Source organism: Plodia interpunctella, chromosome 12 (assembly GCF_027563975.2).
Source record: "Plodia interpunctella isolate USDA-ARS_2022_Savannah chromosome 12, ilPloInte3.2, whole genome shotgun sequence".
NCBI classification, from domain to species: domain Eukaryota; kingdom Metazoa; phylum Arthropoda; class Insecta; order Lepidoptera; family Pyralidae; genus Plodia; species Plodia interpunctella.
Window position 1 is genome coordinate 2121688 of NC_071305.1, and position 144179 is coordinate 2265866.

Here is a 144179-nt window from a genome sequence, read left to right on the forward strand (position 1 = left end):
AAATAAAATATATAGATAACTATGTATGCGAGCCCAAGTATTTGATTTGATGGACCTTTTTTTATTAATTATTACAAACAGGATAATGGAAACTATTTAAATAAAATTATAATTTAATTTAAATCTAACCTAATAAGCAATATAGCTGTTTTGATATTACAAGTTTATATGTTAGACAAATAAAAAAAAAAAATACCCGACTTTCAATATTCATTTCGCTACAATATTTGAACGGCTGAACCGGTTTTCATGAAACATGGCTAAGAACACTCGGGATAAAATTATCTATGACACAAAAAAAAAACTAAACGAAAATCTGTTCATCCGTTTGGGAGCTACGATGGAACAGACAGTACACAGATACACAGACAGACACTTTAAACTTATAACACCCCTCTTTTTGCATCAAGGGTTAAAAATACTAAACCTTTTCATAATAAAAAGAATAATTTGTTTATATTCTTTATCGCCTTCATACCAAAGGTTCTCGCAAGCTGAATTAAATATTTCCTCGCTCTGAAAAAATAATTAAAAGTTTTAATTTTTAACTTAATTTTGAATTTTTTTTTTTAATTGTGGTTAAGAGTACTGTCCCGAATAGACAGGGATTTTATTCCCGCTCGATTCCAGGTTTTTTCATCTCATTATTATTTTCCAAATCTATTATTATAAACAGGTAAGCGTTTGAGTTCGTATGTTTGAGGCGGGTAATCTCCGAAAGTACCGAACCGATTTTAAAAAAATCTTTCGCCATTCGAAAGGCACATTATCCAAGCTTGCTATAGGCTATATTTTATCTCAAAATTCCCATGGAAGCGAAGCCCCGGGCAACATCTAGTACATAATAATCCTCAAAAACCAGATACCGCTTTAAATTAAAATTCATGAACAAGTAAGATATATTCGTGTCATGCAATTCATTCCTTTTGATAGCTCAGGATTCCCGGATCCAAAGAGATTCCTGCAGGATGCTTCCAGAGAATAATCCGGGAAACCGCTGAGCGTTAAAGAAGACGTTCTCATGAAATTTATTTCCAAAATGGAGCAAGATTTTCGAAGTGAAAACATCTTCAGGCACGCTGAGCACTTTATATTGAATGAGATCAAGGCGAAACGAGACGACAGATAAAAAGTTTATACAGTTTATTACCCATTAATATTATCTGTTTAAAAAAATGCTTGAAAACTCATAATTATCTTATAAGTAAGTACAGTATGAGCGACAGTACAGTATCATTAGGCTGCTGCCGTGCTGCGTTGTATCTATTGTTTTCTGTATGTTTCGACACTGACGTGCGTCGACGTTGCATACAAATTGTGCGCTGTTTTGCATTGTCTACCGTCGGACGCCCAAATGACAGAGGGCAATGACGCGCCTGGGCAATGGGCATAGCTCTTAATAACAGAAACCGGATATTTATCTTTAGTTGAAGTTTTCTATGACAGATGGCATATAATTTATTATTTACTATCAAGCTGTGAAGTCGTTTTCAGTAATAATGTTCACTATCAGTTCAAAAATTTACTCCATTGACTATATTCCCACCTAGATGAATAGAGAATGATTTCTATGGGTGGGTTGCACCAGTCAACTTTGACGTTGTCTTTCACCTGAGCGCCGCGGTTTGTCTACAGTTAACAGAAACACCGAAAGCACGTATCATAATAATAATAATATTTTTGGTTTCTCAAAATCTAGATAAGTTTGAATTCAAATAATCGGTAAATTCAGTTCTGCTTGACACAATTCGGTTAGGTAAAAACCTTAAGTGTTACCTATGTTGAGATATAAAGTGTTTCTGCAAACCTTACGGGGGTGACATAGTCACTGCGTGAATCAATAAAGAAAAAAAAAGTGTTTCTGTCTGAGGTTCCACACTCGCGCGCAGCCCCGTCGTCGTTTACACAAAATGGCGTACTGTGTATTTTCAGCGCAGGTTAAAAATAACGTCAAAATTGACAGGTACAACCCACTTTATGAAATCAATATTAATTACCGCAGATTTTAACTTCTCGCTGGAGTAACACACCGTCAGTATGAGTACCAAGATTGTTAGTATCACTATTAGATTTGTTATTTTGTCAGATGCGTTATTTGCAACCTAAAAATAATAAACAGAAAATTATTGTCTAAAAGGGGCTTAAAAACTAAATGAATAAACGTAATCATTTTTTTCAATAAATAGGTAATAAAAGAAGTAATTGTTAGCCCCAAATTAGTATAGAGTTTAAATTTTGTGTTTTTTTTTAAATATATTGAGTAGTAGTGTTTTAGCTAATTTTTAGCCAAGCGAGTGTTTTTGAAAAAAATTGCTTTGTAGAACATGCAAATTTAGTAGATCTCGAACGTGAACACTTACCAAAACTGCAAGTCCAAATAAACTGACGTTTACTGCCGTGAAAAATAAATTCACAAACATAATCTTATTGCTAGCACAGTTCAGTTCTTCAGCTAACCTAAAAAAATAATACAAGGAAGTAAGTACCTATTCCGTCTTTTATTTAAATGTTTTTTTACAAAATCTCCTATCGTGTATTCAAATTGGGCAATCGATGTTATATAGGTATAGGTATTAAAAAACCTTGAAAAATCTAATGTTATAAAATGCGAAAATCTGTCTGTCTATTGTTGATTTTTTTTTATGTATCTATACTTAGGTATATTTCAAACATAGGCTAATTTTTTTCAAAAATCGACCCACAAAAGAATTTAATTGGGCTTTCGCAGATAAATTCACGGCGAATTCAGGGCGAAAAAATATTTACTAATTATAATTTTAAACTGTCAATTAGATGTCAAACAATATGTTCGGTTTCCTTACATACCTTAAGAGTTTTTGATGATAGATAACAAAGTCGCGTATCTTTCCATTATCGTATACAATGTGTGTGACGTCATTATCCACTACTTTAGTGGGTTTTATATGAAGTAAATCCTCGCGAAGTAACATGAATTCCACGCTAAGTTGGGCGCTCAAGCATAGGAATATAAAATCTGTGGCTACATATGAAAACGTTAAGTTGAAAACTGAAAATATAAATATAGTTTTTAATTTTTCATAGATAGACAAAGATTTTACTTTATGATCTTCAGTTTAATACGTAATTTTAGGCTTACATCCAATCATAATGAAACATGTCAACTTTACGAGCATAAGAAATAAAAAAAGCGTATTTTTTTGTTGGTTCACTTATTTCAAACATGTTCATTTTGAAATCGATTATGAAATCACCTTGATTAATATAATATTTATCTTTTTTTTTTCAAAATCTTTATCATCATCAATCAGTTTCTGAATAAACTTTATTATATTAAATTTTTTGAAGAAAGTGATATTAAATAAGAAGTGTTTTCCATTTTTTTACGTTTGACTTTAAAAAAATATGATTATTACTCTCAAAGCTACAAACAACCAGCTCAGAAGAAACGCCGTAAGATATTCCAAAATATAAATGTATTGAGATACTTACTACAGTAAGTCTGAAAGCAATAAGTGATTCCATACAATACCCAACTGCTGCTGGGATCAAACGGGTAGGAGCAACGCAACGGGAGTCGCACTTCATCATCCTCCCTCAGGATGACGTTGCAGAATAGGGTATCCAAGATCGGTAACAACACGTACTGAGAAGCCACGCATATAGGTAATTTCATAAATACTGTACAAAAATATAATATTATAAAAAATCTGTATATATAAAACTCTTCCGTTGCTTACTGACTGACAGACAACGCACAGCGGAAACTACTGGGTGTAGAAAGATGAAATTTGGTATGTAGGTTCTTAGGACAGTGTAAGGAAGCACTAAGAAGGGATTTCCTGAAATGTCCAATATGAAATGTTACTTAAATATGAAGTTGTGTGCAAAAGCTAGATCAATGCAAGGCAATATAGAATTTACAAGGTAATTGATTTTCTATGGGCTGGTAGAAGTGTCGCAGAATAATTATATAACAAGGATCTTGGTCTATAATCAATGATCACTCATTCGGATTGCTGAAGCGAAATAATTAAGTATAGTGCAGACACTATCGCTCTTATTCATAAAATAGTTAAAACATACTTTAAGCTAAAGTATGTTTTGTCTCTTTCTGTCAATGGCATATATTATTTTTATAAATAACGCGAGGTATGTAGGCATAACAAAGAGACACAAAATAAAGCATAAATTTATATTTAAAAAATGGTAAGCCCTTCTGGCATAATAGGGGCCAACACTGTTTGAATGAGTTTCTTTCGGCATTTCTTCTCATTCTTTCTCAGTGGTCGTTCCGAAATGCTAGTAGTTTGTAGCTTTGGTAAACATCATTTAATTTAGAATATGACGTGAAAAAGTGCCTGTGAAGGCCTAATTTCTGAATAAATGATTAGATTTTGATTTTGATTTTAAAATAATAAAAAAACAAGAATAATTAATAAACATATTATTACACGTGTGAACTGTTGCAAAGTTTTATGTGTGAGCTGCCATACTGACTTTTAATTGTTTGAAATTTCATATAATGACAAACATAAATCTAGTAGGAGTCTCTCTCCCACACCCTTTCGATAATTTTTCAAGGTATTCCGTCGAAGCCCAGATTGGGTTTCCTTATTTTTTCTACAACTTCACTCGGTTTTTAAGCTGGCATTAAAACATTATTAAGTTCCTACTAGTAGCAAAGTAAATATCCAAGAATATTCTTTACAGATCTTTCTTCTTTATCAAATGCATTATTATTAGGGTAACATTGTCGCCTAAATATATCTACCGCCTTCTCATACAGACAGTTTTGATATTACCCAATTGTACCATCCATAGTTCTTTTTCACTTGATCTCTTTATATCTTTTTGTACATCATTGAGATTATCAGTCCTCCAAGTTTGTCCTAATTCATCAATTACTTTTTCAAACCTCTCCTTATTGATGTTCAGAATTGTCATTTTTGAGAAGGCTGCAACAAAAATGGCATTAAATCTTAAAACTTCAGAATATAGAACTCCAAAAACCTACAAACTTTCAGAATCCTCATGACTGACTTCACTACAAGCCCTTGAGGGATCTAATAAGGAAACTTTAATAGACAAACTGTATATTTTTGATATAATCTAATTGTGATCTAAATAAAAAAAATCTTATGTAATAAATGAATGATAACGACTAATATGAATTCCATGCTACTGTATATACCTACTACTTACCTAAACTGTTGTGTTACAGAAACAAAAAAATATTTGCATAAAATATGAGTACATATAATATTGTTGTTAAAATAAATGAAATCTACATGTTTTACCGTAAAATAACAATAAAAAAAGAAAAAAATCACTAGCTCATAAAATAATAAATAAGATTTGATAATAACTAGCTCACGTACAGTGAATGTGAACTAGATAAATGGGGATCATGAAAACGTCGGTGAACACATCTACCCCTTCGACGAAGACTTCAACAATATAAACACTCATCGTGATAAAGTGGAACACCAATATAGGAACTATGTAGAAGAACCTCCAGTTCCTATAAAACCATGGCATATCGTGGTTGAAGAACTTCACGTTAAGTCTCCCCAAATAAGCAAACAACGACACTAAAGGTCGTGCATATTCTTCAGGATATTTATTGAGATATTCCATTGCTTTGAGTCTGGAAATAAAAATAAATATTGAACTATTTTGCTCGCTTCAACCGCCGTTATTTTGTGCATTCACTAATAACTTACTATTGTCGGGTTCTAAGCAACGTATCGCGATGAAACCTCTACCAGATATTAAGTCAGACTATCCTCTGTACAGCTGTGAAAACCGAATCAATTTCCATCCAATAGTTTTTACGTGATGCGCGAATAAAGAGATAGACAAAAATTAAAAAAAAAATGTTTTAGCCCCTATAAGTCTCATAAAAACCCCCCCATAATTATTTTTCTTTAACTCTCCTATATCTATTCTATCTACATAGCCTACTTAAAGTTTTATTATATGTATAGGGTGTGATCACGTTATAATGATGTCGTTCACGACACGTCAACGGCGAACAATTTTAAGTTTATTTCCGCATTACTGAACGAATATGACTTGCAAATATGCTGAATATATAAAATAAAATAAATAATAATAATAAAAAGGTATGAATGAAAGGTATAAATCTTTGAAACTTTCGGTTTGGTTTGAAAAATTTTTAGCATGATTTATAAAGGAAACAGAGTCCGTAAATCTCCACAGGATTCAAAAAGATAACTGGGTAAAACTATCTAAGTAACTACTTAATTTAGATAAATTGAGTAATGGTTGTACGAGTTACATCGTACAATTTTGCTGTATCGTAGTCGACCCAGTTTTAGTAGCGATAATTTATCGCTATGAATGATGTGTTTATTTTTGTAAACACGTGCCATTCAACTAACATCAGATTGCTAGCAACTATTGCGGACAACAAACTAACTTGAAACTTGTAACTTTCCACTAATAAACTATTTATTTTGAGGATTGTGGTTTTGGTGATCTCAACTACTAGACCTTCGACCTTATAATGGTTGTCTTCAGCCATGAATCATAAAGATTTTATGTTTTACTAGCGCAAAATTCGGGATTAAAAGTTTACTATATATTATTCCGGGATCTACTCGTTTACCAAATTTCATAACGATCGAACAATCATATGTGCTTAGATCTTTAAAACTTTTTTAAATAAACAATTGCGATATACTCGTACGTTGTGAAAAACAATTAACCAGTCTAAATTTTATTCTGTCAATCAACAAAATCTTTTTTTTTTTCGAGATACAAATATTAAATTTTCACACACAGTTTTACGACAAAATTTCGCGAGTAGAATTTCAAAGGAACAACTTTTAATTTAGTACGAAATCTCAACTAAATTCTCGCAAAACGACCTGCGGTTTCAACTCCCATAACAATTAACGTAGTTACATTAACAGAATAATTTAAGACCGTACCGATATTGGTATAATGTTTCTAATCCACCCTTTGATGAACCCCCAACTCAGTTGATTCGGGATGGTCAGTACTAACGATTTGTCAACTAGAACTCTGAAACCAGAATCAGGACATAAATATTCAATAACACGAAACACCACTCGAGTATTCACAAAGCTCAGTATCATTACCTAATAAATAATATATTACGCGCGTATTTTATATATCTGAGATTAGAGGCGAGAGTCGTTTGTTTTGATTGTTACTTGTGTCTGTTACTTTATACTAGCTGTTTAACCGCAGCTTCGCCTGCTTAATGCCCTCATTTTTTCTTCATAAAATATCCACAGCGCATTTAAAGTACACACAGCGCCATATAATGTTTTATTGTAAAGTTTATTCTAACAATGTAATGGAGAAGACTCGATTCCAAATGGAAATCGTTGGTTTTGGAAAAAAAAATATTTATACCTTTAATTTTAGATAGTGCCAATGAAAATACAGTCTCTGAACGCATGATCACATCCATAGCTGAAAGAAATAATCATATGATTCTTTCTGTAAAACATAAATGTGCATGCGCATGATGTTGAATAAAATTATTTACTCATATTGGTTCATATTTTTATAATAATTATTTATTTATACAGGGTTACTGGTATCTAATGCAAAGGCGCCTTCCAAAGGCGCATAAGGTACATAGATACTAACATCTTTTGTTCTGTCTTTTGTTGTTATGTTTTGTTGTTGTTGTTTGTTATGTTTTGTTGTTGTTGTTTGTTTTTTTTGTTTGTTATCTTTTGTACGACCTTTATCTAAAACGTAATAAATTAACGCTACTGTACTGTCTCATGTTGCTTGGCTATTACATATGTAGAATCGCAAATTAGATTTTATTTTTTTTTTGTATATGAAAAAAATAACTACGAATCACGAAAAGTCGTAGAATATAAATTGCTTATTTTGATGTACCCAAGTAGTCTTTAGTTGGTTTTGCATTTGATACCAGTATCCTTGTATAATAACCTTTTGCATCAGAGGTTAATGACCTCGACAGTTTCGGAGTGTCTACTGCGAAAAACTTACTAATTGGCTCGCCACAATACTTTGGGGTGGCGAGCTACGGATTTCTGCCCGAATAAAAACAAAATGGATAAACGAAACTGCAGATAACGAAACAAGGAGATGTAGTTACCATCATAGCAAAGGTCAATAATATAGCTATATTAGCTTTTACCCGCGGCTTCGCCCGCGTTAATTTCGTTTTCTTATTATTATCTATATCTCGGGTTCTCAGTAACGTAACGGTAAAACCTATGCCAGATTTTAAGTAAGACCATCGTCGAATATAACAGTGAAAATCGCGGCAAAATCCATCCAGTAGTTTTTGTGTGATGCCCAACAGACGATAAACAGACAGACAAAAATTATTTTAAAAAATTTTTGGCTCATGTTAGTCTTATCTTCTATTTACATACATACATACATACATACATAGCCTACATACTGTTTTATTATAATGTATAGCAAAATATAGAATAGCGATAATAAAAAGTTAAAAGCCTACTTAAATATAGTGAGCTAATATTACTATCAATTGATGAATACATGCGAACAAAAAAATAAAAAATGCGTGTATCCTACTAATATTATAAATGCGAATGTTTGTCAGGATGTGTGTATGTATGTATGTTAATTCACGTACAATTTACTGGACCGATTGTTGTGATTTTGGCACACGGGTACAATATAGGTATAACCTGGAATAACACATGGGGTACTTCTTATCCCGAAATTCCCACGGGAGTGAAGCCCCGGGCCGCAGCTAGTATATTAATAAAAAATATTACACACATCTCTACACATCTGTTACCTGTGAACTCTGAAAGTCAATTTTGTGTTGTTTCACGCAGCGCCAGTTCAGTGCTAGTTTAACCACATTCAAGATGAAGTTACGCAGATCTTATTCTTTCTCTATTCTATTTTTAAAGTTTTCCCAGTCTCTTCTGTCGCCGTTGAGCGTCGGAGCCCAGGGTCCGTGGGGATTTCCACTCATCCTTAGTTATCAGACCATTATTGTCACACATATTCAAGGCGACATCAAGCCGTACTATTGATAGTTGAAGGGTTCCCACGTCGGGAGCCAATTCCGGGTGCACCACATCAGGTCATGCATTACTATGGTATAAGACAAGGCATTGTTATCCAAATTAAAAGTGTATTCCAAATTTCATTTCTATCAGAAGCTGGGAAGTGGGTCAAATTTAACTTGTAAGAATTAACCCACATTACTAACGGGGCTAGTGAAATAAATGCTTGTAAAAAGTAATTTTTGTAATCTAACGTCAAAATATACAAGCAAAAGCAATTCTCAAGCACAGTGTAGAGGTAGTTCGTATCATTTATTTATTACCCACGCGGAACCCAAAAATACAAAACATTTATAATTCCGCACAGGTACCTAATTTCATATATTATTACAGTACGGCACAGAAACTTAGTAAACAGTAATTTTGTAAAACACTAGCCGGTCAAATTACACTGCAGTGAAATATCGCGCAACTTCTATTAAAATAAATGCTTTTAAGTTATACGGAAAATATAGAAAATGTATTTTTTAAACGTGTATGTTATTTGCGATCGTACTTTTTCATGCTTTTATGCCATTGGTAACCTAACACCATGTAGGGTTGCCAGTAAGATCGCATCCCAAAAAACAAACAAACAAAAACACACGTCTCCAATCAGGAGATAATATGTACACAATTTTTGAAATTTGGAGATATAGGCCTATTTATTTTTAAATTTTCAGATTAGCATAATTAATTGTAATTACAAGGTATTGTGGCAAAAGATCCTAGGTCACAAAATAGGCAACGCACGTTTGACACCCCTAGTTGCAAGCGTTGATAGGCTATGGTGACCACTTTCTATCAGATAGGCCGCATGTTGCTTGCTTGGTAATATAAAAAGTAAATATATACTTACTTAAGTAATTAATTACGTAATACTTAGTATTTTTATAGTATATATTTATCTCACATTATATGAGGTTTAGAATTCGATATTCAGAAACAAATCGATAGATAAGAGTTGAATAGCAAACAAAAGCGAGCTTACGCTTGAAATAAAAAGTGTTTAATTAAAATCCGTTTAAATGTTAAAACTGCTGTCGGAAGCCATCTTATCTAATTGCATTTAACTCGTATACAAAATAACAAAGGATAGTGTAATCCGATTTAGTGGAATGCATCCGAAATGTCGATTCATTCATGTAATTCAGCTGGGTTTTTAGCAACGGATTAAACAACTTAAATGTCAGTTTTGGGACCATTATTTCCCGTAGTAAAATTTTAATTAAACCTTTGAAATAGATATGCAACTTTGGAACGGCGTCCCGTTCCATATAAATTTTAATAAACTATATTCAAAAACTTTCCGCTTGAATCACTCTATTAAAAAAACCGCATCAAAATCCGTTGTGTAGTAAGATCTAAGCATACGTATGCTTAGATTTTAGACAAGCGCTTCTGTGTACACACAGACAGACAGCGGGAAGCGACTTGTTTTATACTATATAGTGATAGTGAAGGTACAAAATGGTAAATCAGCGCCGTCTGTTAATTATTTCTGACAAGTTTTTTTAAATATATGACTTTGATGCCTGTGAATTTTAAAAAGTTTAATAAAAACACTAAACTTCGCATTTTCCGCTCCTGATAAACCCATGTCACACTCAGCTCATTAACTATCTCCACTCAAAAAATCACTACAATCCAATACTCTGTTTTGATGTGAAAGAAGTACAGCCGAACATACATTTTATATTGTTTACATGAGATTATAATATTATTATTATTGTATCCATGTGTAGCAATGTTTTATAAGATTACCATACTTTTCTTCGTTTATATATACTCGTTTTGCCACTATGCTAAAAAATATAATTGTGTAATTATACCATCACAATGAGACGAAATGTACCTAACGATGATTAATAATTATTAATTAATAATTAATAATTATATCAAAATCAAAATCAAATCATTTATTCAGAAATAAGGCATTCACAGGCACTTTTTCACGTCATATTCTAAATTAAATGATGTTTACCAAAGCTACAAACTACTAGCATTTCGGAACGACCACTGCTGAGAAGAAATGCCGAAAGAAACTCATTCAAACAGTGTTGGTCCCTATTATGCCAGAAGGGCTTACCATTTTATAAATATAAATTTATGTATAATTTTTTATCAGTAATATAAATAAATAAATAAATAAATATATTAGGACAAATCACACAGATTGAGCTAGCCCCAAAGTAAGTTCGAGACTTGTGTTATGGGATACTAACTCAACGATACTATATTTTATAACAAATGCATATATAGATAAACATCCAAGACCCGGGCCAATCAGAAAAAGATCATTTTCCATCATGACCCGACCGGGGATCGAACCCGGGACCTCTCGGTTCAGTGGCTAGAACCTTACCACTGCGCCACCGAGGTCATCAATATATAATATATATAACAATGTAAGTACACAATAAAGTACATTACTAGCTGTATACATTACCAGCTGGCCCCGGGGCTTTGCTCCCGTGGGAGTTTCGGGATTAAAAGTATCCTATGTGTTATTCCAGGTTATACACAAACTTTCGCATTTGTAATATTAGTAGGATGTAAGTAAAAAAAAATAGTATTATTATATAATGGGACATACAAACTTATCTTAACTCGTTATCCCTTCGAAAATGGAGCAAATCTGAAACACTAGAGCAAACAATCACTTCGCGGTTTGCTGATCACAAATATTTGAGTTATTCAAATATGTGTGCTGAGCATTAGGTGCTTGATAGTGGCCGAGTCAGCAGGTTTGCTAAATATACCAAATATATTGCCTTGTAATTGTGTTACCTATCTGTTTCACCATCATCATTAATCTATTTTTTTTTTGTAAATGTATTAAAAAAAAACTACCTAACACACTATATGTTAATTAAAATTAAGGGGTCATTTATAGTTGATAATCATGCAGTGATAAATCTTGAAACTCGCTTGTTCCCACGAATACAACAAACGGTTCATCTCAATAGATCAACAAATTCTACAATTAATTTGAAACGTATTTACCTACCTATTTATTATTTACTAGCGATCTCGGATATTTTGTTTTTCTTTGTTCGCTTTTCGCCGAAATAACATTATCATTTGCATTTTTTTTTTGTAGTTGTACAAGCTAAAATGATATATATAGAGTATCTCGAGCTAGGTACAAATATTCAACGAATTATTACCTATGTATTAGTGATTTACTGTATTTACTATGTATTTAATTTTACAAATTCCACCGCACCAGTAACTTAAATAATCAATGAACCATATCATATTCACTAATATTACCAATTTAGAATAATTTCATTTCTGCAACATATCAAATTGCATTCTGCGCCACAATTTGATTAAACATGAGCTCGCTCACATTTATAATGACAGGTCTCTAAATTACCACTTCCAAATCAATCAATACATCTATATAAAAGCTTAAATTCACTGCATTCTCTGTTGTACTGTCTTCGAGTTTGTACCATGAAAGAGTAAGGAAAAGATATCTGTAGTTTTAAAATGAGATAGTTCCATTTCTGTCATATATTATCATAAACACTATTTTCTGACGTCATTTAGATTTTGGACCATACATCGACATTAAAGTACATCTCTTTTAACGAACAAATCGTTCACAATCCCTGAATATAAGTATTCCCAATTTGTTTCTTTTGCAAAAAGACATTGATGATTTAAAGAAAAACTATATTTATTTAAGTATCATCAGTTTCAACATTTTTTGATCTGAACAAATAAAATAAAAATTTATAAATAAATAAAAATCTGAATAAAATAAAATAAAACAGTACTTTCTCTTACTGTCATCAAGATGGACATAAAACTAACAAAAGCATTGTATAGTCCCGAATTTATTAAGCCGTTAATTATTTCCTTTAGATTGTTAAACATATGCAACATAAATTTCTTTGACGACAATTTACCGACCTTCAAGAAGTACTGGATATATGCCTTGATAGTTCCATGTTTGGTCCTTCATTGCATATCGTTGGTTTATTATATAATTAGAATTACATCTGAAAACAAGAATGTGGTTGATTTGGCATATACTGTGCCGATTTTGATGATTACTACTCAAGGTAATGAAACAATTTCTATTATTAATAATTTATTTAAACACTACACAATGATTATTTATTTTACGTAAATAATTGACTTGACCTGAATCTAATAGATTTTTTTTCTTTTTTATACACTGGCCATGTTTAATAAAGTTAAAGCATGTTTTGTCACTATCGCACTTTAAAATATTAAACATTGACAGAACGGGACAAAACATACTTTGGCTTATAGTATGCTTTAACTTATATATGAATAATAAGGTGAGTATTTAACTATTTAAATGTGATAAAAACTCATATTTTAAATCTCCTGAAGGTATCTCTAGATTCAGATTTAAAAACTCTTCGTGGCGTACAATATGAGTCAAAAGAAGTTTGCCATTGAAATTGTCTATGACACTCAATGTCCCTCGGCCACAAGATCTATAAAAAATAGATCGGCCACGTTGATGTTGAATTCATTACTTATTCTAGTAAATATTCTTCTTATTTTTGAATAGCCATTATTAAAGCAGCTTTTATTATCAAGAGGAAGGGAGAAATTAAACAAATCATAGAAGAACTGGGTGCTATGTGGAGGACTACGGATTTGACAAAAATACAACTCAAGAAAAAGAATGCAGTTTTGTCTAAAATATATATTTGTCAACGAGGTAGCTATCATTCAGTACGATAACAGTAGGGACCTGTTTCATCGCTTGCTGACAAAGTATCTGACAGCCTATATGTAACATATCGAACAGATGGCATTAAAAATTGTGTTTTACAAGTATTGGATAGGGTTAACTGGCCAATCACTTCAGGCAGATTTGTCTAGCAGATTAGTTTCTCTGTCAGCTTAAACGGTTTGATGTTTTACCAGAAAGCGGCGAAACAAGCAATTTAACAAGTAGTAGGTATAATGTCCCAATAGCGCGGTCTCTCTTTCCTCTTTCCACAAATCTCAGAGAAAACTATTGATATCAGCTTGCCATCTCTTTCACGGTTTTCTGTGTGTACAAGACTACCTAGTCAAAAGTCAAGTTCGTATTTTTTACTGCATTGTTGCACACTGAACATGTCCATGCCAGGCCCATCCCACTTTAGCTTAGCTGACTTGGCGCCAACTCCCGTTATTCATAAAATAGTTAAAACATACTTTAACTTAAAGTGTGCTTTAACATTTTTTATTAACAACAAGGTACGTCTATAAATGCAGAGTTTAATTTTTATATCCTGGCAACAATTTCTTTACTAAGTACATGAAAAATGCTAGCGGATTAATATTAGGAACGTTTAAAAAATAAAGACTGAATTTTCCCGTAACAACAGTTAATCGTTTAAAGTAATCACAATGTAAAATGAACTAAGCACCGCTTGATAAGCTTAGCACGTCGTCGGGCTAAGTGAAAAGAGCAAAAAACACACCTTTGAAATAGATTTTCTGAGCTTTACAGAATGTAGGTAATGTACCAAATTTAATCACCTGTATTACTTTCTTTTCACCGATAAACATCAGTCATACTCATAATTACTTTGTCCCAATTTAACGGTTTTATTACTCATGGCTCGTATGTACTGATTTGTTTGACAAATTATACCTATATATTTTCTAAATAGATACGTAAAAGTTTATTTTCGGAAATCTGTATATTGACTTTCACAGTAATTTTGCTTCGAAACTAACGAACCAATTGAATGTAAGACTGAAACCCAAAGTCGAACATAACTTACACAATGAATTTTTATTTTGAAGACTTCTGGAAGGAAAATTAGATAGACAGAGAGATGAACTCTATATAGCACCATTTACAAAGGAGTCTTAAGTCATAATAAGGTATTCAAACATAAATTAGAACAAAAACGGAGAGAACGTTAATTTCGCAATATCAAACGTATATCTTGTCATGTATACATTACACAAGCTTGTTTCAAAGATCTTAAATAAAAAAATAATAAATTCGATTTTTTCATTAGAAGTAATGTTTAAGAGGGAGAGAATTATTTAAGTTTATAAATATAATTTTACTTGCAACAATAAAGTTGAATAAATAAATCTTTTATTCTTCTTCTTCTTATCTTTTAGTGATCTACATCTCAAGCATGGTCGGCTCCAGTCTGTACACGATATCACCTCTACTGGAGTGTTTATTGCGACGAGTCATTCTGAAACAGGACTTCGAGTGGCTGTTGCCGTTCCCTTGCAGCTACCCTTTCAACCCTACTGAGACCTGCTTCAGATATATTATTTTGTATATATTCCAGAGCTATTGTAGTAAGTATCAGGCGTCCCACTGTTGGATAAAGGCCTCCTTCCATTCCATTTGGTTGGGTTCTTTGTTAAAGTTCTCTAGTTTTGCGGATCCTGTCCAAATAATTTCGTCAGATGGTTCTTGGCTTGCCCGGCCTACGCCTATTTGTTAGGACCCATGAGGTAGTTATCTGTGCCCAGGAGGGTTTTGGCGTTCGATGCACGTGGTCAGCCAATGTATATCTATATTGTAAATACATATTAAAGTTATTTGAAAAGATATTTAGCCATCATCATTGCCAAATCTTCAAAATTTGATGGTTATTTTTTATGCGAACTCTGGGCTTAGGGCATCACCACATCCTCCTTAAATTCTCTCATATTCGCGTAATCTCGATTAAATTGTAATTGAGATAACACGAATATGAGAGAATTTAAAGAGCTGATGGCCAGAATTAAAAAGTACCTGATGAATCAGAAAATAAATGCATGTATTTTCATGCATGGTGTTCACCAATAGATAGTGTGACCCTGAGGAAGATTTAGGAATATAATTATGGTTTTACCCGGGCGAGCTGGGTTGGGCTGAGTTGGTATGAGCATCATTATAATATAATTGTTTGTATATATTAATATTACAAATACGTAAATCTACGATTTTCAGTGTTCATGTGCGTATTTTCATATATTGGCTGCGAATTTCTGATGGTAGCCATATGCTCACATTTAATCGCTGAATTCACTATTCTTAGAGAAGATTTCCTTAATTTGAAACCAATTAAAAATAGTAGCAAAAGACAAATAGGTGGAGAAGAAACTAATAAAATTGAAATGAATAATTTTATCAAGACTCACCAAAAGCTGATTGAGTAAGTAGCTTTTTCACATTCAACTATTTATCAGTCTTATGATATTATTTTTCCCAAATAATGGGTGTGAGTGGCGCAGTGGAAGCGTGCTGGGCCCATAACCTAAAAATAAAACATGTTGAAACCATGGATTTAATAAGTAATCTGAGTACCTACTAATTGCATGGTTGAAACATCAAGCAAAAGATCAGAGTATTTATTTTTTCATCACTCTCGGAGTACCTACTAATTTCATGCAGATAACATAATGCTTGATACAGAGGGCGCTCGACCTATATTTTGGCATGGCATGTAACCGGGGCCCGTATCTCCAACAATCGTAGTTCACTTTATCGATTTTCTCCATTTTTTTTTCGAAGGTTTTAAGCATATTTATAAACGGGAATGTTAGATCGATCGTTACGTTTACGTTACGCTCAAATTTTTTGGAGGTAATTTTTTGTAAATGCAATAGTGAAAAATTTGGAGAAATCTGATTAAAAAGAACTTTGATTGCGAATCGAATACCAAATCTAGTTTTTTCATGTGAAAACTTTAGCGGCGTAGTGCAGTTTTTGCAATGAGTAAAAAATGTTAAACTCGCGTCAGGACACATTATCTGATAAAACGTCAAAAACGCACAACGTTAATATTTAAGTTTTCAATTCTGCCAGCACTCCCGGAGTGCAACCCATTTTTTTTCACCAGTTTATCCCGACGCCTGGATGAGAGCTTCAACAAAACAAACTTCGTAATATTGTTCTTTGCCACCGTCACCATGTGCTTCTTCGCCTTCACCGCCAAAGTGAGTATCATACCCGCCCAGAGAGGTCCCTGGAGGGAACCTAATCGGTCGAACATCACCCTGAAATCAACTTTTTTATAGACGTAACTCGATAATAGAAAAGGGCCAGACGTATACGAGTATGACGGCGCGGAAGTACAGCCAATTACTTTTATATTTTCTCTGTAGTCATGTCGACTTTAGTTTACATGAAATAATGGTCGGCATGTTGATCTTAAAGGGACTTGTGTACACTGAAATCAATATTTAGGGTGGCGGTCAAATGGTACATACTTATTTAACGTTTATTAATATATACTTGCAAATCGACAAGTTATACATAAGACGTCGAAAAGCACTAGTGCTACGAACAAATAAAGTGAACATTCTAGTCAACCATAAAGAACAAAAAGCGCAACGAAGCTAGAATACTGAGGGGACATGGCAAGATGTAAATTGTAACTAATATCCCTCTCACAGTCACAGCGGTACACTGTAAATATAATTATTGTGATACAAGTGAGGTTTTATAATATGTTGTATACGAAAATTTTACATTGACACAAGCTTTTATTGTTGTCATGGAATGATCTTATTGCCATGGAATTAGTAGTATTAAATCCATGCTTGTTGCATTCAATGTGTGACAGAAATATCGCGTCCGTTCACCAAACCGTTCAGGAGTTTCCACAAGTCGTTCCTGGATGCACCATCAGATCATGCTTATTAATAATAATGCATTGTCATCCATACTAAACATGTGCACAACATTTCATCTCAATCGGATATTTGCTTCAAAATTGAGTTGCAAGATTCCCCACAAATAAATGTAGGAACATTGCAAGTTAAATAACCTACTGCTATTTATCGTATACTGTTTATAGTATCGTGTATAGTTTATCGTATTGTGTCTTCTTCTTGGCCCTTACCAAATCCCATTTTAAATGGGGTCGACAGTCACTAATCACAGCTGTCAATCTCCTGTCTGTGCATCCTCAAATTCATCTTTTAAAATTAAAACTAAACTATTAATATCACTAATCTTAACTACATGGTATCCTAATTCTAATAAAATGTATGTTAAATATATAAATTTTATTCGAACGTCACGTATTTTTTTTACATACATAACGTTATTTTAACCTAAGCTACTTTATACAACTAAAATAAATTAAAACTAGGTAATAAAAACAAATTATTAAAAAAAAAGAAAAGAATTATTTATATATATTTACAAAAAAGGCCAGTCCCTGCAATTCGTTACCTTGAGGTAGCGTGCCCAAAAGGCTGACAGCACTGCCACGTTGATTGGCATTTTGACTGTATGAAATAAACATATTGTATATATTTTTAAATATATTTTAGTCCTAAATGTGTATCCAGTTTTACAAAACCCAATCTGCCGCTTTGTATGACATTGTATGGAAATTTTAATTTGGCTGCACTAGGTAACTTGTCGTCTGTATTTTTCTTAATTTTATTACAAAAAAAAATATTTTACAAAAGACTTGGCCGTATGGGCTAGTATCCTTTGCCTCCTCAATGAAACGAGGGAATATATATAAAAATAAAAAAGTCATTGAAATTGTTAATTCTTTTTTTAGGTGGCAACTGGAGCCTTATTCATGCTCAATAATTACACAGCTGTGGTGGTGATGATGGTCCAACTCTTTACATTGTGCTACTTCAGTGAACTTCTCGCTAAGGAGGTAAAATTTTATTTAACTTTATTGAGTTCCTCGTTCAATTTTATTGTTTTGAAGCGGTGGTGGTGTAATGGTTAAAACGCTCGCCTGTGGACCAAAAGGTCCTAGGTTCGAATCGCTATTGTTGCCTATCAGCTGTTAAGGCATGTGTTCCTTAGTCGCATCGTACGACATCTATCGTCCTCGTCATGGTCATTATGTGGAATGAAACACACATTACGACTTCCTTGGCACTATTAATGGTATGGTTGGCCGTTGCCTCTGATAATCAACTAGGATGCAAGTTTCCTCACATTGTTTTCCTTCACTGGTAACAAGTGGTGGTTAATGTAAACTACAACGCATGAGTCAGATTAGTATACAAACTCATATGACACGAGAAGGATTCGAACCTAGGATCTTGCGGTTCACAGGCGGGCGTCTTAACCATTGCACCACCACCACTTCCACTGCACTGACTGACTGACAGGTGCAACCCACTCCTAATAGACATCCAAGAAAAGCTTCAATTTTATTTTAAGTCAGGATTTAAAATGCTAAGCGATACGTAACCTCGTTTAAACTGTTTCAGAGCTCGGGCATAGCGAAGTCTGTCTATGAAAATTTATGGTACGAGAGTGGCACTAACTATCAGAAGTCGATTCGTTTTATTATAGCTAGGTAAAAAGTTAATAAATAAATAAATAAATATATTAGGACAAATCACACAGATTGAGCTAGCCCCAAAGTAAGTTAGAGACTTGTGTTATGGGATACTAACTCAACGATACTATATTTTTATAACAAATACATATATAGATAAACATCCAAGGCCCGGGCCAATCAGAAAAAGATCATTTTCCATCATGACCCGACCGGGGATCGACCCGGGACCTCTCGGTTCAGTGGCAAGAACCTTATCACTGCGCCACCGAGGTCGTCAAAAGTTAATGAAATCTATGAGAGTTTTCTCGCTTCGTTTTGTACTTTATCACCATTAATCACAGCTTCTAACTGGCTTGCCACTGTGTACATCAACGGAATTTCGACAGTGTCAAGAGAGTTCCACCTCGCCCCGCAATCACTTGGCCAGCGCTAGTGGATCTTTCAAAAAACTCACGTCGAATCCCGCGAGGAATCCGACGTGAGTTTTTTGACGTTTTTCTTACAGAATGCAAATTTTCACATCATCTCATACATATTTGTAAAAATTCTGGAGTGAGTTTAGTGCTCGTGTGAGATTTACAGCGTATCGTGACACTTGCGCGAAAAAATTAGCGCGAAAGACACTTGCGCGTAAGACATTTTCGCGCAGACTAATGCGCGAAAGGCAAAAAAGTGGTTAAGGGATGACGTTCTGAAAAAATTTAACCTACAAACGTTGCTCCCCTTGGACGTGTCTATCCACTGAGATAATAAAAAAGGCGAGTTTCATGGCAAGATAAATTTGAAATAAAAATCTGCCTTAAACGCAACGCAACGCAAGTTTCTTTGCGCGCAAGTTTCTTTTCGCGCAAGTGTCTTTTGCGTATGTGTTTTGCGCGCAAAAGTACCAAACTCGTTTTCCAGAATACAAATTAGCCATATCCGCGCGGAATGCGACGTGAGTTTTTTGACGTCTCTCACAGAATCGAAATACATGTCTTCTTAAACTTATCCCCGGAGATCTCTATATGGGATAAGTCCGCCGTTGTTCATATATTTTTCTTGTATTAGACTTATTGTTTGTAATAGCAGCCCGTCCCGTCACTGGGGTAAAAACATCATTGATCGAGCGAGCGAAGCGAGCGCGGTATACAAGTCAACTGGGAGCAAAAATACCTTTTTTGTATATATGTTTGTACATGCGATAACTTTCGAACCGTTGGTCTGATTTTGATAAAATTTAAAAGATATGAGATAGAATTTTTAAATTTGTGCGGCATCAAAGTCGGTTAAGTCATTTTTGAAATATTCACAATTTTGTAAAAATTCATCAAAAATTTATTGTGTATGCGAGGTCTGAGTTCGCGATGAACAACTTGTAAATTATACACTTCGACATTCCTCAGGAATCACACTATCTATTGGCGAAAACCGCATGTACCTAGGTAGTTTTTGAGTTCATCGTAAACAGACAGACACGGCAAAGGACTTTGTTTTATAATATTTCAACAAACAAGGCATTATAAAGCCATTATAAATATTTAACAGAACATTATAAAGCCACAAAACAAGAGTCAAACCCAGAGATCAGATTATATTACAGTCAAGCGGTATATTGTGTTTGACATTTGGAAAAAAGTACGCCATAAGTATCTGATTCGACTTGATATCATTTACTTAGAGCGCGGTCCCATTGCTCCGACGTGCTAAGTTTTCTATAGGTTTTGACAATGAAGTGCGTTGCAATGCGTCAAAACTTCATACAATTAATACCATGGCAATGGCCTATTATAATATGCATCAGTGCTCATAAGGCCATATTAGGAGCAAGTATGTTGCAAACTACTTACAAAATTTGATTTTACAGAGCTCAAAGACCATGTTGCCTGACCTCCCTGAAATATGCACCAATCAACCTCGCCTCCTTCAGAAAGGTACATTTTAGCGAAATTTCCATAATGTTACAACACTCAAGTTCAGAAACAACTTTATAAGCGAGGCGAAATTCATATGTAGACTTTATGACTTTCTCTCTCGCACATGAAGAGTAGTATAGTATCGCCTCCCGACTTCGTTCCTATAGGTTTGGTGACAGCCTATATCATATACCTAACCAGATAGACTCAAAACAGAGATTGCAATAAAACAAAATAGAGGTACAATTTAGCCATAGCTTCTCATCGTTTTTATTTTTTTTTTAACTTTTTGAATATAACTTTTTCTGTCTTTCTTTCTTTTTTATTATAAACAATAAATCATATCTATAATTTCCAAAATCCAAAAATTCACTAATTATTTATAGTAATAAGCACCTCAAGTCTTTATTAACTGATAAATGTTATTATGCTTTAAATGATTTCTTAAATGATAGACTCGGATAGAATTTAGTGCTAGTATACATTATAATTCTTTTTTTTTGTTTAGGATTTGTAGTGGATAGCATGCTCCTCTTTATTTATTTATATTTGCATACCTGTATTCGGTGAAACATGTAGGTTTAATTCATTTTGACATACATTTGTATATTTGTACTCATGTTTTTGCCAAATAAATGTTTTCTTTCTTAATCAATCGCTTTGTGCCTAATGTTCAGGTATCTTTTTTAATCAATTAGTATTGTATTTTGCTTCAATTTAAACATTTCTGTCCTTTTTCAGGTTATCAGTACCAGTTGGTCTTACTTCTCACTAATTCTTCGTATATATGAAGATATTCGATAAAAATAAATTACCTACATAAGTTTTCCTTCACATAAAGCTGTTTCGAACTTACATTCAAATGAATAAGTGGTTTATATTACATTATATTTCATTACATTATAGTTACATATTTAGTTTAGTATAATTTAATACATAACAGAAGTAAATAGATCACGGTAGTACCTAGTTAGTAAGATACACATACCTTAAATAAAACTTAAATTCAAGGAAAAAAAGTTGATGTTTGTTTTTCCCGTTTATCTCCAAAACGGTTCGTTTCTACAGAACGGTTCGACCGATTTGTACATATGTATCATAATCATCATACACTAATTCCTACTAATACTATAAATGCAAAAGTTTGTGAGAATATATATATGTATGTTTGTTACTCTTTCACGCAAAATCTACGAATCAGATTATTATGGCACATTATAATTTACGAATACATTCCAATGTTGTATTTATCTATCACAATTTCGATTTTGTATTTCTAAGGCTTGTATTGTGCAAAACTCGGTTTCGCCAGCCAAAGTCAACAATAACCAACAACTTTTTGTAAAGACGCTCTCGTCAATATTGAACGTTTCACTTTGTTTTCTCGAAACTTCTGAATTTTGGATGGTTCCCTAATTATAGCAGGTCTTTGTCTGATATCCTCATAGTATTCGTGAATGGAATGACATTATAAAATGATTGTATTAACATTTCTTACGAATCAAATTTCGTTTGTAGACGCAATTTTCGTCATAGTTTAAATCATTCGCATTAATAATTTAAAAGACATCACGGGGTCGTATTAATATTAAATTCCTTACCTTCAGTCTATATACATGTTTTGTTACGAATCAAGAAATTGAAATTATTTACACACATTTTTTTTCATTTCGTCATAGTTTACACCCTCGATTGTGGTCATAATTTACCGAATCAGTTGCGCGGTGACCACAGCATACAACCAGAAATAGGTTTATGTCAGCTTTACTATACATGGTCCCGATTTTTTATTTTTTATTTTATATTGGCACAAAACTTTGTCTGATATTTGGAATATGAAGTGTAATATATAAGAATATTGTATATACACGCTGCTCTTCTGCTAAACTGTACCTACACAGTAACATCATGTGTCTACCTCATAATTTTATTGAAGTATCGTCCCGATTTTAGACATAATTTACTTACAAGCTGTGCCCCGCTTTTTGGATTTACAGTCAGAAACAAAAAATAAACATCCCCATCAACTTTTGGTCAAATGGCAAATCTATAAAATTGGTAGATAAATAAAATTTCGCTATGATGTGTTCATTGAAAACATGAAAAAACTATTTCGGTGACTAAGATTAATTTGATTATTTAAGGGTTCTATTATGTCCCTTTTTGACGAAATAATCTTTTCACTCATTAGGTTTCAAAATCCCGCTTTGCTCAAAAAAAATCAGGCAACGCTAGTTTACGTGCGTTTTCTAGTTCTAGTTGGGTTTGCGCCCGGCTATTTGAGCACTCATTGAGCAAATACTGGGAGTAAACCCATCTGTGCATACAACTGATTCGGGGCTGAAACCTCTGCGTTTTGTGTGTGTGATTCTACACCAAATATTACCCTACATTCAGTTCATTTGTTATTTTTATTTAACCACCTGCAACCCGGGGCTTCGCTCCCGTGGGATTTTCGGGCTTAAAAGTACTCTATTTTTTATTCCAGGTTATATTCTACACATGTAGAATATAACCTGGAATATCTATATTTTTATTTATAGTACTTTATGTTGTAAATACTTTTATTATTTTAGTTCATACCATTATATTAAGTTATGTTCTTCTACACATGTACCAAATTTTATAACAATCCTTTGAGTAGATTTTACGTGAACGAGTAACAAACAAACCAACATACATACAAACATACGTCCTCACAAACTTTCGCATTTATAATATTTGTAGGATTCTGATAAACTGAGCACGACCATAATAGATTAATGTCTCCTTTCCTCAAGGTGAGCCTGGATGAGATTGCACTAGCGATAAGACTGCCTATATTATCATTACAATTGTCCCATTGTTCGAAGTGTATCTTATTTATGCAATAAACTGTCTTTACTTACTTAAATAACTGTAATATTTGAGATAACATAGTAATATTTACTTAGCAAGAAACATATTATCAAGATATACTTGTCTATAACGCTCAACGTTAAAATATCCTCCGCTCAGAGCTCGAATTGATATCGGCACTATTATATGAAAATTCTAAGGTAGTAGCCACAGAAATATCTATAAAAAAATTTAAAAAAAGTGAAGTGTAATAAAATAAAACCATCCCTTGTTTGGCTTTTACAATCGCCTTTATTTTCAGTAATTCCTCCACTAGTTCCTTGGAAAGGACAACTAATAGTTTTTAGTCACGGTAGTTCTTTCAAGAAGACTATGAGTTGATATTTTATCTATGGTTGATACCATCACTCGGCCGGCAGCACTGTCTCTCCCGTTTACAACCCGTTACTAAATATGGAGCCGGCCATCTTCTTTTTAGTAATTTGTGGCAAGATGGCGACTATCCAATTAGAAACTATAACACTTGGGTTGACTGGAAAATAGATTTCTACATGGGATAAGTCCGCCATTGTATATTTGCCTTCTTGTTTTGTACATATTTTAAACATATGTATTTGTTCAAATAAAGATATTACATACAAATAAACAAACTTTCTAATAAAATCAATTATTTAGTGTGTAGTATCACAGTACCACTTTTTTAGTTATCGCTATAAATTGAAGGAAAACATCGTGAGGAAACGTGCACACTGGTTGATTATTAACTTGTTTGTGAAATGGAGAAGGCAATGGCAAACCACTGCATTAATAATGCCACATTCCACGTAATGTCCACGACCCTCAGCCATGAGGAATACGACTATGAAGATAAATTGAAAATATGATAGGGGCGCTAGTGAGCGGATAACTTCCTCTTAATCGCTAGCTCTCCAGCAATGTGTCCATACCCGAACCGTGGTATTATTTACATAAAGGCCGGCAGAATCGAATGACATCAAAATGATGAATGCCTGCCCTCTACGCGACATCCCCAGTTGTGTAAATAAAATAGGACTTCGGATAAACTTTTATAAGGGCCATCATCGGAATGTGTGATAAAAGGCGAAATATAGTTATGGTAAGTGGTGGACAATAAATATAGACGATAGATTTTATAAGTTTTTTTTACGATTGTTTGCCTAAACAATCTTGTCCCCTATAATAGTATAAAAACAAAATCTCAAAAATATAAATCGTATCAAAAGCCATGCGTTTTTTACACAATAGAATTGTCATTATTTATTATCTTCAGAGTGATCTTGTTGCATTCAATGCGTGAAAAAAAGTAATGTCCTTGCAGTAAACCATTCAGGTTCCTTCATTGGCAGCCGATCCTGTATTTTGTGAAATTTCAACTAAGTATATACGAAAAGCGAAATTAGTAAGATTTAACCAGCAATATTTGATTACAGACAAACACATAAACAATGAAACAGATGAAACTATAATAAAAAGCCTTGTAAATTATGACCTTAATAGTTTTAAATTAATATATATATATAGGGTCTCTACTTCTACTAATCTGTATACTTTCGCAAATCATATAAGGAAAGCCTTTTGTTCCTGTATTGATAGACTTACTAAAATGCATAGACTGCACAAGATCCTAATTTACATTAAACATTCAACCTCAAGGCTTGAAATAAGCAAGCCCGCAGTATTCAAGCTGAAACACGGGCAATGACTGTCTCTGTCAGTATAGAACAGGGTGGGGTAAATCGTAGAAGAAACTCCTGGATATCAATTTAAAAAAAAAACTAATCTTCTATATTGTGGATCACAGGTAAAAACATAAATCTACACAACACAATATAGTTAGTACAGTATCCGCCACAATCTATCCGTAACCGAATCCAACATGAAACTTTTGAATAATCTATAATTATATACTCTCTCTCATCTGTGCGTTATCCCGGTTTTATCCTCAGCCGTTGAGCTTCGGAGCCAAGTCGTCTGTATTCCTATTTGTCAGACCTATTGGTCTACTAATGCACGCATATCATCCTTCACGACATCAAGTCAACACTTCTTCGATTTGCCCCTTCTGCCAGAGCCAAGCGGAAATATTACTACTAAGTAAAGACTTCTACTAATTATACTTTACATGCGACGACTTTACATGTCACGATTTCACGGCAATGCAGAGATCGTATCGAACAAGGAAGTGAAATCGATGGCAGAAAACAAATAAAATAGAAAATATTTCACCGAGATATCCGAAATAGTATTATCCAGATCCGAAACCTGATAAATATTACATCCCTGGCACCGGGTGCATTTCACCTCTGCTATAGTATTCTACATTTAATATTCTCCCTAAATTAAGCTACGAACTTCAACTTTCTAGACAAAATAAGCTCAGCGGTTTATGAGTATACATTTAATAAATTTTAACAAGTTAATCAGCTTTGGGTAATCTGATTAATGATTGAGAAGCTTTGATAAGTAAGCTTTCGGTTCAGAGCAAAATATAAACAGTCTATGTTATGTACATAATTATAACTTTTGATACTATTAAAACCGATATATTTTGTGTGCGTGTTTTAAAATTTGACTGTTTCCAATTTCCAAAAATCCTTTCTTAGCTGATACCTATATAATAGTAATTAATAATATCTTATCTTGTTTAGGCTGTGCGTGTGTGTGTGTTTGCTTTAATAGATCAGATTTGCGTTTTATAGTATTCTAAAATATAGATAGATTGTGATATTGGCGTGGTAGTATTAGTATTTTTAATCAATGGATGAGATTATTAAAACGACATCAATGTGTACAGTATCCTTCAACACATAGAATTTGGCCTCCTATTTGTCTATACTCCTTTCCTAAATAAATATTTTCTTTCAATTGAAGACACACGCTTTAAATGTGCCTACATAAAATACACATTTTATTTTATCAAAGCGCAGATTTATGAGGTCTTTTCCAGGCCATGTTATATTTCGGATATAAACTTGAACGATACTAATTACAAAGGAGTATTTCTTAGAGATTCAGATTACCATCTTCTACCAAACATATCTGGATAAATTAAAATGTCCTTTGTTATCTTGAGGTTAATCATGAATAATAGAAATTCGATACAGACAATGTTGCCGTAACCAAAAAATAAATTATAAAAAATAAAAACAAATACTTTTTAATGTTGGTGTTCCAACATACCAGTCTGTGTTTGTCATGCACAGCAAAGAAAATCACAATCAAGACAAAAATGAGACCATTTCAATACCTAGGTATTCGTCTACGAAGGTTCCTGTGTATATTGATGGCACCACGCCCCGGCCCGCCCTCGTCTGGCAATCAGAATGTTATTACCAATGTCAGAAGAGCTGATATTACCCACCTCTGCCAAGTCTGTTCTTGGCTGAAGACTGAAGATTATGCCTAACTTGCTGTCGGTAAAGAGATTAAAAACATCTTTCAGTCAGCCGCCAAAACAACTGTCAGTTTTTAGCTTGATTAGTAAGTTTGATTAGAATTATTGAATTTCGCGTTGGATAAGAAAAGTATTTACCAAGAAGAAGATAGATTAGATTCTTATCAATATAGTCTATATAGACGCGTAGCCACATGAGAGACTATACCTATTAGTAATCCTAAGATTACTAATAGGTATAGAATACAAGAAACAACAGGACAAAGCGCTATACCTATTAGTAATCCTAAGATTACTTATAGGTATAGGTATAGAAGAAACAACAGGACAAAGCGCTAACGCTTTGTCCTGTTGTTTCTTGTATTCTTGTACAAACGAAATGGAAGATTTGACGATGTAGTTTTCTCTGTCTACGAGTGAAATAAAATAGGTAAAAAAATATGACTGAAAAAGCAAATATAACGATTATTTACGTTCTTCTGACTCAAAATACAGTTTCATCAACGTTATCTGCAACAACTAAGAGACATTTGTTACCTAATTAATGTGAGTTACTAAAACTCCATGTTATCTACAACTTCATTGCAAGATAATTATTGCAGTTCTAAAGTTGGACATCCTAGCTGAAATATGATACGGGTGATTACACCTATTTCAACTCCAAATTATTAGTTAACTAAGTAGGTGGATTCATCTTCTTCATCTGAGGGTCTACTTTGTGGAAATTTCGGGATTAACACGTTTGTGGCCCATCTAAATAACAACGCAACGTTTATTTTTTTAGAGGATTTTTTTAGATGATAGGTACTCTGAATCGTTAAAATGTAGAAAGAAGAAAAGGAATGATTAGAAATTTATTCAAAAGTTTGTACATTAAAGACAAATTCATCTACACGAACTACTTACTAAAATAGAACAGTGTTAACAAGTCAACAAGGTGTATGGGACATGACCCACCTCGTAGGCCCACTACGGATTGACGGGTGTTAAACCAATTAATAAGTGCCTAATTAAAATCCAAGAAACCCAGTGGAACTCTACTAAGTTATGCTACGCCTACCAACTCTATCTACTCTAGCTATTGCAATGTAATTTGCGGTTGAAATTTAATAAATTCACTCAAAATCACGGGATATAAGCGAGCAGACATTTAGAGGCAGGAACGGCGGCATCGTTGGAATACCAGGTACGTACGTAGGTAAGTATAAGATAATTAAACTGGATTGATTTAATCTCAACATTTTTGCATTTAAAATGTTGCGTGCGTTGACAATAAAAACTTTTGAAATTTGTCTATTTGTTCAGTCGGAAAATCGAGTACCTATCGAGACTGTCCACGAAAAGAGATTCTTATTTGAACATCCATTAGCCTAGTTACCTATTTTATTTTCATTGCATTCACTGTCGTAGGGCTCAGTGGTTTTTATAACAGTTTTTCGCGAAAAAGAACATTCAAAGTCTAAAGTGCACTGGCAGCATCAAAAGTTTTCTTCTCATAAAACATTGTAAATGTACTGTAAGAAAAATGTTGCACAGGATTTATCCCCCGTAAAAGTATTTGCTAAGTTATTTCAGCAAGGGGTGGTTAATAATCCTATTAAACGAGAAATATTTCTATACCTACTATGTATTTATACTGGCTTTGTCAAAAATGACTCTGTTTCCTTGACATTTTAAACATAAATAAGGGGGGATAATATATATCTTGTTTAATTTATTGAAATACCTACACACGGGATATCTCCCATGTCTGTTTTCTTGTTCCAGAAAATTCGTTTTTTCTGAAAAGGAATGTAGGTCGTTCGCTTTGGTACTAATAATATAATTTCGTATTCTCATAACAATATTTAGTACTGAATATGGAACAAACCTTTATTTTCTCTTATCAGTGCGTTTCCCGATACTTCCTCAGGCGTTGAGCGTCGGAGCCCAGGGCCGGCTTTCCAACATTTTCCTCCCCACATCGCACGGATTAAGTCAAGTCACCATGCCTTGTTGCCGTGTACCATGCCTGACGACATCATGCCAGCTTCTTGGGTTTGCCCCTTCTGTCAGGGTCGGGCGGTAGCGGCATAGCAAGACATAGGTATATTGTTCATTTTCATACATACCTATTTGCCGGTCTACGCAATACCGATAGCCGTACCGATTTTCGAGCAACGATTTGCTTTATACGTACCTATTTATTGTCATAGTAGAGTATTTTATTTTTGCGATAGAACTGACTTACAAATTATATGACTTCATTTACATAATTACATTTTACACGCCCAAATTCAAATACCTAGAAACTACATCGAGGCGACGTATTAGAACAAATAACTTGTTAATCTAATTCAAAGTTTCATAGCGTCCATTCCCTGATATTGTGAAAACATACACGAACACGGAGGTAGATCTAATAGATGAGATTTGAAAGAAAATACTGGTTAGCAAAATTTATTTTAGGTGGTCCTATGATCATTGCGTTTCCACGTCAGAATTAATAAAAAAAATATATTATTCCTTAGCGCTTATCGGAACACATAAACAATAGTAGGTTTATTAAAAAGACTTAGCACGAACTTTAAATTGTATTTTAAATCAAAGCACTGTGAATGCATGCACTATTTTATTCATCAATCAAATTTTTGAAAGTTATGGGTACAATTTGCGTTTTGAACGTAAGAAATATCTACGATAATTCGAATTTACGAACGAAGAAAAGAGTCGATGCAGAAATTGATGACACGCAAATAAAAAATATCTTTATTTTTTTTATACTGATAAAATAAATACTAATAAAGAATTTTTATGTTTATGTAAAGGTGTGTCAATGGCCAGTGCTAAGTGGAGAATATTTTCAATTATTAATAACATTATATTGGATTTTGTATAGGATATAAACGGCTTGGAAGGAGATGTGGAGACCTTAGCTCCGGGGTCCATTGCACTGAACAGAATAGTTTTAAAAAATTATTTTTATATTATATCCAGAACGAGCTAATTCATCGTAAACAACACAAACTAGTGATGTAAATCCCGCGAGCGTACCAGCTATTAGCCATAACTCAGCGAAACAGACACTCATACAGCAATTTCACACGACTGCAAATTTCAACGGAGCTGGCCGACATCTGTCTACTGTGTTGCATTTATGTCCTGCTCTGTAAGTCTTGAACGGGGCGAATTAAAAGTTTTAATTTTAAGTATTTTAATCGTCGACGACAGGAGGAAATTATATTATTATTGCATCTATATGTCTGTCCGTGGCATCGTAGCTAGTAATCAAACGTCTGAACTGATTTTCATCTAGAGATTTAATCGAGTTTTCACACGTGAACACACGTTTTCCAAATATAAGTAGTTAAGAATTATTTTGTATATAATTAGTTAATGTAAAAGTAAGAGATATAAGTAATTAAGTATTTGGAAAACGTGTGTTCAGCAGTTTGGAAACCATCCATTTGAGAACAACCAGCTCTTTTCTAGCAGATGAATGGATGACATGCAACTTCGGAGCCGGGGTTGGTGGTTTCTTAAATTGTTAATTATTTTTTTATTAAATTATACCTTATAGATAAAAACGGTTAACATGAAAACTTTTAATTCGCGTAATTTAAGATTAGTTAAGTACACCTATAGATTAGAGTTTACAATTATAAATATTCTCCGTCATTATCCTCGCAGCTAATATTGGTTTGATTAACTAGAGTAGGTATACGTTTTCATGATAGTCGGACAACTAGGGATTACGGAGACGAGAAAGTTGGAAAGTGGACCTTGACTCCGACGCTCAACGTCTGAGGAACCAGGAAAACACTGAGATGAGAGAGTTTCCTCAAGATGTTTTATTCAAAGAAAGCAAGTAATGGTCTAGACTAGAACACCCTAAGGTGCCCAAGTGCAAACAGCTCAATACCATGGTTTTCCCTATAGACAACATGAAGTTCTTCAAAATGAGCGTGAAAAGATTTATTCAGGGGCAATAACGTTCGTAGTAATGGTATTGCACGCATCCATAGACTGCGGTGACTACTTCCCATCAAGCGGCCCGAATACCTGTTTCCTTTCTCAGTAGTATACAGGGTGATTTCTTGTACATTGTCATTATTTTATCTACATGCTCAGTCGATGGTACAGAACAACTTTTCATATGGAAGCTACCTTGAAATCGCGCAATCAGCTGATCCGTACATTTTCCACAACTTAGGTATTTAAATTTGTATAGAACAGCAGATTTTTTTTTTCGCTATTTCGGAATTACTCCCATTGGTACTAAAAGTTGTTCAAAATCATGGATTGAGCATGTAGACAAAATATTGCCTATACGTATAAAAAGTCACCCTGTACACATTGAGTAAATATAATTTTTTTTTATGGTATAGTGGGCAAACGAGCATGATGGTCGCCTGATGGTAAGCAAACACCGCAGCCCACGGACACCGGCAACCCGATACGGGTCACCGGTGCGTCGCCGACTTTTTCGATAAAGCGATAGACTTTTTTTTCTTATAAGCCCCAATGTCAAAACTATTACGGAACACTGCTGAGAGAAGTTTATTTCATAGTTTAGTACAGTAATGTAATGAAACTCTTTTCTATACTATTGAAGAGGTTTTAATAGACGTACATTTCTTTGTCCTCTCGTATTAGAAACCCATCGATCATGTTACAAAGTTTTCCGGGTTTATCCATCATCCACTCGTCCCCTGGGCACCCGGGTGTATCAAATAAACAAAATATCAAATTTGTCTTCCTTTGTAAACTAATAAAATATTCTTTGGTTTGGTACGGACTAAATATTAGAATCTGCTCTCAAAACAAATGGAATAACAAAGAATTGTGCTTTTTAAATATACAGGGTTCATGTTTCTAGGTGAAATATAAAAAAAAACATAGGTTCACAAACAGAAAGTTCACAGAGAAAATGCAGTATTACGAAACAACAGAATTTAAAACAAAATAACGAGAATATAGTAGAAACATTTACACTTTTTGGAAACTACTTACGACCGAAGTAAAATCGATAGACAACGTAACCCATAAGAAAGTAATTTCTAGACTTTCATAAAAAAGAATCTTATAAAGATAACTGAACTTAAATTTATTATCTGGATTTCCCAAACCCTTCAAAATAAAGACCTTGTCGCCCCCACTCACTTAAATCTCTGCTCCAATATTTTCTCTTTTACGACCCGTATTAGTAAAAGTTGGGAAACTTTGAAAACCCTTATCCATTATTTGAAGGTCTAATTTTGGAATCTTGCGCCTATGGCACACCTTGTACCATAACTTTTTGGCCAACTGATTTATAATCAATATATTTCGCTTTCAGTTTTCTTTCTACGCAATGAAGTCATAGTTATTTAGATTTCCATGACTCACAAAGATCACACAAGTAACAACTGTACTCAGTTACGGTTACTCCAGCTGACTGCATTTTAAAAAAACTCTAATAAATTCCCATCATTAAAATAATGAACAAAGAAATATAAAATTACTTTATTGCTTTTTACTTAACAATAATATCACCTAATTAAATGGCACTCTTCAAATGTGTTTTCGTTTACTAATACCGAGTAGAAAGGAATGAACTCCGACATAACGCTTGGAGTTGTGCACTCATTATACACATTTTCCACCAAAGGAATCATATCATCGACCCGTTTCTTTCTCTTCCAGTACCTTCCAGCCACTACTGAAGCAGTGAATAGTAACAAACCGAAAACTAACGCAACCCAAGCCCAGTTCTTAACATACTCTGTAGATACAACAACAGACACATATTCCCCACATGCCCTTTCTGACGCTAAAGTTGTTGAACACACTCTTATCACATACTTTTTGTAAACTAAATATTTCACAATAATACTAGATTGGTCTGGACGCACGCACCAAGTACGCGGCACCAAATGTGCTATCTCGTTCACTTTTATTGACGGTATCACTTCAATAATGTAAGCTAAAACTGGCCCATTTACTAAATCTGGTGGTCTCCAAGAAAGAGATATGTAGCCAAATTCATTGGCAATAGCGTATACCACTGTTGGAATATCTGCATATTCAGAACGCAGTGTCCTTACAACGCCTTTAGCAGATCTGCTGCATGTATCATGAGTGCAAGCCCGTAGTCGAAATCTGTAATCTCGAAATGGTGCCAACTCTCCAATTTGGTAATCGGTTTTAGTCGCACTTACATTTAAAGATAATGTTTTCACATATTTTCCAAATGATGAATTTGCAGGAGGTGGCGATTCTTCAACATTACATCCTAAATCAGAAAGATCACTGCAAACATCGAAGTAATTTTCAACTAAAGCGCCCTTAGTAGATGATGATAACACTCCACACATAGATTCACAACCTCTTTCATATTCCGCAGGAGGACGATATACGACTGCATGTCTGAAATCATCGATTTCTTCAAAATTATCTTTGCAATGATCTCTTGAATCAACATCTTTAGGATGAATATCAATTATAGATACGTCTAATTCATAACGCACGATGTGCGGTTTATATACTAAATGATCAACCCAGCGTATAACTACAACTTCTTCATTCTTTGCAACTAACTCTGAGATGAAAGACGGTTCAGGTTTGCCAACAGGGGTTGAGAAATTGTATATTGTGCTTCTAGCAATATAGTTGCGCTTTGGTTCGTAAGTTTCTACACAAAGAGCGTATTTAGATCCAGGATGCAGTGTTGTTATATTAACCAAGCCATATTTTCTAGGTTTGACATCTACATTTATAGCATGCCATTCAGATTCACTGCATGTTTCAGGAACAAATATCTTTTTGGAGCCTAAAGGTAAATGTATGTATAATACCGAGTAATGCACGTCAGGTTCCTCTAATGACGGGAAACTTATTGTAACGGATGTTTCATTTAAGATTGTAACATTAAGATTAACTGAAGCAAAAGCACATCCTCCACTGTAGCCATTCGTGTCTTTGGCAACATCCCACTCACTAGGTTTATCACGGAATCTTGGTACTAATTTATCAATTTCATTTAAACACAAAACTGGATTTCTGTAAAAATTCATAGTCCCATTTCCTATAATAATATTATTTGTGACGTTGGTTGTAAACAGCGTTTGTAGGTTAACCATGTCGTGTACAACTAGACTATATTTATTATTATATAATTTTTGGCCTCCAATGTACTTCAATGATGAGAGGAAATCCAAAGAAGTTATTATAACAGATCCATGAATTTCTATATAATCCGTAACGTTTTGAATTCTGCTCAGAAAGGCTCTCAATTCCTCCATAGCTTCTGGGACTGATCTAATGTGTATTCTCAAAGAGCCGTTAATGTACACACATCTCTTTGCAGCCTCAATAGAACTTGTGGATTGTATAAGAAGGCTCTTACATATCTGAAATGGATGACAAAATGTTAAACTATTGCTTAGTCTCAAAACTTCAATCTACATAATATCATCGTAAATCGATAATGAAAGAAAATCTTTTCAAAATTATTCAAAGTTTTCGCAAAATCTAATGCAAGAGACAGTACCATAAGAAAGACTTTTGACTATGTACATTATGTACTTTTATATATTATTAGAAAAAAAAAACATTGTAAGAAACAATAACGGTAAGCCAATCTGGCATGATAGGGACCAACACTGTTCAAATGAGTTTCTTTCGGAATTTCTTCTCAGCAGTGGTCGTTCCGAAATGCCAGTAGTTTGTAGCTTGTGAGAAATAACTATAAGAGAAAAAGTGCCTGTGAAGGTCTAATTTCTGAATAAATGATTTGAATTTGAATTTGACCTTATACTAAAATACGAAGTAAATCATACTAACCACGTTACAATTCACACAAAGTACACAAGTAATACTTCCGTTTGAGAAAGTGTGCTTTGCAAAATCGATTGGACATTCAAATATACACGTGTTGTTCCACTGCCAGCCCCCTAGCCCTTCACATTCTTTTACTGATAAACAGTATTTATTCACTGGTAAAACTATCCTGTTAACAAAAAAAAAAGATCATTTAGACTTTAAGCTGATATCAATCTTAAACAAAATAATATTTAGAAAGTATACGAACGTATCACGAGACCTCCCGTGACGTCTTTGATATTTCTATTTAGTTTATTTTTTATTTTATTTTATTCGAAGAACATCCCAACTAATATTATTAATGAGAAAATAATTTTATTTGTTACCTCTTCACGCTCAATCTACTCAACCAATCTTCTTGAAATTTTGCGTACAAGTAGTTTGAAGTATGGAGTGGGACATAGGGTACCTTTTATCCCGGAAAAATAACTGTTCCCGTGGGAAAAATACGCGGGCGAGGCCGCGGGTAAAATCTAATATAGTCATAAATAACAATTTCAAAATATGAACATAAAGACCATTTACATATTGCCATATGATTGCCACATGATTCTTCTGGAACTATAGCTACCTAATATTCCTTTTTCTGTTACTAATTTTATTTTTGTGTTATTTTCAATAGATCTATGCTCATGTGGCTCTTCATTTGACTAGCATATTTGTGAGGACCAATATGAACGTTACTAATAGAAATTTCATATTAACTTATCACTGTCGCCCTACCACTATCTATATATATTTCTTCTAGAAAGAGACAACTTTACAGGTGACATTCGCATCGGAACTTTTTCAAACATAAGTACTTCTTATTCACAGATACCTTTTTTTGCTACCATATTCAGATAGATTCAATTTAAAAAAGAAACAAATCGATTTATCTTTATTCGATGAAGCACTTCGAGATTGTCTCAAAATTGCCGTTAATTGATTGATTGACCTTTTACCACCGATCGACTGATTGTTAGTATAAATTGGATTCATGATACTCGAGTATCAAGTACTGAACAGTCACGATTCTATAAGTAGAGTATTTAATGTACCAAAATAAAATGACTTCAGACTATATCTGTTCCCAAACAGAGAGATATAGCACTTTCCAAACACAGCAAATATAACTTTGTCATTCATATAAAAATTATGAAAAGCAAAGTAATTGTTTTCGCTCCGATAGCTAATTTAGAAAAATGCCTCGTGTATTCAGTGATTATGTTTTTTTCATAGAAAAAAATTATTTGATCTATGGTTTTTTTCGTCAGTTTTAGACACAAATTATGAACCATTTATTTAAATGATACAAAATTCACATAGACACCCTGCTGGCTACTACGGAACCCTTCATGGGTGATACCAACTCGCTCGCCAGATTTCGGACAGACATTCTAACAGATAGAATTTTACTAGTCTTAGCGAATGGTTCCACCCACGTAGCTTACGTTTGACCTCGGGTCATTACGAGTAACTATTATTAGTAATATTTATTCAAAACTTCATCAAAATCAGCATCACTTTGGCAGATGGAATAAATACTATTGTATTATTACATTCCTGCATTTACAATACTAGTTGTTCGCTGCGAACGTAGACCTCGCGAATACAATGAGATGAGATTTTACAAAATTGTGAATATTTCGAAAACGACTTAACCGATTTTAAAAATCCTACTACAATTCTATTGACAGATCCTACATATCTTTTAAATTACCTACATACATACAAAAAATGTGATTTCGCAGCAATTATAGAATCAAATGTAAGACCTCGCTCGCTTCGCTCGCTCGGTCAGGAGCCAACTTACGTGTCATCAGGACATTTGGCGACACATTCGTGCTTGTAAGTATAATGACGGCAGAGCAAACACTGGTTCGGATTAGCTATCCTACAGCCGAAGCACTGCTCGTTGCAGCGCTCGGCTTCAGGTCCTTCGTAGTAACGTTGGCACTTTCTGGAACATCGTAATTTTTACAACCTAAATGTCATTTTTGACACAAGCTTTCATTGTCGTCAGAGAGGTCTTGTTGAATTCAACGCGCGACTAAAAAATCATGCCCGTACAGTTGAAATGTTCACTCGTTGGGAGCCGATCCTGTGTACACCATCGGGCCATGATTAAAGTAATAATGAATTGTCATGGAAACTGGAGCGAATCCTACTTGTGCCACATGAGTTTGTATACTATCTGACTCATGTATAGTAATTTCCATCAACCACCACTTGTTCCTTGGTGAAAGAAAACATCGTGAGGAAACCTGCATGCTAGTTGATATGGAGTAGGCAATAGCAGACCACTCTATTAATAGTGCCCAGTAAGTTGTTGTGTGTGTTTCATTCCACGTAATGACCACGACCCTCAGCCTAAAAAAATACCTCAATATTTTATGGTAAAAATATTTATTATTTATAATTTTTATTATTAGTAAAAGTATTTGTAAATAATAACATGTGTTCAACGACGGTTTTATTTTTTGTTCATTATCGCGAAGGTCACTGACATTTCTGTGTACGCCAACTACTAGGAATTATATTGTAATCGATAATGAAATAATATTCGAAAATAATTTATTGTATCAAATTAACTTTACTACATTTGCAGTGGTGGAGGTTCTAACAACTAAGGATGCCGACGACCGCGCGAAGTGGAAACACAAAAGTAATTATCTATTTATTCCAATTTATACGCATATAACTTAGTCTGTAATACTTAACTAGCTGCGCGAAGCCCGGGGCTTCGCTCCCGTGGCAATTCCAGGATAAGAAGTACCAGGTTATATTCTACCCGTGTACCAAATTTCATAAGAATCCGTCCAGTAGATTTTGTGTGAAAGTGCAACACACACACACACATCCTCACAAACTTTCGCATTTATAATATTAGTATAATTTAGTCTAATTTTAAGACTATAATAATATTTCTTTACATAGTTTCATTTTAATTAATGACATTACTACATTCTAATTACAAACTTAGTTTAACAACGGTTTCTACCATTCATTCTAAACCGCGACATCCACAACCACAATAAACTATTTCTAATTCAATGCTCACTTTACATCGTAAATACCATCGATCCCGCAAATTTGGTTTGCGTCATTGATTTATCACGATTGTTTGTTTTATCTTCGTAATACCGAATAGAGATTGTCATGAAGATGAAGAAGAAGGGTAAGCCGCCGATAACGCTGAGGTCACAAAGATAGTGATAACTTTGGAAATGTAAACATTTTCGAGTGATGAATTATTGATTGAATTATTCTATCTATGTCTATCTACTAGAAAAGCTAAATTCACTACTTCTACTTTTAATTGTTTGACTCAATCCTTTTTAATTTTGGCACGCGCGTGAAATCGGCCTTTCAACAAACATAACGCAATCAGTTTGCGGATCACAAAGGTGATCCGATTGCGATATTAGAAGAAAGATATTAGAAATATCAACAAGATATAAAATAATAAGATTATAGAAAGGAGATATTAGAAGCACCCATAACTGAAGAGCATGCATGAAAAGTGACGAGTACAGAGGTGATAATATGTATGTTTATAAGCTTTATAAACTAGGTACCTACTCCAAAACAACTAATACAAGGCCATGATAATAATCTACCACTAATTTAGATTTGGTGGCCAATTTTTGGTCAATACAAAAAGGATTTATTTTGAATTCGTTTCAGTTCCTTTACCTTGTATTCCAACATTTGTTCGTATCCATCTCGTTCGTGCACCGACAGTTAGATGTACAGTGCATGGTCCCTTCAGAAGGACTGAGAACTCTTCTCGCCATTGGAGCTATAGCTTTCCAATTCACGGTAGTCACGAAGCATGCTAGAGGAACCAACCATACTATGACTCCTCCCCTGTCGATTTTTAGCAGGTTGTACAGTCCTACCTGAAGACCAAGAATAAACAAATGAATATTGCAATAAAGACGTTAAACTGGGACGAACAGTCAGCTAGTTAAGTCAGCTAGCAGTTCGTCCCTTAGCTTCGCTCGGGCAAAATCATAATAAAACGTTCACAGATAATCAGATATAATTCAAAATAATTGAATTTCAGGATTCGAACCAAGTAGATCGTTTCAAGTAGATCAGTAAAGATTTTCGTTATTTTTCATATAAACTTTACCCCAAGTTTTTACCCCTTTAGGGGTCGAATTTTGAAATTCCTTTCTTATCTGAGCACTACCCAAATTTCGCAGTTATAGCTTCTATGGTTTAGGCTGGGCGTTTATTAGTAAAAAACGCTTGTTCTTTTATATATTATGTATAGATGGGTCGTCCCAGATACCGCTGGATATACGAGTGCTACACATACGCGTACCGTCCTAACGTTTTCTCTCTTTTTTACACGATGCATACACGATATGAAAAAAGAAACAGCAAGTAATTTGCTGCGCGTTTGTATGTTTCGTGGTAGGCCTTCTAAACCGAACAAATCAAATTTTGATCACTTATTATATCAGCTGAAAATTAGCGGTTTAGCTTTGGCCACAACATACTGAGCTTGTAGCCATTTCGACAAACGTATCTTATTCATGTTTCGTGTGTTTACGTCCCGTAAACATTTTTTAGCAAACAAATGTATTAACAGAAATACATTCCAATGTTTTAACTGCATTTTCATGCATCAATTGATCATGTGATTCACCTCTTTCAGATGTTCCATGTCATAAACGATCAGACTGAAGTCATTGAAGACCTGATCTCCGCGAATCCTGGCCAGATTCGGAAACAACTGTCCCAAAGACTCCAGGCCCTTCACCCGGTAGAATATCACGAAGCCTGTCACCTAGAAACAGAACATGCTGACATAATTGCCACGACATTATCAAAGTAACACTTCACAAAAGAAAGTCTTCACCAATAAATATAGCTAGACATGATTTTTTATATACTACTGAGCAAGCTAACTGGATGCGGCCCACCTGATGGGAAATGGTCACCGCGGGCCATGGAGGCTTGTAACACCAAGTCAAAAAATTGTAAAATATGATTCGTATGAATTATATTAATAATTAAAAAGAAGAAACAATTGATTTATCTAATTATTTATTAATAACCCACAAAACAGATTAAGATGCAATAATTGAAAAGTTACAAGCATTAGACACTAACTTGCTGGCTAGCATTCAAATTCAAAATTCTTTATTCAATTTAGGATGATATACATCACTTATTGACGTCAAAAAAATACTTAAACTAAGTTTACTGCCGACTTCCAAAGCGCAGGTGAAGAAGAAGCGGCGCAACAAACTTCACCGCAGCCTTTTCTCCAAGGACGTCAATTAACAAATAAGTAAGTCTTATACATATATTAAAAATCACATCATTATTAAAAAATAATAATCATCATTATTAAAAATACATCATTATTAAAAATGTCAAAATTGTAATGAATAAATAAAAGTTGTATTTCCAATAAAATTATTATATATATACATTCAAATAAAAATAATGCTAATAGCTAAATGTACAAAACGTACGTAATAATGTCATAAATCAATTACATATGTTATGAGGATACTGCACCACGCTTGGGCCAAACATTATTGTCATCCACATAATCATCAGTGTAATATGCCTTTTTACAAAATACTTCTTTTATATAGTAATAAATATTTTATATAATTTCTAAATTGTTTGGGGCTAACTCAGTCTGTGTGATTTGTCCTTATATATTTATTTATTTCTTTAATGATGTAGGTAAATCATAATCCGGTGGAATGAGTCTAAACATTTCTTTTATCTATGGTCTAAACACTTCGAAATATAACAATCAATATATATTTGCCTACTAGAGGACGCTGACGTAAAAACTTTGCACAGTATATTGTCGTACAGATTTTTACAATAAATTATATTTCACAAAGATGTTTTGGCGATAATTTGTAAATATTTATAGCACCACGAGCCATCCAGCTGTACGTCATTATTAGATAACTATATCACCATTGTAACATTATAGCTATATTATGTCTAGAGTGTGCTAGCTATCTTATGCTTTTGAGGCCCTAGTCAAGAGATCCACAACTTTCTTTCGCTCAAAGACCATTGACGAAAACTCACCTCTCTAAGATTCTTAAAAATCATTTTCTCAAAGTCTTTCTTCTCCGTCCTCTCCATTAGAGTAATCTGGAGGTCTCCTAGGATCACCACACAATTCTCCAACTGCTTCAGTTTCTCCAGAGTGTTGCACGCCATCCTCTGGCAAATGCCAGTGGTGTTGTAAGCTTCTTCAGTTCTCTCAAATAACGTCTGGGCATCCGAGTAACACGCTAGAATAAACCTAAAGTGAAAGACGATAATGATTTGATTAATACGTTGGTTCTTTGACAAACTATTGGTAGGTTAGTTATCCTTACATTTTATAAAACAAAGTGCCGTGTCTGTCTGTTGACAATAAACTCAAAAACTACCTACTGCACGGATTTTCATACGGTTTTCACCAATAGATAGTGTGATTCCTGAGGAAGGTTTAGGTGTATAATTTATTATGTTTCTACACGAGCGAAGCCAGATCGGGCGCCTAGTTTAGCTATATAATGTGAAATCAAATATATTGTAGTAGATAGGCGTTGAAGTTATATTGAAGTGCCCCGGGGTTTCGCTCCCGTGGGAATTTCGGAATAAAAAGTACTATGTGTTTTTCCAGGTTATATTTTACGTGAAAGAGTAACATACATACACACATACAAAAATCATTTTTTGGTCTGCATAATAATTTCAATAGCATAAAAATATCATCGCACAAACCATTTCTTGCAAGCATCCCTTCCAAAAACATGATACAGTCGACCGCATGTCAAGTTACAGCATGGATCTTTATGCCTCGGTAATAGGTTAATAATTCATGTATAGACACTATTATTATAAAAAGGAAAGCATTTGTGAGTTTGTTACTTTGTGAGTTTGTATGTTTGAGGCGGGTAATCTCCGAAACTACCGAACCGATTTCAAAAAATATTTCACCATTAGAAAGGTACATTATCCAAGATTGCTATAGGATTGTATATTCTACATTCAGACAGTTGGCATTTACCCTATTTATCTAAAACACAGAATTCCATAACATGCCGTTAGCTCTTTGTTAGTCAAAATATTATTTAAATTACGCATAAATTCACTTATCTAATTGTTAATTAGGTACCTATAAGTAATAACATATTGATAACATTACCACAATATCACCGCTTGAGCCGCCGCCATGACACTTTAAGTTTCTTTTTCCCGCCAAATTTCTTATACTTTTTCACCGATTTTTTTTTAAATAGAAACCGGCCGACTAACCTCAGATACGCGTATCTTACGGCAACAGAAAAACACATTGTGCGCTGAGAATTGTTCCCATTGCGATTCCAAGTTGCACCAATTATTCGTCATTGTTCCCCGTAGTTTATCCTTCCATTTGCGGTATGTGGCACCTCAGAGTAAGAATTATTAGAGAACGCGGGCAAGATTCAGAACAATAAGTTAAATAGCTTAATTTGTATGCAAATACGCTTGTTATGTTATACGTTCAGCATAATTTTTTTTTTATTAGATTGCTGGCACCGTATTCACTGAAAGTCATGTCGTATATGTAGGTACTTTGTGTACAAATATCTGTATTTTATTACCTACTTGTTTTATTGAGTGACTATATCATATTTTATCTTATCTTCATTTGGAATGCTGTTTAAAATATTAAAAATAAGTAGTCATTTCAAATTCTCTCCAGAGTAGAAAATTAAGTACCAGGGTTATGTATTTAACATAACCCTGGTATTTAATTTTCCACTCTGTAAGATAAGATAAAATATGATATAGTCACTCAATAAAATAAATAGGTAATAAAATGCAGATATTTGTACATAAAGTACATACGACGCGAATCAAAATTTAGTAAATTTATTCGTTTTACGACACACTTGTCTGTCGATTACATAAGAATAATATAAACTAGGATGTAGCATCGTTGAAGATTCCAAAAAGTTGGCATGTCGCTACCGATCGCTTGAAATTATTTTAAAGTGGACGAAGGGCTATTGTAGGCATCGTGCTACAAAATCCTATTTTCTACTTAATTACAGTTAAACTAAAATTAAATTCTTCATAAATAACTTGTGCGGGCTCTCGTGTTATTTAGTGTTTTATTCTACCTCTAATGGTACCACTCTAGCGCTATTGTTAGAATAAAATATAGGTATGTATATTTCATTAATTAATTTACCTTATTGGAAGCTTATCTAAATATATAATAACCAAGACAAAACTAAGCTGTTATTTTGCTTGGTTACATTAAAATAATCGCACTCAGACAATATTCTGTTATGTTTTGTCCGTGTGTTTATATTTCTCATCACAAAATTTAGCTTTGGATATACCTATTCACTTTTAAAACCTCTTATCACTACCTGTACCTAGATATCAAATTCAAATTCAAAATTCAAATGTATTTATTTTATTCTTTGGAACAAATATTGATAAATTATGGGTAGGTATTTTTGTAAATTATTTACTTTAAAAAATATATATCATTTAAAACACTTATAATTTAAATAAAATATTGATTTCTAGACGCGACTAAACACTAAAGCAACCCTAGTACCTAGAGTAAGTGTACTGAAAGTTCATATGATTTATTTCACTATTTGTTTTAATTGTTTGGTTCGTGACCTTATTAGCGACATGCGGTAAGTACAGGGTGATACTGAACACCAAAAGGAAGGAAGTATTAGGTACTAAAAAAGTATAACTTATCGCCGATGGAGATAGGGATCTCCAAACATCATGAGTTTTCAGTTGGTTAAGTTTTATTAGAGTGTCTGTGCCTGTTTTGGACTACTAGACCTAAGACTATTTTGTCAGAATTTCTTGTAGTTGATTAATCTAAATGATCAATAAACATAAAGAAATACTAAGCCTAATTTATGACATTTTGACTTTTGCAAATAAATATGATATCAAACATACTTGACAATGTTACTGCTCTAACACATAGTCGGAAAGGATATAACTGTAATGTATATTTAAATTATAAACACAATGTCCCATGTCCCTACATGGGATAAGTCCGCCGCGTTGAGCATGTAGGTATCTTTCTTGTATTAATTTTAATTTACAAATCAATTGCACAGACTAACAGCTGAACCATTTTTAGTTTCCGGGTTCCATACAAAAATTCAACCCTTATAGGATCACTCGTGTGTCTGTCTGTCCGTCCGTCTGTCACAGCCACTTTGCTCCGAATCTACTGGACCAAATCAGGTGAAATTTGGTAAGATGGTTTAATTCTATTACCCGTAAACGGATGTTTAGATTAAATAAATAATAAGGGAGATTTTCGGGGGATATCGGTTTTTTTTTGTATTGTTAAGCTGACTTATGGAGTCACAGTGTCACAGATCCCTAAACTAAACACATTTTCTTTTTGAAATAAGTACATAAAAAGTTTTGAAATTAGTTGGCGAAGTAGTGCAGTCTCAATAGACAATTTCCCGCAAAAAATTGGCGACATTTCGTTGTTTAATATAGCTGCGTATTTTACGCTGACGACGAACTAATATAAATTTAACCCGTGCAAGTAAAACGTCGTCAAATGAAACACCCTGTAAGCAGCGGGTCAAGTGGACCTAACGAGCAATATTGCATTTTATACGCGTAGACTTCCAATGAAATGGACTGATCATGCAAATGAATGATCTTTATTATTATTTAAAGTTGGGAAACATTGGATATTCTTTGTGGACAGAGAGTATCAAAAAGAAATCGTAAGTTATTAATTGGTCTTCGCCCGAGCCCGCGTGTGTTTCCCATGGGATAAATGCGCTACTCTATGTCCTTCTCATTGTCCTAGATAGGTACCTATAGGTAGGTACCTATGCAAAATTTCACTAATAAGCGTAAAGTGATCACAAATAAATAAACTTACTTCTTAAAACTAGATCACTTGGAAATCTAGAAGACTTTAGAAACATAAAAAAATATTAACCTAGTTAGATAAAGTACCTACTTTACCATACAATTTTAGTAACCACACAATTAACATGCACAAGTAGGTACTTACTTGTGCATATTTTAGTATAATCCATGACTCTTCTATCCTGCAAAAGTCTACGTTGACCCGGTATGGCGACATTGAGTACACGCTGTGTAAGATTTAAGGATCCCTAGCGAGCGGCGACTTGCTTCCATAAGCTTACGTTTATTATCGCGTCTAAAATAGCTACTAGCACTTACTTAAATATAAAATACTGTAAGCTAGTACGTACTAGCCGTGGGTACCGATCTATGATCTTTCTATTAGTAGATAGTTCTCTTTATTGGATTGTCGCCCTGCGGACTATTTTACATATTTCGGTCCACAATGGAGTACCTACCTAAATGTTTTACATATAACATGCAGCACGGCAGACAAGGCAAGTAAAGCAAGCAACCAATGCCTAAGCCAATATTATGTTTGTCAATGTCATATCATAATCTGTCAATGTCATGTCCAACATCAATTCTACAATTTCTGCAAAATCAAAACAAGAGACGCGACGATGAAGTTTTAATGTTTTATTTTATTCCTAGGGTTTATTACTAAAATTTACCTGTATTCATAATGTCTGGGTTTCGACCCAATATGTGGTAAGGATATAAATATTCTTTAGACAGAAATAGCACGTACATTTTGCTTATAATTGTAACCTAAAATCTGCTTGTTTTCATTAGTGGTTGTAGAAATTTATAAATTTTAATTTCACTTAAAATAATATTTGTGTTGATAATTTAAATATACATTACAGTTATATCCTTTCCGACTATGTGTTAGAGCAGTAACATTGTCAAGTATGTTTGATATCATATTTATTTGCAAAAGTCAAAATGTCATAAATTAGGCTTAGTATTTCTTTATGTTTATTGATCATTTAGATTAATCAACTACAAGAAATTCTGACAAAATCGTCTTAGATCTAGTAGTCCAAAACAGGCACAGACACTCTAATAAAACTTAACCAACTGAAAACTCATGATGTTTCAGGAAATTCAAACAGCCCAAACCATCTTCTGCATTACCTACAACAAATAAGTTTTGGGCGAATATTGATGTAGAGGATGATGAATACGAAGCATCAGAATCAATTGGAGATGACAATAACACAGCTGGAAATAAAACTGACACACCAAAGTAAAACTTATTAAAATGTATTTTATAATACTAAACACTATCCCCTCCAAAAGTTAATACTTACCAATGAACAAATGTATTCTATCATCAGGTTTTCGTGTAAATCTGAATAGTTGTTTTCTTATAATGAAAATTACAGTAAAAGCACTTTATTCTACATAACTAACAAAAAATGCTAACATGATATGGCTGCTTTTTCTGCAATTTATTTAAATCATTAGGCTATGTGATACATTTGTACTTGCATATACTGTGTAATATTTTTTTCATTTATTTGTGTCTACAAATCAAAGTTTTAAATCTAACCGACATTGTATAGATAGAGCTTAATAACATATTTGTAAATTCTTAGTAATAATTACAGTGTCTTTCTCAACCTTGACATTGGCAAAATCATCGTTTGGCCAAACGATGGAGCCATAAAATTAAAAAGTGAAGTGAAGTGAAGTGAACACATTTGTAATAATGTATTGTTATATTGTAATCCCTAGTAACTGACTACTTGATTGGTTAAAAAAATTAATATTTAAGTAAAGGTATTTGAATAATCAAAGGCAATAATTCAATGTCATTTTAATTGATTAGTTTTATTAATTAAGTAATTTGCAATTTTTTTATTATCATTAAAGTACATTAGGTAAGAATGCATTTTGACTCCAAAAGTCATACAAGCTCAATATAAAATTTTGTTTATGACATTAGAAAAAAGTATATGATTTGACTAATGTTAGAAAGTAGCCAAATTTGTTCATTCTTAAAAAATTAAGCCAAGACAGGATGTAAAGCACAAAAAGAACAGATTAAAAAAAAAAGGTTTTTTTTTAGCGCTAATAATGCTGTGAACGCAACAACATCAGAACTGAGTGGATCTAATGAATCAAAGGATGTTCCAGCTACCTTGAAAGGCAATGAGAAAAAGTAAGTAAGATGAGAATATACATACTGATGCATATAGAACCACCCTAGAATAGGACCACTCTATATCTTCCCATGAATGTTGTCCAAGGTGACTGAGGCATATCCTTGGCAGATGATAGGTAATACGCTGCTTTTGTTAATGATAGGTAACCAGGACAACATGAGGAGATGAGAGTAAAGTTATTGCTTGTTAGCAAATATTTCGCAAATATACCTCATGCCGGCTACACATTATCGCCGTATCAGGACAGTTGCCGACTGCGCTGTATAAACATTTCTTAATTTACATGACTGATTTTATCTGCCAAGTTGGGCGAACTGCTACGCGATAGTGTGGAACCGGCATTAGAGATAACAATAAAACTTTACTGCAAAGGGCTTGTATTTTAATTTCACTTATCACTATCGAGTCGATTCGAAGTGAGACGTAGTTAACCAATCACATTGCGTTGTGGTTGTCGTTGCGTCACAACGACGCAATGTGATTTATTCACTGCGTCTCACTTCCAGTCGATTCGATGGTGACACCGCACGCATGTAGTCGCACTACGCACACAGTTATGTTTCATCCGGCTGTTGCTAGTCCGTAGACGCTAAGGCACTCGAATGGCGGGAACCCGTAATGTCATAATGGCTAATGTCGAGTTTATTACTTTTTAGTACGACGGTAAAAATATGTTATAAATGTGGTGGCCTGAACCACATAAAAAAACGTTGCCCTTTAAAAACGGCAGAAAATGATACGGAAGATGGAGACAGAGAAATTAGATACTGTAAACTTTTTACTTTTATTATTGAAATTAAACATACTGTGACTGCGACTTCATTCGCGTGAAGGGAATAAATTCCCCGGCTTCCGGCAGGGCAAAATGTTTAGTGAACCTAAATTAAATAAAAAAAGTAGCCTATGTTTGAACAGGGGTCTTCACGTATATGCATATCAAATTTCTTGAAAATCAGACAGACAGACTTTTGCATTTTATAATGTTTGTAATCGTTTGGCCAAACGATGGAGCCATAAAATTAAAAAGTGAAGTGAAGTGAAGTGAACATATTTGTAATAATGTATTGTTATATTGTAATCCCTAGTAACTGACTACTTGACTGGTTAAAAAAATTAATATCTAAGTAAAGGTATTTGAATAATCAAAGGCAATAATTCAATGTAATTTTAATTGATTAGTTTTATTAATGAAGTAATTTGCTATTTTTTTATTATCATTAAAGTACATTAGGTAGGAATGCATTTTGACTCCAAAAATCATGACTCATAATATCTACATTATAGGTCATACAAGCTCAATAAAAAATTTTGTTTATGACATTAGAAAAAAGTATCTGATTTGACTAACGTTAGAAAGTAGCCAAATTTGTTCATTCTTAAAAAATTAAGCCAAGACAGGATGTAAAGCACAAAAAGAACAGATTAAAAAAAAAAAGACAGACTTTTGCATTTTATAATGTTTGTATGTAAGGATCTATCCTTTCAGCCCAAACACAGCAACTGAAACTAAGCTCCCAAAGAAGAAGTTACTCAATTTAACTGTCAAATGTTATCATTGCAAACAAGAGGGAGGCCATCCGTCGAAGGCGTGTCCAAAACGATGGAAAAAACTGTAAGTGTAAATTTATTTTTGTACTAGCTCTTGCCCACAGCTTCGCCCGCGTAAATCTTCCACGGGCATAGTTATTTTAGCGGGATCATTTATTGGTCTCCATACTATAAACTACATATATGTAAAATTTCAAGAAGATTGGTAGAGTAGATGAACGTGAAGAGGTTGTTACCTCTATTTGATTATTTTCCAAAAGCCACATCCCTTGATTTAGCTCCTAACGCTTCATATGAAGCATTGGGCACTCACTACTCAGCCATGATTTGGGAGGGGGAGAGGCTCTGGATGCATTCGAAAGTAGATTTTAGAAACCAAGTAAATGCGTCGGTCGGCTATGATAATATTACTTACTGTGATAATTTAAATTTACTAGTTGTTCGCCGCGAACTTACGTTCTATCTACTCGATAACTAACAAACTTACTTTCGCATTTATAATATTGGTTAGGACTAAACATAAGACAAAAAAATGGAACATCGAACGCTTATTGGCTCTATAATAAGTGAGTCATTTATTGTGGTCTTTGGTTCCGCTTTAGAATAGGTTCACTCCATATCTTCCGGTGGATGTCTTACAAGGCGAGTAAGAGAAAGCTTTGGCAAATAACAGACAACGGCCGCACTCAATTTTTAACCAAGGATACATTATCTCCTCAACGGTTAATTAATAGCACAGTGACGGAATTTTACACGTGGCTTTAGTTCCGATCGCTATGCATTATTGTGATAAGCAAGACATGAGATGGCGGACCAAGTTCGACTCCCGACGAGGGAACTCCTTAACGGACATGTTTTTTTTAACGCGTTAAATACTCTGTGAATTAATAAAATTTCTCTGACGACAATTAAAGTTTGTTGACATTTTTGTAAAAAAAAAAAACTTAATATTACTTTGTTTTATTTGAAGTATTAACTTTTTGGTTACAGAGATGGCGCCGAAGATAATTCTATAATTGTATGCATGATGTGCAAGACACAAGGACATTTCTCCATCAATTGTCCAATGAACCCGGCAAATAAGAAAACAGTCAGGAACCCATCCGCACTGAAACCAGTGCTCACAGGGTAAGTCAATATAGAAACTAACAAAAGATAAGCTTTAATGTAGTCTCTAATTTAAATACTTTATTAAACACAAATCTGTCAATGAATTGTTCTTTTTTTAAATGTAAGCCATGGTGCGCATGCGTGGAATCATTCCCCTTCCCCGAAAAAATTGCTTGTTAGATTTGAATAAAGAATAATGACAAACTACCGGACCGATTTTAGTACGGTTATCACCAATAAATGATTCCTGAGAAAGTTTTGAAATGTATAATTTATTATGGTTTTACCGAGCCGATATATAAATATAATATTGAATGTTCACCATTCAATCACCCATGTCAATATAATAAAGGTTATCCATCATGACCATTCCGAAGATGGAACCCGGGACCTCCGTTGTAGCAATGATGACCAATAAGCCGCAGAACTTCATCACACTTATATCTCATACATCTTTTCAGCGTTGAACAATTAATAAAAGATAACAAATGTTCTTACTGCGGTGTTCAAGGCCATTTTATACAAGCATGTCCAGTGAAGAAATGGCGGGTCGCTCCAGGCGTTGCCGATGGGTATGTACCAAACGCCTTAACAAAAGTTGATCAGCCTAATGAGCATTTTTAACATTTAGGTACCTATTTATAAAAAGACTCATTTGGTTTTTAACCATAATTCACATACATATTGAGACTCTCAAAAATCTATTTTATTCACCATGTATTCTTTGCCGCGAGCAACGGCTCTTCTATAATATATATGAAAATGACGTCTTAGTAAAAACTTAACCAATCTGATAAGCATTTTCTGTTAAGTGAAATCTTAGCAGAAATTGTTCAACCTTAGCAGGAGCAGTAACGGTTGGCGCATTAAAATAGAAGATTTCGAACATTTCTGAAACGGAAGTTCTGTAACAAAGTTAATCTTATATTTACCCTATACTATTATAACATAAGCTGGGAGTACCATCACGTGGTGAAGGCGGAAACAGTTTGGGCTAAGTTTCGATGACGACGGAAGGTATTCGTTGAAAACTTGCCTGAACTGGCTAAAACTCCCATTTATGTATAGAATATGCCTACGGGCTTATGTTATTTTCTCTCTAATAATTTTGATTCCATACCAAAAATGGTTCGGCTACGCGAACGAAGTCGCGGGCATCAGCTAGTCATCACATAAATAATCAGAAAATAATATTGTTTTTGTTATATCTCAAGAAATAAGAAAAAGCAGTGTTGTTATGTGTTATTTGGAAGTCAAAATCTTTACTTCTATACCATTATTATAAAGAGGTAAGCATTTGTGAGTTAGTATGTTTGAGGCGGGTAATCTCCGAAACTACCGAACCGATTTCAAAAATTCTTTCACCATTACTAAGGTACATTATCCAAGATTGCTATAGGCTATATTTTATCTCGAAATTCCCACGAGAGCAAAGCCCCGGGCAACATCTAGTAAGATATAAACATCTTATTTATTTATTTATCAATTTATGTACACAAAAAACTTAAAATATAAATTACATTATAAAAATGAGTACAAGGGAGAGCTACTTATTTCAAATGAAATCTCTTCCGGTAGACCCGTGAGAGGAGATGTGGTACATAGAGGCAGACTGGCTGCATAAAATACATTTAAAAAAAAAAGAAAAAAACGAAAATTTAAATTCAAAAATAAAATACACATACATACAAATATTATACATAAATACTTGTATACATACATATAAGAATAAATATCACATAAACAATATATACCTTTTTTGGACATTGCAAATAACATCTTCCAAAGCATGATAAAGGAAATGACATCCGCATGTGTAATTTCTACCGTCATCTGTCGAGCTTCACCTAATATTATATAGTGGAAATTAAGTTAATTATTTCGGGTTAATACACAGAGAATTAAAATTTATAATATATAATTTTAAATAGCGTTATTCGTATATAATAATTGATAATTCTCTATTTTTCAGTACTGATTTCACAGAAGATTTCACTAGTAAGTAAATGATGGTAATTTTATTTTTGACATATGCTCTATCGAAAACCCCCAAAGGCGTACCGTGGATATTACCGTCCAGGGCAGAATCATAATTTACCGCACCTTAATTTCTAGAACTCGCGTAAGATGGAAAATATTCAAGTGCAAGTTTTGCACCGTTTCTTCAAACGTGGCCTGCAAGAAGCCGTGAATTTTGCCGTCCTTCTAATTTCGGCAAAGAAGAAAAAGGAGGAAAATAATTAGCTTTGGAGATAGAGCAGTGGAAGAAACTCCACTAAGTTTATTTGTTAGACAAATTAAAAATCCCCCGACTTTCAATATTCATTTCGCCACAACTTTTGAACGGCTGAACAGATTTTCATGAAACATTATGGCTAAGAATACTCGGGATAAAATTATCTACTACACAAAAAAAACTAAACGAAAATCAGTTCATCCGTTTGGGAACTACGATGCCACAGACAGATAGACAGACACGTTAAACTTATAACATCCCTCTTTTTGCGTCGGGGGTTAAAAATAGATTCGGTCTTAAATTAGATGATGATATAATTATTTTTCCACAGGTTTTGCTGACGGTGAAAGTCCGGAGCCACGCAATCCTAGCGTTGTAGCGGCAGGGGCGCCAGGCAAGGGTAGTTATTTAATATTTTTTAACTGCCTCTTTTTCGAATATGATAATGCTAGCTGACACTGGTGTCAGATTTTATTCAAGTCGACTAATGGCATCTGACATGACTTACTATACCTATCGCCGTTTTAGTGACGAGTAGTAGCATACAAGCAGTTTCCTCACGGTGTTTTTCTTCACCTGATGCAAGTGGTGGCTGAAAACTACTATAAGTATGTACTGATTGGTATACAAATTCATACGGCACAAGTAGGACTTGAACCTGGGACCTTTTGGTTCACAAGTGGCTCTCTTAACCGCTGGTTCGCCACCGTTGTTTTTTAACTACAAAGTAGGTCTACAGTACAGTAGTCTTAGTTTTGAGTACATTTTTGACGTCAATAAGTGATGTATATCATCCTAAATAGAATAAAGAATTTTGAATTTGTATAATTGACCGAGCGAGCGCTACGAGTGAGATCTAATATTCTACTTGGGGCAAAAGTACATTTTTTGTGTGTATGTTTAGAACGCGATAACTTTCTAACCGTTGGTCTGATTTTGATGAAATTTAAAATATATGTAGAATATGTCAATAGTAGTATTTTGAAGTTCGTGGTGCATCAAAATTGGTTTAGCCGTTTTTGAAATATTCACAATATTGTAAAAATGTATTGCGTTCGCGAGGTCTAAGTTCGCGGCGAACAACTAGTAAATTCAAATTATCACAGTAAGTAATATTATCATAGCCGACCGACGCATTTACTTGGTTTCTAAAGTCTACTTTCGAACGCATCCAGAGCCTCTCCCCCTCCCAAATCATGGCTGAGGTATGCCAAACGCTCGCATTTGAAGCGTTAGGAGCTAAATCAAGAGATGTGGCTTTTGGAAAATAAAATGAATTAAACAAAATAAATTTTGTGACAACCCTGACTGCATCGCCAACGCTGGCGTTTTACCTTTGGCGAGGGCGTGGTAAAACTATTTCCTGTACTGTAATTGTATTTCCCATAACTGTAACTGTGATTTTCATTTAACTGTGATTTCCATTAAACTGTGATATTACTTTGAACAGTTACAGGAAAACCAATACAATCCCTGACGACGATACAAATGAATAAAGCGATATCGAAAAAGGAGAAAGAATTGAAAAAACATAGGGCACAGCAAGCAAAGTTGTTGGCGAAGCAAATAAAAGAACACAATATACAACAGCAACTAATACAACAACAACAAACAACTATGATGGGCAAACCTGTACAACCCGTACCGGTGAATTTTGTAAATCATCCTAGTGCCAACATAAATGTTCCTGTTAATTCAGTTGTACCACAGGAACCTATTGTGGGTCCCCCCAATCAGCACCTTGGACAAATGCTTAATGTAATGGGTAGGTATAGAATTACATATTTACTTAATGTATAATAATAATATATATAGTATATACAAATATTATAAACGTAAAAGTGTGATTGTGATTCGTGATTTTTTGATGTGGAGTTGAAGAGGTACTTTTTGCCGCAGAGCCGGGTGACAGCAGTCATGATTTCAATAATCTCTATCGCGTTGTAGCTAGCACGCCAGTCCGCCACATGGATCTTCTAGGTTTGATTCCCAGCCCGGGAAAATATTACTCCCCATTGAATTGGTATCATGAAAATGCAAAAATAAAGATAATACAAAGACATATAACATATAATAATAAATGAATTATAGTTACATTACAAAAATACAATAACAAACTTATATTTGTAATTCATTTCATAGAAATAATAGTAAATACGCCCGCATATTAAAGTTTGTCTGTGACTTTTGTGTTTTATAATTACAAGGTGATACGGAAATCTCGGTGCGGGAGTCAGATTTAAACTTGATCGTTTTTTTTTCTTTTCCAGCTTATCGTGCATGCTACCCTGCAGGTAAGTTATTATCATGATTTTAAATATATTTATTTGTTTATGTACACAACATAATAATGTAAAGTATCTATATTAGTTTATACCTTATTTACTTAACCTAATGGAAAACTATAATTGTTCCTAATGAAATTCTTTATCTACGTGGCATTATTTGTTCAGTTTTTTTTTTCGCTATTAATAATGTGATAGTGGCGTTAGGTGAGGCTTTGACTAAACTATTTCTAGAAGAAGTCATTGATTGATATACTACTAATAGAATAATAATTATTTATTGTAACAGGTATACCAAAGTCATTCCTGAACCAACATCATCAGGAACAGATATTGCAACAAAATACAAAACAATTGGATATGGCATCGTCTGAACCCAGTTAGTATAGCTTTCTTTAATTTCAAAATTAATCTTATTGTAAGCGATAATTATAAAAATAAATAAAAAACGAACGTACGAAAGTAATTCACATGATTAAATCTATTAAAAATAGCTTAGCTTTTAAAAATATGGAAAAGAAAAACCAATACCTATTTTAAAAAGAAAAATAAAGAATCATTTATGTTGTGGAATATAAATTATTTTTTCTTAAATTCTGAATCTGAAAATTGACCAAACGCGCTTCACAACATTTAGATCTATAGCTTTTGACCTACTTGGGAATTTATATGGAGGATGAACATCAGCCCAGCAGTGGGATCATTGAATCTACCTACATGAATATAGTTTAAATATGAGCAGTGAAATCATTGAACATACCAACATAAATATAGTTTAAATAAGAAAAATACCTTCTATTTTATTCAATGTAAATTTTCATTTACGATGATCATGAGAACTTTCCAATGAAGCAATTAAAAAACAGCTAATTTAATTTCTTACCAATCTTCTTCAGATCAACAAACTTACGGCCAAGAACCAACTTTCACTTGGCCGCAAGCGCCAACGCCACAAACATTTGTGCCAACACCCCAGGCACATATGGCAACGCCCCAAACATTTGTGCCAACTTCTATCCAACAATTACCAACAGTTTTCACCCCGGTACAAAAAGACGAATCGATGGACAGCGAGCCCCCTCAAGCGTATTCCCCTTCTGATGTGTATGGAGACTTGAGGAACGAAAGCGGATCCACAGGTTGGTATATGATTGATTTCTAACTATAACAAATTGTAACTATATAATTATTTCAATAATAAATAAATAAATAATAAATATCAAATCACACAGATTGAGCTAGCCCCAAAGTAGGTTCGACAGTTATGTTATGACACTATATTTTATAAAGCCCCGGGGCTTCGCTTCCGTGGGTATTTCTACCCGTGCACCAAATTTCATAATAATCGGTCCAGTAGATAATGCGTGAAAAGGTAACAAACTTACTTTCGCCATTAAAATATTAGTTGGGATACATACACATATAATTAAACATCCAATACCCAGGTCAATCTAAAAAAGATAATTTTGCATGTTGACCTGACCGGGGATCCGGCGCGATGACCATTAGGCCACGGAGGTCGACAAATATATTTAAAAAATATATATATGGGTGTTCTTAGGTCTTGTTCTGTCCCTTTCTGTTTACCTTTTCTATCCATCGCTAGTATTTCCATACTAGCGATGGATAGAAGTATATGAAGTAGTCCACACATCCGTACGGACAATAAATAATAATAAATTTCAGAGCCGCATGAAGGGTCGGAGTCCCCCGACCCGCAGGGCCAGAAGCGTCTCAGCGCCTTCCAGCGACTGGGCCCCGCGACGCAGAAGAAACCAAAGCTCACCATTAACCTTTCGTGTAATAAGGGACAAGCTGTTAGGTAACAAACATTTAATGCTTATGTTTAAAAAACATATGTTTAAAAAACATATGTTTAAAAAAATTAACAAGTTTTTTTACAAAAATGTTATTTCTGCAACAAGCTTTTATTGTCATCAAAGAGATCTTATGGTATTTAACGCCTGACAAAAAGCCGATGTCCGTGCTGTAAACTGTCGAGGAGTTCCCCCGTTTGGAGCCGGTCCGGGCTGCCATCAGGACCATCAGGTCATGCTTACCATAATAATGCATTGTCATGGAAACTGAAACGACGTGGGAGATTTCAACTCTGTAGGTCAACTGGAAGTAGGAAATCTAACTTGCAAGATTTGATTACAGACAAAGGGACAGGGGAAACTAGATAAGAGCTTGTTTATGTTTGAAAATTAAATTATAATTACTTTTGGGGTTATTATATCCTTATACATAAAATAAAACCAAGTCCTCTACCGTATCTGTTTGTCTGTCTGTTCACGATAAACTCTAAAACTACACGGATTTTCTCGAACTTACTTTGGGGGTAGCTCAATCTGCGTAATTTGTCCTAATATATTTATATATTTATTTTTCATGTGGTTTTCACCAATATGTAGAGTGATTCCTGAGGAAGGTTTAGGGGTATCATTTATTATGTTTTTTTTGCCCGAGCGAAGCCGGGACGGGTCGTTAGTAGTGTATACAACAGGGTTACTGGTATCAAACTTTTATTTTTTATCTTTTTTTTTATCTACAACTTTTCGTGATTCATAGTTCTTTTTATTCACATAAAATACTATCTAATTAGCGATTCTACACATCAGCCAAGCAACACGAGACAGTACAGTAGCGTTATGTACCGGAATCGAACATACAGTTAACAATTTATAGAAACGACATCAAAATTTAAAAAGATGATTTTTTGTTTTATTTATTACGTTTAGACAAAAGCCGTAGAACAAAAGATGTTAGTCTCTATGTACCTTAATAACCTGGAATAACACATAGGGTACCTTTTATCCCGAAATTCCCACGGGAGCGAAGCCCCGGGGCGCAGTTAATAAAACGCCTGTGGAAGGTTACGCGTTAGATACCAGTAACCCTGTATATGTAACCAGGGAGGTGGTAGATGAAACTACAGAGCTAGTTGAGGAGCACACGCCGGTGCACCTGCGGCATGACGTCACCACCAGCACGGACGAGATCGTTATGAAGTACCTCTACTTCTGGCCGTGGAGGAAGCCCGTAGCCACCAGGAGGGTCGCCGCTTTTAAGACCTCCAAGGTAATATACTTGCTTTTGGCAGACAGACAGACAGACGCGACAGAGGACTTCCTTGCATATTTTAAACATAATCCTGTGCCATTTGTTCGCGATAAACTAAGAAACTATTGCAGGGATTTTCATGAGGTTTTCACCAATGGCTAGTGTGTTGTTGTTTATTATAGTTACAATGTTTGTTATGTATTTATCGGAGCGAAACTGGGACGGGCTAATTGTAAAGATGGTGTCCCACTGCTGGGCAAAGGCCACTACTTCGCTATCTACTAGTTATTTGTATTTGAGAAAAAAAAACTAAATTTGTAAACTTTTTTGTTTCAGTCCGCTATGTTGTTGGAACAAGAGCAAATGGAGGAGCTATACGAAAAAGACAACGTATTTATACAAATCACTGTGAGAATTTCTTAATTACTAATTATTTATATATTTCTCTCATCTTCACATGTGTTCATGCATTGCATTTCGTGTTGCATCCAAAAATCTTTTAAAGATTTTTCTCTGATTTTACGACCGGCCGCCTGCCTCACGTCAACCCTCCTTGGGAATGATATTGTTGCATATCAGCTGCCAAGGCTATATGTTCTTTAGTCGCGGATTATAAAGTTGTCATATTCTAGCGAAACCACGCATACAAATTTTTGACAATTATTATTGTTATCCAAACAATATTATATACTAAACCGACAGTCAAAAGTGATTGTATTTTTTTATGATTTCAGGTCACAAATTACCCTAAAACATGGACTAAGGAAGAGCTATTTGACGTATTTTTGGAACAAGTCAATGTTATTCCGTGCTTTATTGAAGTAAGATTTTTATGTTCCACGTATAACTTGAAAGTTGATCGCTCGCTTGAAAGAGCTCGCGTTGTGAATTTTGTTTATCGTTTCTAAATGAGCAATATATTATTATAAAAACGTAAGAGTTTGTATGTTTGAGACGGGTAATCTCCGAAACTACCGAACCTATTTCATAAATTCTTCCACCATTAGAAAGTTACATTATCCAAGATTGCCATAGGTTCTGCCATCTGGTTCTGGTTCATGCCATCTCAAAATTTCCACGGGAACGAAGCCCCGGGCAACATCTAGTCACATATATCCTATTGCCTTGCAATCTGTCACTATTTCAGAGCAAAATAAACGAATAGTTCCCCTATGTCATTGCAAATATTTTCGCACACGCCATTATTTCGAAAACGTAATTAATTTCGTCATATTCCAGTTCACATCAAAAGAATGCAAATTCCTCGTGATCCGAAGCAAGCCAGCGTTAGTGAGCATACACAAGATGGGCTTCAAGATCCGCAAAGGAGACATAGCGTTGGTTCTGAAGATATCTATAACGCTATTGACCCAGAACCAGATAGACTTCCTCCCGCGACTGGTGCTGAGGAAGAGGCTTGGATTGCGTTATGATGGCGGACACAGCCTCGACTTGCACGAGTTCACGCTCAAATCAGGTATGTTTGTGGATGATATGCGTGCCACTGGTCTGACAACTGTGGATGCCGACCGTGTTAAGTGGAGGGGAATAAGTAGGAAAGTGAACTCTGGGCTTCGGAGGCTCCTTAGCCTTCATAACTTGTAGTTTTGTCTCAATTTCTTGGATACGGCCTCGACTTCTACGAGTTCACGCTCAAATCAGGTATGTTTGTGGATGATATGCGTGCCACTGGTCTGACAACTGTGGATGCCGACCGTGTTAAGTGGAGGGGAATGAGTAGGAAAGTGAACTCTGGGCTTTGGAGGCTCCTTAGCCTTCATAACTTGTAGTTTTGTCTCAATTTCATGGATACGGCCTCGACTTCTACGAGTTCACGCTCAAATCAGGTATGTTTGTGGATGATATGCGTGCCGTTGGTCTGACAACTGTGGATGCCGACCGTGCGAAGTGATGGAGAAAAAGTAGGAAAGTGATTTTTTAAAACTCTAGCCTACACGACTTGTAGTTTTGTGTCTCAATTTATTTTACACAGGTTTGACAGTGTTATTTATTTGTTTACTAGCTTTTCCCGCGGCTTCGCCCGCGTTTTTTTCGTGCGTCCGCTCGTAAAATATTAATGTCACTGTCTCGGGTTCTAAGCCACATATTGTGATGAAACCAATGCCAGATTTTATGTCAGACCATCCGGTGTACAACTGTGATAACCTCATCGTATTCCATCCAGTAGTTTTTGCGTGATGCAAGGCGAACATACAGATAGACAAAAAAAATATCAAATAAAACATCATCATCAAACATCAACTTTCAATTTTCAGGGGTTGTAGGGGTTTTAGGTCGCAATTTCTGGTGTTTACAAATATTTATTGTTACAGACATCAGTCACTTCATCTACTTCCCTCTTAACCGACTGCCCAATCAGACCGACCTCATACAAATGCAGAGCGTGGTCGACTGGGATCAATTGACTGAGCTCAATCTATCGCGTAATAGATTGACGTAAGTATACGGGATTTCCACAGATTTATATATTACTAGCGCCCCGGAACTTAACTCCCGTGGGAATTTCGAGGTAAAATGTACCATTTGTGTTAATTAATTATATTTTACCCGTGTACCAAATTTCGTAACCATCCGTACAGCAGATTTTGCGTGAAATAGCAACAAACATACATCCTTACAATTTTTTCCATTTATAATATAAGTATATATAAGTAGTAAAGAAAATTTGCACACATTGCCCACATGTTCCACCGGCTATGGGTGCATATTTAAATACAAAGTCAAAAATTTAAACTCAAAGCATTTATAACATAATTTGTGTTTGTACACGGTAAATTTAAATAAGAGTTTCAATAGATTGCCCTTTCGGGCATGCAATATTTTTCATTGACAAAATTATCAACAAATAATCTCAATTTTAATTTACGCAATTTATATATTTTTAAAATCTTCTTCATAGTCGTATTCCTCATGACTAAGGGACGTGGTCATTACATGGAATGAAACACACGCAACAACTTTCTTGGCATTATTAATAGAGTGGTTTGCCATTGCTTTCTCCATTTCACACACAAGTTAATAATGAACAAGTGTGCAGGTTTCCTCACGATATTTTTCCTTCACCGGAAGCAATTGGTGGTCGACGAAAACTATACTATACATGAGCCAGATTGGTATACAAACTCATGTGACACGAGTAGGATTACAACCTCAGATTTTTCGATCCACAGGCGGGGATCTTAACCATTACACCAACACCGATTCATTTTTAAAATAGTTCAAATAATCATTTTGCTCCCAGGTCAATCGACGGCTTCCACCTATCGAACACGTGTCCTAACCTCAAAATCCTTGACCTGTCGAACAACTACTTGGACAAGGTGACCGCTTTACTTCGCTGTCGGAACCTTCCTCTACGGGAGCTCAGTCTGGAAGGGAACCCTCTGTGCCATGATTTCACTGACCCTAATGAGTATCTGCGACTTGTAAAAATGCTGTTCCCGACTCTTCGAGTGCTTGTAAGTGTATCTTTATTGTCTCTCACTTTCATTTACACGTGTTCCCGGTAATGCATGGGGTTGTGAGGCCACAAATCCCGGGGTAAGCTTAAAAATAAACCTTGCAATTTTGAAGATTCGGCTGTTATTTTAAGACCGGCCGACTGCTTAATGTCAACCTGGTTAGGGAATGTTATTTGTACTTATCAACTGTTAAGCCTCGCGCTCTCATCTTCACGTATTCCCAGTTACATTAAGGCGTGTGAGGCCACAAAGCCCTCTTTGAGGATGTTATTGTTGCCAAGGCTTTTGTCACATTGTTTACAAACATGTTGTAATTTTCGTAAACAAAGAAAAATATAGATTTATTTATTTCGTTTCCACTAATAGAAGAAAGAGAAATAACGTTCAGTTGTTCTGTCTCATTTGGGTACGCAAAGACAAGGAAAAGTGACGTTCGTTACAGACAAACCGTTACTTTTTGCATTTTTTTTATTAGGATGGGGTAACTATCTACTTGAAAGGCGACCTACCAGGGCACCGAAAGAACTTCTGTCCCCACGGAGCCGAGAGCATAGTGGAGAAGTACCTTGACACATTCTTCCCGTTGTTAGAGGCGCAGCCGTCGGACAGACAGATGCTCGAAGATATGTATGACGAGAACGCGTTGATGAATGTTTTGTACAGATATAAGTTCAGTAAGTGTTTTTATTACAAACACGCTCGGGTAAAAACATAATACATTACATAGATGTATATCTATTACAAAGGTGGAAGGTACCTTCCTCAGAAATCACACTATCACGCATCAAAATCCTTTGTGTATTTTTAAAGATCGAAGCATACATATTGACTGACAGACAGCGAGAAGCGACTTTGTTTAATACTATGCAGTCTCTCTTTATTTCGGGTTACCGTAAATTTTAAGATTCTGAACATCGATGTTTTAACAACCGACCGCCTGCCTGACATCGACCCTCTTTGGGGATGCTGTTGTTCCCTGTCAGCTGTTAAGGCGTGTACCTTGGTCGCCTCGAATAACATCCACGGGAGGATATGGAGTGGTATTTTGGGGCGGAACCACGCGCCCCACCAGTGTATATCTAGTGTATAATATAAAATTAATACAATTAGCTACACAGATCTCAGACAGGTGCCACCGCGAATGAACATACAGTCAACAGCAAATCAATCTACTTAAGTTCATTGCAAAGTCGCCGCTATTACCGCGCCATAGAAGTGGATGTGCTGTTGACTGTACATTGCGTAGTTTGCATGACAGCTCTTATTTACCTTTAAGGAAATAATAATTTACGTCGTAAAATGAAAAGTATATTTTTTATTTGCAAAACACGTGAAATGTTAGGCGAAATTAGGCGAACTATATGCCAATAGTGTGTAACAGACAGTAATTTTTATTTTTAGTCCACAGATTATTCCGCATATCGTCGAACAACAGTAAGTTCCTGGACGATGGCTTGAAGGACGTGATAGAGGGCGCCACTTCCATCACCAAATACATCAACAAGTGGCCCGTGTTCAAACACGACCCGTTCACTTTCACCGTCGATATATTATCCCATAATGTATGTATTTTATTTACATTTACTTAAGCGAAGAACTGTAATGGTTAAGCCGCCTGTGAATCTATAGGTCCCAGGTTCGAATCCTACTCGTGCTACATGGGTTTGTACACCAATCTGACTTATGTATAGTATTTTTCATAGACTACCACTTGGTGCCAGTGAAGGAAAACATCGTTAGCAAACCTGCACACTGGTTGATTATTAACTTGTGTGTGAAATGGAGAATTCAATGGCAAACTATAATCACTAAATAGTGCCACAAAAGGTTTTGTGTGTGTTTCATTCCACGTAATGACCACGACCCTCAGCCATGAGGAATACGACAACAAACATTTATTTTACAGATTGACGGTCTTTGATATTTATCTATGCTTGTTATTAAGTATATCCCAGAAAATAAGTGTCTAACTTTGAGGCTGATTAAAAAGCTAGACGAGTATGACAGAGAAAGGTATACATTTTTTTTCTAGGAACAATCAACGATCATCAAAATCTGCGGCATACTTAAGCTAACAGCGGAATCCTTAGCAGAAGACGAGCACATAATATCTTTCTCACGCACCACCGTGCTGCATACGAGTGACAGAGTCGAGTATAAAATAGTCAATGAATTGTTACTGTGGGACGAACCTAGTAACGAGTGCTATGCCAACGCTTTCCAAATCACTAAGGTAAGATATTTTTTTTATTTTTACTTTTAAATAGAAAGGCATAAACAATAGTCATGGAAATGACAATGCTCCGCGGGATGTGTGGCATTTATCTTCGTCACATGGCCATGTCTTCGAAAACTAGCAGACTACGTAAGCAGCAGTAAGCAATATACAGTTGTTTGTCTGTATATGCCGCTCTCGCTTGGCCCTGGCAGGAGTTCATCGAAATCAGTTCAATAGATTTTGCGTGATTGAGTAACTAACATATTTGCAGACTTGCGTCAGAACTTTCATATTAGCTATTGCCTGCAGCTCCGCCCGCGGTAGCCTATGTTTGACCTCGACTCATTAGCTATATATGTATATATATGTCAAATGTCATGAAAATCCTCCCAACGCATTAGCCATGAAAGCGTGACAAGCAGATATTCAGGGATACATGAATGAAATATTTTGAGATGGGCTGGCATAGTCGCACCAAGCAATTGGAGCCCTCGACAAAAAATAGATTTTTTTAAAATATTTGGGATGACTTGAATAATATTATAATAAAAAACGATAATCTTAAAAATAAAGTTTATTTCTCATTTAATTAAAAATGTGCAGTAATAATGTAAATAAAGAGTGTGTCTAAAGTCACTCGCAAATTCACAAAACCATGTTTACACATAATACATATATTCGAATTACTACTGGTTTCATACAAGCCTCATTTGTACAAAGGGTTTAAAGGTTCAGTTTTGCAGGAACAAATTGGCACTATCGGTTTGTAATATACTCTTAAAATTAAATGTAATATTATGAACTCAATCCTGAATTAAAATCCAATGTTCAAATGATTCTCACACAGTATCCATTGACTCCTCATTAGTAGGTTCAGTCTCCATCTCCATGTCCTTGTCATCAGATCCTGAGGCATATTTAATTCTCAATTTCTCATAATGCAACTGCTCCTTAGTGGACACAGAAGGCTTGCATTTTGCAAGAGCTGCTCTGAAGTCTTCAAATGTGACAAATATATCCTCGTCCATAGTTCCATTTTCAATATGAAGGGTCAAAGCATTTGTTGCTGCTGCCTTAACCAAGCCAGCCAAATCTGCTCCTGTGTAACCATCAGTAAGACCTGCTATTACTTGTAAATCCACATCAGGGCCTAGTTGAGGCTGTGTACCATCTTTTGTCAACTTTTGCAGTATATCAAACCGATCATCTCTGGCAGGCATGCCCACATACATGACACGATCTAAACGGCCAGGTCTTAGTACTGCTGGGTCGATAATATCTGGCCTGTTGGTTGCTGCTAGTACAAATACTCCTTCTCTGCTTTCTATACCATCCATTTCTGTCAACAGCTGATTGACAACCCTTGCAGCTCCGTTGTGATCTTGTGATGTACGTCTTGGACATAATGCATCAAACTCATCAAAGAATATAACACAAGGTGCAGAGTTACGGGCACGCCTAAAACATGTTCGCACGGCCCTTTCACTTTCACCCACATACATGTTAAGCAACTCAGGCCCTTTCACTGAAATGAAGTTGACTCCAGCCTCATTGGCTACAGCCTTAGCCAATAATGTTTTACCGCAGCCAGGAGGTCCACAAAGCAAAACTCCACTTGGTGCAGCCAATCCCAGTTTCTTTAGTTGTTCAGGATACTTTACAGGTGCTAAAACTGCAAGCTGCAAATCTTTCCGCACTTGATTTAAGGAACCAACATCATCCCATGTAACATCAGGAACTGTGACAATACCCTCTCTGACTGCACATGGCTTTGTTGTTTTAAGTGCTTTCAAGAAATCTTCATGTCTTATAGCCAGACCTTCAAGTTCAGCTGAAGTATAGGGCATAGAGTCCTCTAGCAAGCTGACAACTTCATTGACAGGATCAATGGGTTCAGGATTGTTTGTACCGTTTTCTATGTGATTAGTCTCCACAACAGGAATTTCAGGGTTTAATTCAGGAGCTTGAGATTCAGGTTTTGCTTCTTCAACAACATTGTCTTCAGTTACTACAGCATCACCAACCTCTTTTGGTGCTTCTTCTTTCTCCTTTTCTCCATTAGGAATAACAGAAACTTCATTGTTTTGTTGTTTTTCTGCTAATTCCTTTTTCAAGCTTTCTGCTCGTATTTCAGCAAAGATCCTCTTTACTGCATATGTACTTGCTTTGTTAACAAGAGCTTGTAAATCTGCTCCAACAAAACCTGGTGTTATTTGAGCAATAGCATTTAAATCTATATCTTCGCTCATTGATATATTTTTACACAAAATTGATAGGATTTCTTTCCTTGCTTTCAAAGACGGAATACCCAAAGTAATTTCTTGTTCAAGACGTCCCGCTCGTCTCAAAGCTGGGTCTAAGGCATCAGGATTATTTGTAGCAGCAAGTATGAGAACTGAGGAATTGTTTTCACCCAAATTGTCTAAACTAGCCAGCAACTGAGCCACCATTCTCTTCTCCATATCCTTTTGAGCATTTATTCTGTTTCCGCACACTGCATCAATTTCATCAATAAACAACACACATGGAGCTATTGACACTGCCCTCTCAAATAACTCCCTGATGCGTTCCTCAGATTCTCCAGACACTCCTCCAACCAATTCTGTGCCCGTCACGGCCATCAGTGGCAACTGTAACTTTCCAGCAATAGCGTGTGCCAGCAAAGTTTTACCCGTTCCAGGAGGCCCATGTAATAATGCCCCCCTAGGAGCCTTTATGCCTAATTGGCTGTAAACTTCAGGATGTTTCATATGTAATACAAGGTCACAGATCTGTGTTATAATTTCAGATATACCACCAATGTCTTCAAAACTAACTTTAACAGTCTTCGCAATAACATCATACTTCTTCTTAGCTGGTGCACTTTTATTTACATCCACTTTCCGCTTCCTGTCACCAGTATGTGCATTTTGATGTGATTTTGGAAGCTCCATTGCTGTGCTATTCGCGTTTCTAATAGGTATGTGAGGGGTTATGGTGATTTGATCATTAATTTTTGGTAATTTCGGCGCCGCGGATCCATCTTCGTCACTACTTAGAATGTCTATCGGTTCTCCCGACTTGTCCGTCGCCCGCCGAGTGGCTGCAGGTCGTTTTTTATCCTGCATTTTATACATAGCAAGCAAGCGATCGTTCAATGCGCTGTTATTTTCGTCCAATAACTCCAAATCTGATTCTTCCTCGGACCCTTCCGACGTCGACGCTCCGTCGAGTCCGTAACTCTGTAACACCACTTTGTAAGCACTCTCTACCATCTGGCAGAAAGCTGTATCGCTTCTATTACTGTATTCACGATAACGCTCTTTGAGAGAACGCGCCATTTGGCTCACATCGACGAAAGTCTTGTCCACATTTTCCGCGAGGTAATTTTTCACACGGGACACGATCACGGGGTCGTTCATCGTCTTTTGTCGTGTTTGGTGTTTCTTCATTTTGCGCAACAATTAGATATAACGTGCTAACACTAAGTAATCTACAAAATAAATTGATATTTTCTGTATCTGGCTGCTACGGATCGCGATGTTTGTGGTTTGACAGCGGCGGCGTCGGCGAATCGATGAAATGTTGACAGCTAAAAAATAAATTGTCTATGGATACTGATCTGTGGTCCAAAGCATGCGTTCAAAAACTATTATATTTAATTTATAACACTTTATATATATAATTGTTTTAATAAGTCAGATGCCTTCAGGCAACTTAAATAAAATCTGACACCAGTTATCAATAACACACTTTATATCATTATGAATGCGTTCAAATGAAGGCATGGAAACATAAACAGTTTTTCATAATAACTACACCTCTGGGCTTGGGTATACAGATAGTATGAAACTTGGCAAAAAATACATTTTGCGATGTCTCACACTTAATTTTTGATGCTGAGAAATTATTTTTAATTGTTTTGTTTCAGATAAGGTCAAAAAAGTTATACGTCGATTTGGATTTTGAATCCACCCCTGATGAAGAAACCAAAGAAAAACTAATAGTCGTATTTGAACACTTGACTGAATTAGACAGGCATGCAAGCAGAAAGTAAGTACACGTAACCTTTTTAAAATACTATTTCCTAGCTGCGGCTTCACTCCCGTAGAATATTGGGATAAAAAGTATCATGTCACTTGGGATTAACGTAACTTCCTAGTCTACTGATGAAAGAAATTTAGAAATGTGGATTAGTTCCAAAAATCACTGGTTACACCTAGTCATCTTCTGGATTTCCAAATTTACAAATACTTTATAATTATTAGTGTAGCGTCAACAGCACATCAAGTTACCCAACATGAACCTCTATGACTCGGTAATAGCGGCGAGTTTACAATGAATTTAGATAGGTTGATGTGCTGTTGACTGTACTTGTGTATTTATTTTTGCAAAATATACATGATAGTTGTTTTTTTACAGATGCCTGGAAAGGAAAAATTGGAATTTAAAGAATGCCCTGGATAACTTCATGCAGCTATTAAAACTGAACGATTTAAGCTCAATTAGATCAGACACCGAAGATGTACGACCAATACCAATACCATCAATCGACCAGCACGGCAGGGAGCGTCAGCTCCTCACATTGACCGTTAATCACTGATTTTTTTGCAATAGTTCATTGAAAGCGCACGCTGCATGTTTTCATTCGTAGGGGCCCCTTACCCCTAAACCGGCCCCAAGGAACTAATGCGCGTTCGATAGGTTTCGCCATTGATGTGCATCGAAACCCCATGCGATTTCTTTTAGGTATGTTACCAACGTGAAAAAAACACAAAAACAATCTCTTGTGTGAATACTTACCACACAACAAATTCTTCTACAAATTAATCAAATCGTTTTTTGTTCAGTCAGAATACACTTTCTTCAACAGTATAAGTAAGCACCAAGAACTATTGATGATAAAGAAACTTACACAATTTGTTATCGTTAGATTGAATTACTTCAATTTGATTCAACCTGTAGATTTAAGTTAAAAATACATTTCACTTTAAACTTTAGGAGATGTGATTCTTTCAAATAAACTTTAACATTATATATATAACTTTGTTTTTATATTTTCCGTTACACTTGGCATAAACATCGTGATTATAAAAGTACGCAAGTCGCAAAACAAACAGGAAAAAATTACTTTTATGACCTTACTATCTTATTTATTAGGTAGATAGTATAAGAAAACTCTTTCTTTATTTTTTCCATTTCACACACACATTTTCTGCGTTCATTACTGGTTGTACCAATTTACAATTGTTCAAAAAGTGAAAAGAAAAATTGTACGTATTTTGAAATAAATTCAAATCACTGAATCATATCATAGTCTTTCGCAATCTATTAACTGTAAATTTAACTACACATTGTTAAAAATTGAGAAAAATAAAGAATTCTAATTTTTAGTTTATTTTTAATATCAAATTCTCTTGGAAATATTAATGCACATTATGTAGGTACCCTAAAAATTAAAGTAATCTAGACAATCATCTCGAGGTGCCTAGCGTACTCTATGGTTTGTTCTGCGAGCTCCGCGGACGGCAGAGTCCCGGCGGCGGCTGCGCAGGTCTCCTCGGCCGCGTTGAAGTGATAACAGCCATCCGCGCCCAGCACCCAATTACGCTAAAAGTGTAAAATATTATGTAGACATCTTTCATGTTGCTTTACTTGCATAAATTCAAACAAAATTTGATTAAAACCTTCTAGACTTAATTTTAAGCCATTTTCCTTATTTTAGTGCAACTGTGCAAATACCAGACGGGTGATAAGGCCATACTGGGACCATTTCACACAGCTGATCTCCTTTATTCCCTATCTATTTTTTCTCTCGCGTTTTACTGGTCACATTTAGGATGATTTGCAATGCCCAGATAAAAAATAAACGTTGGAATTTTGAAGGTCGTGATTTTTGCGACTGGATGGATACCTGTCTGACGACGACTCTCTTTGGGAATGTTCCCACTCTGGAGTAGGACCACTACTGCCCTTTATAGAGGGTGTGACCCCTATTTTAAAGTATTCTTTCAATTTCACAATAAAAAAAATTATAAGTATTATCTATTTTTTAATAATCTAAAATTACCTAATTAACTCAAAATCAAAATAACTTAAAGACAGAACTACCATACCTTCTTGCCATATTCATGAACAGCCTGCTGTGAAGCCAAGTTCAAGCGTCTTGCTGCCTCAGCACAAGATATACAAAGGTAGGCCTTCTCGATACACGCAGCTATCTCCCCTCTCACTGTATCTAGTAGGGTGTCCATAAAGAATGTGTAGCTTTCTGCTGGGACATTGCCCTGGGAAAGAAGTTTTATTTTGAGGACACAAAGTAATAATTATATACACAAAGTAATAGTTTGCTTATAGGAATAACGAAGCATGGTGGTGTAACGGTTAAAACACCCGCATGTGGATCTAAAGGTCCCAGGTTCGAATCCTACTCATGCCACATGAGTTTGTATACCAATCTGACTCATGTATGGCAGAAGGCAATGGCAAACCACTCCATTAATAATGCCAAGTTGTTGTGTGTGTTTCATTACATGTAATGACCACGACCCTGTCATGAGGAATACGACTATGAAGAGATGTACTTTTACTCTAGCAATGTTCATTTTGCACTATTCTATATTGTTACTATATTATCCTAATATTAGTAGTAATATTATAAATGCGAAAGTTTGTGAGCATGTATGTATGTTTGTTACTCTTTACGCAAAATCTACTAGACGGATTGTTATGAAATTTGGTACATGGTTAGTACAAAACCTGGAATAATAAATAGGTTACTTTTAATCACAAAATTCCCATGGGAGCGAAGCCCTGGAGCACAGCTAGTATAACATATATGTATAGATGAACACCCAAGATCTAGGTTAAACTAAAAAATATAATTTCTCATATTGACCTGACTGGGGATCAAATCCAAAATATCCAATGTAGCAGACTAGCATGATTACAAATATGCATACCTTCGCCAGGAATATCTTATTGTAACTGCCCTCCATTAAATACTGCTCTAAAGCCAAAGGGTGTCGCACATAAGGATCGGCTCTGATAACATCCACAGATAAGCGTTCCAACTCAGTGTGGAATTCAGCCACCCTGTTCTGGGATAGCAGGAATAGGAGATTCAGGCCAAGTAGCTGGTACATATATGCTGATTCTGGTAAATGGTCCCTGTAAGAAACCATCTAGTATGAAAAACTTGTGTGTGTTGCAGTCATGATTGCAAGTTTTTACTCATGCAACACATGCAGGTACATAAGCAACACACTGATTTGAAGTCAGACCTTAGGTCTAACCATAGACAAGGTTAAAAGATTTATAAAAATAGATTGAAAAGATGAATGCTGTAATTTGATTAATTAAAGAGTAAATATAAATAAATACGAAACAATGGACCATACTTGTAATCAAAATAGTAGCATTTCAACTGAGACATAAAGCGTTCAAATGCTTTGACATCTTTAGTAGCCACTGCCCATTGTGCACCTATTTCCAGCACATCTCTGGCTAAAATCAGTTCTTTCTGGTTTGCTGCTGTGTTGTTGCTTGGTAGAAATGTTAGTTGAGTAAGACCAACCTGTTAGAAAAAATGATATATCAACAACAGAAGTATAACCTGAGAAGTTAACTATAAGCTTCTTTATTACTAAAGAAGGGTCAATATAAACCTATACAAATAAAGCTACATTTGTATTAAATTCGAATAATATCATGAACAATAAACAGTACAAAAGCTCTGCGTAATTTTTGCCAAGTCATGATGTACCTACCTTTATTTTGTTTAACAATTCGCCGCATTTATCCAATTTGGGGGGTTTCTTTGCCCATTCCGTTTTGAGGTTATGATACAAACTAGCAACATCTTTCACTGAAGCCATTATGTGATTTTATTCGCGAAAAACAACAAACAAAACCAAAATTTTCACCCAAGAACAGTTTTCTTTCAGAGATGAGGATTTGACTTTATTGACAGTATTTTTTTTTGTTTCATTTATCCATATGAAAAGGCAAAGGGTTACTATAGCACAAAACCGATCTTTAACCGGTGCAACCCAAACATCACATTTGATATAGATACCACAGATATAAAAACATTACATCGATACAAATAATTTAATGAATGTAATATTATTTCTTATCTTAAATCAAAAACCTAAATAAAAAATGTCATGTCAACACGAATTATGGAATAGGGAATAGAATATTACGCAAAACTCGGCACAGATGGCGTCACTAGTATAACTAGGGTACACAAACATTGCCAATGGAGGCAAAAAGCGACAATTTTCAATATTGTTGCAGATTTACGACCAAAAATACCTTCTGTGCAATCGTGGTGCGAGTTTAAAAGAAAAAGGAAGGATTTAGTGGATTATTGAATAGGCTTTCAGAACACAAAGTGTTAAATACAAGTCAAATTTGCTAAATGATTCAAGTCCATTGTAAAACACAATACGTTTATTATAATTATTGAACATTATTGATATCACATTGCACTATTTGTAGCATTGGGATATGTATTAACAACTACCACCCGAAAACTATTCAAAATTAAATAAACACAAAAAAACATCTATAGGGTTCACCATAAATGTCGACACATATTTGATTTTTAGCTTCACGTTTAGCAGCTCTTTGTCGCCTTTGTGTACACTTTTAAGACTTCAATTTTAGATCATGAGAAAACTGAAGGGCCGTTAACTGGTCCTGAAAATAATTACACCATTTTAAATTATGTTCTGCATTATTTGGTCAACTGATAAACTGGATTTTGATTGTAAGCCTTACTTGTATAAAGTCCATATTTTCATAAGTCGTCACGTGTGAAATGTTCCGAGCTTGTTTTTGACCATTTTCTGGCTCGAAAATTTTGCAGCGTGTGGCGTTTTCCCATAGTTTTCGAAGTTTTTTATCTTTGAAAAATGATGTTTCCCAATATTTTATATTTTCACAAACGAATGCTTACATAAGAAAAATATAAACAAACTACTTTGTTAAAACGTTTTGAAATATACGTATATACGTTTTAAAAACTATAAAATAAACGTTTTCATTAACTTAGCAAAAGGCGGCAATGCTTTTGTTTACCAATATCAACCACACAGTGTTGCACCTATTCCATGGGCGTTTTTTTTAATGATTTTTGTTTTATACTGGCAATGATTATTAAATATGTCATTGCAATGTCAAGTTTTCTTTTACAGATAGGTAGGTACTAGGTACTAGATGGTTGGTACCTACTACTTAGGGAATGGATAGTTTAGTTTTTTTTCTAGTTTTCTTCCCGAGCTTTTCCAGAATTGTGTGTAATAATGAATTTATTGATAATATGTCACAAATATCGCAGTGTTAAAAATCGGCGTCTCTTTGTAAGAAAATAGAATATGATATCTCAATATGAGTTCAACTTCAGCAGTGGTGTGCCGTGAAATATTTGACGAAAACAGTCAACCATCTGCTGAAGGTAATATCATTTTATTTATTCTAATAAGGCACATATTTGGTATAAATTATTGAAAACTAATTTATTATATATAATATTTAAGTAATACAGAGTTATTTGGTACTTTTCTGTTCCATTTTACTCTTACAAATCGGTGCCTAATCAAAATGTTACCTATTTTAATGACACATCCACATATAAATATTTAAAAATTTACCATCATCATGACCATTCCTCGTTTTCATCTATTTGTGATATAAATGAAGAAAAAGCATTTCCATAGGTTTTTGAACACTGCAATAACCAGAAAAAATAATGTGTTATTTTTTTTGTCTATTATATTAGTTACTAGCGGCCAGATCAGTCTTCACTCGGGTAAACCATAACAAATTATACACCTAATCCTTCAAGGTGCAATATCTAAAAAACCTACATCAAAATCCATTGTGTAGTTTTATAGATATAGGGCATAAATAGGACAGACATACCATGGGATGAGAAGAGACTTTGTTATATACTATATAGTGATGATAGTAGTTACATAGATAGTATTAATTGTATTTAACTCTCTACTTCTAAAATTGCTTGGTTCAAATTGGGTTGTGCTTATTGTTAAAATATGCCTATTTATATTTTAAGCAAGTTTCACACTATCATCCTAGAATCTAGAATGATTATGAGTGTAGAAATAATAATTGTGATAATTTTAATTGTAGAAGTTTCGGAATATGCCCAACAACTGGGAATCGATCCAGAGAGCGAGAGCCACCTGTTACCACTCGCTAAAGATGGCCTCATGCAGGCTCTACCAACACCATGGAAAGCATAGTGAGTTTATTTCAAATATTTAATTAATCTCTTTATCTTTGAACTTTATGAATGATTATGGGTGAATTTCACAAGCGTTTTGAACGCCGCTGTGGGCTATCATTAGTGTTTATTAAATTGTACCATAAACAGTAATCAATTTAATTATCCTATTTTATAAATAAGTAAAGTACTGGTACAGTGTATATGTTTTCTAAATTTTCGACAAAGCTTGAATGCACTTTGTGTGACTATGTCAGCATCATGGGGGATCTCTAATATAAACTTATCTAGCTTTCATAATGCTTGTCCACAACATATAAATGGATTTAGCCACCTGTGATAATGGACTGCTCAACACTATGTTCAGCAATCCATTACACACGGGCACTGTGGCTAAAAATCTATTACGTAGGGCAGAATATCGACACATATCACGACATGTATCAAGTCTTCCTCTTTGTTACACACAGTACACAAATCTGACCAAGTCACGCGCATCATAAGAAAGAACTTGTTTACCGGAACGTGGCCTGACCTCACCCTAAACGCGGAGACAAGGAGTTCCCTAGAGAGGCTAGCACAGTCAAACAAACAAACAAACAAACAACAACCTAGGCCCCAAAGTTGGTGTTCCGTTTTCATCGTTTTATTTCCATTAAATTCAATGTCGCGCGCCTTATCGATGTATTTGTTAAATCGCACCATTTATATGGTACTGCATTCAATTCTAGCCAATAGGAACCCGCGGTTCGCCGCCACGCATGCGCAGTGCTGCCGGCGCAACAAAACGCCATAGCGGCGGCAAGGGGAGATTTTTTTCTTCGTTACAGGCTCTTGGCGCGATCGCATTAAAAAAAATATGTAATCATTGTGTTATCATATAAGTGCATCGCCAGTGCTATTTAAACTGGACTATTTCTATCGTTACCGAGTACAGAATTACCGTGTGTCAGGCCGGCTGGCAGGTGTTTAAGGACTATTAATTCCAGTGAACCATATTCGTGAGGGATCTTGGGGTGGTAAGTACGCGCAATATTCCTTATTGGCATTACTGCCTGTAGTATCGTTATTTACCGGCGAATACCGAAAGGTATTTGATCCAGATGAGCGATTGACAAATCCTTAATTTATCGCGTCAATTTGCAACAGTTGGTGACTTTTGGATCTTTTGGATTGTCCTGTACCAAAACAGGACACCTGTCAAAATATTGTTGCCATCTCTGAGTACAATATCTATTTACAGTGGGCAGATGTTCGGCTCCCTCAATTGCCTCTCGCTACAGAGTCTGCCACTTCTTTACCTCAAACTCCTATGTGGGATGGCACCCACTGCATCTTAATATTTTTATGAGTGTTTAGCACCATTCCCAAAATATCATAGGCTATCGGTATTCCTCGGCTGTCCGAGGTACACCAAGCCAAATGTTACAGAGCACTTCTTGCATCCATGAGGATAACAATATTCGCATCTGGTAAATCTGCAGCATATTTTAGGGCTTCCGCAATGGCCACCAGTTCTGCTCTCATTATACAAATATTCCCATTTAAACGCCACCCTTTTGTGGTATCTGTTTGAGGATCAAAGAGAGCAGCACCGGCGCCATGGCTAACCTTTTGATGCGTCTGTGAATAGTTTATAATATTCACTGTATTCTTGTTCAAGATAATGAAGTGTCAGATTTATCAGCTCTTACACATTAGTGGCACGTTTTGGTGTATTTACATATTTAATATCAACTACTATAAAGGATACATCTACATATGACATCCATATATCGAGCGAGTACATTTCCAAGATGTTACTATTCTTAAACAGTTCTATGTCCCTAAGATCACGGTGTACTTCTGTCAGCATCGGTTTTGTTTTATTATTCCAATAACAATTCTCCCGAGATAGTTCTTCAATCAAATCGAGAGAATTGCCATTAGGCATGGAGGCTATTCTTAACAAGTATCTACATCCCAGGGATAGTCTTCGAATAAAAAGTGGAGGGAGGCTAAGCTCGCACTCCATAATGTTATGGACTCCAGTCCATGTGGACTGGAGTACTTCTTAGGAAACCACCGCAGATGTGCATTGCTCTGTTTTGTAATACATTCAGTTTATTAAGATGGGTTCTAGCTGCATTTGTATATAAATAGCTACCATAGTCTATTCTACTCCTTATCAGGGATATATACAACCTACGCAGATGTTTGGGATGGACTCCCCATGTACTACCCGCCAAAACTTTCAGAATATTTATAAATTTATAACATTTTTTTACAAAGTTCATTTATATGCGGTCCCCATCTTAGCGACCTATCCAGCCAAAACCCAAGATACTTAACTTTATCGACAGTTTCCAGCCTTTTTCCATTAATGTCTATATCTACTCGAGTAGATATGAGATCTGTTGAAGAGACATAGTTTCGTTTTGGTCTCGGCCAAGTCCAGACTAATTGTAATGGATTCCAAATCTTCCTCGATATTTGTCACAGCAGTCTCTAAATTCCCGCGCTCAACCGTCATATATAAAACGAAATCATCTGCATATGTAAGACATTAACATTACTAATATCTTCAGTAGCGAACATTGTAACGACATTAAAAAGCAAAGGCGATAAGGGGTCACCTTGTGCTAGGCCTTTCTGTGCACATCTAATGAGACTATTGTTGCAGCTATCAGTTATGTTGCACAGCCTCTCAGATAGAAAGCTCCATATATATTTGCATATTTAGTTTCCTTTGCAATGTCGTTATCAAGGATGGAATATTAACATTATTATAGGCATTTTCTATATCTAAAAATATGGCGATTGTAGGTGTGTTATTAGTGAAGCCTATTTGGATAGTGGATACCATTTTAACCAAAGCATTAATACAAGATTTCTTTCTTCTGAAGCCAACAGTATAGTTACTTAACAATCTTTTACTTTCGACATACCATTCCAATCTTTTCATAAGTATTAAATGAAATAGCTTGCAAGGGCAGTACATCAGTGATATAGGTCGTAGGGTATCTCCAGGTTTAGGTACTGCTACTACTCTTATGTCCCGCCATTGGTTGGGTACACTTCCTGTTTGTAAAATTCTATTATAAATACTAAGCAAAAATGTTTTGTCTGAGACTGACAAATTATACAACATGGAATAGGAAAAATTGTCAGCTCCTGGGGTGGTGTCTTTTCTCTTTAATGAATTCTCAATTTCTTCGATTGTGATGTCTTTGTAGGAAGGTATGTTACTGGTAGGTATTATACTTCCCAACAGCAAAGCGGCTAGTATGAAGTGCAGCAGTCTCTGGATAGCAGCGATGTGAAGCAGCGGAAGTGAAGGTAAGCAGAGAAAGATGATGAATGCGTGGAAGTGAAAGAAGATGATAAGGTTTATTGCAACACGCGTTACAAGCAAGCGTACACAGAAAAATCACAGGTACAAAAGTCACAACTAAGAGTGTTCGATATTATAACACACGATAGTCGGAAGAAAACGTAAGCAATCCGCGGAGCGCGCGATACGTGCTGGGTGTCACAGTGATCTCGGGCGACTGGCGACGCGTAGCAACGTCGACCGTTGTGAGCGGGGCGCGCACGCAGTCAGCGCGTGATCGTGTTCATTTTCCTTCCTTAGTCTTTTTATTCAATCTCTTTGTAGCAAGAATTTCTGTACTACTTTCTAGTATTCTTTTCACATTTTCCTCCTCAATATCCAGGTCAATGTCCTTAATAATTCTATATGAATACACTACCTCATTAGTCCTTTAGCATATCCATTCCTTTTCTCTAAACATATCACAAAATATAATTAGTTTTTCCGCTTCTTCCTCATTTTTCAGCCTAATGAGAACTTTATATGGACTTTTGTAGATCACCTTCTGAACTGATTGCACTTTCTCTTTATGTAGATCTCTTACCAATCCAATTTGTTTAGGTAGAATTTCCTTAGAAGATAGCGATACTTCACACATCGTAGCGTTGAGATTTCCTTCTGTACCAATATGTTTTCTGGGCACACTGATTAGTCTCCTTTTTTATTCTTCCCCACCTCTATAAATGGAGTTAGATCCTCCTCATTAGATTCAGATCTTTGTCTTTTTCCCATCACAACATTTTCTCCATCTACCCTCTGGTTCCCAGCAACATCAGCATTATCCCACTCCAAATCAGATCCAATTACAATGTTTCGAATTTCCTCCTGGGTGTACTCCCTTTGTGTTTCCATTGCAGGATCCACTCATCACTCAAGTTAAAGGGCACCAAAACACAATTTTTTATTCAAATGTAGGTAGGTGAAAGTCACTGTCTTTCTTAATTCACTATCAATGTCACTATCACTACATTATTATATAGTCTATGACTAGCACTAGCACTCATTTTAAACAGTTCCACATCAAATTCCACGTAGAACACAAATTAAACTAAATTATACTCGATAGAGATGTGTTTACTCTACAACTTTGACAGGTGGTTTAATTAAAAAAAAAAAATTCTTTATTAAAAGAAAATATGCAACACTAATAAAACGCTACACGCCGTGTTTAAATAGTCGTGAAATTCACCCATATACCCTTTAATGCAATATGTTCTAGATTAACAGAATTTCATGTTATAGTACACTAGCAGCCTGTACCGGTTTCGCTCAGGTAAAACCATAATAAAGGCTATGTCACTCCTAATAAAGGTAGCCTATGTGTAATTTAATTAAAATGTGTTCAGTTGTTTTTCGAGTTTATTTATAATTTCTCTTTATTTGTAGTTATGATGAAAAATTGGGCACCCACTATTATTACAATGAAGAAAATAAGAAGACTCAATGGGAGCATCCTCTAGACAATGTTTACCGCGAGCTGGTGAAGCGGGCGCGCGACGCGTCCGTGCTGGATGACACATGTGCTTCTGTTCAGGTAAAGATGAAGAGAAAATAATTTACTTGCAAAGACTTGAATTAATAATGTTGTGTTCTGGGTGAAATATTGTGTTTTGGGTGAAATGGTCCCAGATTGGAAGTTCTGATTTCTTTTTCTGCTAACCAGGAAAATAGAATGAATAAAAATAATAGTTAATCCTTCATGTTTCACCAGCTATGGATATAAATATTTAAATGGACATGGCCAAAAACAAAAAAAAAATCACAATTATGATTTTTATGTCTTGTATAAAGGAATATAATTAAAATTATTTTAAGATATGTAGGTTGAAAATGATGAAGTATAGTCTTTAGAGTTTCCAAGTATAGATAACATTTTTGTTTCTCTTCCCCTACCACCTCTCTTACCCCATTCGACCTTATAAATTTGAATACCCATATTTTGTATAAAATATTGATAGGAACTGCTCACATCGGAAGAGAACACCAAACATTTGGAACGAGTGGAGACCAAAGTGGAAAGTGATGATGATGACCTCACCACCGATAGTGAGAACCAGACGGATGTTAAGGATAATGTGTCTACCACTTTAGGTTAGTTTCACTTTACGTTTTAGAAGCTTTTTATTTAGTTTCACTTGCTCTATGTGTTTGTAACCTAACCTTGCAATTAAGTTACTTCTGATACTGAGCCGGTGGTGGTCAGTGGTTAAAAATGTCCACTAATTCTGATCGAAAGGTTCCAGGTTCGATTTCTACTCATGCCACGACAGTTTGTATACCATTGTAACTTATGTAAAGTTTTTATAGACGACCACTTCCTTCCGGCGAAGGGAGTGATCAGAACAGACAGTTTAGCTCACTAGTTTGTATGTGACTACTTGCAATAAAATCTGAGAACAATGTCGGCAAAAACACGACAAGAATATAAGATCTGCTTTCGATTTTTCTAACTTAATTTAGCATGTCGTAGTACCATTGCAATGCACTAGAAAATCATGACCTGTGTGTATCCAACCGTGGTCTGCCCCAAGGATTTTTTAAAAGTTACTCCATTGGTAATTTTAGGATAAATATTTTTTATTGGATAAATAGTTAATTTCAGCATGTTTATTTGACAGTTTTAGTTATTTTTAATATTTCTTTGTTATTTTATGTCCTAGTGCCTCCGCATTTTCTATATTTTTGTGTTATTTATTATGTCCTGGTGCCTCTACACATTTTGTTTATTTTTGTGTTGTTATGCCCTACATAGTGCCTGCAATCTTCATATATGTTTTGTGTATTTATGCCCCAGTGCCTGGACTCAAGCGACTAACACCATTGGGGCGACCGCCGCTTGCGCCTTTAGCAAGACTGGATAAAAAGCTAAACGATTTACGAATATCACCCTTAAGACGGAGCGCCGACAGTCCACTATCGAACAAACTGCTCATTAGGAATATATCAGATAGAGATTTGCTCAGTCGTCAGAATTTCGAAAGGCCCAAAATGTTGTTTAAGCAACAGTCCGAGATTATTGACCTGAAGATGCATGTGTTGAATAGTCCGGATGACGAGAATTTCAGTCCTTTGTTGGCTGCAGCTAAAGTTGAGAAAGGACTACCGTTGACAGGTAATGTTTCATAGATTTTCTTTGTCATCTGCTCTTATCCGTGGTTTCATTTGGGGCTGTGACGTTGCGAAGTCCGACAGCAATGGCGTTCAGGATTTATTCAGAAATTACAAATTTGCTAGCACTTTTTCACGTCAAATTTACATTATACATGCTTATATTATTCTCAAAGCTACAAACTGCTTATGTGTATATATATATATATATATATATGTATATATATTTATATATATATATATATATATATATATTTTTGCGTTTTGTCGCAATTGAGTGTTTTAAACTTTTTACTTTGTTTTCAGGCAAAGGCAGTATGTTCCTCCGTGTCAGCAAATCAGACTTGCCCAGTCCGGACACAGACAAATCCCTCCCATTAGACTCTATGACCAAGAGTGATCCTCCCAAAGGGATCCTGAGGGAGAAAGATGTAGTGAGAAGAGTGGATAATGTAAAGCAGAAAGTTTCCAGCTTTGATGAGGATAGGAAGAGTGTTAGGTGAACTAATTTCAATTATTTTCGCTACTTATGCTTGTAAAATTTAAAATTACGATATGACGTAAGCCGCCTAAAATTAGTCTGTAAGCTCTAGTGCATAAAGTTCTATGAATTAATCAGTTTATGAATTTATTGATAAAATCAATACTATATTATAAAGAGGTAAGCGTTTGTGAGTTTGTGACTTTGTGAGTTTGTATGTTTGAGGCGGGTAGACTCCGAAACTACCGAACTGATTTCAAAAATTCTTTCACCATTAGACAGGTACATTATCCAAGATTGCTATGGGCTATATTTTATCTCAAAATTCCCATGGGAGCGAAGCCACAGGCAATATCTAGTATTTTACAAAACTAAAAAGCTTTATGCATTCTTAATTTTTTTTAAACTTAAGAAGACAAACAAGCAGGCTGCCTCATGGTACACCACATCCCATGGACACCTGTAACCCAAAATGGGTCAGTGCGTTGCCATTTTGAGAAAGCGATTAGACTCTTTTCTTGAAATTATTAGAGAACTCCGCTGGAAGTTATAGTAAAGCAAAAAAAAAGTAAAATTTTTGCGGGTTCACTGGTATAGCTTGTCGCATATATGTCATAGTGTCTTTATTAAAATCTATTTTTTGTTGACGCTTCAGTTGCTTGGCGCTACTATGCAAGTCACATGGGGAAATTCTATTTTATTTGGTATTAATGTCTCTGCCTTTGCATAATCATTCCTCTCCAGAATGTATAAATACACATACATCTGGCCTCCGAAAACAACGGTTTGATCAACGTAATGTTGATCTCACCATTGCCCAAAGAGAGATCACGCAGGAGTTTATTTCTTAAGATTGATATGTCATATATAAGTCAAATATAAATTAACATTTACTATAACAGGTTCAAGCTAGAAAATCTCCCAGAAATGACAATAAGCCCGGGCTCCAACTCATCATCGGAACAGAACGACGGTCAAAGTTCCATCATCAGTGCGGCCCCCTCGTCCCCCGCCGTCCCCTCACCCCCTGTGCCTTCTAACCCCCTCGCCAACCCCTCTATAATATTGTCCCCTTTGGTCACAAGACCTCCATTACCTCCGAGACCTGTTGTGGAAAGTCCGAGGGAGAAAAGTGTGTCGGTTTCGGATAAAGAGTCTATAGGTAAGTTGCAAAAATTTTACTTTGTTTTATTTGTCTAATAAAATGATTTCTTAAAATATTTCGTTATTGAAAATTCACCTTTTATTTTATCTAAGGTTATGATGTACCTAAGGTTTCTAAACAATAATGCTATGAATCAAGGACAAACTTACATAAATAATATGCAAATAATATTCTTATGTGCATAGACATAAGGTTTATACTCATTTGCAGTCTTAAGTAAATGACCCCCATATGGGTCATGTACTTGATTGATTTATTACCTGCGCGAATATTCGTGTATATTCAAGGACATTCTAGTATGATGTTTATGGCTCTATTCGGAAAAAGCTATGAAAATTAGTGACTGATCTGTAACTTGAGAACATTACAAGTGAATATTGTTAGCTAATTAGTGAAAGTAAAGTAAGTGTACGAAATAAAGACTCTTACCGCCTTATTAATAAACATTTAATTCTCTGATCAGGCTTGGAGTAGTATATCTTTGTTTTGTCCCTCTCTCTCTTTTCAGCATTTGACATTGAAAGAACGAGACAATACAAAGAATAACTATTCCGAGGCTAATCAGAGAATAACATTTTTATTAATAAGGGGGTTTGTGTCATCAGGCTGTTTTATCAAAATCATCGAACCTGTAGCCCGTAACAATACTTAGGGCCTGTTTCACCACTTTCTGGTAAATTATCATATTGTAATCTGACAGATAAATTAACTAGTAGATAAATCTGCCTAATGTTATTGGCCAGTAAGCCCTATACACACTTTTGTGGAACACAATATTTCTCTGTTGGATATGTTACATATAGGCTATCAGATACAGTAACAGCAAGCGGTGAAACTAGCCCTTACAATCTCAATGTTGTAGACAGTGAATCTCGCGAGAGTCGCGGCGCTTCGCCCCGGCGTCGGGTGCTCCGCCCCCCGGCCGCTGACTACATCAAGCCGGACCTGTTTCAGAAGAACTTCCACAAGATATCTGATCTCGTACGTCCCGGGGACATTGAGACTAGTCCGGTAAATTTAGAAAAACCTGAGGATAAGGATACTAGACCTAGGTAAGTACAGGTCATATATGAGGGAATTCCCAGTGCCTTCTCAAACTATGTTTGACCTCGGTTCTATTTAACTATCTATTCCAAATTTCATCAATATAAGTCCACCGGTTTGGCTGTGTAAGCGTTATAAGTAGACTTCGCATTTATAATATTATTATGGATTCAGTTAAGCGATTTTCATACAATCGTTGTCGACAGCTCGTGCAATTTCCATTGACGATACGATTGGGGAGTATTGAGTTTAGATGTACCTAATTAATATTTCTGTGTTAATTCGCAGGTCACCAATGATTCCTCAAAAGAACAAAATATCAATAAACCTAATGGAAAGCATTGAATCTGAAACGTCCATTGATTCTCCTGATAGGGAATTTGCGAATTTAGACCTTAACGACCTCGACGAATCGAACGAAATCAAAACCAAAGATAGTGTAAATGACGTTATTGAAGAAAAAGATAAAGAAGAAATAAAAGAAATTGAAAAATCCGATTCCGAAAACTCAGATCAATCAACAAATTCCAAAGCGTCAGTATCTACTCACAACGTGAAACCAGAAATAATCATACCTCAAATTAAAGTTCCTAATTTAGATTTTTCAAAAAAATCGCTCCAATCTGATCCGGAGGGACTGAAAACTCCAAAAGACGAGTCTAAACCTACTATCGAAGTTCCAAAAGAGAAGAATATACTACGAATTTCTCCAACACCAAGTTACACATCAGACTTACGTTCTCCCAGAGATTTCGGAAAACCATGGAGTCCATTATCCTCGTTTAAACCGCTAAATAAGGCTGTGATAGCTCCTCAAATTAAATCTTCAGAATCGGCCACAAGTTTAGCTAAAAATTTGACTAGTCCTAGATTAGATGGCGTTATAATATCTCAAGGTAAATCTAGTTCTGATAATGTGGTTGTTGTTTATCAATTTGAGACTCAGGAAGAGAATAAAATGGTAAAGAGTCCTTTGATTCCTGATATGGGAACACGAGATATGATGGAAAGAAATAAAGGCGATGAAAGGAGAAGATTGGAGTTGGCTTTGCAGAAAGAGTTGGAAGGGATAAGGATGGAGTGGGCGAGTAGAGAGAGGAGATTGAGGGGGGAGTTGCAAGAAGAGTTAAAAGAAGCCGAAGAGAGATTTTTGGCTGAGAAGAGATTGAGATTGACTGAGCAGGTGGAGAGACACCGAAAAGACATGGAAGAGGTAAAATTAACATTCCTACATGTTGTCTATAGTTCATTATAAAATTTTAGAAATCTTTTTTATAAGTATATAACTGCTTTAAAACATATGTCGAATTCATTAATATTTGAAGTAAATGTCCTTGTGATATCATAATGTTATAATTTTCACTTTCATATTCCACCTCAAACTATTTCCACACCAAAAATCGCCTTGGTCCAACACTCTGAACTCTGAAGTTAAAGAAGGACAAACTTTCACATTTATACTATCAGTAGCATACTATCTAATGTATATAGGTATACTGTAATATACTTCATATACATATACTGATGAAGTAGTTTTCATAGAGTGACACATCATAAGTCTTATTTTCCACATTTTATTGTTGAGATATTTTATTCATTCAAAATCTTTATTAACAGACTTTGAAATCAGCCGAAGAAAACCACCAAAAGTTCCTTCAGAAATCTCTGAAAGAAATAGAAGAGCGATATCGTCGCGAATCGGAAGAAGCAGAGAGACAGCACGCAGAGAATATGACAAGAGTAAGAGAGGAATATAGAGCGAGATTAACTGAACAAATACAGCAGTTGGAGATTGGTAAGAAAGTCCTGACCTGAATCCTGATTGTTTTTAGGTTTTATAAATAGACCATTTTTAATAAAAAAGAGTTCATGCATACAAAGTTAAATTATGTTTTGTCACTATCGCACTTTACAATATTTGACATTGACAGAACGAGACAAAACATACTTTAGCTTAAATTATTCTATATATTTTTTTTTGAGATTAACAAATGTGTGATTAGAAAATGTGTTATTTTTTAATTTATTGAATTGAAATTTCACTTTTATCTAAACAGAAAACGAGCGCTCACTATCGGACGCTCGCGAACAATTCCAAGCGACCTGGAATCTCGAGCGAGCGCGAATGATAGACGAACACCACGCGAACGTGGATTCGCTTCGGGAAGAGCATTCTGCCAGGTTGAATGACCTCAAACATGATTACAGGGCTGAGGTATATAGCTTCTGTATATAAACTTCTAAACTAATATTATGAAAACTACTATACATGAGTCAAATTGGTCAAATCAAAGGAAAACATCGTGAGGAAACCTGCATACTGAGGGCGAAGTGCTGGTTTGCATTTCCACTTCTCACCATCGAATCGATTCGAAGTGTGACGCAGCGAACCAATGACATTGCAGTGTGGTTGTCGTTGCGTCACAATGGCGCAATGTGATTGGTTCGCTGTGTCTCATTTCGAATTGATTCGATGGTGAGAAGTCGAAATGCAAACCAGCATTTCGGCCACTGGTTTACTATTAGTTCACAAGTGTATAGTGTGAATAAAATCGGACACCACTACCTAATGATCTTCATGGCAAACTCCTACACTGGAGGTCCCGGGTTCGATCTCCGGTCAGATCAAGATGGATAATGACCTTGGATTGATTCTTTGACATAAAATCTTGTTAATGTTTATCTATTTCTGTAAATGTGATACATATTAATATTGTTATGTTGTATCCCGAAAATTCTGACACCACTTGCTAACACAGGAATATCACTCAAAAAAGAAGTAAACCATAACACAAGTCTCGAACTTCTTTGGGGGCTAACTCACTGTGTAAATTTACAAATGTTACGTTACGAACGAATGTACATGTTACGAATATTAGTTTTAGGTTACGGCCTCGGTGGCGCGGTGCTAAAGTACTTGCCTCTGAACCGAGAGGTTCGATCCCCGGTCGGCTCATGATCGAATATGATCTTTTTCTGATTGGCCCGGTCTTGGATGTTTATTTATATATGTATTTGTTATAAAATATAGTATCGTTGAGTTAGTATCCCATAGCACAAGCCTCGAACTTACTTTGAGGCTAGCTCAATCTGTGTGATTTATCCTAATATATTTATATGTCAAATCAGGTGGAACACCTAAGAACCCAACACGCTTGCCATTTAGAAGAGCTCCGAGCTAGATTGGCCAATGAACGAGCGGCTTCGGGAAAGAACCAAGAAGACAGAGAATTGGCTGACAAATATCGTTGTTTGAAGCAAAAGTACGCGAGGTTGAAACATGATGTCAAGGTAAATTAGGCCTAGTATCTTATTTTTACTAACATATTCTCTCTCTCTCTCTCTCTCTCATCTCTCTCTGCGTGTTCCCGATTGCATTCCAGTCTGTGGTGCTGGAAGCTCGGGGTCAGTGTAAAAAATAAACTTTAAGTGACTTTACAATCTGCTGCCTGCCTTATAGGAATTCGTATATTTTTTCTATTGCTCGAAATTATACGGCACTAGTGTTATTTTATAATTACATGTTGTCAACAATGTGTTGAGTAACGTGAGACAAACGCGTGAATTGATAATTATATACTCAGCTTAATCATAGCGCTCCGCTTCGTCTCGCGCGGTAACCGCGCGTGGTATGAAATTACTTACATTTGCACGCATAATGTACTGTAATTATCTTTGCAGATGTCTATAGAGCGACGTAATAAAAGGCGTGAAATGAGCATGACCACAGGTTCAGAAACGGAAAAATCTAACTCTCACAAAGCAACACAATCTTTAGAAAGGTAAATCATATTTACTGTAATCTTAATATTCAATTTTGCCAATAAACTCCTAGCTTTGGTATTATCTATGTATTATATTTATAACGTCAGGCGTCACCTTCCTCATAAATTTCCAATAAAGGTTGTACGCGTTTGTATACCAATGAGTTATATTACAGATTGACAAAGTGTAAGTTATAAACTGTCATTTTTGACACTAGCTTTTAATGTCGTCAATGAGATTTTGGGTCGTGGCACGCGTGAAAAAAAAATTCCCGTGCTGTAAACCGAGGGATTTTCTTATTGGGTCATGTATTTGTATATCATAATATTGTCATCCAAACTAAACGTATATACATTTTAGACTGTTTGATGTGTACATATTTAACACGACCCATCCCGGCTTTCAAAAAAACCTAAACCTTCCTCTGGAATCACACTATCTATTGGTGAAAACCGCATAAAAATCCATGCTACAGTTTTTGAGTTTATCGCGAACAGACAGACAGACGCGTCAGTGGACTTTGTTTTATAATATGTGAGGGTAAACCTTCAGAAATAAATTGTTTAATAACAGCGAAAACAATAACAAAAACCGTTGCGTTTAAAAGAAGAAAGCTTTGTTGGTACCGCACTATCGCCGAACTCGACGCGAATGCATGAACTAGTTAGTAGTTTGTATAAGTGCTTTTATTTACCGCAATGAAAAACCAGCAATGTATACCGAATCCGCCTTTCGGCAAACTGATCCGCGATAGTGTGGAGCCGGTATTAAAAACAGACAGACTCGGAGTGTGACTTTGTTTTATATTATACAGTGATTTCAGATGTAAAGAAGCGAACGAAACATCAGTAAGCGCTACAGTCGAACCACCACCAATCAGAGTTCGTGCTAACAACAATCAGAGTGAGCACGAATATTATGAAAGTGCCAACAAATACAACAACAACAACGACGATTGGAAGTTGGGGAGGGCCAATGTGAGTGTCATTCCCTTCAGTGAAATATTTAGACTCTCTGGTATACATATATATATATATATATATATATATATATATATATATACTCACTGTATGGGGAATACAGTGAGTATAGTGAATTTTGAAAAATCATTAGTGCACGCCTAGACCACATAAGGAATTTACGTTCTAAACTTGAAGTTTCTGGATCCAGCGGTTTGGGCTGTGCTTTGATATGTCAGTCAGTCATTCAGTGGCTTATTTTATACATATCAACTCAACCACCCCGCACAACTATTTCTTTTGAAGAATTTTATATCAAAGGAAGAATTTGCTTCCAGCAATAAGGCCGCCTTTGGCTTATTTTCTTTGTTTTCTTATGAGTTTAAGTTATTAAATAATACATTTTTGTATGTCTACCTAACATGCAATAAAATATTTTGTATTGTAGTTATGTGTTCAAAGCGCGAAAGTTAAAAAAAAACACTAAATGACATCACAAACATACATACAAACACGAACCCTTATTTGGACTGTCGTGTATAAAGCTGAAAATAAAAAGGGAATGTATAATTTTACATTAATTAAAAGATATATTTACAGACTGTACCGTCGGCGGATACATCGCAAACGTCGGCAGTGAAGCACAGGAAAACAACAGTTGCTTTCAGAGAACCGGAGAGAAGACGAGCAAGGGACACACGCAGGGACACAGGTTTGTCTATTCCGTAACTTAAATATGTTGAGTTGTAGTTCATTTTACATTTGTTTACTACTTCTATAGGTATTTTTTTACACGAATCGGGGTGATAGGGTACATTAGGTAGATCATTTATGCAAAGTTTCTAATAAATATTAATACTTACAAAGAGGGAGATAAAATATAAACTATGAAAATATAATCTTGATATGTAATATATAATATGTATAAACTAACTTGATATGTATAAACTAACACCACATGACACTATTTGATGTCAATGTTCCTCTTGCACTACATACACACACACACACACAGATAAAACTGATATTATTCCACCTTCTTGATGCTACTATGAACCCCTAGTATCCGCGAATACCAATGATGCCATCTTTAAATAATCATTTTTTCTTTCATTAAATGTATATATATGAGGACAAATCACACAGATTGAACTAGCCCCAAAGTAAGTTCGAGACTTGTGTTATGGGATACTAACTCAACGATACTATATTTTATAACAAATACATATCGTTGAGTTAGTATTCCATAACACAAGTCTCTGTTGGCCTGTTGTTGTTGTTGTTGATGTTTATCTATAAACATTCAAGACCCGGATCAGAAAAAGATCATATTAGGAACATCATCAGACCGGGGATCGAACCCGGGACCTCTCGGTTCAGTGGCAAGAACTTTACCACTGCGCCATCGAAGTCGTCATTCTTGTGAAACCGGACGCACGATGAGGAACAAAATATATTATAACGCTTTGTCTTGGCTTTGTCCCATTTCTTCTAGTGTGTTTATAATACGCGTTTCCGTTTCCTGTATTAGCGAAACGAAGTCTACTGTTTTCTTTATCTACAACAAGTCGATAACTGTACGAGTGTGTGTGAAAAAGTATATCAGCTCAGGCATTTATTTGCTTGCAATGAAATTATATTTTTTTTTCACCACACGGGGATTTTTGATGTTTTAGGTGCTACAACAGACTGCCAAGATTCATCGGACGCCACAACAGCTGACGAAAAACCGAAAGAAAGTATAAATGGTATTGAAATATTTACCTTTTTGACAATCTAAAATGTACCTTATGTTTATCATCATAAAGTCTAAGTATTTTTATCTTTAGGAATATTCGTTCTATAACTATCTAGCGTTCAATTTTTTAATTTTAGGAAATGGTAGAAGAAGATGTTTTACGAGATTAAAATCAGCCTCAACGTCACGTCTCAACTATTCTCCCAAGTAAGGAATAGTAAACTATTTTTAACTGACTTTTAAAAAGGGTAGTTACTAGTTATGTCAACGTATTTGAGTAATCTCTTTTGTATTGCACAATTTTGAAAAATAAATATTCATTGCATATATTTTTATTAAATACCTATTGCAAAAGTTTATGGTATTTACAATTTTTTTTTGTTAATATGCTGATATTTTGTAAATATTTTTAGTTCTATTAAATATACGCTATAAATTCTATGCATGCGCGCACAATCGCCACCGTCACATTTTTATAAATTTATTTTTTATCATATATAATGTTTTAGACGCATTATACCACATTATATAACTGATTTTGCTTATAACTATATTCGTAATATTAATTTAGTATATACGTTACAAACAGCGCAATGTTATTTCCCTTTCAGACGGGGCGACGGTTGGTCCAGTCCTTTAGAATCTCTAAGACAACAGTTACGAAAATTGGACGATTTGGAGGATCAGTTTCCGGACTTAGCGTGCCAGCAGGCGTACAGTTTGAGATATCCATTTGGAGAGATTGGTTAGCTAATATTTATACAATAGTCTTCTTAAAGAATGTATTTGTTACCTACATTTAAGCAAATACATTTGAATTTGTGTTACTGGCGGTGTCAGATTTTATTGAAGTCGTCTCACAAGGCATGTGACAAGACTTTTAAAAAATATTACTGCCATCTTGTGAACCTAAATACATGAGGCACTGAAGAGAAGGGATTTATACGTTCTGGTAGCAGCCGTCAAGGTGGCTCGCTATACACTACATAATATGTAGTAGTTAATATTATTGACTTTTAGGCGAATCACACACGCCATCACACTTTTCAGCCGCGCAATACGAAGTACAGTTAACCTTCTCATACTCATTATAAACTCGCCGCTATTATTGTTCATGCAGGGTAACTTGATGTGCTGTTGACTGTACGTCTGAAATCGTCGGGCGGTTTTCATTGAGGCTCATCGTGTGACAATCGCCTACTATCTCTGCGGGTGGGGAAAGATATGGAACATATTTTGTTGCGCCACATTATTCTGTCACGCGATCACGTGACATACGTATGGACTGTGGAACATTATTTGGTGATATTTTCCTTCCCCTCCCAGATCATCAAAACAACATTATTATAGTAACAGTAGTGTTCAGGTGCATTTGATATGACTTTTAATAATAATACACCACAATTAATGTTGGTGTGTTATAAAGGATCTGGTAGTCACGATATATCCTGGGAGATTGTCATGAAATGTCGCCTAAAGCCTTCTGCACATGTTAAAAAGAACTAGTTAGAAACTTAAAAGCCTAACATTGGTTCAGACGGAGTGCCGACAGCGGATCCCCCCGAGCTAGAGTTCGTGCGTCACCGCGCGCTCGTAGAGCGGGAGGGCATGAGGCGCGCGCGCGCCGCTCTCAAGACGCGCAGAGCGGCGCTCAAGACCAGGGACACGCTGGCCGCTCACACCGCGCCCGAGGTCTGTCTCTGTCTCTCTCTCACTCTATCTATCTATCTCCGTCTCTCTCTCTCTCTCTCATCTTTGCATGTTCGAAGTCTGTCTCTCTCTCTCTCTCATAATCTCCCTCTCATCTTCGTGTGCTTTCGACTGCATTTGGGTCTGTGACGATGCGAAGTCATCGTAAAAAATAAACGTTTTGAAGATTCGCCTGTGATTTTACAACCGGCCTGCCTGTCTGATGTCAACTTTTGAGAATTTGGGAATAGCGACCGAGGTCTGTATTACGATAGTGTTTTTTCAACTTTCGTGCTATCAAACTTTTAAAAATCGACTAGGCTGTAGGAGGAGGATATTGGACTCGCGGAAATAGTAAATCGTAGCTTTTAAATACATTATTTGATTATTTTTGAACAAGCCCAGACCTATTTGTTAACACATATGTAATACATGGAGTTATTAATAAATAAATGTTCTGTGTATCGCGATATAAATTACATATATGACAAAAACATGTGGGTTATTATATATTCATTGGTATATTGTTCTGACGTTAGGAGGAACGCGAAGCCACAGAGCTAGAGGTGGCGTTACACCGAGCGCGAGCGTTACTCGGCGAGAAAGAGATACGTCTGAGGCACATCGAGAGGGCTTTGCGCCGATTGGCTGATTCTCACCCCCCACCTATACAGGTGCAGCTTCTGTCGAAATAAATCATCTTTGTCTTCTTATTTTAACGTTGCCATGCGTTCTTTTTTTAAACTATATTTTCGGCAGTTTCTTCCTTTGTTCTGCGTTTAGTCTTCTTAATTTGAAATTTTACTGTTTTTCATTGATTTTTAGACATGATGCTTCGTCGTTACGGTGCGTTTTTGCTTCTTCTAATTTTGATTTTCAGATTTTTGTTTTGTCATAATACATTTTAGATATATGTATAAACTAAACTGCATTTAGATAGAAAATTTCAGCTTATACTTATAAATAGTATGACATGGTACTAAAATGTTTGCTTTACTGGGTCCGACTATACTCTAAAAACCTTTTCTTATTTGTCCCGCCGTACTTATCTGATAAAATCACTCGTTTTTTTCATTTTGTGTTTTAGATAGTCTACCTAATATCAATGTTTTATTCTGCACTAGTTTCTATGCTTACTATTTAGGGCCTGTTATATTATTTTTGATATTATAATATTTTTGATATTTTATTTTTCTAGTTATTATATGTTAGCATGAGTTTTTGCGACAACGCAATCGTATCGACAATGTGAAAATTTAATTTAAAAATAAATAGTTCCTATAATAAACAATAGAGGCGCTGTTCATTTTCCACATACATTTTATAGATCGTGTTACCATTGTTTAAACGCAAAGACTCATACTGCCTGTCATTATACAGGGCCCCCGTCTATCCGTGACAGTGCTCTTGACATCCATATCCAGTAGCCAGCAATTTCTTTTACATCGTCGACCCATCTAGCTGCCTAACAAAAGTATTACTAATTAATGTATGAATCACCCTGAATGTTACTTGCATCAAAAAGTTCTTAGCAGCGCGGGCTTCAGTATACTTATATATATAACTTCTGATCACTTGACTAACTAGCAATGAATCTTAATTTTACAAATGAAACGATCAAAAATGTATATTTTGTTAGGCCATCTGCCCACAAGAAACCACAAGTGACGCGTCTTCAGGCAGCGAGGCGGCGGGGGAGGCGGAGGCGGGCGGGGCGGTGTTGCGGTCACTTCGCGCTTTACACGCTGACGTCAGAGATATATGGCGCGCTTTGGATGCTAGGAGACCAAGAACAGGTGTTTGACATTTTGTTTCATAAGGAAGATCTACAGCTACATTTAAAAATATATATAGACATGAAATTACTAAAGGAAAAAAAGTTACTAACAAATGTTACGATCGCTTCGCGCCTCACGTTGATTTGAGGGATATTTAGTGCCTTTTAGATGCTAGGACACCTAGGGTATAAGATATTTTATTTTAAAAGGCACATCACAAAACAGAAGTTACGGAAGGAGTTAAAAGTAAAAAAAAAAAAACGATCACTTGTCACGTGTAGGATTCAAACCTGGCACCTTTCTGCGGACATCTGCGGGTCTTAACCATTAGACCATCACCGCTGGCCATGTGAGTAAATTATGTTAATTTATTTGCAGTATCGCCGGAAACCAGCTCTTACAACGCAGCCTCCACATCGCAAACTAGAATGACATTGTCTGCGGTGAGTCAAAAAAAAAATCATCGTTTTTAAAGCGAGGCTTTTGTCGATTGAATACCTTCATTTGTTTGACTTCTAGATACGACAAGACTTTAAAAAAATTAAAACACTTGTCTTACCAATACATTTAAGAATATTTCATTTGTCTACTATTCTGTTTAGAACCTCTTCGAGAATAAAGATGATGTCTTCCTCATATCTTAGGCTCGATTGCCTGTTTACGGGATAAATATAGCTATACGTTTGTCAATGTCAAACCAAGTCAAACCCTTCGGAATCCTAGAAATGAGGCCAATTTTACTCAAACCCATTTGTCAGAGAACTTTATTAAGCAAAGTGTGTCAATAAATATAACTATTCTATTATATATTTGATATCAAAGGTACAATATTTAACTTCCAGCCTGAAACGACAATACAGGATAATTCTGACGGCGGAGTGGCGGAACGGGCGAGAGGATTGCGTGCCTGGCTTCAAACAGCGCCCTAAATATGTGATTTTGGTTGAGAAATGCTAGTATGTTGAAAAAAAAGATATAAAAACATTATTTAACTAACCCATTATTTTACTCATTTGGCCGTTTTCTCAGTTCCTTCTTTAGCCATAGAGCGTGGGAACCCCTGACCCCATATACATGTACAAGTACGCTGGACCTATGATTAGCCGAGCCATAGTGAGACGATTTGATTTTCGCCATTTTAGCGCTGGTCATAGAAGTAAGTGGGAATGGAACTAATGATAGAGATGAGACAATGAGATAAAATAAATATAATACATAATTTAAATGTTCTGTACACAAAAAAATAGCATATGCAATATACTTTCAACATAATAGCATTAACTTAAACAATGGCTAAAAAAATCAAATCGATTCCTTAAAATAAAGGTTACTATTTCAAGCATTTCGGGCCAAATTAAATTGAGCTCTGGAGAAAATATTACCTCATGTTCATAAAAATGTTTCAACCTACTTTGAAGTGTGTTTTGTCTCGTTCTGTCAATGTCAAATATTGTAATGTGCGATAGTGACAAAACATAGTTTAGCTTGTAGTAATGCTTTTACTTTTTTATGAGTACGAGGATCGAGGATTTAAATCTTGAAAACACAAGTTATACGCAATACGTAATCACTTATAATCGATAATAATTCTTTGTAAGTCGAGTCGCACAAATATTCCTTTTAAGATTTCGATGTGATCATATCTTGTTATTAATTAGTGTACTTGGAAATTACTGAAACTGTATGGAACTGTGGCTGATGTGTGTGATATATTACTACTATAGATATTATACTTGTGTACCAGATTTCAGCGTAAATTTTTTAGTAGACTTCGCGTGATTTAGGAAAAATATGATCAGTACGGTGATGTGGCCTTAATTATATAGTTTCAGTAAATTTTTATTACACCTCTTATTAAAATATTTGCTGTGCTAGTTAGTTTATGTTAGCTTTCTCTCGAAGTGCATTTATTATCTAATTAATTATAATTATTACGACAAATTGTGCGTACAAATCTAATTTAGTTAAAGAGGACAATACGAAAAATTAATTTATAAAATATAGGTTGCTTGGTTTAGATATGTCTTAGGAAATCAAGTAATTATGACTTGATTATATTTGTTTTCTGAATTTTCGGCTATACGCCAGACTAAAATTCGCTCAGTCTTTCTACAAAACGCACATCAAAATTAGATTTATAATTTTATTAAAGATTTTTTAGCTCTAGTTAATATTTCTAGTCAATTTCTACAAAATCGCCCTTTTTTCGTGGTTATATGTGAAAGAGATGGCGAATGAATAGGCACCATTGCCTTATTCCGTACATTCCTAGGATTAAGAATTTCCAAGTTTATGTTGTGATGATATTATATTTATACTTAGTACCTTTTTTACATTACTATTATTTAAAATGTTGCACCACTGTACACTTTTGGCCTCGAAAAAGTATACACTAGTGTATTTTATTAGGAATATAATGAAATTTGAATTGAAGTGGTCGGCAACATTGCATTTATTGTGAAACTTATGTGTGATCAAATAATACTTTTAAGATCCCAGGTCATCTTCACACTGGCGCCATTAAATATAATTTTGAATTGACAATGACACTGATTAAACGCATGTCTTGTTGTGATATTTATGTCGAAAGTTCGGTTTTGACAAAAGAAACAAATCCGATTACAATTTTCGTTTTATTTTTCATTAAATAAAATTAAAATATGTTTATAAAGATGGCGCTAGTGTTCTTGTGCCTGTCCCTTGTGCTTTTCGTATATTAGCCAAATAGATTAGTAGATATTAGATACTTCTAGTCAGATAACACTCATAGTGTTAGTTAAGGCATGAAAAGTGCTAAGTAAAGTGAAGTTTTGTCAAACTTTAATATATAATATTATAATTAATAATTATCTTCTTGCTCACCATTGACAGGATACAGCGGCCAACTGTTTAGTGTAACATGAAATATAGTTCATCCCTTATTTATTAAAAATTTTACCTTATTCGAGGCCAAGTAAAAATAAATACTTTATTCTATTCAAACTTCTTTCGATCATATTTATTATTAACTAGTTGTTGCTCGCAGCTCCGTTCGCGGTATCCTATGGTTTACCTCTGGTCATTAACTATTTCTATTCCTAGTTTCATCAGGTGGTTCACACGTGAAAGCGTGACACATCTTAGTATGGATATGTGTCAAAATTTGACTGACCTGAATTTATGCAGTCAAAGTTCGTAAAATAATTTTATATATTAGAATAATTCGAAACTACCCCCCCCCCCCCCCCCCCCTGTACTCTATAGGTAGTTAATTTACAGATTTATTTTTCATACAAACCTGGTTCAAATTTAATATATAACTATTTTGAGTGCATTTTTCCTTGGCCTCATTTGTAAAACTCTGTCAGTAGGCGTTGTTAAATATCTCGCTATGCGGGTAGACTGATATAACGATGCGTGTAATCGATGCAACGATTCACTGTCTGTTTTTATAGTCCATAAAAAACGCGACTACTTGCCACAGATGTCGCTAGGTAGCCGTAAAAGTCATGTCAGATGTCCTTAGGCGATTTGCTGACATAAAACATTATCGAAGCGTTGAAAGGTTAATAGTATCTAAATGCGATACCCGGGAATATTGTTAAAGTCGCTATTAATAATCTTTTAGTTTTTTCCAAAGATTGACTGATAGACAATGCTTTTAGCATTAACTCTGCCCTTAAAATTTGATTAAATAAATAAAGCTCTTTCTTCACAGTCGTATTGGCCTCAGCCAATCAGACCACGACCCTCAGGTCGTGGTCTTTACGTGGAATGAAACACTCTCTACAACTTTCTTGGCACTAATTAATGGAGTGGTTAGGTTACAAGTTATAATCAACCAGAGTGTAGGTCACGATGTCGGAAGCAAGTGGTGGTCGATGAAAACTAATATAAATGACTGAGATTGGTATACAGACTCATGTGGCACGAGCAGCATTCGAACCTGGGACTTTTCAGTTCTTTCAGTCTTAACAATTAAACCACCATCGCTTCAAGTGATTTTTCAAAACAAGTGATTTTCATTATTGTTTCACAATACATAAACAGTGTTAATTATAAATTTGTGTAATCGTTGTATCGACGGATGATAAGGCACTGTGATAATAAAGTTTAGATGTCATATGTCATCTCATTTCAAAATATTTTAAAGTTAATTCATAAATTTTACATTTGATGCAGGGAGCGTTTTTAGTTCACTCATTTTACTAGTGAAACGATGGATCTGGTATAAATTTTTGTGATTCCAATTAATGGTAATCTTATTTGTCCATATTTATTATATCCTATACACTATCGCGGTACAGTTTGATGAACTTTGTGTATCCGATATATATTGTTGGATTTTCACTGTGGTAAATACAGATCTCTTACATATTACGCAATGTTACGCAAGCATTCGCGTCGATATCTGTCCAAGTTCGGCGATAGTGTGTAGTCGGCGTTACTGTCAAAGTTGAAACATTCCTTTAAATCGAATCTATAAAAGTATTCACAAATCTCATTGAGTCACACGTTTTTTTTTTAATATTAAAAAATAAGAAATGACGTCCAAAAATAGTTTTATTATTTACAATCATAGTACCACATGTTTATTGAAATAAATATTGAATCGATAATTTTAAAACTGCACATTGTAACTATTGCATTCAAATTTAAATATTGACACAAATGTAAGTTTACTTTAAGTAAATCATGACATGAATTTCAATTATTTTAAAATGTATCTATGTAACATTTATAATAGTCATTTAACATAAAATGTTAAAACAATAAATTGTACTAAATAACAAGCCAAATAAAATTGTAAATTAAAATAAAGGCTATCGTTACACTATTATTTATCATGTAATTTGAAAACCTTACTCTGGTAATGTAGAATCTTAATTTTTAAATAATTTATTTACAGTTTTGACTTTGTATATGTAGGACTATAGTATTCTCCCATATCTTTCTTTACGTTAATGTTTAAACAAAAACAGTTGAGTTAGACTTTTTAATAGTTTCGGGTGCGTTTGACCTCAATAGAGCCTTAGCAAAGATGAGGTCAGGGTGCTTAAGAACTACCAGTTCACTTGATTTTTCTTACTTTTCAATCTGTCTCATACATTATTTTCAATAATGAGCATTAAAAAACGTAATAGGTACAGTACTCAAATTCATTGCGAATTCGCCCCAATTACCGCGGTATAAAGATCAATTAAGTAACTTGATTTGCGGTCAACTGTAATAATTTAATAGTGTAACAATAGTATTGTCAACGGTCGTTCATAACGATTTCTGCAAATAAAAGCAACTAAAATAAATGTTTGGTTTCATTAAGTAAACGGTCCACCTGCTTTTGTGATCACCTGAAGAGTATTAGAGATGCAGCCAAGATTGTACTCGTTGCTCCTGAAAGGAAATTCATTCAATATTTTTATTATATTTTTTGGTTAACCTACAGTGTACAAAGTTAGTATATACAATAGAGATACAAAATATAGTCAAAACAAAGGCCAAACACGGTTTCCACCAATAGAAAATATTAACAATATATGTGTTGATTGATAGCAGATGAATACAAAATGAATTCCATCCATACTTTTGAGTAAACATCCATATTATCATTCTCGGCGTGTTAATCTAAATTTGAGGCACTTACGTAAAATCCACGTGGTGCCTATTCGGCTACCAGCGTTATACTGTGCTGTCTTCCCAGAGTAAACTTTGGATCCTCTCAACACCTTCGGAGTACACTTGATGGGGAGCTGGTCCGACACCATGAGGGTCGACCATGAATACCACAGCTTTGACGTTGCGTTCCATACGCGTGAGTTGTGGAAACTTGTCATCTAAATACATTTATTAGACGTGAAAACGAAATTATTATACACTTTGCGATAGAATGGTTCTCAGAGCGTTTCGACCGCTGCGGCCGCGCTCTCATTACGATCCGTCAATTTTCTTGTGGAAGGAATCATTTCCAAAATCATTAATAAAAGTCACTACCACAGTAGGTACAGATTAATTGTTTTAAAGTCTGATAGTATAACTAATTCTTGTCTTTGTAAAAATATGAAAAATTGTAATGACAGCGCGGCCGCTGCGGTCGAATCGCTTTCAAAACTATTAGATTTGTACAATCAATTGTACATCAAGTTACCCTACATGGATCTTTATACGAGGCGGTAATAGCGACGAATTTTCTAATCAATTTGTGTAGCTTTATGTGTCGCTGACTGCACACCTACTATATCCATTTATGCAGACCACCAGCCATTTCAGAAATGCTTAATACCCAGACAACCTGGAGTACACACCCCTAAAGCAAATGTAGAAAGAGACCCGACCTCTAATAAACAGAACGAAGAAAAGAAATAATAAGTATTTTATCTCTCTCTCTCTCTCTCTCTCTCCTCATCTAAGTGTTTTACCCGTTTACTTCCTTAGCCGTTGAACATTTCCAACGCCCAGGATCCGTTTTCCTACATTCTCTTTGCAACTTCGCACGGTCGTCGGCATCCCTAGATAAGAGACTACTAGAACATTGGCACGAATATCATCCCTAACGATAAAAGAAGATTAAACAATATTACTAACCTCGGAATTTTCATCACCAATTGTCCACTCGATCCTGGGCGCCGGTATACCGGTAGATGAACAGTTCAACAAAGGTTTGCCCCCACTGTTCGGGTCCGAATCGCTCGCTTTTGAGGCCTCTATAACTGCGTCGCTGGGAAGAACTGAACATACAATCTTTTATTGATTCGTATTTTTTTACTTAAGTTTATATTATGTTATATAGTTTACATTATGATATCTACAATCAATAAATAGTGCAAGACAAGACGAGTTTGTAACCTAGGATCTTGGTTACATTATCCTGTAATTTCTCTGCTTCTCACCCATTAAATCGGAATAGGTACAATTCACTCTCGCTGTTGGCAATGGTGACCCACGTAGGCGAACCTTGAAACAAGGTCTCTCTGGTAATTTATGTACAAATACTACATACTAGGCACTATTTTACACTATTCAAGGGTTCTGACTACGGGCTTCGCGGATCTATAGCCCCGAATGCAATTGGAAACACGCTAGGATGAAAGAAAGACAGATACGTTCACGGTTATGAAGTCTTCTTGGTCAAAGAATGTTAATTACTCACCAGTATGGTCAATAGTAAGGCTTTTTTTGCCCATCCTGAACATGGGTCCCTCTCCTGACACCTCGCAAGCAATCTCGATGTCATTCCTGGGGGGTTGCATCAGCTCAATGACCAAGGTGCAGTTGGCTGCCCTCTCGTCACACGTGAGGTCCATCACGTCATCTATGGTTGAATATGAGTGATGGAGGCTCGCGCCATTGTGCTGGAAAAATGTTTTTGTCGTCAAGGATAAGGAAGGCGACTTAGATGGCGCAGTGATAAAGTGCTTGCCTCTGAACCGAGAGGTCCCTTGTTCGATGCTTTCAAGCTAGGACGGTTTAATTTACATTATGAGCTATGTCCTGCCGCGTCAATCGCTTTGACATCGTCGAATAGTTAACCGACCTTGTATGTTAATTAGTTTTGCACCGAGCTATTATTTTTTACGTTGGTTTTATAAAGATTGTGGAGGATCCGATGTGCGACGTAATACACAGATCGCGCCAAACATCTAGTTCGCTCTGAAGTCGAGGCGAGTCGCGTCGCAGTAGCTCAAAACCGACTGTACACCTGCGCCAAGCAACTTCTGAGCGAAATAGAAGTTTGGCGCAATCTGTAACTGTCGATGATTAACAGCTGAAGGCTTCATTTATCCATTTGTCGCCATGTACGTCCACGGGAAGATTCTAGGATGTGATGCCGGCACCACAATATCGTTGACCAGTTCGCCGTACTTTGCGGATTCGGCAAAATCAAAATCAAATCATTTATTCAGAAATTAGTCCTTCACAGGCACTTTTTCACGTCATATTCTAAATTAAATGATGTTTACCAAAGCTACAAACTACTCGCATTTCGGAACGACCACTGCTGAGAAGAAATGCCGAAAGAAACTCATTCAAACAGTGTTGGTCCCTATTATGCCAGAAGGGCTTACCATTTTTTAAATATAAATTTATGTATATTTTTTTTCAGTAATATGACAATGTAAGTACATACACAATAAAGTACATGGTCAAAAGGTTTACTGAAACATATTATGATTGTGATCAAGTGCTGATATGTATGTATAATTAACAAAATAAAAAAAAACTTTTAGTAAAAAGATCGAGCTGACCAGTTCACGAGTTGACGCGTGAGTCAGCCATCGCGAAGCTCAACCACAATAGAGGGAACCTCCCGACCCGACCGACATATATACCGACATATACGTATTGCGTGTTTTATAATGCCGTAAATAAAAGCACTCATACAAATTAGGAGTTGATAGTATTTCGTTTATTTGTAAACATTTATAGTAGAATAATAAATAATACTTACATTATTAATCCGTTAAATAATCCCTATTACATATTATTAATAAATCTCAAAACCGATAAATTATAACAACGAAAGCGTAAACGTAAACAGATTGTGTAATTAGGTATGTTTTACAATAAAACCACGTCAATTTAACATTTCAATACAGAATTCAGTGAGCTGGAAGCAAATGTAGTGTATAAACCGATATATAGATATGCCGTGTTAAATAAATACATAGGAAAAATTTCAAAGTTGACAGACACAACCGACTCTAAGATTAAATTACCGAAAAATGTATATATATATAGACGTACTCATACTCTAGGACATCTCATACTTTTGACGTCAATAAGTGATGTATATCATCCTAAATTGAATAAAGAAATTTGAATTTGAACTAGGAAGGTAATGAAGATCATAATGCCAAGTGTTTAACTGGTAAAAACCGGTCATAAAATTACTTTCCAGCACTGAGACACCATATTTCCGCTGCCTCGGAAGTCATTAGCCGTATCTTTGACCACACCAGAGACAAGGAACCATAACTCAGGTAGAAATATACAGAATCGTGGTTCCAGTCTGTCTGGTCCTTCAGTTAGGACTAAATTGGAACATCCCAATTATAGTGGCCAGTAAAAAACAACAAAAAAAATTGGACAATGAGAAGTTATCGAGTATTAGGTAACCTTTTTAAAATTACATTATAATTATTATTAACCAGCTTTTAATACACAGTAATCGAGTTGTCACAGTGATACAAATATAGACAGGTAGCTCACGTTGTTTTTATACTCAAAGAGCAAAACTCTCTTTTGAAGGGGTAAGCGGTAAGCGGTAACATACATACATACTCAAGCTTTCGCGTCAGGAGATAATAAAGAGCGAGAATTGAGTAGCTAAACTTAAAGTTAAAAAGGAACAAATGGTTAATAATTTAATTTTGTGCACTCTGTTCGATTGGGGAGAAATTATAAATTACTTGAAGAATTTTAAAACATCACTCTTATATACCTCTAGTAATTAGTATCATTTGTGTCTGGCCTCCGATTGTAACTTCTATGAAGATTGCACTACATGATATCAATTTGCTGCACAAACGGTCGGATCAGATGTAACTGAAACATACTCGCTAGTTGATTGGAATCACTATCTCTTTGACGTTCATGTCAAGTTCTCCTGTGGCTTTCGTTAGTGTATCTAGTTATGTTGAGAACATAAAATGGTTAAGATCATTGTTTTCGTTTGCATGTAGCTTTTAAATGTACGATCAAAACACATTTATCTTTTGTCTTTACTAGGACAGATATTAGTTATAGTTATGTCACTTCCATAAAAGTATATTACTGTTTAGAAAATAAAAATAAGAACAAAATATATAATTAAAATAAACCGAATTATAATAACCGAAAAATTATAATAGAAATTCTAAATTGTTGATATGGATATCATAATTTCACATTTACCTATTCTTTTGTTGTTTGTTTGTTTTTTTTGGTGAAAACCGCATGAAAATCCGTGCAGATCTAGTTTTTGAGTTTAATGACAGATACATAGAAGCGGCAGAGGATTTTGTTTTATAATATGTAAGGATGCATATCACACATGCTTTTAAAATTAAATTTAAATGCATGATTCGATAGCTCAGTGGTTACGAATACTGTCCCAGATAGACAGGGGCATGGGTTCGTAACCCGCTAGAACCCTGAAATTTTTCAACTAAATTTTCACTTACATCGGGCCTGTAATGCACAAACTGTCTGTCATCTCTGTGCAGAAACACGGCTTGTAGATGATCGTCAGGCGCTAGAGACCAGCTGCACGTCACCACCCATCCCACTTCTGGTCTCCGTTCTTGAGTCAGCTCCACCACAGTGGTCTTTGGATGGGCAAGGGCTGGAAGAAAAAATTATCGTAAATCTTGAACATGTTCAAGATTACATCCCGAAGCTTGGGGCACTGTAAATAAATAACCTAAAAATTTAGAAGATTCGACTGTGATTTTACAATAGTCTGCATGATATCAACCCTCCTTAGGAATTAATATTACTGTTTCCTATCAGCTACCTAGGATATGTTTCCCTTAGTCACCTCGTGTGATATCTATGGCAGGATATGTAGTGGTCCTATTCTAGGACGGAACAACAAGCCGTACCTACATAATAGGTACACCTTTAAATAAGAAAAGGTAACCAATATCCCTCAACGTTACAATAAATACATTACGTTTATCGATAATATTAACTTCATACACTCAATTTTTGTACCTTTATGTAATAAAAGTAGAAAAACATAATTAGTTAAAATGCCATTTCCGCGTTAAAACATTCAGTGTATGCTTCCCAAATGTGGGGCATTAAAGTATTAAGGCGCGCACGACTGCCCAATTGAGCGAATTAAGGCAACCTCTTAAGTCTAAAAGGAGTCAAATATTGTACTATAACGTGACGACTTCATAATAAGTGCAATGCCTTATGGTATTGCATGGTATACATACTTATTTCAAGTATCATCACTAAATATTTCCAATACAATAGATATTAGGTTTTATGGGACCAATAGACAGCGAGATAATTTTTAGAGCTCCGCGCTTCGAGCATCTGTGTTATTACCAATAATCATATTCCTTTTATCATAAAATTAAAAAATCCTTGTCTTAAAATCATTTTCTTTAATTGAAATGGTGTTGAAATACAAATTACAACATATTGTTGTAGGTAACAAATAAAATAAAAGTTCTGAATTGAAACTTGATAGTTAAAAGTTATATTTTATCCGACTTATGGTGGGTTGCACCATTTCGAGGTTAACTTAGACCTGCGCAGAAAAGCGAAAAGTACGCCATTTTATCTAAATGACGGCGGCGGCGCACAGGTCGAAGTTAACGTCAAATTTGACTGCTAGACATAAAACATAAATGTGCGATCGATTTAAAAACTTTGTCACCCAAGATTGGAAACAAAAATGATTTTTTACGAGTTTTTAAGTGGAAATAATAGGTGGGTGTGCCCGGCATCATTGATATTGTTAGTTGACTTAAACGGTTTGTTGACTATGATCAGAACTATGCACCAATCACGCGGCCTTAAATTGTTAGGTTTAAAAAATATTTATACATATTACAAATCTAATAATTTCGGTCATAATGGTAAAATCATGTGTTATTATTATTATTATGACATATGTTATAAGTATATTGTACCTATCTATAGGAAGAGGTGATAATATACAAGAGTATGTACATAGTTATTCTGCCGTCCAATCAATAAAAGGCCGTTAAGTGATGAAATAACTTTTTGAGCTACGGACAAAAAAGCGGGAAATCAAAGTTTCTACATTTTTTGATAACATAATGTGATTTTTTCAGTTGATAAAAAATAAGCATAATTGGTACTTTCAATAAGTGTAGAAATTATTTTAATACCTTATTTAGTGTTTTTTTTATGAACTTTTTTGTTTTTTAGCGCAGTAAATAAAAATAAAAACAAGTAATTCTACAAGAGTTAAAGACGGCCAGCTGAAGCGCAACTGTGTTTTAGATTTGTGCGATATTACAACTGTAGGTCTGTAGTCTTACTAATAGCAGTTAGGTAAAATAACAAAACTACATAACGGTTAAGTCACATAACCGTTTTCTTGAAATGTAACTAGTAGAATTTATTAGTACAGCAGCTTTAAAATAAAACGTTAACAAGCTTAAACTGCTTTTCATATTTTTTATCCAATGAGAAATTCTATTTTTTACTAAATTAGAAAATACTTTTTAGAACCTAAACCAAGTTAACTGTGTTTTAGACTAGCATTGTAACGTCGAAATTTAAAGGCATTAAGTGAAATAGACGACCAAGTTAAAGATTGGTATATTGAAATGTCTTGTTAAAAATAATTTGTAAACATATTAAATGGATTATAATCAAAATAATAATACATTTCCACATTGTTAGTAATATTTATTCATCAGAATAAGCATACAAAAGCCTCAAAGCGATAGAATAACGACTAGTATTCATTCTTTGTAATAATAGAAAAATTAAAGACAATAAAATCTTACAAAAATAAAAAAGTCTTCTCAAAAGATAACAGACGATAGCTTCAAAACGTCCTTTCACAAAGTCATTTAAAAAAAATAATAACAATTAACAACAACATAAAAATGTCTTCTTAAAAATTAAAACAACATGTCTTCTTAAAAGTAATTGAGATCAATGATTACGTTGATTAATCAGTCTAAAAATACTTAAAAAATTAAAAATATTTGTTTTCATGTTTTTATGCATCACAAACAGAAATATCATTCCAGAATTGCATTTTATGAGGTGGAGCTATATTGTTTAATATTTTGATAATAGAGTCTTTTCGACTTTGCTCAATTCCTTTAGGAGCCGTTTTAGGCTCAGGACGCATAACCTCTTTCTTTTTTAAATATTTGTCTTTAATAAAACACAGTGATTGAAATTCTTCATCTAACTCATTTTTATATAAAAGATCAAAGTGGTTCCTTTGGAATTTCACTTTGATAATGTCTTTCATATAAACTCGTGGATTTGCAGTTTGGATGCGTCTGTCTGATACGACATTTGGAAAGTTAAAGAAATCAGTGTATTCCATACATTTTACATCAACTTTTGATAGATTTACGGATGCCACACAGTCAGAAAAATCTTGAAAATCATACAATTTTCCTTTTTTCTTCATTGATAGCTCGACTTGGTGGTGTACTTGGTCGCAGCTCATAAATGTATGGCCGGGCTCAAAATAAAGAAAGCTTATTGATTCAGTTGCGATCAAATCGCTATTTATCATAAATATAATAAAAGAAAATAGCAGCCAGTTTTTATTTTGTGCACTGCAGTTATCCATCCAGATATGTATATGTTTAACATCACGATGTTGTAGAAGAAAATAGTAGTAGCAACTTATTATATCCTCCTGTTTGCGACCAGAAGTAGCGTCATGCCAAATGCAGGCAAGCGGTTTATTTTGCGTGGTAATTTTCCCTAGTGGTGCAAAAGTCAAATTAAACGTTGTAAGTCTTGGACAGAATAACATTGCTTTGAAGCAATCCAGTCTCGGGAGCATAATAACTTTTTGTAAGTCGACACTAACATAAATATTTTCCATATTTTGTGCGTGTCGCCTTTGCTGATCATATAAATCCCGAGCTTTGATATACTTTTGTCTGTGCTTTCCATATGACAGACACGCACCGCAGTTTTCTGGAATTGCATTTTTCACATCGTGTGTTGTACTTTTAGAATGCAAGAAATAACTTTCACAAATTTCACATTCTTCATTACCTAATTTGGTGAATGAGATCCGCATACTGTTAACATGCTTTCTATAAAGCTCGTAAGATACCTTTTGCGAAGGATTTTTTTCACAAAAGTCTTTATGCATCAACTTAATCGTTACATCACATGGCAAATAGCGTCGAAGCGGTGCATGTTCTCGTCGGTAGTGTAATTCAAGCGGATGAAATGATTCTACGTGGCTGGTCAATATATCTCTATCTATACGGGGAGTCTTCGTATGTAGTCCACGTCTGTCTTTCTCGATCTTGTTTAAAGAGTTGTATAATACAGTGTCATTGTTTTTGTGAAACCCTAATGTTGTCAGGAAAAATATCTTGCAAACTTCGACTTGGGTTCCATCAGATTTTTTAAAATTAAATGTACTTCTTGGTGCTCTTTTGGGTTCAGCTGTAATTTTTCTTTTGGGAATTGCTACTGCAGTACTATTTCGCATAAATACTCTTCTTTCCTGCCAAGATAAGTCCCAATAATATTTATTTATCTCTGCACGTGTGTCTTCTGAAAACTTAGTAGAACATTTTTTAGAACATTTTATGTTACATCCAGGTTTGACATTGTATGTCAATCTCTTCTGTTGTTTTTGTTGTATTTTTCTCTCTTTCGCATTAAAGATTATTATATCATTGATTTGTTCTTCCGCAGTAGCAATTTCTGATGAAGATGCAAAAACTTCTGGCTGCTCTGTTATATTTGGTTCCGTTTGTTGGGTGGTAGGATGAGCGTTTGTGGGTTGCTTTTTATTACATTTGACCCTGGAGATATGGTCATCATCAGACAAATCAGATTCCTCGCTCGGACAGTAGTCCTTGTCTTTAACAGAATCGTCTGATGAAAAGTCTCCCACTGGTGAGTCCGGTGCAGAAGAGATCATAGACATCGGCAGCATAATTTCAAATATTCAATAGACTTCAGTGATTGATCTGAATGAGTTTTGGTTTCCCCAAATTCATTAAATATTGAAGAAGTTAAACTATACTCTCTCGCGTAAAGTGAGTTTACGAGAGTTACTTCCATCGGCAGATTAGGGCATTTACTGTGATTTTCTTTATCACAGAATTGTACAGAAAACTGTTCTTTGGGTGCCATATGCTGCACGATTTCGAGATGATTATTATTTTCAGGCCCATGTACCGGTTCAGACAGTAACATTGGAGGTTGATTTTCTTTTTCTGACTCTCGTATTGGCCATTCTTGAGGCAAAGACGATTTTTTAATTACTAACTCTGAACGAGAGCGCTCGTGGCAATGATCAAGCATTTTTTGGATTCTTGAATTTCTAAACCTAAAACAATAATAAGAATTTAATGAAATTCCTTTAAAAATTGCTACTAGTGAAAATATTTGATAACAACTCTTATATTATTTTATATTTCCCTACATAGGGGAATATAAATAAATTGTAATAAACATACAACTTGTAAGGAAAATGTTATTATTTTCGTTTTAATATTTTAGGCGCAAAAGCGTAACAAATAAACAAAAAATACTTTTCGTGGTAAGTCGTAGTATAAATAACTGCCGGCGAGCCAACATTTCAGGCATTTCCTTAGCCTTATGCAATTATAATCTATCAATACCTCAGACTTAAAACCCCACCAAAACGTTTAGGCTACAGAAAAATATATAGAGAAACAATAAAGCAATACATAGCCTTTGGCAGTTAGGTACAAATAATACCATAATTCTCAACTAATATTATTTTTGACTATAACATCATTATAAACCTAAGTGATTATCGGCTTAATAAATAATCGTTTCAGTAAATCTCTTACCTGGGATTTGAATCCATTTTTGGCGGTACAAGATGACGCGACCGCTGACAGCACGTCCTAATACTTCGTATAGGTAGCGACGACTGAGCGGAGGTGCGGGTCGGCGCAGGAGCCGCTGAGTTTAGCCGTTTTTAAGTGTAGTAATACCACTTAGCCGTTTTATTGTATTGCTCGCTTAATTATTATTTTTTAGCTTGTTATTATGAAAAGACGGTGACCGTTTTATAGAATAAAATATTGGTAATAGTTTTAACATAACTTCCAACAGCATAACGTTTAAAGACCTTTAACAGTTTTTAAGAGAGTTACTACTGAAAAAACTGTTTTTAAGTATAGTAGCCAGTAAAGAATCCCAACATTAATTACATTTCTTGAAAAACGTTAGATTACAGTAACTGTTTACTATAGCAGTAGCCGGATATAACTGTGTTTTAAGATGGCATGAGACAAGATTTCGGATATTGATCAATGCAGTTATAGGTCTTTATACTTATTATTGTGTTGTATAGTCAGTTTGCCGTTTTTAAGTATTGAAACATCAAAAAAATAGTCTACTTAACGGTCTACATGGTGACCGTATCTCCAAGACTATTTAAGATAGAAAATTGTGGCATAGATCAGTCGATAGAGAAAAAATTGCTCTTTTGCGCTGTATATAAAAGTCAAAATCACCTAAATGTCACTTAACGGCCTTTTAGTAATAGGACGGCAGAGTTACTCTTAATACAAATAAATGTGAAAGTATTGATTGATTATCGCGCCAAAATTCCAATGAAATTTGGTATACCTTTAGAATATTATAACCTTAAATTGACTTTATTCGAACGTCACATATTTTTTTTACATACATAACATTATTTTAACCTAAGCTACTTTAAACAACTAAAATAAATCCTATAATAAACTAATAAAAACAAATTATAAAAAGAAAAGATAAAATTACCCACCTTAAATTGTAAATCAAAGGTACTAATTTTATCTCGAAATATTTTAAATCGCGGGACCGAAGCCCCGGGATGAGGTTAGTATAATTTAACGGAAGTTTAAACTTGTGTTGTCACGTTATAAAACGATTTTATGATATACGATGGCGCTTGGGAGAGTGGCGTCCTCTAATTTGTCTCATTTAGAATTATAATATAAAATCGTAAGTACAGTCAACAGCATGTCATGTAGGGTTGCCAAATCCAGACTTATCTATTCTGGGACATTTTTGGAGCCAAGAACGTATTCTGAATTTTGGTGTAAGATCTAGATTTATGTAGTTAATTTCAGATTAAACACCAAAATTCTGAAGCGTTGGCTGTCATCAATATAATTAAAAACTGTTTTTACTTAAATCCTAACTAATATTATAAATGCGAAAGCGACGCTCTACTTAAACAATCTATTTGAAAATTTGCATACTAAGAGAAATTCAGGCGGGCGAAGCCTCGAGCAAAAGCTAGTAAGTATACAAATGTACTTAAAAAGTTTATAGCGCTAATTTAACCAACTTTTTAACTTTGTTTTTAACTTTTTTTTGCTACTTTTTCCTTTTTTACCGTAGTAATTGTGATATCGTAACTTTGTTAAAAAACCAAACATTTGTGAATCGGCGGCCATCGCAGAGAACTTAAGAAAACAAAATTCCAGTGCAATCGCAGCCATCGGGCAACCCTGATGCAGCGGCGGTCATAAAAGCGAAAATGCGATGAATTTGGACAGGTTGGTGTGCTGTGCGACTGTACTTAACTCGAAGTGAATGCTGGGAGATGTCATTAGTTCATAATCGGAGTAAATTGAAATGCATCATGTATGAATAAGTATGATTCATTGAATTATAAAACGTTTTTAAATTTGAGCTACAAAAATACATATTTAACAATCATTTGAAGATGTTTGCTTCAAAATGGACTTACGAGATTTCACCCGAACATATACCTATGCTTACATTCAATTGCAATTTAATTAAAAGCTTGTAAAAAATAGACATAATGAGCGTAATTAGTGGACATTTGCTTGCCAAATATAATAGAGACAATATTCTCCATTTTTGGAAATAGAGCGGAAAGTAAGTGGTCACCGCTGCCAGGGAACAACTGCAGTAAAGGGGCATCACACGAGCGTGGTCAGCCTTTCCAGTAGTATTTTCTTAAAGGCTCTAATATTGTATCGTATATATACCGCCACAAAAAGTGGCAGGTGACAGCAATCCAATTGGAATTAATGAAATCCCTTAATCGACTTTCACGTTTCACTCTGAAAGAGCAGCTGTGATTCTATTTTTATCGCAAGCAGCTGAAATGATTTATTGAAGACTTCTAATTTTATTATTTGTCCTTTTTTCCCACATCAACATAAAGAGGGTCAGTTGTTTAATCGTGGCCAATTAAAATCAATTACGGGTGGTCATAAACGTATATTGATGTTACACATAACATTTGTTAATAACGCAACATTATACTTTGTTATATGGCATGATGACAGAGATCAGCTAGTTGAGGCGTGTGGTTCCGCCCTAGAATATGACCACTCCATATCCTCACGTGGATGTTGTCCAAGACGCTATTGAACAGATTAAAAGTTTAAGTATCTTCCATACTATCCATACTTCCACAGTTCCACACTGATATTATAAAGAGAAAATATTTGTATTCTAGTTTATAATGAATGAACTTCCAAAACTGCTGGGCTGATTTTGATAAAATTTGACACAGAGACAGACGAAATCTTCAGGAGTAAAATAGGCAAAATTTTTATTACGGATTTTCCCGGGCAAAGCCGGGACGGACCTCTAGTCATTTATAAACCAACATATAAATATTTCATACAAGCATTTGAAATACTTATTTAGCTATTGGCTCGGAGGCCTTGTTCACTTGGTTTAAATAATAATTACCTTTAAGCAGATTGCTTCATCTACTCTAATCAAATTCATCTATATCTGCTTAGTCTTAGATATGATTGAGTAATAAACAATCATCCAAGGATATTTTATTGTTGCATACAAAATATAAAATTCTATACAGGTATTTATATTATATAAATGATGATTTTGAAAATATAAATCACAACTAGCCGTTGCTCGTGGCTCTGCGTGCCGCAAAAAATAGCCTATGTCACTCTCCAAATATCTCAAGACCAAAACACACCTAAATCAAAGCTCCGTTTTGACGTGATAGAAGAATAAACATTCATAATTAGCATAAGATAGATTAGCATAACGTAACATTATTCAAAAAATACGTACCAAAAGAACAAATGGACACGAAAACAATAAAGCACTTCCTATACAGCGACATCACAATAGCACGAATTTTAACAGCACATAAATACAAAAATAAAAAGTCAAATTGTAAAGAGGTCTGATTGTCACTGGCGTTTAAATGTTACTGGCAGTTGATGCGGCGCGCGCGCATGTCAGTGAGAGCTCGTACGAACGAAAAGAGTGCGATATTTCGGTATAAAAATCTTTCATAGTAGTTTGTAGCTTGTGAGAAATAACTATAAATATTGACGAGAAAAAGTGCCTGTGAAGGTCTAATTTCTGAATAAATGATTTGAATTTATCATTCATCAATCATATCAATTTATCAATCATCATCATCAGAGCCACTAAAGAAAGCTGAAGAAAGTGTAAGAACGATCGTGATTTTAAATGAAATGATCAAATGATAGCTATAGAAAGAGTGACAGAAAATATTCAAACCTATTAATTACATGCAACTAAAACTGTAAGCTAGCTGAATCACGGCAACTCGAATAAATCGATACGATACTCGGAAAATACTTTGAAACTATTATTTGTGCGTGGAAACTTTTAATTAACACAGTATATGACTTTATATGCTAAAATGACTTTCTGAGAAAATGACCTGTTGCGAAATTGACTTTCTGCGATAGCGACAATTTTTTTCGAGATGTCATTTTGCAAAGTGGCGTTCTACGTCACAACCCATAAAACATTCAGTTTATGATAAAATCGAGTTTCAGTAGTACGATTGCGATAGTAAAATTTGAACACCGATCTCTAAAATGCAATCAGTAGGCACATTACACAAACACGCTATATCATATCAATTCAAAAACATAACAGCGTCGCACATATCACTCACGAATCCTGCATAAATGACCACCGATGGTTCATTTGAATGGTCGTTTGAATTTTCAAATTTGTCCAGTTTCCATTGGCCCCTATTTTTAGCGTGTTCGATCCAATTTCGGTGCCAAGTTGAATTAGCCGTCGGGGGCGAACGCTTTTAAAATAATAGCCGCAATCGGCGCACGGTAATTGAATGAATGTACTGTAATAAAGCTAGGATATGATTTTAGTTAATAGACATTGTTCAGAACGAACCCTTTGTATCGTTACCGTCATGCATTCTCATTAAGTTTTTTCATTGCTCTTTTATTAAAATCACAATAAAAAAGCGTTTAGGCGCGATTGGTCCAATTCGCGATTGGTCCAATTGTCCAATTCGCGATTGGTCCAATTCGCGGTTGGTCCAATTCGCGACTGGTCCAATTCGCAGTTGGTCCAATTCTCGGTTGGTCCAATTCGCGGTTAGTCCAATTCGCGATTGGTCCAATCATAACAATGAACAAGCTGTCCGCCCCAGCGTCGCCTGTGAAACATCTTTCCAACGATTAAAGACTTTTTTAATATGAGGACAGTAGTTTATGAGTTTATTCATATCAAACATACATACATACATACAAAAATATAAATTTTTCCTCTTTGTAATATTAGTAGGTATAGATGTATAGATTAATAATTATACAATTACACATTTTTATGTACATGTATTGTTTATTTATCATAATCATATTACCAATCACATATGTGTTACAAGCTTCTTATAAATTATAATTGTGTACTTCGTAAAAAATGAACCAAGTTCAATAAAAATCAAAAATATACTATGATCGTAAACTTAACACATTCATCACATCTTTCATCAAATATATAAGAGAAAAAAATGTTTATACTCTTACTTATCTCAAGATAAGGTAGAAAAAAACTATGGCTTTATATAAATATATACATACGTATTTTTAGTCAAAATTATAATAATGTTCAAAGATATAAATAAATGTGACAAAAATACGTTTTTTCTCTTACTTATCACAAGATAAGGGAAAAAACTATGGCCATATATTTATATATTCATACGTATTTTAGTCAAACGTATGATATTACAATAATCTTCAAAGATATACATAAATATGATAAAAATATGTTTTTTTTTCTCTTACTCATCACAAGATAAGGGAGAAAAAAAGATTACCATATTTATGTATATATTATACATATCAAATCAAAAGTATGTTAAGAAAATTAACCTTAAAGATAATATAACAAAATTTTTTTCTTACTTATTACTAACTAAAAAAAGGAAGAAAAAAATAAGACAGACTTATTTATGGCACTAGAAAATACATTCAAACAAAAATAAAAAGAACATGCTTTAACATAACTTTTTATCAATTTTTATATAATGACAATCGTAAATAGATAACTTTTTGAAAAAAAACATCAACTGTTATTGTTCCATTTTCTAGGCTTTTGAGTAATTTTTCATATTTTTTATCAAATAGAATGTCACAACTTCTCCTTTTGTTATTTACGTTTTTGAATAAACTTTGTGTTATTTTTTTATCATAATATTGACTTTCTTTTCGCAGTTTGTAAAGAAACCAAAACAAATTGGGTTTTTTAGAAATGCGTCGATTCAGCCGAGAATGCCAGCCCTCTAAAGCATTGGTTGTTCTATGGCGCTGATGAGCGCAGCTTAATATGTTTGGTGAGAGTCTTGGGTACCACTCCATCTCAAAATACTTGCGAAATTTGATAAATTTTTCGTTGTCTGAAGAAGATTCTAATATATATCTCCAAGCTTCCGGAATGCGACTAGCTGGAAAAAGAGGAATCACCGATGCCTTTCTAGTAATATTTCGACCCTCTCTATTTCTATTTAATTTAATCTTTTTGGAGTATCTCCATATGGCGTCATTAAAGTGATGGTAGCATCCACTTATTTTTGCCTGAGGGAAGACAGCTGAAACGGCGTTCATTTGCGCCTTCTCATAATCGCATTTAAAAGATTTGACGTTGATACCCAATTTTTCCTTTAATAATGCGAAAACACGTAGGTAAGTTTTTTCTTTTTTATTGGGTAACAGCGTATAAAAAACAGGTATAATATTTGTCTTCGTTTTCGTAGAATTTAAATCTAAATGTAGCACGTAAAGCTGGTAAAACGGCTTTGGAACTGTTTTAAAAGTACCATCTGCAAAATAACTTTCATGGTTCTTAGCAATTTTTCTACCTAACCTTGTCCCAAATATAAAAATTTTTTCTTCGTCTTCACATCTATCTTCAATCAACAAAAAATTATTTGTAAATGCTTCTGGTAATTTCAATTGTTTTGTGTTGTTACAATTCAATAAATTGGTTTTCAAATATTTCTTTCGAGCTCTGTATAATGAATCCTTTATCGTTCTAAATTTGGGAATAAACCTGGGATTTAAATTTTGAGTCTTTTCTTCAAATATATTTTGCACTGGGCCTAAATCATTGCATACCGCTTTCTTTAATGATGAAATTAACTTTGCTAATTTATTAGTGCAATCAGACTCACCACATGTATGTCCTGTTTTAGATTTCCTTAAAATAGTTTTCCTTGTTGAATCTATGGTTACAGTAGCACTACATATTTTTCTTTTGTTACATCTCCACAACGAACTGCCGTTTGTATTAATTATATTTAGATTATACCGGTGTCTCTTATAAAGCAGTGTGTCATTACCACGTTTGTTTTGAATAAATTCAAACTGTTCATTCTTTGTTCCGTCCATTTTATACTGAATTTGCAAATTTTCAAGTATGGAGCTCAAATGCAACGACTAATACCCCATTGCAAAACCGCACGTAACATGACAGATTTGTTATGACAAATACGATTTTTTTTACTACCTATCCTCAATGACGATTATATTCAGATGCGTTTTGTTTTTCTTGTAGCTCAGACAAAATTTTTCTTTATTATTTGTTTTTTTCTTAAGAGAATAAGAAAAGAGTATTTATACTCACAACAGAGGTTACAATTTACAACAGTTTTAACAATCGAGCAACCGATATAATAATTTAATAATCATTTCATTAAATATTTTTTTAAATTATATTACATTAAAATATACATTTATTTTTATAATATTTATGTTTTGTTCTAACGTAAATTTTAATATTGTTTATAAAAATATTTTTTGACGACCGCCGTGGCGCAGTGGGAAAGACCTTGCCTCTGAACCACGGGGTCCCGGGTTCGATCCCCGGTCGGGTCAAGATGGAAAATGATCTTTTCCAGATTGGCCTGGTTCTTGGATGTTTATCTATAAATGTATTTGTTATAAAATATAGTATCGTTGAGTTAGTATCCCATAACACAAGTCTCTCTTACTTTGGGGCTAGTTCAATTCTGTGTGATTTCCCATTTATGTATTTAAAAAATAAGATTTTGGACCAATCGCGAATTGGACCTATCGCGAATTGGACCAACTGCGAATTGGACCAAACGCGAATTGGACCAACCGAGAATTGGACTAACCGCGAATTGGACCAACCGCGAATTGGACATTTTTTGCATCTTTGGACCAATCGCGAATTGGACCAATCGCGCCTAAACGTAAAAAAGGCACACAGGTTTAAATTGTTTTTAAACGACCGATTGATATAGAAAGAATACTTAGTTTTTCATGATTAAAAGACAAGCCAAGGGAAATAGTTGTATTTAGTTTTATTATACAGTAGACAGCACATTAACCTATAAAAAATCAATGCAAGTTGGATGGTATCACCGCGATATATATCACATGCTGTTGATTGTACTCGGGCAGGTTCTGTATATGACTGTACATTTAATTTCGAAAACACAGAGGAAATTGAGTGAAACCAAAAATAGCTCAGTAAACTTGAGTTCATCCCTTTTAATAAATTGTAGATGAACATTATAGCTATTTTGAACAAACCCGGCGACACGGTACAGCGTAGCGTTTAAGAGATTACTTCGCTGAGGTCCACAACATCTATAAATAGAATAAATTAAACATCAACTGAATGCAACATAATTAATTGCCTGGGCTAATTTTAGTCTCACACTGTTTAATACATTCACAGGAGTAAGGAATCGGAACAGAGGCTAAGCTTTATACAATTACGTTTTCTTAGGTACACTATTAAAATCATCACGCAGGCAGCGCATGCCGCAGTTACTGTTACGTATTACGTAGGTTTTATAATAAATAAATTGGTATTAGGTATTGGTAATAGGTTGTTGCAAGGTATAATGGTGACATTATTGAGTCTGTATCCACATCAAAATTTCTTGGTATCCAAATGGATTATCAAACCAATTGGCAAGCACACACTGATGCGTTATGTAAGAATATAAATAGTTTTGCGTATGCTATAAAAAACCTACGGAAAGCATCAAGTGTTGACACTGCACTGGTAGCCTATAACGCTTTTGTGTCATCTATATTAAGATACGGCCTGATTTTTTGGGGAAACTCAGTAAATAAAAATTTAATATTCAAAGCGCATAAAAGATGCATTAGAGCAATAATGAATTTAAAAAGTACAGATAGTTGCCAGGATAGCTTTAGGAAATTTAGCATTCTTACTTTACCATCACTATATATATTAGAAGTAGCTAGTTTTGTAAAATCAAATGAGTCCCTATTTCCGACACTAGCATTTATAAATACTAGGAAAAATACCCAAAGACGGGGCTACAGACTTTGTGCACCAATTTGTAGAAGTTATATAACAAATTGCCGCGGGATTTAAATTTGAAAACCTTCAGGAAACGCTTGACTTCTCCTAGTACAAAAATGTTACTACACCATTGATGAATTTATAAATGACAAATGTTTAAAATAAATTTGACTGATGCACGTTAAATGATAATTAACAATATTTGTAAGTCTTTAAAGACAGAGCATAGTGATACTACCTACTAATTTATTTCAACTTTATTTTTAATGTACCTACCTATGTCTCACAAATAAATATTCTTATTCTTAAATATAGTTATATAATGATTAGAAAACAAAAAAATTGTCTCTCTCCCCCTACAGTTAGTTGTCACGGATTTTGTTTTCAGTATTCACTGTTATATAGAAAATTGCCCTGAAATGGTTTGTAATTACTAAATAAAAAAAATATATACCTAAAACAAAGTGGTTTCCCGCTGTCTGTCAATATGTATGCGTAGATCTTTAAAACTACGCGATGCATTATGATGCAGGTTTTTTTAATAGTTTAATACCTGAGGAAGGTTTAAGTGTTAAGGTGTATTAACCCGAACGAAGCCGCGGCGGGCTGTTAGTTAACTATAAAATCTATTATACTCCAAACTGACGGGCAGTGCTCTAGTCAAAATCAAAATGTTCGGGTTCCTTTTTTACCAAACGAGCATTTATTAAACTGCTCCATTGGCTTCCTAAAACTTAATAATGATGTTGTCTGATCTGATATTCCTGGAAAATGACCTCAAAGGACCGATAGAATCCACAAAGCCTTGGGCAAGTCAAGCGCGAAATAGAAGCAAAAACTATCAACGTCATTTGAAAACTTCAATTTAAAAAGGTAAAGGAACATATACAAGGTAGGAGAGGGGACATAGTGAATTGAAATTTTAAAAGAGATGTACTCGTGTTTGAAATAATATAATGGACAAGAGCAAATATTGGATGGAACCATAGACAAAGGAAATATATATAAAATGGAACATATTTGGACTTCGGAAATATGGTCTGGGACAGGCTGCTATCGAGTCTAATCTCTGAATAGATATGTTATGTTAGTTATCAGTTTTAATAAAACTTTTCTTTATTTTTAATAGATAGGTTTGATACTTCGGTTATTCTGTTCATATGCTTATGTGCCTGCTGCCAAGCCTGTTTATATGTCTATATAACGGTTAAACACTGGGCCGATTTTGATGAAAGTTCAAATAGATTTTGTTGACCCGAAGTCTAGCATAGGCTAACGCGGACAGAACTAACAGCAACAGCTATAATAATTAAAAGTTTACAATAAGCTGTATTAATAATAGTAGGTATTAAAGATTTTCAGCACTGTTTCATATACAAATAACAAGATCCAAATTCATTACAAATTCGTTGTAATTACTGCCGTAAAGGTACAGGTTAACTTATAGACTGTGGAAGATTAGACTATTAAAGTAAGTATTGACTTAATAAAAAATAATTTGTTAAAGAATCGTCACAATTTGTCTTCTTCGATAAAATATCTACCTATCGAACATTTTCAAGGATGGGAAAGGTGTGAAAAATGTACATCGTACAAAAGTAATAAAAAAGAATTTTGAAGTTATTTGGGAGTGAAAAAGTTTTAATCAACAGATTGTTAGCTGTTTTTTTCCGAAGGCCGGTGGTTGTTAAATAACTCGCCATTTGTCACTTGTCTACATCTTGTTCTCAATTCTAAATCCAGTGTTTTGGAGATTTCCCTCCTAAATTTATCTCCTGTAAGCAGTTTGTGAGTTTTAACAGATTTCCCTAAAAAATCTTGTTACATGGAGAGGTTAATAGCCATGGTACGCTACTGAGACTAGCTGTTTGCCGCAGTTCTGCGCATGTTAGTTTATGGTATAGGGCTACCGGCCTGTCCCGGTTTCGCATGTGTAAAAAAATAATAAATTACATACTTAAATCTTCCTCAGGAATCTAACTATCTATTGTAGAAAACCGTATGAAAATTCGTGCAGTAGGTTTTGCGTTTGTCGCGAACTGACAGAGAGACAGATAGGACTTTGTTTTATAATATGTAAGGATGCAAGACAAATGAAATTAACCCAAATGGTTAATTTCATTGCATAACTAATGAATGCGGGTTAGTTTTAATTTATCTTTAAATAGTTCAATATGAATGTTTTCAGTGTTTTAATTTTAACCTTTTTTACTTAGTACTAACTTTTATACTCTCAGCAGTGGTCGTTCCAAAATACTTACCAGTAGCTTGTAACTTTCTAAGAAATTAACTATATAAAATTTATTATTTTATGTGAAAAAAGTGCCTGTGAATGTTTAATTTCTGGATAATTGCTTTGACCCTTCATCATCACATTTCATCTACAAAAAATATTTTTATTGGTGATGTTTGGTTATTATACTTAGCCTCACTTCTGTACCTTCTACATTTTCTGAATGTGACCAAAGAATATAACGAAGTGGAAATTTCAGCAGAAATGGAGCAAGTCGTGATTAATGCCGGCGACCATTATTTTAATGAGGACGAATTGCATCTCGGCGCGGTGACGGTAACCGCAATCTTAATAATTCTTTCCAGTTTACCTATAAGTCTGACACAGGCGAGTTGTGAAAATTAGGCAGTTTTCTTTTCACTTGCCAAAACAATTTGCAACTTTTTATTATCCTAATAGTTATATATGCGAAAGCGGAACAGTCAGGAGAACTCACGGATTTAATATATTATTAAAGATTATTTCTGATTTTTAATTGACTCGCATGGCTGCATCTCATTGTGCATATATACAGGGTTTAATAAAATTAAAATATAAATACGAAGTGGTAAGATATTGTACTTTGGGTAAATACTTTATGCGTCGTATTTAGTCAAAACTCTGTAAAAAATGATCGTAAGTAAAATTTCGTTTTTGTTAAACTAAAGACTACTTTTTAGAAGTATTTATATTAACTTGAAACTTCGCATAATAGATCTACGCAAGGTTACAAAACGGTAACGTACCTATAAATGTATTTATTTTTTGACACTACGTACAATTATGTTTTGAGTTGAGCTTATACACAAGTTTAAACTATCATCAAGGTATATTGCACGAACATCGATTCGAACACGTATTCGATGATTTATGCTCACTAAACTAATCCTGTGTTCGCTCTAAGCACCTAGAAAATTTCAAATAAGGACTTTTTTTTTTGCTAAATCAATTTTATTTTAAAGGCATATCTTTAGGAACCCTGTGAATCTTTTTGAAACTATTCGAGTTTAGTAAGATGACAAATCCTCCCTAGAAAATCCGTCAAAGAATGGCGCAGCTGCGTTTTTCCGTTCTATACAATCCACTTTACGTAGAAACTATCGTGTATTTATCGGAAATAGCATTTTCATTATGGTTTTCCAATCTATATAAGAATCTTATATAGATTGGATAAGATAGAAGATATAAGATCTATTTCCGATCCATACGCAATTAGTTTCTACGTATAGTAGAATGCCACTGTATAGAACGAAAAAACGCGAGTATCCGATTTACAAACTATACACGTGCAGTATGCAAAACTAGCGTATACATTGAAATCATAAATTTAATATTGGTTCTACAATTTATACGTGAACAGTCTTCTATGACAAAGACAAAGATTATTTATTTGCAAAAACATGAGTTTACATTTTTTTACAATGTTAAAAGAAAAACTTAATCCTAAAGTTTCACCGTCCACGGTGCAAATATAAATGGAGAGCATGCTATCATCCTACAAAACAAAATCAAATAAATAAAAGTAACTAAATTAACTAAATTTTATTACTGTCACTAGTAATTAAAAATCAATTTATATCAATAAAAATCTTTATAATAAGTAAAATAAAATAATTTTTCATCATTTAAAAAATAGTTCAAGTTATAATAACATTTATCAATCAGCAAGGACGTGAGGAGCTTTTTAAATATATTTAAATTGAGATCTTTAACTTGTTGTGGAATTTTAATATAAATTTTAGGTGCTATTATGGGAGCGTAATAGTGTTCATATTTCGGAAAAACGCCAAGCAGCTTAGACCTCATCTTGTGTTATTATAAACTGCAGTATTCCCGCCATTTTGTGTCTGTATAAAATAAAGTCTATATTGGACCACCAAAACGGATGAATAGGTTTTTGTGTAGTGAAAAATAGTATGGACCTATAGTGTCGGAAAATGAAAATTATTTATTTATTTAAAGTATTTAAAGTAGAAATAAAATATTTTATTATATATATAGGTGGATAGAAGGCTATCCAACTATATAGGTATTATGTTTTTTTTTTTAATTTTACTTATTATAAAGATTTTTATTGATATATATTGTTTTTTAATTACTAGTGACAGGTGTCTAATAAATACTCTGTACTAGGGTCAGGTGCCGACTCAAAGTGTGTTAAAAACGTACATACGAGTGCATTGCTAATTATACATATTTTTTCTCTAACAATATACTCAGTACATGTAATACAACAATTTCCAAAAGTAAAATATATAATTTTTAATTTACACACTATATCCGATCATTGATTGATCGGATTTAGTGTGAATTTCCATTGTGTATCTCTTGTAGCTCAGACAAAAATTTTATTTATTTTTTTTTTTTCTTAAGAGAATAAGAAAAAAGTATTTATACTCACAACAGAGGTTACAATTTACAACACCCTCACTTAATCGAAGTTGTATACAAAAAAATAAATAATAATAATTAACTTCCAAGTCCTAACCAGACTATGCACCGTTTGTGTGCAATAGGCCCTAAGGGCTTTGTAAGGACATCTGCAGCCAATTCACTACTTTTGATGTAGTTTAAATTTACAATATTATTAGACACCTTTTCTCTAATAAAATGAAATTTAGTGTCTATATGTTTCGTCCTGTTGTGGTGTACGGGGTTCTTAACTAAATTCATGGCACTCTGACTGTCAGAACTGAGGACAACTGAAGAATATTTACCTGTTATTTCATATATAAAACGGCGTAAATAACATGCTTCCTTTGTAGCTGACGTTAGTGCCATGTATTCTGCTTCGGTCGATGAAAGGGCAACTGTAGGTTGCTTCTTCGACTCCCAGGATACAGGACTTCCACTTAACTGAAAAATGTACCCAGTATAAGATTTTCTGTCGATTGGACAGTTCGCCCAGTCAGCATCACAGAATCCTTTTAATGGCTTTCCAGTTTTTCTATAGATCAAAGAATGATTTATAGTACCCTTCAGGTACTGTAGGACCCTCTTTGCAGCAATCCAGTGTTCTTTAGTATAACATGTATTGAACTGACTTAAATAACTTGTAGCATACGCTATGTCAGGTCGTGAGTTGACCATCAAAAACATAAGGCAACCTATTAGATTTTGATATGGATAAGACTCACCAATATTATCGTCAGTTCTCTGTTTCATGTCCTTCTTTACTAATGGAGTATCTACTGCTTTACACTGGCTCATATTAAATTTTTCAAGAAGGGATGATATGTAATGGCTTTGATTAATTTTTATACCCTCGGACTCATATTTAACTTCTAATCCTAAGTAATATTTTAAAAATCCGAGATCTTTTAGTGAAAAATATCTTGATAGATCTTTCTTGACAATGTCAAATGTCAATTCTGAATCATAAAAAACTATAATATCATCAACAAATATACCAAGAATGACAACTTCTTGTCCAAAAAGTTTTTTGAACACGCATGGTTCTGAAGGAGTTCCTATAAAACCAATTTTTACAAGTGTGTCGTTTAACTTTTTGTTCCATGCTCGTGGTGCCTGTTTAAGGCCGTAAAGAGATTTTCTCAACAAACAAACCTTGTTTTCTTTACCTTCTTCTAAGAAACCAAGAGGTTGTTCCATAAAAACCTCCTCTTCGAGATCTCCGTTTAGGAATGCTGTATCCACGTCTAAATGCTTCATCCTCAATCCCATTTCCGCAGCTAATGCAAATAAGGTGCGGAGAGAAGAATGACGAATTACTGGCGCAAACGTTTCGTCATAGTTTACACCTTTTACTTGATGAAAACCTTTAACGACCAGTCTAGCTTTGTACTTTGTGATATTTCCATGAGCATCCTTCTTGATCTTATAAACCCATTTACATGGTATTACCCTTTGATTAGGCCTATCGACTAAATCCCACGTGTGAAGTTTAATTAAAGATTCATACTCATCAGCCATTGCATGATGCCATTTATTGGCGTCATCCGATTGAGTAGCTTCATAATATGTCACAGGTTCATTAGTATCAACCGATGATACATTGTAGGATAAGAAATCAGGTGGTTTCCTATTTCGAGACGGGTACCGCTGCTCAGAGATTAACTCTTCTTGCTCCAATGTTGCTGACTCTTCATTAGCACTAGAAAGTCTCTGCTGCTCTTTCAAAGTTTCTGACTCTTCAGCGCTTTCTAGATTTATTCCTGAAGATGGGCCAGCCGTAGGTTCAGTACTTTCGACACAATCAAAGAATTGGCAGTCTTCACGCTCAGCTTCCTTTTCCTCAAAAAATAATATGGATTCGGTAGGTTCCAGCACAGGGTCAGCTTGCCTCTGCTTCAACCCTGTAAAACAATCTTCGAAAAAATTTGCATCTCTGGACGTAATCACTTTTCGTGAGTTAGCTGGATCCCTAAAGATATAAGTATTGGGATTTTCAGAATAACCAACAAATATAGCTTCCTTTGCCTTTACGTCTAGTTTCTTCCTTTGACACGGTGGAATGTGGACAAGTGCTCTACATCCAAATACTCTTAGATGAGTTAAATCACTTTTATGACCACACCATTTGTCATAGGGAATTTGTCCACCTAAGGCTCGATGAGGGGACCTATTTTTCAAGTAAACGGCCACTGGGAAGCATCTTCCCAGTATACTTTAGGTAGTGAGCTCTCAGCTAACAACGTCCTCGCCTTTTCAGTTATTGAGCGATGTGTTCGTTCAGCTACGCCAAGTTCTTGAGGGCTATATGGAGCCGATGTTTGAATTTGTATACCTTTCGAAGCAAGGTAATCAACAAACTCCTTATTCACGAACTCCTTACCACCGTCCGTCCTAACAGCTTTAATTTTCTTATCTAATTGATTTTCAGCAAAGGTTTGAAATAACATAAACTTATTTTTAACCTCAGTCTTGGAAGAAGTGAAAAACACAAATACCTTTCTAGTATAATCATCTACTATTGTTAACATATACCTATTTCCTTGAAAAGAGGTGGTAGACACAGGACCTAAAAGGTCCATATGTACCAAGTCCAGAGGAGAAGTAGCTCTATTCTTAGCTACTTTCTTGAAAGGTTTTCTAGCCTGTTTTCCTTCCACGCAAGCGATGCAACTATTTTTATCTACTAATGTAAACTTTACGCCTACCTCGTGATTTTTCAGTTGGTTCATGCCTATGCGACACAAGTGTCCTAACCTCTTGTGCCAGAGTTTAAAACTACTCGTATTCTGACAGTCAGAGTGTACATCTTGTGTTAAATTATTGTCTGCCAAATTTTTGGGAACATTTACCATGCCATCTAAAACGTATAGTCCACCACAGGGCGACGCATGAATAACAGAATCACCTGTAAAACGAAAAGTTTTAGATTTATAAAAAGTACATCCATTATTATCAAAAACACAAGTAAAACCTTTATCAATAGCCTTTTTCACAGAAAGTAAATTTGCTTTTAAGTCTGGTACAAAAGCAACATCACTGATCCGATTGACCATGTTTCCAGGTGTTTTTATGGAAATATCTCCAATGCCACAGCATTTGATCTGTTCTCCATTTGCGACAGTAACACTACCATTATCCAAGATCTTTAAATTTGTAAACCAGTTACGTCTAGAGGTCATATGTCTAGAACATCCTGAATCTACATACCATTTGTCCGTAATTGAGTAATTAGAAGTAGAGTTGAGGGCTGTAAATGTGGTGTCACTAATATTCACCGCATTGCTTTTTATCTTCTTATTTCTCATCGGACAGTCTGGCCGTTTATGTCCAGGTACTTTGCAGTCGTAACATATAACTTCCTTTTTCTTAGACTTAGGCTTCACCTTCTTGGCATGAAATACGGAGTCTACAGAGGTAGCTGCATCCTTTGACATTTCATTCAGCAGTTTTGTCTTCACTAAGTCAGTTGTAACTTCGACATTACTATTTTCGAGAGCCATAATGAGGGGTTCGTATTTTGGCGTGAGACCCCCTAAAAGAATAGCTGCTATCGACGTGTCCTCTATGACTTTATCAATATCCGCCAGATCCTGAGCAGTTGACATTACTGCATTAATGTACAGTTCCAAATTACTAAAGTCTGATAGATTTAATCTGTACAGTTTCCGTTCTAGAGCTAATCTTCGTCCCATTCCCTTATCTTCATAAGCTTTCTGCAAGGAATTCCACGCTTCGGCAGCAGTTTTCGCACATCTGACGTGAGTGACAGCTGCACCGTCTACTGTTAAGCAAATCTTTGCTAAAGCTTTTGAATCATTTCTTGCTTTCGCTGAGGCAGGGGTCTGGTCACCCGTCGGATATCCATCTATTGTCACCCACAAATCCTCATGCATTAAATAGTTTCTCATTTTGAACTTCCAGATGGGATACCCATCTTTGTTTTTCAAACAAAGGGATGGCAGAAACGAAGTAGACTTCGCTGTGCTCATAGCATCTCCACTTTCACGTGACATTCTTCTTCTATTTATAATGTCACGTAATTGAAAAGAAATATTTATAAATTTCTTTTACGTTCGTGCTGATAACGTCTTGTAGCTCAGACAAAAATTTTATTTATTTTTTTTTTTTCTTAAGAGAATAAGAAAAAAGTATTTATACTCACAACAGAGGTTACAATTTACAACAGTATCAAAGTTACAGTCGCGTTAACAATTGTAAGCCGCGGGGTTATAAAGACAACCGGAATTAACCGGACCTATTTGGGTCTTCCAAAAGGTCGGTTATTCGGTTCGTTACAGTAATGATCTGACAGTTTTTAAGCTTCCCTGATCGGATCTCGCGTGTGACATATTATTTTTTATACTCCATTGTTACAGTTACACTCGAATGTTACAGTTACATAAATCGCAATAAATTTACACAACCAATTATTATTGGTTATACATGTCACACACACATAAATGGTTTTGTTATCCATGTCACACATTCATTTAAACTCATTTTGAAAACACTAAATGAGGTGAAAATAATTATTTAATTGAATGGAGCGAGATACTTGGGGGATTCCAGTTCGTTTCTAGATTTTTTTCATCTTATTACCAAATATTATATTAGTTCTTGTAAATTCAGGTTTGTTTTTCGTGCTTTAGTTATTATTATAAGTTATAATCTCTGCAATTTGTTGTTTATACTGAATCCAATCTATCTGCAATCGCCTTCATAATATTAGTGTTAAGTGGGATAATAAATAGATATATAATGAGATATCATCTTTTGGTTCATCTCAAATCTACACTATTATTATAAAGAGGTAAGCGTTTGTAAGTTTGTATGTTTGAGGAGGGTAATCTCTGAAACTACCGAACCGATTTCAAAAATTCTTTCACCATTAAAAAGTTAAATTCAGATTAGCATGTGACCATGGTGAATACAACTCTATAAAAACATCACCAGTGACAAAAATCGTTCACAATTTTCCTGCATAATATTTCGACTCCCTAACTCTTGGGAATTTCCGGATGAATTTTGATCTTCCGTCATAATAGGAAATATGAGATATTAAATGTATAGAATGTAATCTTCAGATGGCACCATGTGGGTTCTCGACAAAGAATGAACGTTCTACTCAATGTGGGCACGTCAAAGCCTCACAGAGGTTTTAAGACTGTAACATAGATGTAGAATACGATTTTACTGGAAATGGCGGTACTGAATTTAGTTCCAGAGTTTCAACGCGTTAATAATTTTGTATACACTACAGCGTTTAGTACAGCGAAGTTACTTCGGCCTCCAAACCGCATGTAGAGAAGAGACAGTAAATGTATTGTTTGGGATCCTTCGATGTAAGAAATAAAATATTTGGACTGTATAAAAATAGATATAATAAAATACTAGCAATAGGATACAAAAATGTGGCGTCTTTGTCGGTATCTGAAGAACAAGTGGCTTACGTCATCACCGCAGATATGTCGTGATGCCCGGCCAATCAGCATTCAATTACCACTTTTCATCAAAAATTTCTTTAGCAGTAAGGCTCCGGTATAGGTATAGCGTCATGTAAGTGTTCGACTTATGCCAAAGGGGTCAATTTTCGAACGAATCGTATCTAGAACCGCAACGCCATGTAAATCCCGAGCGCTCGCATCCGCAAGATTTTTCAATTGGCGACGGATTTCTCGGACCCCGCATAAGGAAACTATTTCACCTTTGGCAAGCGCACAAAATGGGTTACCCGTGTGATTCCAATATTAGGAACTTTAAAATTACTCACCTTTTGTGGGAAATAAATCTTTTTTACTTCACCGCGGCTGTTCGTTGAAGAAGTTTTGTGAACTGGAAATTTCAAATCAGGGTTCCGTTTCACCAGTGTTAGCTTTAACATTGTATTGCTATTAAATTTCGTATTCGTGTCTCCACTTGTGACTACTTGCTATCAGAACGATTCTGCTAGTTATTCATTATTCTATAGATGCAAATCAAAAAGTCATTGTATAAATTGGCGTGGCGTTAACTGGTTTACGTAATTGATATAATATTTCTTTCAGAAATAAATAAACCTATTCATAAATAAAACAAAACAATTTTTAAAAGATAAAAGTGTTATTTGATTGATATTAATCAAGATTACCACGTGAAATTAGTATTTACAAGTGCGAAAGTCTGTCCGTCTTCAGTCTACTTATGGTTTTATTTGTCTTTGTTGCTAACACCTAAAGGCATCTGACAAAATTTTACGATTATCTACCACCAACTAATGACATGTCAAGTAGTCACATACACAATAAACTAAACTGACACCAATGTACAGGTTTCCTAATGTCGATTACTTTTGGTGGCGTGAAAAAAATACATGATGAATCCAAACCTAGGACTTCTCAGATACGGGCCACCGTCACCACCACCACACTGGACCACTAGGGTGAATTTCACGAGCGTTTTGAACGCCGCCGTGGGCTATAATTAGTGTTTATTAAATTGTACCATACACAGTAATCAATTTAATTATCCTATTTTATAAATAAGTAAAGTACCGGTACAATGTTAATTTTATAAATGTTTAATTTAAAAAAAATCTTTATTAAAAAAAAATATGCGACACTAATGAAACGCTACAAGCCGTGTTCAAACAGTCGTGAAATTCACCCATCACTGCTGTATATTACACAGTATTGACGTTATGATATCCTAATCAGTCAGAATATACATTAGAAAATCATATTATGATAGTAACTAACACCGCTTAGTAACATACGCACAATGGTTGCTCCTGTACAATATCGAATTCACTGCAATAATCCGAAATGCTGCATTTGAAGCAAATAAACACGTGTTTTCGCGATAACTGAACTCTAAACCTATTGTTATCGGAACTTTAAAGACCATATAATATATCCTTTCATGACTGCATTGGCTAAATAGTGTTAACTAACATACTAGGTTAACAACATATTATGAGTGATTTTCAGAGCGATGCGGTTGCTGCGGCCGCTCTGTCATTATAATTTTTCAAATTTCAAGATAAATAAGAATTAGTTTTACTGTCCAGCTTTAAAATAATTAATCCGTACCGTGGTAATGTCACTTTTATAAATGATAGATTTCGGAAATGATTCCTTCTTCAAGAAAATTGACGGATCAGAAAACGAAAATTAATGTCAGCGCGGCCGCAGCGGTCGAAACGCTCTGAGAACCACTAGATTTGAATACCATTAAGGCTGGAGTAGGATTTTAGGCAATCACGACTTACTACCTTCACCATGAGCCAACATACCAACTAATATACTTGACACTGTATTTTATTAAATTTTCAATGGTTAGAAGGTATACAATTTTGTATACTAAGATATATAAATACAATATGCAAAATAATGCATCAAAACTTACAAATAATACACACAGTATGAGTATACTATTGAAGGTTGTCATAATTTTTAATTTGACAAGTCAGTCATTTTGAATGATGATAATTAGAATTAAAATCTAGTACATGAATTTACACAGATTAATATAAAACATCAACATATTTTGTTTATAAATTTATTTTGAATGGAAATCGAAACCGCACCGTAATCCACCACAATCGCCAGGGACGGACTTATTTTTTAAAAACTTCAAAGTACACAAATCCGTACAGGGCCGGACTTTGGGCGTTATCCGCGGAAAAATGCGATTTAAATTTTTAATACTACAAAGTTGTACCGGTAAGGGGATCCGGTGAAATCTTCTTACTCCGCGTAAGGCGCTTAGGTTAAGTCTTTGACAATCGAATACGGCCCGTTCGCCGAATTTAAATTTGGAATTACTGAATTCGAATGTTTGTATTAGCAAGATGGCGCTGCAGTTTGAAATATGTATGTGAGTAGCGCACGAGTGTAGCGTGTCTAACCCCTATGCATAGGTACTACGATATAGTTATTTTTACTAGATTTTATTGTAATATATATGACAGCTAATTGTTTTGTGGAATTTACTAGAAAAATCTGGTAATAGCTTACCAAAATATCTAGCACAGTTAAACATAATTTCGGTATCGTGCACATTCAATTAATTTGTATTCATTACATTTTTTTAATTTTACATATAATATATACGAGTATCGTTCGTAATACCATGCTTTATTATGAGGTTAACCAGATTTTCAATAGCGACTAAAAGGTATTATAGAGTCTATTATGAAATTTAAAGCAAATATTACCAGATAAAGTTTTCAATATACTATTTTTTTTTTATGTACTAACTTATCGTGCGTCCCTTAGTTTCTTCCTCAGTCCTTTTTGTCCATTTAGTTTGCTATCATCATATCAAATGGTGTAGTTTACTAAACAATATACTTAAATATTGTCCAGTTTACTATGTTTTCATTTTATTACAGCAATACTTTATTTTTACTTTACCTACGTAATATAATTTATTTATAATAATATATTTAATTTTATCTATGCATAGATAAAATAAATATATTATTAAAGTATTATTATTAGATTATAGGATTATCTAACTAGTTTTGGACATATGTCTGTTTCCAATATAGACTACCGTTGTACGAAGTACTTACTAAATCCATGAGACTACGTAAGTTAGGTTATACAACATGTATGTATGTACTGATGAAATATCACACATAGGTACTTCTGTGCATACAGGACAGACATATCTACGATAAATGTAAAGTGAGTTTATATGTTTCTCTTCACACTTCTATTCAATCGACATTCGTGAAATTTTGCAAAAAATGATAGATCTCTTAACTGTCCCCGTGAGAAACTGAAGCAGGCGAAGCCGCGGGCAAAAGTTAGTATATAATAAATCTGTAAGTGGGCTATGTCTGTACATAGGAATAAATAATTATGGGTGCTCTTTATGGGATTAATAGAAGCCAACAATTTTTTAAAATAATTATTCTCTGTCATGTATGTTTATTCGAGTATCACGCAAATACTACTATATGTAATTGGATACGGTTTTCACAGTTTTATAGCGGATAGTCTAACTTAATATCTGATATAGGTTTCATAGCGATACGTTCCTCAGAACCTGAGATATTGAAAATAATAAGTTATGAGCAGACGCATGCAACAAACGCGGGCGAAGCCGCGTGTAAAAGCTAGTGTAATATAATTCTGTAAATACATAGATTGTCTATACCTATTAGATAAATTTGTCTACAGTTAGTAAATAATAATAATCCTAAACAAACAAACAGGCCTAATGCAGCGTGGGACTTTCATGTAAAATGTGTGTAATTCGTTCACAGACGGTGTTTGCTATCATCTAATAATGAAAGACAAGACATGTTTGCAGAGGACCGAATCACTCACTAATAGACCAAGAATAGCTGCCCGCGGGTTCGACCGCGTGTATTTTCCAATGAGAGAATCATAATAAAAAACATGCAGCTAATTTTTGTCTCATATTCGACAGGAAGGGTAATTCGAATTAATTCGAATTCGTATTTTCTTCCAACTCTTGTATATAAGCTTTATAATACAAATAGAAGTGATTTTATTTAACCTAGAGCCAAACTAGGAGAGCCAGAAACTAAATTAAACTATATAAGGTTCAAAACAAACACATAAATAACAATAAATAGAATTAAGCTTATACCACTCCATATGGCCTGTACGAGGCGATTAAGGGACACATTAGTCTTGGCAGTTGATCTAGACTGCAATGGGCTAGTTGCCAAATTTTTGTTTTGATGACTATACGAAAGCTCTTACATCATTAGAAACACCTGTGAAAAAAATACTGTGAAAATGACAATACTTTCAAAGATATGACAAAAACAAAATCACACATTTTCGGACTCGTCCAAACGGTCCATACTAAATGACATGTACAAGTGACGTCACAACGTGCGAAAATGTTCGCGAAGAAAGCTATGTTTGTTCGACAGCTACATTAAATATTACGTTTATGGTGATGATTTCTTACTAAAAGTTGTTACAATTTTTTTGTTATTTATGATGGTTAAATTTATTTATTATAATTTCATGCTTTTTGAAAACGGACTTTCCAACCAACTTTAAATCTTCGTATTTAGATCCTGCGGCATTGTTACAGTCCATAAATTATCATAATGATCCTAAATATATCTATTTTATCTAGATTATTTCTATTATACATATTTTTTACAATTCTCTGACCTTGGCAACTACCATGTTGCATTCGTAAAGAGAGTCGACGTCAGGCTGGAATCCGATTGGAAAATCGAAAATCGAAATAAAAATAAATGGCTTGATAGTAAGAACTTGACAAAACCAATATATTGCATTTTAGTCAAAGACCGCATGATACGGAAAATTATAAAATACAATATCAATGCCATGTTTTGAAAGAAGTTGATTCAACAAAACTTCTTGGGCTAGCTATAGATTCAAAATTAAATTGGAAAACCTAGGTCTTAGTAAAACACTTAGTAGTTGGGACATAGTAGCTTAGGGACATATTATAAGTTAAATCATATTAAAAGTCAAAATATATACTAATCAATATATTACTTATATAATATATACTTGAGATATCCTACTAAATCTGAAGTTTTATGTCGACGTAGGACGGTTTGTTATGAAATTTGGTACACGGGTAGAATATAATTTGGTACACTTAAAGTACTTTTTATCCCGAAATTCCCACGGAAGAAAGCCCCGGGGCGCAGCTAGTTAGTTCATAAAATTGTAATAAACTCAGAAGGCGGAGTTTCACATGTGTTGGGTTTAAGGTGCCATTCCGTAGATATTTACCTATATTTTAACAAATCACAAAATTTTCCATTTTATTTTCGATCCGTTATCCCTATCCGAAGCGGTGGTGGTGTAAAGGCCTTACCGCCTATGGATCGAAAGGTCCCAGGTTTGAATCCTACTAGTGTCACATGAGTTTGTATACAAATCTGACTCATATCGTTTTCATAGACCACCACTTGCTTCTGGTAAAGGTAAACATCATGAGGAAACCTGCTGAGCCACTGGTTGATTATTATTAGGTAACTTGTGTGTGAAATGGAGAAGGCAATGGCAAACCACTCCATTAATAATACCAAGAAAGTTGCTGTGTGTGTTTCATTCCACGTAATGACCAAGACTATGAAGAAGAAGATCCCATTTTATATGACGTGATACCTTAAAGTAATAAAACAAAAAGTAATTTTTATAAATTATTACGCGGGTAAAAATGCGGAGCACAAGCTAGTGTCCTATAAAAAACTATATTCATATGACTACATTCAGACGCTATGCTCTTAAACTTAAAATCTAGATTTGAAGACTAGGGATTTTAAGGTTTTATTGAATTTGGAGAGTAACTTTATAAAAACTCCTTCGCGTCAATAGATTCATAGCTTTCATATATTTTGGCTGAGTAAAGATTTGTTTTATGTCAAGTCGAGATAGCGACCGCGCGATGGAATTACACTCTATAAATATTTACACGACTTCGGAAATTTAATTCTCCGTACCTTATGAATTTCACTTTCATATCTTTGAAAATGGGACGCAATAATGAAAATACACTAAAGGCCATGTCCCATTGCTCAGTTGCGCTGCGTCGTTGTCCGTCATGTTCACATCCGTCGACGTAAAGATTTTATGAACACACTAATATTATGCGAATGTCCGTCTGTCTGCTCCGCTTTCATGGCTAAACCGTTGGACCGATTTTGATGAAATTTGGTATGCATATAGTTAAAGACAGGCTACTTTTTTATCAAGACTTAACCGTCAGTCAACCGACTATAATGCGGAGTGGAACTTTGTATGAAAACACGTGTGTGTTCCGCTCTCGCGAAGAAATTAACGCGAGCGAAGCTGCGGGAAAAAGCTAGTATGTAAATTAATTAACGTATCTACTTTGACGACCTCGGTGGTGCAGTGGTAAAGTGCTTGCCTCTGAACCGAGAGGTCCCGGGTTCTATAACTGGTCGGGTCATGATGGAAAAATGATCTTTTTCTGATTGACCCGGGTCTTGGATGTTTATCTATCTATCTATATATGTATTTGTTATAAAATATAGTATCGTTGAGTTAGTATCCCATAACACAAGTCTCGAACTTACTTTGGTGCTAGCTCAATCTGTGTGATTTGTCCTAATATATTTATTTATTTACTAATTAAACTAACTATGGCAGACAGACGTGTAAAAATTCGAGAAAAGCCTACAAAAACTGCAATTTATCTCAAATTAAGTAAATGTCAAATAATAAAATTTACCTTACCTTATTACGAAGCTTGTTGTTCCCTCTCAAATACTCCATTAATTAAGAAGTTAAAACTTTTATTATAACACTTTAACGACCTTGCAATTATCTTCCACAATTACCGCCATTTTGAGTATAGTCATAGAATAGAGTGTAGTACAGAAGGGTTACCCTCGAAAATTGGACATCAGGCAATTTTTGCGTGATGCGCCCACAAACATACAGACAGATAAATATAAAAAATATTGTCTTGGCTTCTATTAGTCCCATTAAGGTTATAATTATTTTTCTTTAATGTCTTCTATGTACAGAGCGCTTGGCCTTGTAGCTCAGTGTTGCTTTACTGCAAAACAACGGAGCTGCAACCCGTTGCATCGACACAACGGGGCACGATGGAGCAATGGAGCTGGGCTCTAATGCATAGCGGTACATAAGTATGCCTGCATGTATATGCAGGCATACTTATGCGTATGCATACGTATACGTATGCATATGCGTATCGTATTCGATCTGAGGGCGAAGTGCGGTTTAGCATTTCACTTCTCGCAGCGAACCAATGACATTGCAGTGTGGTTGTCGTTGCGTCACAATGGCGCAATGTGATTGGTTCGCTTTGTCTCATTTCGAATCGATTCGATGGTGAGAAGTGGAATGCTAACCCGCACTTTGCCCATTGAACCTTAGCTGTCATTGTGAATGTAAAAACCCCATGTGGGGTCAAGCAAATTGTTCTCAAATATTTTTCTTTTCATTTAGATGAAAAGCGTTGATCGCCGTTATTACATCTCTCCACTGAACTTTATGAAAGCTCGATAAAAAGCTCCTTTAATTGTTGCCTTTGAATAGAACTGAAAGTGGTATAATTTCGGCGTGATAACGCCACAACTTTTTCTGCACGTTGATAATTTGATTTACACACTCTTTTCTTATCACTCTATTCTTATCATTCTTAAAAACTGACACTAGTGTTAGCATTAACACAGAATGTGTTATATTCAAACTGTAACATGTTTGCGGTTGACTGTACGAATTGTTTAACCAAATATTGTATGACTTAAACCGTGAAAACTTTGTATTGTCATCGTGCCAAGAAATAGAACACTTGTTGCGTACAGCAACAAGTTTTGTAACAACATGATAATTGTTTTTATTTTAAAAGATTTAGTCCCTTCAACTAATCGCAAAATAGTGAGTACAAAGCGCGCCCCCCTTTATTTTTTTTTCAAAAACATGTTAAGGGTGCTTAGGAGGTAACCACACACAAAATCCTGGGGAGCTACCACGAAACATAAAACCCGTAGCATGTCATTGCGTCCACACATGGGAAAACTACATGATTCAGTACAGAATTCCAAAATGCTGTTTTTATGAATTCTCAACGGGTGCGGGCGTAAATTGTTATGTGTATAGCCACTCAGTTCTCGATTGCTCTCTAGTTTGGAAAGCATTACCAAATTTCATAACACTCATTTTTTATTCACACGAAAACGTAGGTACCTTTCATTCGATGCACCTAAGTTTTCAGATTATTTATCTATACATCCTATACATACAATGAAACTGCAAGTGAAATATGTACGCACGAAGTAGACATTAAAGAAAAATAATTATTTACTTCACCTAATTATATACCATTTATGGGTTTAATAGAAGACATAACTTTTTTTTTAAATTACCTATTGTCTGCCTATATGTTTGTTCGCACGCAAAAACTACTTGATGGAATAAAACGACTGATATTTTACTTTGATTATTTTGCCACAGACAAAAGTTAGTCAGTTATAAAAGTATTATACATAGGTACTTTAATAAATGACCTGATTTAATACATGTTTGTCAGAAGTCTCCTTCGTCAAACGTTAAATTGACATCTTTGAAGAAAAGGCTGCAGCGTTTCTCTTCATATGCGCTTAGGAACTCGGCAGTAGAATTATTTTTAAGTGAATTTTCTGACAACATTATGCAATATAATCTTGAGATGAATATAAAATTATGAGTTTTAATTGAATTTGATCAATATTAGAAGTAGTGCTGTATTTTTTCTTTTTTGTTGATGGTTAACAGCTTTTTATATTGTATTGATAAAAATAGATTTATATGTTTTTATACTGGCTGGCCGGCCGATAAGTGAAAATGTGCGTTCCAGATTCAAATATTTTTCTTTATTGACAATTGTGTAATGTCATTTTTATATTTTAAATAATAATTAGCTTCGCTTACAAATACCAACGTCGCTATTTTATTTTACACAAGCACAAGCAATCCAACAAAAATAGGAAGGTACACTCCAATATTTACTGCACAGGCTCGCAGAGGATTTATTCAAGTATTGGTGTTGTACAGTTGAATTATGGTACTAGTAAATTGTTTTAAACTCTGTCTTATATCTTGTTTTTGGTGCAATATTATTCGTTTATAAATTAATCGACTTAAAATATACAAATTCGAATTGTCGAGAGCTGTATGATGATTGATCTAACAAGTTGGAACCGTATGTAGGTCGCTGAGCGGTGTCTGTTTTGCTCGGTATGAATTATTAATATCAAAATGGAGGCATTTAAGAGGGAAAAGAAAATTTATATATTTAATTATAATAAATTAAAGATTTGGATAAACTAACTAACGCCCGGCTTCGCCTGGATAAAACCATTATGAATCATACAACTAAATCTTCCTCGGGAATAAAATTATCTATTTAGTTGAATATCGCGAACAGACAGACAAACGCGGTAGAGTTTTATAATATGTAAGGATAAGGATAGGTTAGGAAATTGTGTCCTGGGCAATCCCGTGGCGTAATAAAGACTTCATCAATCATTCGCGCGGTCGACTTGATCTAGCTTGGAATCCGGGTCCATGTAGTCTTATTACCTGTACACGCGTGCGTTTCGCTTTTGTTTTAGCGGAAGGTTTAGCGTAGCAATGGCCTCTCCTTTCCAGCAGTAATATTAATTGTAAGGATTTAAATCTTCATTCGCAGATTATTTTGGGGGTGAAATAGGAAGTGCGCACAAATTAGACTCGCCTAATTTATTCTCTGGTAACAGTAATCTATGTTCAGTTGATTGAGAACATCATTAGCGTGCTGATTATATACGTATAATTTGGTTGGCTAATTAAACGTACTAATTTTACGATATGTTTCATTTTTTTGCAGACTATATTATTCTTACATTGAAACTCAAATCGTCAAAGAAAGATTTTAGGCGTTGTAATTACTGAACCGACAATAATAAGTCTTCTCTTCATAGTCGTATTCCTCATGGCTAAGGATCGTGGTCATTACGTGGAATGAAACACACACAACTACTATTTTGGCACTATTAATGGAGTGGTTTGCCATCGCCTTCTCTATTTCACACACAAGTTAATAAACAACCATCTGAGACAGTCGTGCTTTTCCCATGGCCGGTAGCATGCTTGCGCGTGTCCAGTGCTCAGAATTTGTTTGTTTCGTGTCCAATTGCGAGAACAAGCAATATTCTATACAACAAAGTCCTAAAATAAATTTTATATTTGTTCAATCCTATTCCAATTTTTCGATCTCAACTAATATCCTAATCTTATCCTAGCTAATATTATATAATATGAATAAATATGAAAGTAAGTTTGTTTGTTACCTCTTCACACTCTATTTAAATCAACCAATCTTCTTGAAATATAATTTGCATACATATAGTTTGTAATATGGCGGACATAGGGTGCCTTTCATCCCGGAAATTAAATGTTACCGTGGGAAATTTACGCGGGCGAAGCCGCGGGCAAAAGCTGGTATTGAATAAGATCTTAACCACTACACCACCAACGCTTTCAAACTGCCATTACTGTAAACAGAATTAAATAAACACTAGTTTTATCAGCGTATATTGTCCAAAGTTTTCACTTCACTTCGACCGTGAGTTCACTTCACACCGGTCCCGGAGTGTTTTTCGAAACTTTTTCTGTTCTTCCGAACTTGTGTCACGGCACAATTCAGTTTGTGCAAAGTTGTTGCTGAAAAGAAAAGGGGTGAATTGTTTTTTTGTTATTTACAGACTTCATTGGGTTATTTTAGATTTTGTTAGAAGCGGTAGAACAATGTATCGTTACTATAAAACAGAGTCCTCTGCCGCATCTATCTGTCTATTCGCCATAAATTCAAAAACTTTTGCACAGATTTTCATGCGATTTTCACCAATAGATAGTGTGATTCCAGTGGAAGATTTAGATGTATAATTTATTAAGTTTTTGCCCGAGCGAAGCCGGGAACTCGGGTAAAATATTTTGGCTGAATGCAATAAGATCTCTTACAACATTAAAAACTTTTGTCGAAACTTTAATTTTTGTAAAAACTTTATTCAATAAAATTGTCCATAGAATATTGAATTTATTACTACTTCAATTTACATTTCTACTAAATATAAACATGAAATATTTATCAAAGGAATATTATATATAGAACATAAACGGATTACTCAGAAATCTCGTTTACAAGCCCCAACTTACGAAACGGTGACACAAAAACGATAAAGGTATCTTACTGAGATGTATCTCGAATTAAATAAATTAAAGTTCATAAAAATAATATCTGTACATTAAACTAAAACTATGAGTAATTAAAAATCACAAACTACCCTTAAAAAAGTGTACGTATTATAGTATACTTATATTTACAAAAATGTCAGTCCTTGCAGTTCGTTGCTTGCGAGGTAGCATGCCTAGAAGGCTGACAGCATTGCTACATAGAAAAGGGAAAAGGCCAGCAAAGGTACCACTGGAAGTCGAATGAGGTGGCCGAGTATCCGTCGCGACGCGACGTCTCCCACTGCACAATCCGTGTTCGGTGTTGCCAGGCCGCAATATGTTTATTTGAAATTATAATTAAAAAAAAATATTAATTGTAGTAGGCCTTCTTAACTTAATTTATAAAAGTCTATTTCCAGAAGATTGAATTTTGAATTGGTAAAGACTGAAGTGGCATATAAAAAACCCCTTTTGCAATATTATTAATGCGAAAGTTTGTTATCGTTTCACGCAAAATCTACTTGACGGCTTGTTATCAAATTTGGTACACGGGTATAATACATAGATTACTAACTGCCCGAAATTCCCATGGGAGCGAAGCCCCGGGACGCAGCTAGTAATACATAATTTTACTACTTTACATCAGAATCTAGACGTAAGAACTAGCAACAAGCGGAGCAAATTGCACGATATACATAAATTCCACTGTGTACGGAGTACTGCTGGAACACTTTAGCGAAGATTACGACCGAGTCGTTTACAAGAAACGCTTCAAAAATAAACTGAGACGAGTTTACACTGATCGAGCTGGTGAGAGAGTGAACATTATTGAGCGGATCGCGTTGTGCAATATTTAAGGAAGGAGTAGCGAGTTATAGAGATGACAAAGTGCGCTGTGGAAGCCTTCACGTTCGTGAAATTTCAGAAAAACTCCTGAGGCCCGATTCTCACGCAATCGAAGTATTCGGCAGTTTGGACACTTAGGGTCTTCTTTTTATCCTATCACTATAAGAGGTTTGTTGAAAATTAAACGTTTCGAGAAAAGGTACGTAGTGCCCTTGCGCTTCGCTTGGTCGTCTTGGCGGGGGCACTCCCGTGCCCCCAGATAAAATAAACAATTCTGTTGAGCTGACAGTGTACTTGATCATTATTATTCTAACGTTGTTCCTACTTTGTTTTAGTGGGAGTTTTGATTTCTTCTGGTCTGTTGCTTTGATGAAGATTTTTGAATATATTAGTCCTGTGATGCCTCTCCTTCTTCTATTGGATTTTACTTTTATTCGAGGCTTAATGAGTCCTTTCGTTATGTCCCATGGGCAATGAGAAGTCTGGATTACTTTCTTAGAATTACTACAATTTTGTGTTCATTGGCCAATGCGAGTCGCTGTTAAATATACTAACACTTTACTACTAACTTAATAAAGTGAGACGAGAAATGGCCATGGTATCGTACATCTTTATGTTACTAAGAGGAAGGATATACAATGCCAGTATCTTAGAACAAATCAGTATATTTGTACCAAACAGATACGTATGGCGTCGTCGCCGGCCGCAGCTGCTAGCTGTGCCGCAAGGGAGAACCAACCTGGTGAAAGAGGCGCCGCTGACGCGGGCATTGCGCACATTTAATATCGTGGCTAATGACCTGGACCTATTTTGTTGCTCTTTGAATGATTTCAGAAGAATTGGACTATATGTGATTTGCTACAGATTACAATAGGCTCATTCTAACGCATTAGGTAATAACCTGTAATGTTAGATGTAAGAAATGTTAATAAATAAATAAATAAAAAATAAAACTTAACTCGCAACGTGTAAACTATTTGTAAGTTTAAGTGCGTACCTGTTATACCTATTGAAAGGAATAAAATGAAAGGTAACGACTTCGAAGGCTTAATTTTCCGGTTAAAGACGTAAAAAACGATGAAAAAAATTGGTTGCCTCGGACGCTTCTTTGAGAGGATTTTTTTAAGCTTTTTGAGGCATTATTGGGTGGAAAAAATGCTAGCGAAATGACACTTTGTATTTCAGTTGAAACGTTGGAAATATTCGTTAATATTATGTATACCTACTTCTTTTAAGTAGATGTGTAATGTCATTGAGCACTCTTCATTATTTTTGGTGTCATATTTTATTCAAGCACCTAAAGGCAGCTGACATTACTTTTACGACTATCTACTGACATAAACGTTGCAAATTTTATATGAGGATTGCACGTTTAGCAAGAATTAAGTACCTATTATATGTTCTAATTAGGAATCGTATTCGTATAACATAGCAAAAATAATACTTGAACTAGTTGATAATTGTACAAAACATTATGGAATTGTACAAAATATTATGGAAATGTTAATAAAAACCAATTTAGAACTGGCAGTTTGATTCTAAAATTCAATTTGTGCCACTTCGGGTGCCATAAAAATGGCTTCTGAGATATTTCATTTTTATTTTTTCACTCTCAAAGAAAGACTATAATCAGGCTCAGTCGTAATTACCTATTTATAACAAGTAGCAGTTTGCTTTTATTCAACACAAATTGAAACACACATGTCAAAAATGTCCATTATTAAGAAAAAATACGTTCAATACAAATAAATCTTTTTATTATTATATTTTCAACGCTCGCAAAAAAACTGTATAAATAATAAATAAACCAAAGAATAGGCTTTCAAGAAAATAATGCCAGTTTACTTGTTAACAAAAGGCATGTTTGTGATTCAAAGAAAAATAAGACGTTTTCCTCATTTAATTGCCGAGAGTTTGATATTTAGCCTTAAAATGTAAAAAGAAAAGATTATACGCGTTTATTCTCGAGAACGACAAAGGATTTACAAAAATCTTGCACATTGTTATAAAAGGAATTGTGATAAAAAATGAATTGACAAATATATTTCATGTAACAATGGGATAAAATAATTATTGTACAACAAATTTCAATAGCATTTTTTTACAAGAATACATAATAGAAATCTAAGCTTTTAGGATTAATATGTCTGCCCCATCAGATATGATTAAATTATATATATAGGTACGTGATTTTTCCTCTAATGTCATAAAAAATATTTCTATGTACTAAGCTCATAGATTTTACAAACATAAAATAATAATTATAACAAAAACAACAAAAAACCAGAAATTACTGGTTATTACAGGTTAAGACTAAACACCTAAAACCACGATTCGGGTGAGTAAATAAATAAAAAAAAGCTTAAAGCTTCGTGTCAATGGCACATTAAGGGTTAAACATGCTTAGCTTACCTTATTTCGGTGGGTAAAAACATTAAATGAAAATGTTACGGTGGCTAAGGGCGTGGCTATCATAAATTTTGTACGAATATACTGTGACTGTACGATATAGCTATGAATTGAATGGTAAAATCTTGTCCAGCCAGTTGGTGAACGAAATTAAAAAAAAAACTACCGAATTGGCTATTTGAGAGGGTAAAAAATAAAATATTAATACCTATTAATTTGCACATTATAATGAATCATGATATTTAAATGTCACTTTAATTCATCAGTTTTATACATTGCGCGGTTTACTGTTTTATTTGTTCTGCTCAAAGTTTAATAAAATAAAGTTTAATAAATAGGTCCCATCTTATAACCTATCTAATTAACCTATCTATTTGACCTATATAATTTCTATGGATGATTATCAGGCGACTACGGTCACATAGCATTAGTACCTGACAGGCAACAATAGTATTACCAAAGAGGTTCGACGTTAGGCCAGCGATTGGTTGTATAATTATTGTTAAATCTTTAAAATTGAAATATTTCTTTTTTACATTACCTCCGGCTCCTCCAAGACTGTGGAGAGGGACTGTGATAGTCCCTAATAAATTGGGAACAGAGGAAGAAAGTGAGAAAAAGAGTGACGCGACGATAACAATACCGCAGTAAGAATAGTTATATGCATCTCACTGTCACTGGAAGATACAACAGTGATAGTAATTAAATATTTGGGAAAATAAATAAATTCTTCAATTATATAAAATTGGAAACTTGCACTATGATCTCTGATGTGCCTAGAATCGTTACCGTTGCCAATTAAATATGTAGTATCATTAATACTACGCAGAATGTTATCCCGAAAGTCCCACGGGAGGTAATAACCAAATAGCAGTTAATAAAATTACCGGTCAAGTGATAAAGTGTTCCGTGAAGTAATGAATAATTAAGTGGTTGACAGTGAGGGAAGGGCCTTAATTAGTGTAATGTAGTAATAGTTTGAGTCTCACGTGACTGATGTCCCACGGGGCGAAAATTTAATTTCAATCCTAGTAGAGAAAGTTGTCAATATTTCCGAACTTTTAAATGCATTCGTTTAATCTTTGCGAGCGTTGAAATATTTTTTTTTAGCATTAATAATTTCTGTACATGCATAAATATTTACAAAAATGCTAGTCCCGGCAATTCGTTGTCTTGGTAATGTGTTCAGAAGGCTGGCAGCATTGCCACATTGTACATATTATACTCGCTAGTTTTAATTTAATTGTGATTGTTCTAATCTGCTTGTATTATACGGGAAAGTACCCATACATAAGTATTTGTTTCATCAGTTGTTAGTAAAGTGACTACAAAGTTATAAACATAAATAAGTTCACTCATTTAAGTTAAAGTGATTTGAAATCTCTGTATATGGAACATTAATTTCATAAACTAAATTTAGCTAAATAATGATAACGAGCCATTTGTTCTCTTGGGAAAGTACCCATTGGACCTCTAAAATTAGACCTCATTCAAAAATAAATCGGCCTATTCGTCCTCCCTTCAAAATTAAAGTACCCACTGGGCCCCAAAAAAAAATACCTACACAAAAGGACCCATTCGACCTGCTACCATAGTCATGGTACCCATTGGACCTCCAAAATCTCTTTACCTATACCATCAAGATGGGACTTTAAAGTACAATAATGCAGAAAATTGAAATGATATTATAGGAAGAAAGTATGCTGTAATATTGCCATTATTTGTTAATCTAGATATCGCACTTTACACGTCTAATTCTAAGAAAAACAAACAACCAGTTTTAACCATATATTTTTGAATTTGCATAATATTTAGTTCATAGGTACGGTTACGTTACGCGAAATATTTATATCATTTTAGTTTGCGATTTTCTGCACGATTATACTGTTCTTCGTAATAAAATTGACAATAAAGTGGATATGGATAATTTGAATTTTATTTATAGAAGGGTCGAATGACACACACGAATAAGGTCCAATTGGTACCATTGCAATGGGGTCAAATCTTAGAGGCCCAATGGGGTACAAGTCAAAATTAAAAAAAAAAGAGGTCCGGTGGGCACCAAAAATAAAATTCTTTGAAGGAGGTCGAATGGGCCCTGAAAACGAGGTCCAATGGGCACTTTTTGCATTTGGGTCGAATTTTGGAGGTCCAATGGGTACGTTCTCTCTCCTCTGTTACAAAAACTTTTCAGAGCGACTCTCCGTTTTATGCCAACACGAAAACATAAACCTTGAATAAAATTAACATGTCGTGAACATTCCAGAATAACTTTAGAACTCAGATTACCTATTTTAAAAATGTAAATGCGATAGATGAGTGGTTCTCAGAGTGTTTCGACCGCTGCGGCCGCGCTGTCATTACGACCCGGCAATTTTTTTTAAGAAGGAATAATTTCCAAAATCGTTTATTTATAAAATTGACATTTACCACAGTACATATTAATTATTTTAAAGTCAAATAGTAAAACTAATTCTTGTCATTGTTTAAATTTGAAAAAATGCAATGACAGCGCGGCCGCTGCGGTCGAAACGCTCTTAGAAACATCTAAATGCCATCAAAAACATGCAGTAAAAACACCAAGTCTCGCAGCTCAGTTTTTCTACCGTAAAATGTTGTGAGATCCATGTAATACCAAGTCGGTTAATTTATTTAGTAACAGTTAT

The 144179-nt window shown here is 34.8% G+C and overlaps 8 protein-coding genes across 19 annotated transcripts in view; 3 read left to right on the forward strand and 5 right to left on the reverse strand.

Annotated features, from left to right (window-relative positions):
* The window catches only part of LOC128674255 (odorant receptor 4), an 8664-nt gene extending 1639 nt beyond the window's left edge, over positions 1-7025 (reverse strand). The window contains exons 1-8 of one of the 2 annotated variants that reach the window (XM_053752729.1): positions 6939-7025; positions 5361-5629; positions 4785-4937; positions 3472-3660; positions 2827-3028; positions 2361-2457; positions 1998-2102; positions 428-516 (exon numbers count right to left, since the gene is read on the reverse strand). In XM_053752729.1, the coding sequence (XP_053608704.1) occupies positions 428-516; positions 1998-2102; positions 2361-2457; positions 2827-3028; positions 3472-3660; positions 4785-4937; positions 5361-5619 (1094 nt within the window). In that variant the 5' untranslated portion in view covers positions 5620-5629; positions 6939-7025. Of the gene's footprint in view, positions 1-427; positions 517-1997; positions 2103-2360; positions 2458-2826; positions 3029-3471; positions 3661-4784; positions 4938-5360; positions 5630-5705; positions 5780-6938 lie in introns of those variants that run through there. The other variant, XM_053752730.1, reaches the window with a different exon arrangement.
* A 5499-nt stretch (positions 7026-12524) lies between these two features.
* Positions 12525-22196, forward strand: LOC128674254 (odorant receptor 4). 3 transcript variants are annotated; one of them, XM_053752726.1, is made up of 9 exons: positions 12525-13123; positions 13606-13758; positions 15171-15359; positions 16000-16204; positions 16892-16988; positions 18572-18676; positions 19245-19333; positions 21165-21231; positions 21955-22196. In XM_053752726.1, the coding sequence occupies exons 1-9, from the start codon at positions 12856-12858 to the stop codon at positions 22015-22017; spliced, it is 1236 nt and encodes a 411-aa protein (XP_053608701.1). In that variant the 5' UTR covers positions 12525-12855; the 3' UTR covers positions 22018-22196. The 3 variants fall into 3 exon arrangements, with proteins under 3 accessions (XP_053608701.1, XP_053608702.1, XP_053608703.1); XM_053752727.1 differs by lacking the exon at positions 19245-19333; XM_053752728.1 differs by lacking the exon at positions 13606-13758.
* Positions 22197-32934: 10738 nt separating this feature from the next.
* Positions 32935-43905, reverse strand: LOC128674250 (insulin-like peptide receptor). 4 transcript variants are annotated; one of them, XM_053752720.2, is made up of 8 exons: positions 43801-43905; positions 42480-42723; positions 41369-41588; positions 39951-40091; positions 38987-39192; positions 37104-37250; positions 35270-35435; positions 32935-34836 (listed from the first exon to the last, which is right to left on the reverse strand). In XM_053752720.2, exons 2-8 carry the CDS (start codon positions 42506-42508, stop codon positions 32977-32979), a joined length of 2769 nt encoding a protein of 922 aa, XP_053608695.1. In that variant the 5' UTR covers positions 42509-42723; positions 43801-43905; the 3' UTR covers positions 32935-32976. The 4 variants fall into 4 exon arrangements, with proteins under 4 accessions (XP_053608695.1, XP_053608696.1, XP_053608694.1 ...); XM_053752721.1 differs by having other exon boundaries at positions 42480-42604; positions 43512-43876; XM_053752719.1 differs by having other exon boundaries at positions 43512-43876.
* Positions 43906-45775: 1870 nt separating this feature from the next.
* On the forward strand, positions 45776-68341 carry LOC128674249 (uncharacterized). Of its 3 annotated transcripts, none has more exons than XM_053752716.1 (25): positions 45776-45913; positions 46308-46454; positions 47280-47372; positions 48033-48138; positions 48861-48988; positions 49915-50052; positions 50496-50606; positions 52007-52032; positions 52602-52670; positions 53721-54035; positions 54541-54564; positions 54845-54934; positions 55452-55694; positions 56242-56377; positions 57471-57636; positions 57955-58026; positions 58353-58439; positions 58858-59095; positions 59952-60075; positions 60881-61097; positions 61576-61774; positions 62502-62662; positions 63133-63333; positions 67229-67350; positions 67720-68341. In XM_053752716.1, exons 1-25 carry the CDS (start codon positions 45888-45890, stop codon positions 67898-67900), a joined length of 3420 nt encoding a protein of 1139 aa, XP_053608691.1. In that variant the 5' UTR covers positions 45776-45887; the 3' UTR covers positions 67901-68341. The 3 variants fall into 3 exon arrangements, with proteins under 3 accessions (XP_053608691.1, XP_053608692.1, XP_053608693.1); XM_053752717.1 differs by having other exon boundaries at positions 53727-54035; XM_053752718.1 differs by lacking the exon at positions 48033-48138 and having other exon boundaries at positions 48863-48988.
* Positions 63878-66894, reverse strand: smid (smallminded). The gene has a single exon (XM_053752723.2). The coding sequence runs from the start codon at positions 66747-66749 to the stop codon at positions 64158-64160; it is 2592 nt and encodes an 863-aa protein (XP_053608698.1). The 5' UTR covers positions 66750-66894; the 3' UTR covers positions 63878-64157.
* Positions 68342-68675: 334 nt separating the features above from the next.
* Positions 68676-71274, reverse strand: Rpn12 (Regulatory particle non-ATPase 12). The gene is made up of 5 exons (XM_053752731.2): positions 71067-71274; positions 70698-70873; positions 70260-70467; positions 69414-69584; positions 68676-68907 (listed from the first exon to the last, which is right to left on the reverse strand). Exons 1-5 carry the CDS (start codon positions 71172-71174, stop codon positions 68764-68766), a joined length of 807 nt encoding a protein of 268 aa, XP_053608706.1. The 5' UTR covers positions 71175-71274; the 3' UTR covers positions 68676-68763.
* A 1226-nt stretch (positions 71275-72500) lies between these two features.
* LOC128674248 (inner centromere protein-like) lies at positions 72501-97913 on the forward strand. Of its 4 annotated transcripts, none has more exons than XM_053752712.1 (23): positions 72501-72760; positions 73456-73567; positions 78288-78435; positions 78860-78992; positions 79696-80013; positions 80316-80508; positions 81393-81652; positions 82518-82707; positions 82988-83912; positions 84317-84494; positions 84757-84914; positions 85829-85990; positions 86381-86481; positions 87279-87441; positions 88024-88135; positions 89100-89171; positions 89299-89368; positions 89773-89906; positions 90699-90853; positions 91390-91524; positions 92490-92646; positions 93007-93071; positions 93471-97913. In XM_053752712.1, the coding sequence occupies exons 1-23, from the start codon at positions 72694-72696 to the stop codon at positions 93555-93557; spliced, it is 4095 nt and encodes a 1364-aa protein (XP_053608687.1). In that variant the 5' UTR covers positions 72501-72693; the 3' UTR covers positions 93558-97913. The 4 variants fall into 4 exon arrangements, 3 of the variants coding, with proteins under 3 accessions (XP_053608687.1, XP_053608688.1, XP_053608689.1); XM_053752713.1 differs by having other exon boundaries at positions 87288-87441; XM_053752714.1 differs by lacking the exon at positions 91390-91524.
* Positions 96915-111486, reverse strand: LOC128674258 (uncharacterized). Its single transcript, XM_053752734.2, has 6 exons — positions 111349-111486; positions 102768-102928; positions 99755-99956; positions 99190-99332; positions 98252-98441; positions 96915-98001 (listed from the first exon to the last, which is right to left on the reverse strand). The coding sequence occupies exons 1-6, from the start codon at positions 111398-111400 to the stop codon at positions 97955-97957; spliced, it is 795 nt and encodes a 264-aa protein (XP_053608709.1). The 5' UTR covers positions 111401-111486; the 3' UTR covers positions 96915-97954.
* Positions 111487-144179: the final 32693 nt, after the last annotated feature.

Excerpts from the sequence above, each read along its gene's own strand:
- Rpn12 (XM_053752731.2), bottom strand. The coding sequence starts at position 71,174 with ATGGCTTCAGTGAAAGATGTTGCTAGTTTGTATCATAACCTCAAAACG. Across the intron at positions 70,874-71,066 it reads AATTGTTAAACAAAATAAAG|GTTGGTCTTACTCAACTAAC; the intron begins GTAGGTACATCA and ends TTTTTCTAACAG. Across the intron at positions 69,585-70,259 it reads ATAAGATATTCCTGGCGAAG|GGCAATGTCCCAGCAGAAAG; the intron begins GTATGCATATTT and ends CTTCTTTCCCAG.
- LOC128674254 (XM_053752726.1), top strand. The coding sequence starts at position 12,856 with ATGGACATAAAACTAACAAAAGCATTGTATAGTCCCGAATTTATTAAG. Across the intron at positions 13,124-13,605 it reads TTTGATGATTACTACTCAAG|CCATTATTAAAGCAGCTTTT; the intron begins GTAATGAAACAA and ends ATTTTTGAATAG. Across the intron at positions 16,205-16,891 it reads ACTCACCAAAAGCTGATTGA|TTTATCCCGACGCCTGGATG; the intron begins GTAAGTAGCTTT and ends TTTTTTCACCAG.
- LOC128674248 (XM_053752712.1), top strand. The coding sequence starts at position 72,694 with ATGAGTTCAACTTCAGCAGTGGTGTGCCGTGAAATATTTGACGAAAAC. Across the intron at positions 89,907-90,698 it reads ATATCCATTTGGAGAGATTG|ACGGAGTGCCGACAGCGGAT; the intron begins GTTAGCTAATAT and ends ACATTGGTTCAG. Across the intron at positions 90,854-91,389 it reads CCGCTCACACCGCGCCCGAG|GAGGAACGCGAAGCCACAGA; the intron begins GTCTGTCTCTGT and ends TTCTGACGTTAG.
- LOC128674249 (XM_053752716.1), top strand. The coding sequence starts at position 45,888 with ATGTCTGGGTTTCGACCCAATATGTG. Across the intron at positions 46,455-47,279 it reads AATAAAACTGACACACCAAA|CGCTAATAATGCTGTGAACG; the intron begins GTAAAACTTATT and ends GTTTTTTTTTAG. Across the intron at positions 61,098-61,575 it reads TCCCGACTCTTCGAGTGCTT|GATGGGGTAACTATCTACTT; the intron begins GTAAGTGTATCT and ends TTTTTTTATTAG.
- smid (XM_053752723.2), bottom strand. The coding sequence starts at position 66,749 with ATGAAGAAACACCAAACACGACAAAAGACGATGAACGACCCCGTGATC.
- LOC128674258 (XM_053752734.2), bottom strand. The coding sequence starts at position 111,400 with ATGTCGCTGTATAGGAAGTGCTTTATTGTTTTCGTGTCCATTTGTTCT. Across the intron at positions 99,333-99,754 it reads CCTTACTATTGACCATACTG|TTCTTCCCAGCGACGCAGTT; the intron begins GTGAGTAATTAA and ends TTGTATGTTCAG. Across the intron at positions 98,442-99,189 it reads TTGGTGATGAAAATTCCGAG|ATGACAAGTTTCCACAACTC; the intron begins GTTAGTAATATT and ends AAATGTATTTAG.
- LOC128674250 (XM_053752720.2), bottom strand. The coding sequence starts at position 42,508 with ATGGCGGCGGCTCAAGCGGTGATATTGTG. Across the intron at positions 40,092-41,368 it reads TTTTTAAGAATCTTAGAGAG|GTGACAGGCTTCGTGATATT; the intron begins GTGAGTTTTCGT and ends TTCTGTTTCTAG. Across the intron at positions 37,251-38,986 it reads AACAAATGTTGGAATACAAG|AAAGTGCCAACGTTACTACG; the intron begins GTAAAGGAACTG and ends ACGATGTTCCAG.